Source organism: Lepisosteus oculatus, chromosome 10 (assembly GCF_040954835.1).
Source record: "Lepisosteus oculatus isolate fLepOcu1 chromosome 10, fLepOcu1.hap2, whole genome shotgun sequence".
Taxonomy (NCBI): Eukaryota; Metazoa; Chordata; class Actinopteri; order Semionotiformes; family Lepisosteidae; genus Lepisosteus; species Lepisosteus oculatus.
In genome coordinates this window covers 18,829,536-18,973,714 of record NC_090705.1, presented here as the reverse complement: position 1 = coordinate 18,973,714, position 144,179 = coordinate 18,829,536, and the positions used below count along the sequence as shown (strand labels likewise).

General features: G+C 37.9%; 1 protein-coding gene and 1 long non-coding RNA gene across 5 annotated transcripts; both read right to left on the bottom strand.

The window, feature by feature from the left end:
* Positions 1–35,695: 35,695 nt before the first annotated feature.
* On the bottom strand, positions 35,696–103,617 carry znf516 (zinc finger protein 516). 4 transcript variants are annotated; one of them, XM_069194973.1, is made up of 6 exons: positions 103,530–103,617; positions 57,771–59,843; positions 45,759–47,222; positions 40,575–40,679; positions 39,374–39,441; positions 35,696–35,841 (listed from the first exon to the last, which is right to left on the bottom strand). In XM_069194973.1, the coding sequence occupies exons 2-6, from the start codon at positions 59,650–59,652 to the stop codon at positions 35,782–35,784; spliced, it is 3,579 nt and encodes a 1,192-aa protein (XP_069051074.1). In that variant the 5' UTR covers positions 59,653–59,843; positions 103,530–103,617; the 3' UTR covers positions 35,696–35,781. The 4 variants fall into 4 exon arrangements, with proteins under 4 accessions (XP_069051074.1, XP_015212640.1, XP_006635731.1 ...); XM_015357154.2 differs by having other exon boundaries at positions 103,463–103,551; XM_006635668.3 differs by lacking the exon at positions 103,530–103,617 and adding an exon at positions 99,843–100,159.
* A 15,111-nt stretch (positions 103,618–118,728) lies between these two features.
* Positions 118,729–135,841, bottom strand: LOC107078581 (uncharacterized). Its single transcript, XR_001479537.2, has 3 exons — positions 135,516–135,841; positions 133,969–134,001; positions 118,729–119,045 (listed from the first exon to the last, which is right to left on the bottom strand). It is a non-coding gene; the product is annotated as an uncharacterized lncRNA (long non-coding RNA).
* Between the last annotated feature and the right edge of the window lie 8,338 nt (positions 135,842–144,179).

The following is a 144,179-nucleotide window of genomic DNA, read 5'->3' as shown; positions in this document are numbered from 1 at the left end:
TCTAGACAATTAGGGACAGGTATATTTCAACAAGTAGGTCTTAGGGAAACAGAAACAGATACTGCCGTATAGTAAAAACAAAATGTGCCCTTAATCTCTCCAAGCTCACTAATTACTCCATAAAAAGCTGGGGTGCTAAGAATCTTGGCAGAATCAAAACAACCAAAGCATCTCCCAATATCAAAACTCAAAACAAAGTCAGAAAATCCCCAGATCAGACAAATGGGAAGCCTCTATCTTCTGGCTTCAGCTGTCACCCAACCAATTGTCTTTCACCAACTGGTCAAGTGACTAAGGAAGGCAGGTCTTCCTCCACTGCATTCTGGGGAAGGTGGTTCAGATAAGAACAGCCATCTTCTTTCCACCTACCACCCTCTTACACCTATCCATCAATGGAATCGTTTCTTAATGACGGTGGACTAGAATATAGGCCAGTCAGTTTTTGCCCCTCTTTGGAATGACAGGCCTGCCACTAAGTTGCCATTAAGATGTATCAGAGCAGAACTATGCAAATTACTGCTGTGAATAAAATACTCCTTACGCATTATGTGGATTAGAGTATGCTAAGGGGAGGAAAATTTTTTTGTTCTGGTTAATGTGAAAAAAAAAATCCTTGAGCGATGCATTCTGTTGAAATCTTTCTTTAATGGGATGCACTGTGGGCATTTTAAAAATGTAATTAATCATTAGTGCACAAAGCAGTCTGGAATTACACATAAAAATACACACATTAAAGAAAGGAGACATTGGTATTCAGCACCTCTTCCTTCAACACGCAGGCTGCTTTAACAATCTCATACAAAAGTTTTTTTTATCACAAACTCATGCTTTTAAATTTTAAATTTTAAATCAGGCCTAGCTGAGTAAGATGGGCAATAGTGGGACTCACACCCTCACTCTGGTGAGACACTGCTTTGGCTGAAATTTAGAAGCATGTTGTCATTACAAAAGCAAGCTGAGCTCTGTAGGAATACAGGAGGGAACAGAGGAATTACTACAGTGTTACAGAAATGAGTTACTTTTCTGCCTCATATGCAGAATCACTTACAGAGATGGGAGGGGGTGGGGTGAACATTAATAAATGCTGTTGAGGCACTGATGACAGGACCTTGCCATCATCCAAAGGATGTGTAGTAACTTGCATTACAGAAGTATTATCAGGATGGCATAAACTAAGTCAGCGGTACAGCCAGGGCTAGAGCAGTTTAAGTAGGTAGCTGCATCGGCATGCATAGGCTGCAAAGGAGCGAGTTAAAGGTTTATTCCATGCTGAAAAGAGAAGAAGAGAAACACAACGTTTCGGCTGTGGAGCCTTCACACACAAAGAAGCATCTCTTCACACCCAAAGAAGCATTTCTCTTTTCAGCATGGAATAAACCTTTACTTGTTCCTTTGCAGCCAGGGCTAGAACTGGGAGCCCTTTGGATAAAAATATAAGCCATTGAATCTAATTGCAGGAGCCCTCAGTCTATTTGTCCATTACTTAGGGACGTGGGATTAGAACACCAAATAAATATTTACCACTGGAATCAGATTATACAATGCTGTTTTCACCCAAAAGGAAGATAACAAAATAAGGTTAATTCCCTCAAAGCAGATTTTAAAGCAAAAAAATGTTTTTTTTTTCTTTTTCAAATTACTGTATGATAGTGATAAATTACAGAGTCAAGCAGTATTGGGGGTGGGGCATTAAGATATTGTTAAAAACTACTTTAAACAAACTGTATGGCAAATGTAAATAAGATTGAACAAAATCTGTTGTACCTCTATGCATCTAACTAATAGCTAAAGCTCAAAGAGCAAAAATTGCATGATTTTATCATGGTACTCTGCACACACAACATAGTTCTCTCCATAGGTCATTTGTCCCTCAGTGTCAATCAGATCTCTCATAGAAACATTTTACATTTGAATCAATTGGAAAAAAAAAACAAAGTCTTTAAATACAAAACATCTGTACTTAAGGGGTGATTTCACTTCAAATTAGGTAGCAGAGACCTGACAGAGTGGCTAGCTGCAATAATGAAAGATGTCAAAGAAATATAAATAAATGCATCTAAGGCAGCACATTCCAGGTTTCCCAGGGGTTTGCAGAGTAGCAGCACATCTGTTATGTGTGCAGATTTAAGCATGGTTTAGATTTCATAACTTTGTGGTTGCTCCAATCAAAAGCATTGAACTCAATTTATTTGTCATGTCCAGGACCTTTATTGATAGTGAGGTAATGAAGGTTTACCCTTCTGAGGAGACTGTCTTAGAAGACAGTTCAGTCTTCCTCCAGCTGGTATCTTGGACAAGAAAAAAGCCTTTCATCTGTGTACAGTAATGCTTCTTCTTGATCCTACAAGCGAGGTTACAAAAAAACACAATAATTATGAACAAATCTGCTTTTATCCTCTGTAAGGACAAAGAAACCTTATCAAAGTCAAATAAAATCAACGACACAGACATGCTATTTTGCTATTTTCTGCGAGGTACAGTAAGTCCTAAATATTTTTCTTACATTGAATTACTAATCCATAAGCTTCCTCTCCCTTTCCAACAGGAATTCGTGACAGTTTAGAAAGGCAGAGGACTGTGCAAGCTTTCCTCCTAAAGATGTGCTGTAGGAACCATCTGCTTCTTAGTAGCATTATGAGTTGCACAGTGTCCATGGACTGTACCAGCTGGAGAACTACACATTGTCCAATGACAATACTGCATATTGCGGACATCTCTTTTGGACCACAAGCCAAAGATATCTGAACCAACTCAAGTCTTCCAACTTGTGTTTCCTCCAAGTGCCTTTACTACAGAGGACTGGCATCTCATCCAAGGTAGAGTGCTACAACTGGTTGTGTTTTTTTATGGGATTGATGAAGTTCAACCCATTGATGGAGTATTCTACAGCTTGCTGTTTCAGGAAACTGTCGCTTTTGGCTAATTAAACAACCCAGGCTCAAACCGCTGAACTATATGATTCAACTTCAGCTCCATTTGAGCATCCTCAATGGGGGCCTGAGTGCGTGCTACTGTACCTTTTACCTTAACTCTTTTAACATGTCATATTTTTTTTATCAGTCAGCACAAACAAACCTAATGTTCACGTTTTTCTAAGTAATTTTTTATCATGCTGGGATAGTGTTTCTTTTACACTGACAATTCTTAGATGAAGTATTATACATAAAGTCACCCTTACAGAATGATCAGTGTAAACATACAAGTACTCTATAGGTTATGAACCCCCAGAAGTTTGGCTGGATGCCTGAGTTTGTTAATTTATTTGGTAGAAACAGGGTTGAACTACTCAGAGGAGCCTGCTTTATTATTGCTTTCTCTGCAGTGTGTACAATGTAATGGAAAACCAATTATATCAATATAATGTAATCGATCACTGAGCAGGTATCATGCTAATTTCTCCTAGTTACAGCCACCAGCTTCCTGTAGATATTCAAGGCCATGGCTATTTTACAGCTGTAGGTGACTAAAGAGTGTCTCTTAGATTTTAGATGACGTTTGTGACACTAGCTTCAAAGCAGAGAGGATATTTGTTGAGATGTGAGGGTCTCTTGATCAGAAACCATCATAAAGTGTACCTTGGTATACCTAGGTACGTTGTGGGTTAATGATTGTCAATGAGCAGTACAGAAACACTCAATATAAGGTCACATTAAGAGACAAGAAGACAGGAAACAAGAAGAGGGAAGAAGAGAGAGACGAGAGGAGAGGGAACTTGAAGCTTGCGCCAGGCGAGTGCCCCTATTTCATGATCATCCAAACAAAACCTGACTGGAGCTATGTATTTGAACCTTGTTAGAGAGAGTGTGCTATTCTGTGTTTTTAAGGAACTTGGGTTTCCAAGGTAAAAAATACTTTGGTTAGAAAAGTCTTTCCTTTCTAGGGTGCAGTTTTATGAATAGGGATATAGCCTCCCATTTATTTTGTGGCATCCAGGGTGCAGAGAGATTTAGCTACAGGTTGTATTACATTCCTTTAGAAAGGCAGCTTATCTCTTATTTGGCCCCCATAAACATCAAGAGTTTCAGAAGTCTGCTCGACCAGAATGTAAGGCCCTTGAAATGCCTTGCCTGTAAAAACTGTACATAGGTTAACTTGTGTGTTGTATGTTTTGCTGTGTGAAGTGTAGTTTGTGTCTTGTCTTATCATTACTAAACATTTGTTTAACCAAGTGGGTCTGGAGTATTGCTCTTTTCACCAAAGCTGTGCCAGAGAACAAAGAATGAACATGCCTCTAATTATACCAACTGCTCAGGTTTATTCTGAAGAAATCACTTACAAGTTGGGGATTATAAATATTTTACTCATTGACTAAACCGCCATGTCAATCTCTGATTTTCACCAGTTTCATAACCCCCCATTTGTAACAGTAATTTATTTTATTTAGCATGGAGGAGAACTGCTAAAGACAAGGGGCTAAGTGAAGGCACACTTGTGTGTTGGAACATAGTGCAGGCTGCCCAATTACATACACTGCAAATTGTGAAGATGCCTTTGCTGCTGTTGAGTGCTTTCACAGCCACTGCTTCTGTCTTATCCAGAACAGAAGTTCTTGCTTGTGTCCACCCTGTGTTGGCACCTGCAATGCACAGTACTAGTGGTCTGCTAATGACTGGAAAGCTTTTGGATATATTGTGTGGTCTGTCAGACACTTTTTCAGTTGATTTATTCAGGCCACCCACTTGCAGACAACAGTAATCTGCATGAGCTACTCTTACCACTCTTTTTCTGCTACCAGAGTTAGACTTACCTGGTTCAAGAGCATGAGCTCTTTATCAGAAATAAAAAGCTGACTGACTAAAATGGTGCAATGAACCCTAAAATGGCTTACTTGTTCTGTCTCCTCCTAGCCCATGGCTTTTCCCTCAGCAACGATACATTTCTCCTCTGCTGGGCCAGATAAAATTGTTTTATGTCCCATTTTGGCAGCCTGCAAAAAAGGGACACTCCCTCTTTGTGAAGAGAATGGTGTCAGTGAAGAAGGGACTGAAATGTCCTAAAATGGCTTACTTGTTCCGTCTCCTCCTAGCCCATGGCTTTTCCCTCAGCAACGATACATTTCTCTTCTGCTGGGCTAGATACAGTAAAATGGTTTTATGTCCCATTTTGGCATCCTGCAAATAGGGACACTCCCTGTTTGTGAAGAGAATGGTGTCAGTGAAGAAGGGAAGCTCTGGGCCTAACCTTAAGTACATAAAAATATCTGTGCGCATAGCTCATGTCTTGAATCTTTGAATCACACTTACGAGACCAGCTGTCATTTTAAATCTGCTTCCAGTCCATTTCAGCTCTGGCTGAACAAAAATAAAGCCAATGTCTTTCTGTCAAAAAGCAGGAAGTACAACCACTTTGCTATTTGGCAGTTTCTTTGCTCTCCATCCTTGAAGGCACGGTAAACCATACATTCAATGCCAAAGAACAAACACCTCCTCTACACATTATCCACTCTCTGCAGGCCCTGCAGGAATGGACTCAGTTCTCTTGCCTTTGGTACTGGATTTGATCCACATCTTTTAACCAGATTGACACTGTCAGAAGACCTAGCAATCAGGCCACTGCTCTGACATGCAGCGGAAAACCGGATTTGACAAGGCAACTGTATCTCATTGCTCAATGCAAATGGCATTTCAGATCGCTCAAAGGGGCTGAAAAAGAAGCAAAAGAGGAGAGGGCTTCTGTACTGATCAGAAAGATAGTAACTCCTAGGGAATTTCCCCACAATGGAAATGACTTTGGCATCTTTTTTAAAGCTAAAACTGCTACACAATGCTGAGTTGTATTTGAGTGGAGCTCAGAATACCAAATCAAATTACTGGTGGGTCTGTCAAGTAGAAGCTTGAGTGAGTGCGTGTCTATGTAGTATGCATGTGTGCATTTCGAAGTCCAACTGACCAACAGAATTTCAAGAGAAGTATAATGTCTATGTGTTAGTACATTCTTGTTATTTTATTATATCGTTTTGAAAATAGAAGTCCTAGAAGTATGATAAGACTTCTTGGACAGCAGGTGGGCTCACTAGGATGCTGCAGTTCCCCACTGCAAAGCTGAGCCAAAACAGCAACATGGTGGTGAAGATTAATTGCTTCCTGAATTCCATTTACAGCCATATTTGTAATGGAGCAACATAGAGCCTATCCCGGAAGCATAAGCATAGAGGTCAAAAGGGACATACAACCTGAGTAGAATTCAGTTAGACAACCTTTATGTTGAAAATGCAGGCCGCATACCTATTGTGCGACTGGCAGAGACCAGTTCTGATTTGACTGACTGATAGACGGTGTGACATTTTCAGACAACTGAATATCAGGCTATACATTGTGTGCTGTTGTTTTCAAATATCCCAAATATCCCTGTACCATACTGTATATGGCCTCTTACTTTAACTTAATTTGTCCCAATACCCATGCTCACCTGAAATGGGGGAAGGAAATGAAAGTGACTATTGACATGGCAAAATATGTATGAAAACTGGCTAAATACTGTATGTATGAAAAATAATATTCAGAAACAAAAGCATTTATATTAATATTTTGATCGGAAATGCAAATTTAATTTTTACACAGCAAAAATGACAACTTTCACACCACCGTCCCAATACATAGCTTCTCGTGGTCTTTTTTTGTTCTAAATATGGAATTTACCGTGAAACGGGAGGTTGATTGAGGCTGTTCCTGGATAATGAAATGCACTCAGAAGTGTTTGTGTTTCAGATCCAATCTCTAAGAGAATATGGTGTCTCTCTCCTTCTGTACCAAGAAGGTGCTTTGTACTATAAGCAACATATTTCAAAACTACACTGAACTGCAATTTGACTTTTTACATCCTTATACCAGGATGGGATGCCAGTCAATTGGAGGGTGCAAGCAACCCACAGAACCACAATTTAGCTATCCAGCTTACCTCTGGAATTTGAAAAGAAACCTACATGGAAAAAGGGAGAACATGTAAACTCCACTCATAAAGCAGTCTAGGTCAGAATCAAACTAAGACCCAAGAACTGTGAGGCACCAGTTCTAGCCACAATAAGACCTTGCCACACTCTGTGGGGCTTTTGGTTTGATACTACCAAATTTCTCACTAAATCTACTTATACACTAGCCTGTACAGTACAGTTTGTTTATTGGGAAATATTGTTATTACCAAAAACTTTTACATTTAGGATTTCTGATGTACAGGGCAAATCATTGTATCAAAGCTTTATGCTTGTTGTTTTGTTTAAGCTGAATTTGACACCAGTTAATCATGTTCTCAGACCGGCTGGGGATTTTGTGTTCAAGGGGTTTATCCAATTATAGTGATCACTTTTAAGTAATTACATATTAAAGCCTTACCTTGAAGTACAGCAAAACATTGCGTATGAGAGCTTTTGTTTACAACTAACAAACAGTATTTAAAATTAACCTGTTGAGGCTAGAGTTTATATTAACACATCTGTTCTCAATATCTGCCGGGTACTGTTTGATGGGTAAAAAGGCCAGGAATCTGACATAATTCATGTAGTCATTGTTCTCTGAGCTGTAATGAAAGAATTGACGACTTGGTCCAAAACCCACGAAACCAGGAAAAACTTTTTCTCTCATGTAAGATGTTTGTTAATTCTCTGGCAATCCTCTCCTGCCTTATAATCCTATCAGACTGTCGTCTGCCGGCTGCTATCTCCTTTGTCTGTTTTTCTCCAGCATATAGGCTGCCTCGGCGGACCACAACAGCTCCCTCATTGTGTTACATTGTGTCTTACTGAGTTTGTGTGGGTATTCTTCCAGTTGCATAAATTCTCTCCAGCCTCCCAAAGCTTAGGCTTGATTGGATACTTAAAATAGCCTGCCTGGGATTGATACCCGTGAGGAAGGCTGACGGCCTGGTGATAGTGCCAGTGACGTCTTCTTCCTCTTCAACCATTTTCAGTTCTAGCACCACATAGCCTGAAAAAACCACATTCTTTGCTTTTTTTTCTTCGTTTCTCATTCCCTTTCTGTTTGTATTTGATTTGTAAGTGGGTGTTTTCCTTACACTCATTTTGTTTCTTATTTGGAATATACATGTGTATATTTGACTTCTGGGTCAACTGAAGTAATGGTTACAGTTGCATAATGCGCATTGTTGTTCTCCTGTGCTGTGATGACTCAAAACATATAAATAATATTTATCAAGCAGCTGCTATTGTACTCACTAATCAGCGCAGAAACCTGAATTACAAAACTAATGTGAAAAAGGAAAACTGTACATACAGACTGTACATACGGACACAATAATTTTCAATTCGCTTTTTTTTTCAATACAAGTGCAGACATAAAACACAAAGAAGAGGGCAGATCTTGCCAGAGGTGTTGAGCTACAGTACGTCTTGTTTATCAACAAAAGGCTGATTACAAGCCTACATACCATCTAAATAGTGGGAAAAAGACAAGAAAACAACACATGGGCCATTGTGGAGACAGAGTTGTAATTGTGAGTTTTTAATTAACATGTGTCCATACATACTGTTAATCAAAACATATTCCAGCACATTATTGTCAATGACATTATTCAGAATTATTAAGAATTCTATACATCATAGTGAAAAAAAAATATCAAAATTGCTGTGCTGACTGAATCATACTCACTTGTAAAAACATCTGGAAAACCTAGAATGCTGTTCTCATTACAACACTTGATCATAACGTCCTCCCCCTCAACTCACCCACACACACCTTGATCTTAATGCTCTCAAAGAGCTCCCTCTGTACTCAGTTTATTCTGATAACAGACAGGATGATCACAATATCTCACTATCATCTCATTAAACACACATTTGAGCTTGCTGTAGGTCTTAGAGTGAGCCCATTTCAGAGTTTACTCACTTTAATTCATGTAGAACTGAGTCAAAACCAGTTTAATGTGTTCCAGCTTGATCTGGGGGCTAGGAGCTATGATTGAGAGATAGATTACTTGACCCTGTAGTGTGATTTTGCTTGTTTTGAGTGTTAGTCGAATTAAATAACAACTACAACAACGACGACAATAATAATTATAATAATATAGCCTTTTTCTGGACGCTTGACTCAAACTCAAACTTATGTAGACTCCCCACCACCACCAATGTGTAACACCCACCTGGATAATAATAATAGCTTAAACTTACTGTATATACTGTAGTGCTTTTCTGGACACTCCACTCAAAGCATAATGGCCAATGGGAAATTCGGCCAGGACGCCGGGGTTACACCCCTACTCTTTTCAAGAAGCGCCCTGGGATTTTTAATGACCACAGAGAGTCAGGACCTCGGTTTTATGTATTTTCCAAGGAATTACACCTCTTTACAGTACAGGACCCACATAGACCGCAAGGTGAGCACCCCCTGCTGGCCCCACTAACACCTCTTCCAGCAGCAACCTTAGTTTTCCCCAAGAGGTCTCCCATCCAGGTACTGACCAGGCTCACATCTGCTTAGCTTCAGTGGGTTGTCAGTTGAGAATTGCAGGGTGATCGCTATGATTGTGAAGGTGAAATCCCCTTTATTAATCGGATTTTCAAAAACATTTCAATTTGGTTAGCACATACAAAACCCAGTTGGTCACTACCCTGTCATCATTTTATTCCTTATACACTCACTGCTTTTGTACACAGCCAGGCCAGGGATCAAAGAGCTGATGTGATGTCTACACGAGTAACAGGTTGTGACCAAGAGGTGTGTCATGGAGTCCTGCCTTCTGCACAACTCAGACGTGTGGTTGAAACTATTTTTGCTGTTTAACTGCTCTAGCCAAATGCCAACATTTTGCAGAAAGCATGATTTCTCGCCACATGCTTGGGTCACAACCAGCCATTCATACAGAAAGGAGCCATGCTAACAACAGAGAGCAAAGACCTGATTGATGATCTTATGGTTTCTGTGTTTATTATAATAATGATTGTTGTTTTATATTTCAATCATGAATATTATTTATCTTATTAATATTATTTAATTGTTTTTAAACATGATTAATTAATTTTCTTTTAGGAATCATTTATTCATATAGGCATCTTAATTACCAGCAGTTCTCACTTACACACAGACAGATGTGTCTAATCTGGGGAGTCTGTGATGAGTTGAGTAGAGCGTATTTGGAAAAATATGCCTTGATAAAGGACGTTCTATCAGATCCATAAAAATACTTTCAACAAGGCGGAATAAGGGTTATCCTCTCGTTTGTAACCTGTATTATGCCATTTTGATGAGCTCTTAGCAGATTCTACACCATTCCATGGATCAGTTACTAAGATCAGGTATGCCGAAATGCTGAGGAATTCTTCTGTTGCAGCGGACCATGCTCAAATTATACCAGCTTCAGGAATATTTTGTTTGAATCAATCCAATATGATCACAAATGATAGGGGTAAATGGACTCCAGCAACAGAATTGTGATGTCCCTCAGGATGGGCACTTTTTATGGTTAGGGGTCTCTGTATTTGTTAATAACAAACAAAATCATAGTTCCCACCTGGGTGTCTTTTCATACTGGACAACTGTCTGCCAGATAAAAGTGAAATAAGACCTGATCAAATCCTTTATTCCGAACAGAAATAAAAAAAATACATGTCCAAAAATGTGGTATATTGTATAATTTATTTAGCAAGAACACCAACATTCAATGGGGGAGTATTCACCAATATTATAATAAAATGTTAGCTAAATCACTTTCAACAAGACACCTACATAATGACGGTCTTTTCTAAGGTTGTGTGTGAAGTGCATGGCTGAGATTATATATAATATTGCATTCTAAAATTTTTTGCATGGTAGCAATTTCCTTGTGAATGGAGATATTTTGCACAGAACAGATGGGAAGGAGCTTAAAGTTCTGCCCATAGCTGTAGCTTCAATTATGTCATTTAAGAAATTTGAAGCCTATGTAAACTGGCTGGAAAAGAGGCAAACATTTCAGAAGTCCCTGATACAGACTACACAATTTCTTCAAGCAGTTTATTCATGCAGCAGAAGATGCAGATTTTTAGGAGCAATGTCGGTCTGCAACTTCAAATAAAAGTTACTGTCTTTATTTAAAATCCTTTTATATGCCCTTGAGTGAATACATCATTAACTCCAATCAGAAATTTAAAAAATAACTTTTAAAGTGCATAACTGGTGAAAAGCTACATTCTGATGACCCCTTTTTTCTCTTCTGAAACACAGAGAAGAGTTGAAAGTCTGAAATTCCCAGGTTATGTTTCATTGTGTTTTCTGAAACATTTGTAAAAATGTGGTATAAATTAAAATTGTCTGAAGAATGTGACAATAAATACAATGTGTGAATTTAAAGACAGAGGAAACTTTATTGCTTAATGATACAAAGAGTGGGATTTCTGGATAGATTGTTGCTGCTTGAATTCAAATGTATTACTATTGTTCACAGTATTACCAACACTGTATTAGGGTAAAAATGTCTGCAAAGACTTCTGAAAATCTGGTGCAGATATTTCTGTGTAATATTTAGTTATATGTATTATTTTTATTTGGTATCTATATTTGAATGTACTCTTTTTAATTATTGTTTTGTCAGTGTGTGCCTAATTCCTAACAGTTTGTCAGATCGATAATGTTCAGTATACCTCAAGTAACAGTAAAACTTTTGATTCCAGAGACTAATTTATTCAGATTATGAATTATTAAAATAATTCATTTTCATATTCTGTTGGCACATTAAAACACTTAATACTATGCTTTATTAAGCTTAGACTGCAAAGCTACCTATAACTTGTTTTCTTTGGTTCTTGGCACCAAGACATTTACAATAATCCCCTGAAGAATTCTCTTTGTTCTTATTTATTAAAATGAAACATTTTCTTAACTTCTTAATCGAACAAATATTCTAAAAATAGACAGAACCTTCATATGTTAAAATAAGATGGCTATTTGACAATCAGGCTGCTTTTGTTTAAAATATTTTTTATTCAAAATATTTGTTTAATTTAAATATACTAAGATTTTAAATAATTTAACATTTTGTATTATTTCAGAATAATATCAAATTAATATCAAAATCAAATTAATTTTATTAGACAATTTTCTAAATGTTTAGAAAATGAAATGTGAAAAGTTTGGTTGGATCCATGGCTATGATCACATAATTAAAAACATTTCAATTATCTAATTTCTACATTTAAAAAAGATATATTTCCCCGGCCTGAAAAAAATGATAAAAAAAGGTCCAGAAGAAATCACGGAAACTGGAAATAAAAATGTGATATAAAAGAAAAATACATTGTATAAATATTAAAATGGTAAACTAATTTTATCAATATCAAGAGAGACCATTGTGCGTCTTTGAAATAACATTTTTAGAAGTTGTTTTGATATTCAGTGCATGTGGTTTCATGACTAACATCCTGGTGCTTCACAATCACCTCCAGTAATTTAGCAGGTAACTTGAAATTATGACCAGATATTCCAGTGAACTGTGAATGCAGTCTCAATGTGGAGAGGTTAAGATTCAGAAGGTGCTGTAGGCAGCTCAGTCTTGCTAAAGTCCTGACCATTGGAAAATGGAACAAAACAGCAAATCTACATTTCACAGAATTCACTCAATAAAAATGAAATGACCAATATCACATATTTTCGTGACGGATATTGCACATGAAAATAAAGTAAGATCGTTTTCAACATCTTATTAACTTATTTACAAAACATGTGTAAGAGAGATGGTATTAAGGCTAACAAAGCGGTTAACATAATTTAATTGGTTTTACAACCAATTCATTTAAGCTACTTTGTAGAGTACACACACTTTTTAATTTGCAGATATTATAACAGAACAACAGCAATAATAATATAATAATAATAATAATACATCACCAGTAAGGATAAGAATATTTGTCATGCAGTGAAGAGAAACAGCGTGATTGTAATTCCAAAACTTCTGTTTTTTTCAGTCTGTTCTTACTGGTTAAGTGGCACTTATTACATGTAAGGTAACCAATCTTTTTTTCCAACCTGTTTATACCGGTTTTTGACCTAGAAGAAATCTACACGAAATTAATACTTTATAATGATATATCAAGCAAGTACTTGTTAACTTACAAATCTTTATGTATTAGTTTTATGTTTATGTAAACTAAATACCGTATAATCACCCTTTCTTCTGTAATGGTGCATCTTAATATAATTACAGAAAGAAAAAATATAATCCTAATGCTTTTTAAACCATTTTCAAACGTAATTTATAAAAGGTTATTTCTGCGGCTTCTTAGAATGCAACTGAGTGTTAATACAGCATATGTACAGAGTAGAAAATACTTAAGAGGCTGTAAATTACAGCCCATTAATATATTAAAATAAGGAAAGATCGCATCGGTATGAATGCAATTTTTTGCACTTACTTCAGTGGAACTTTCTCCCTAAATCCTTTAAATGACCAGTACCTCCTACAGTAAGAAAATTCTAGAGGCATTGTTAGTTGATGATAACCATCTGCACAAATTACAATTTTACAAAACGCCGTTCCTATTGCCATTGATCGCCATCTGCTGGAGATCTAGAGAATGACATACACTTTGTATTTTAAAAATCATTTTCATACAGTATCACAGATGTACTGTATTCAATCTGCCTTTTTTGCTAATCGCGGCAGAAAATCAGTTACCGAAGCCAGAAGACGAGAACAGTGTTGAAAATCTGCAGATATCAAGCCCACCTGGAATAAATATCTTGCACATAAAGCAACACCTTCAAATGTGAAAATCTAAACGTAACGTGAATAGCATTTAATCAGTCTAGCCAACATGCCAAACTAGGTTTGGTTAATTTCAAAAGTAGGCTTATATTACTTAAACTTAATTATTTTTTAAAGTAATATAGTTAAAGTAATTAATTTTCATTTACTGTAGATGTATTATAATTAGAAAATAATAAAATGAGGACAACTTGCAAAATTTCTAGTACATATTTGGCTTCACATTTCCAAAGTCAAGGTAAAATAGTATTTGTCAATAAATGTACCATAACAGCATTATGAATTCATATGTAGTATTGTCTGTCCACCATTTAAACACTCCGAAATATCTTCAGAAAATGGGGACTATGTCTGGGTTTGTAAAGTCTTAGAAAAACAGTACATGTGGCGCACTTGTGACCTGTACCACGTTCTGTACAGTATATACCCTTTCACACAAGAACTCCGGGCACTCACAAATGTGCGAATATTAAAAAAAAAACAATAACGAGGCTAGACAATCGCTTATTTAGGTCTTATAGCTCCTTTCTGTGATGTGAGAATGCAGCAGGATACAGGAAATATGATATTTAAACACAAACGTTTCTTTTCCCGTCAGTAATGGGAAATGGAGTTTTAGAAACGCAGATAATTTATGGAAAAGTCATTTGCGTGCTTGTGGCCAAACGCACATTTACGCTGTATAATGTAAAGACAAAAACTAAAATAAAAATATTTAAAAAGTGATTCTTCTGCTTTACACTACAGCTATGTTGAGTTATATTATTAAAATTAAAATTCACATGAAACACGGCAATTTTCTGACGTTCATATACTTCGTCAAGTGTTTCCATTGTGTTGCTCATATATAATTTAAATTATAAGTCAATGCAACACCACTCGGCACTTCAGAAGGAGAAAAGCCCACGATCTTTGTTTTGTTTTTTGTTTTTTCAGAAAACTGGCATTCTCTTTCACTGATCAAAAAGCTTTGATGCGCTCGTTCTAAAGATTTGTTTTGAAAAAAAAAAATCTTAATTGTTTTTTCATTAGTGTCCGACCTGCACTGTTTTGCAGTGAACGGTCTGGATGGAACCGCGGATCCAAGGAAATACTGACAAAAGCCAAGAAAACACATAGGGAAAAGGAAAAGAACGAGGAAAATACACGATCGTGACATTCCAGGTGTGACAGTGTCCAGATGTGAGCTTCAAAGCTAGGGGTTTCACGAGACACTACACGTCTTCCTTAATAGGTTCGAATTCTTATAGCTGAACGATCATTGAAATACAGTAGAAAAAAAGTAGTATTTTCAAAGCGTCTTTTGTTCTGTGTGTTACTTAATGAAAAGGTATCAAGGTGGTAGTAGTCCAGAAAATGTTTGTTTTTAATTGTTTAATGAAATCTGTTCCGTCACTTAGATCACGTTGACTGGCATTGCTGGACCAATCCTAGCGAGATCATTTTAAGTTAAATCTGAAGCAAAGGGCGCTCACCAAGACTTGTCCCATGCACAAGAAATAAACAGGAGCAGCGATATTAACCTCCTAATACATTTTCAATGAAGGAGTTTTCGTGATATAAATATGTGCACTGCGTGTGTATACTGTATATGTATATATTTACAGTATATTGCCTTATTTGCCTTTCATGTTAATATTGCAAAATAAGCTCCTGTAGTTTGGTAAAATAAACGAATTGTTCATTCTTGAAAGTTTGCTTTCTTTCTGCTGGCCTTAGCTGAAAAGAAGGATGTTATGCTTAAAAATAAAAATGCAGTAGCCTAGCTGCTACAGTATTTGTAGAAAATTGGGGAAAGTAATTTTATAATGCTAAAGAGGTCTGCAAATTATGGACAAGAAGCCCTTTATCATGTCTGATACATTCAGTAACTGTCCCAACAATCAAGTGTTTACACATTTCATGTTGCTCTTCTGAATGTTTTAGCCAATGGCTTTCTTTGAGAGCAATAATTTAGTACTTACCGGTCCTGTTCGTTTGTCATTTTATGACTCACCTTAAGACCAAATTCAGAAAATGTACAGCCAGCAAAATATCAGCGTACAAGATGACAGTTACTTAATGGATGAGCCATTAAGTACTTCGATATACAGAGTGACTGAAAATAGGGTCAAAGAAAACCAGTGTCAGTTTTGTTTATAGGATTACAGTATGTTCCTACACATGTATCACACTTTCATCCATTTTTAACTCACCTTGTTAAAGTCATTTTTGGCTGATTAAAACAAACCTCCTACCTCTTGATGAAACATTTCTCTATATGCAATGGAAACCAAACTCTACAGCATTTTGTTGACTTTACAGCAACAGTCGAATACATTAAACCATTGTGCCCTTCTCACTAAGTTACACCTGCTGTGCGAAATTACCATTTCTGAGGTGAAGGATCCAAGTGTGATTGCCGAGTGTGATTGTGAAGAGTAATGCAAAAGAATGAAATTACTTGGATTCAGAGTTGAAATTTATTTATGTTGCTACTGACAAACTCTGGTTTGCATACAACTTTGGTCACTGCAGTAAACATTCAATCCATTTTAAGCAAAGTCAGGCAGCAAACGGTTTTCTTGCACACAACGTGTGAATCTGACATTGATGCCTGCTGCTCCACAGGATGCTAATCATTAGACATATGCAGCATGTCAATACAAATCCAGATTTGTGACAAATGACAAAGAAGAGTCACATCACTGTGTCATCGTTTGCTGACACAGTGACACCCAGAGACAAGACAGATCCCCAATCAGGGAGAAGGCAGCTCCAACAAAGACAACATTTCCTGGCTTTCAGTAAATGTGTTGCAACATTTGAAAAGAGATTCCTGTACATAAAGGAAATACTTGGTTAGCTATCCATGCAGACATTAGAGACGCATGTCAAGATTAATTGGCCTGTATGTTGATTACAGAACAAGTGTAAATGTTGTAAATTTCACTTTAAAAAAGTCCAGCAGCACACAAAAGGTTATGCCCCCTTGTAAAGTGAATGCAGTATTGCTGTTTTCATGTTTTTTCAAGTTTACATGTTTGTGTACTGTTCCTGTGGACAATGATAACTAGGTAAATTTAAGATAGTGGATGGAATCACAGGGCTAATAAATGCTTAGAACTAAGGAAATGCTTAGAAACCATAAACTCCTCCAGGTCTCCTGGCTGCTCCTTTTTTCTGTCTTTGTGTTGCTGCACAGTGCAAGAGGGTAGAGGGATATCCACAGGTTCCGATACTGTGATGCTCTGATATCAGAACTATGCAGAGCAGAGGTAATGGCCTCTGACCTAATACATAATATTTTGAATCGCCTTTATAAATACCTGATACTTTATGGAGTACAAATAATGCTATGGTGCAAGCACAATTTGCATTGCAATCCACACAGATGCCTAGAAATGATTATGTTCGTAAACAAATAATTCCCATAATGATGATCACTAGCAGCAACATTTACCTTCTTATTTACTCATTTTGTTGGTTTTATGATGTTGGCCAAAGTGGGTATTTCACATTTTGTTGGATGAGCTTTAGTTTTTTAAAATGGCTTTTAGTATCTTCTAGTAGTACATCTTCGTTGCTTGATAGCAAACATCTCTGGGTGAGAAGCTAAGCCATGTTGGAAAACTGAAGGAGATGCTGTCTTCTGGATTAGATCTAAATTACATTTTGGGCTAGAACAATTTGGCCTCCCAAAGGTCCCCCTTTAGTTTAATATTAGTAGAAGGGTGTCACAACCTATATGTAAAGCACTCTGAGATAACAGGTTCTATGCACAGGCAATTCATAATAATTTTCACTATTCTCAGACCCAAATTTCTATGATTCAAATGCTTTGTTTTACATGTTGTATTTACCACTGAGAAGCTTAAGAGCAATGATAAGTCTCCATGGTGATTTTCATAACATACTGCCTCATTCAAACACATTAATCTGTAAGCTATCCTTTAAAATAAAAAAAAAACTTTTTTAATGATATGGCAATTTAAGAGATCACCTGCCCTTCCCATCATTTTCAATTTTTGTGTTGTTTTCTGCAAAGAGTCTGTCATTGACACGAGAAAAACGAAATTGTACAGACTAATTTATGAGACGATCAATTGCTGGTGTCACTTTTATCCAACATGGCACGGTAATGTATAAAACTGTATTTATAAATGTAAAGGAGACTCAATCTGATGGAGTGGAAGAATGAAGTTCACAAAAGCTTGCAGTTTCCATGAGCAGCTCTCACATTCCCTAATAATAATAATAATAATAATAATAATAATAATAATAATAAATGTCCTTGCACCCACCTGGATGATGTGATGGCAGCCAAAAGTGCACTAGTATGCTCTTCACACATCAGGTGAGAAGCAGAGTAATTAAGCCAATTCAGTAAGGTGAATATATTGTATATTTAGATATATATATATTTTTTAATTTTTATTTTAATGATATATTTTTCATTTAAAAGAAAAGTTGCAAATACTAATAGCTATTTAAAGGTCACAAAACTTTAACCCACACAGAATGAAGAATCTGAAACCAGCCTTTACTACCCTTCATGTCCAGATTAGACTTCATGTCAGAATACTGCCATGTGTAACTTGAAGCTGCATCCTGATTGTTTAATTTCTATTTCTATGTGAAAAGTCCTTGTTTCTGTATTTCCATTGTTGATGAATCAGTCGGTGAAGTTACTTAAATAATTAGGGCTGGGAAATGATGTGCCTGGACCAAACTGCAATATCCTTCTGCCAACAGCTGAACTCTGAATTGCATTGCACAGATTTCTGCTCTCATATAAATGTTCCCAACATTATGCAGACTACTACCAAATGTAGCTGTCAGATATGTAACAGTTAGAAAAACCCATAGAACATGATGTTTTACCAAGATGACCAAAGAATCCTTTTTCATCACTTCCTCTTTCTCAGACTTCTTTTTCCAATAAAACCACACTGAAGTGTTTAACTTCATTTCTGCTTGGTAATAAGGTTTAAGCAAATGAGTTAGATGAGGCTGAATGGCCTCCTCAAATTTATAACACATTTGTATATTATCGTAGCTACTGTACATGTCCGTGGGATATAGGATGTTAAAATGCTGACAGCTGAAGCTACATAACCGGTGGTCTCGGAGTTTCTCAGAGAAACAAAGTACAAGGTTACAGTTTGCTTTACAAGATCCACACTCTAATATATGACTGGCTCTAATATCTAACATATCTGTCCCCTTTCAGAGAAAACCTGACTATCAGTTTATAGTTCACGTTTGCATGTAATATTTCACCCAGTAGATTTTAGGTGTACAGGCAGTTTACACAGTAGGATACTGGCACTTCAGAGGCCTTAGGAAGAAATGTGAGTTATTTGCTCCCACAGCAACCCTATGATCTCATAGCTTCCTCATTATTTTGGAATTGTTTGTGATTTTTTTTTCCTTTTCTGGCCCCCTAATTTGGAAATGCTGCTACAATCCTTTCTTGCTAGCTGTAGGACTTGGGAAGTTCCATTGTCAAGTCAGTCAATCTTTTCATGCACTGTGACCTCACAGGAACCTAGGGGTAACTGTGATGCAGCAGGCAGAAGATGTTCTGACTGACCCTAGCCCACCCACTCCCAGGAACAGCTGGCAAGTAAGAGAATCCCAGACTAATACAGTAGCACAGCCCAGACTCACAAAAGCAGTCTGTTGAGCTCCTATTGAGCACCTTCAGTACATCCCTTAAAGAATATTCATGTACAGTGTGTCACAGAATGAGAGATATGTCTCAGGCCAGCAGAAGTCTATATCATTATAAAGAGCTCAAATTGACCCAATTTGGTTTTATGTGCTGTATACCATAAATGTTTTTGAAACAATAAATTACACCTTCTTTGACATCATGTATCATATCTGTTAGAAAAAGAACTTTTATTGCACTGTGTCTTCATATGATTTACCATGCTATATCAAATAACGGTTGTTATTATTATAGGGTTGGTTTCCCATCATCTGGAGTCTCCTGGATATTTCCAAATATATTAATGCTGAAACATTTATGAAAAGGATGCATCTTAGTACATCACTTTCATAATTCTCTTGTTTTTTCTATATTTTAATTTATTATTCTGTGTTTTTTCACCCAGGTTCCTCGAAAGCTTGATTAAAATAAGGATGAATCAGAAAAAGCCATTCTCTTTGTTTCTCTAGGTTCACAAGGATATATTATAAAGGAAAACCTGCACCATGTTTTTTTGGCAATAAACCACAACATCCTTTAAGAGACTTAATCACAATTCAAGCCCTGTTCAGATAAAAATACTTAGCCTACCACATGTGCCAATAAAGAAGCCCCCAAGACAATTACACAGAAATTTAAGCCTCAGTACTAATAACATTGGCACAGACATATTGCCAATATACATTTAGCACCAAAACGATCCTGCTGGCACCTGGTGGTGGAACAGAATGACACATCCTTCTTTTAGCTGTCTGGCTGAGAGATTGGGCTGTCCATCACCATAGAGTCCTGCCATTCCCCATACAGCCCTCAGGAAGTGTACAATTCCAGCAATTACAACCAATATTAGGAGATCTAGGGGGTGCTGTTCCAGCTCAGTCCTGCTTTCCAACAATGTAATTTAATAGCACCAGAAATGCAATCCAAGGACGGAATGATTCATTTTCATTCCCGGCGTGCAGGAATTTGCCACATCTCATTATGACTGACTCTACAAATGTTATGTAATCTTACTTACCTCTAGGGCTGTCTTTAATTTCGTGGATATGATATAATGTGTATATTTAAGCTTTCTTAGTAAAGGTCCATATCATTGATCAAATCATTTGTTTAACCTAGCTGAAAACTGTCTTCTTAGGTGTCCCATTTACATGATATTACCCATCCATCCATTTTCTAATCGCTTCATCCAATTCAGGATCACAGGCGAGCCAGAGACTATCTCAGCAAGCAATGGGTACAAGGCAGGGTACATCGTGGACAGGACACCAGTCCAACATAGGTTACACACACATTCTCACCAGAACCAATTTTCCCAGAAGCAAATTAACCTACCAGTATATTTTTTGACTGAGGGAATGAAACCCACACCCACACAGTGAGAACGTATAAACTCCATGTAGAATCAGGAATTGAGCCCAGGGCTCCAGCACTGAGAGGCAGCAATGCTAACCACGGAGCCACCGTGGCACCCTACATGCTATTAATTAAAGCTTAATTGAAATCACCTAATTAACCTGTTGAAAATGATGTCAAAAGATGGAGAAAGAAGGATCTCAACTGGAATTTTTTTTAATTTTTATCCTATGCCTGCAGGATGGACTTTTCTTCATTACGGGGTTGGGGTAGGTGAGGAAGATCTACAGGTTATGTTTCTGTACCAGTAAGATCAACGAACGAAATGAGAGACTGAAGAGCACACAGCAGCGGCAGGCAGGAGGCAGCTCTGCTTCAGAAAAACCGCAGCATGTCGGTGTATCCCATCATGGGCTTTATTTCATGAGGGGTGGCAGAGGTCCAAACAGAGGGCTACTGCTCACTTGGGAAGACGTCAGCGCAGAAAGCAGCCTTCTGTTTGACAAGTTTATTCTCTGCGTGATTTTCTGTACAGAAAAGAATCGGACATCTGAAAACCATTAGACGGCTTTCATTTGAAACAAAAACAAAGAACGAAATCAGGAAATGTACTAGAAAAAGCTGACCTCCACTAATCTTCAGCAATGATGCCATCTATTCTGAAGTGTTGCAGCCAGTAGAACCAATCTCTGTTCAAAGGAACTACTGTGCATGGCTTCCTGTTATTGCTGTGGCAGTGTGTGAGAAAAGACTTTCTGCCAAAGTGTTGCATTAATTTAAGCTGTAAGGATCAGCCATGAGTATTAGCTGTTAAGAATCAGCAAAGGAAAATTAATGTTGAGGGGATATATAAAATATCATCAGTGCTAATTCTAATCACTTTTTGGCTATTAAGCACAAATTAGTGAAGGAGATGTTAAATGTCATTGTCTGTCCAGGGAGTAGTTTTCACTTTCAGAGAGCTGCCTGGTGAATAGGTTCTTATTTGCATACTTTAGTTCCAGCTAATTCTTAAACTGAGTGATACGAGTGCGATACTGTAATTAACCAATGGCAAGAAGTATTAAAGCAAAAATGTAGGGCATGTAAAAGATTATTTTCTCTGGATTTCAGGTTCTATTATGAGGATCTGTGCTGCTGCCATTCTAGAATGGAAAGCTAACTAGAGCTACAACTCAAAAATTGATATTCACGGCAGAATCAAATTTTAAAAATGCATTAGCTACTAGCTTGAATTTGCCACTACCTACCCAAAGGGTCGATGGACTGAGTGGCCTCTCGTTTCTAACCTTTCTTATGCTCTTATACAAATATATGCTCATAATATGTCATAGCACTGGTACTAACCATCTTTAGACTTCACTGAAGCTCAGGGCACTGATCCTAGCTTAGGAGATCAGGTAAAGGTTTATTCCATGCTGAAAAGAAAAGAAAAGAGACACAATGTTTCAGTTGTGGAGTCTTCTTAAGGTGTATCCCTTTTCTATTCCTTTGCAGACTATGCATGCCGACACAGCTACCTACTCAAGCGTTTTAGGAAATCAGTACCTTTTGAAGCATCAGCACACCCTACGTTTTGTCTTTCTGATACAGAAGCTTGTCTTGTCCTAAGGTTTAATTCCATAGTTCCGACATTTCAGGATGCCAAACATGGAGCACTGTATAGACTGTATGGGCCACAATGGGCTTTGCTGATAGATTAAATCTCCGCTCTGTGCTTGAGGGAGGATCTCCATGATAGACAAGTCACTGTTGATCAACATGATTTCTGTTATTAATGCTACCCGATGGTCTAATTGCTTTCTCTGTCTACCTAACCAGGTCACTTTGTTGGTTTTGCCACAGGGTGTGAGAATTTTGAATGGGAAATGATAAAATCATTATTTTGGCAGCTTCGACTAGGTGATAGGTAGCTAGCAACTATAGTGTCTTGTGGGTAATCCCAGGAGTATCTAAGCTAGTTCCAAGCATAGATACCAGCATTTTTAAGAAGAGAGTTTTGTTCCATGACTTATTATGCAAATATATCGTGTGGCTGCAAACTCTAATAACAGTGGAAAAGTGCCACTCCCTTTAGAATTTTGTAAAAATGCAAAGCCGCTTTCTGTTTGTTTGCAGCACATCACAAATGTGGTTTTTGAGACTTAGTGACACCAGTCCTCAGCTAGAATGGAACATATCAAAACGGGGCAGTGATGTTCTTGGTGTTACACTGATCAGGCTGCCATCATCCTCTGCAGCCCATCCCAGAAATGGGCTCAGTAGCATTAGATTTAAAACCTGATTAGCCTGAGGTTTAGATAGTGAAGTAAAAAGTTATTAATTGATGGAAAGTTTATGCCTTGATTTCCTTTCCATGTAGTTGTCAATATGGAGGGATAAAATCCTTCCATATTTGAAGTCTTGAATTATTTGGCTCTCATTTGTGGCTTTTTTATGTTCTTAAACCTTCAGCACATGGTCTGCAGTTCTGGCCTAGAGAACCATGTGATCAAGGTAGATCAGGCAGCAGCACAGAGTGGTGGTTTCTGGTCTCCAGACCAGAGGACTATAGGTTGTAATTCCAGATGGGACTACTGCTGTAACCTTTAGCAGCTCCAGCTCACTCCAGTTAATGCCCTGCTGTACAAAAATATACTCTCCAGAATGTCACTGTAAATGAGAATTTGTTCTCTATTAACCTAACTAAGTTTAAAAAAATGAAGAATCCTCTAGGTCTCTAATGGTCTGCAATGTTACCATGCTCAAAGTGTAAAATCGGAGCTCATTTTAATATTCTTTATAGTAATAGTTAACTATTTAAATATTATCTTTTTTTAATGTATAAACGTATGAAACTTTTCTTCAGGGATGAGCAGGAGAATGCATCAACTGTATTATCAAGTTAAGTACAAGAATCCTATTATAAAGAAAGGGCTGGTCAATGTCATACCTTGAAAACTGCAGGCATTACCTATCCGAGCCAGCAACTGGGATAAACTTGAAGTAAGTTTTGAAAACTACAAAAACTGCCTTAAAAAAAAGATGTACCGCATATTCTGGAGCTAGAGCACTTGTTCAATTAACAAATTACAGCAGCTACCAAGAATGTGAGGAGATAAACTGAACATACAGTAGGACAAACCTCTCTTTCTTTTGTTTTAGCTGTTAAGGTGTAAATAACATTTGATATGCATAAACACCCATATACATTCATTACTGTCAGAGCACTGAAAAGCAGGAGGCAGAGGTCATTTACTAGAGGTCCTTTTCATGCAAAACACCCTGTGGTAGCTGTCACTCGTCCCTGCTTAGAAAACGCCCTCAGTCTTCTATTAGCAAGGCCCTGGGTCATAACCTTTTGTGGCATTTGCAATTCCAGAACCTTTGATTAGTGCAATATTTACATATTCTTCAGTGGAAATGTTCTTATGTAGGAACACTTGAAGTGTTGTAAATTTGTTTGGCCTTTTGCCTGGAACGCAGAGCTTGGAATACTAACAGAGGCCTGGACGACTGTATTATAGCATCATCTGGTTGTTCAGGCTTTGAAGAGGCTTTCATTGTCAAGATGAAGATGCAAACTTTGCACCAATTAGAACATGTTCATACTAATTCAGTCACGGGGGGCTGTGACTGGTGTTGTTCAGAATACCAAAATAGAATTTCACAGTTATATAGTTACGGTTTATAATAATTTGTTTGATTTATAAAGCTTTGTCCGCCCTGAAAGATTCCAAAGCTCTACATACTATAATGAGGTGAACCTACATTATCTGCTGCTAAAGAGGTGCATCTACTTAAGCAGCACATCAAGTAGAGAAAATAGAAAAATTGGTTCACCAGCTGAACTGAGGGGAAACATCTGGGTAAGTCATAATGTACACGCATACAGTTAAATTTAGTCAGGTTACTTAACGTACTGTATTTACCATTACAAACAGTGTCATCTACCAACAATGGACCTTTAACAACAAGTAGACAGGACTTTGCTTTAACATCTCATGCAAAGAACAGCACCATCTACAGCTCAGTGTCCCCAGTCACTCTGTTGGGGTATTTTTTTTTTTGGATCCTGCCTTGCGCACGAAACTTATCACAATAGGCTCTCGGCCACCTAGACCCTGAATTGCATAAGTGGTTATTGAAAACAATGTGGTGATGATGATGTTATTCAGAAGACAGAGCTCCACCAACACTGTTAAGATCACAAAATTGATTGTAGGTCCCCCATCCCAATTTTGACCAGGCCCGGTCAAACTGAGCACCTATTACTTGACAAGAATGGACTGCAAGATGAAATAGCAGTAGTCAGAAATCACTGGAATGGTGACATGAATTAGAGGTTGGAATAGATAACTCTAAAAAAATAAGCATCAGATATGGCTAGGGGTAACTAGACATTTCTGAGTCATATAATATTGGTTATATTTTATTCCATTATTCTTCATCAAGGCTCTACCTGGATAGTTTTTTTTATTACCTTTTGCATTTTAGTATTTTAAAAACAGCAATAAAGAAACACTTGGGAGCCATGGCTCCCATAAAGCTCTCTTTGAGAGCTTGTCAGTAAGATAAAAAAGCTCAGCACTAAGCCTTATTTTGTGACAACAAGCAACAACCCATGTCAGGTGTCACACGGCAAGCAGTACTGTCCACATTTGCCTTATTCCTCAGAATAGGAAGATATTCCACTCAAGAAATGAGAAATTTCAGCCCTTATCAACAAAAGAGGTTTTTAACAAACACCAAAGTCTAAAAGAGCTAGCTAGGTACAGAAAAGCACCAGTTCACCACTCAATATTGTATACATAATCAATTCAAATTGCTACCCTCCTCTCATGATAAACCTACCTGATCCACAGGTGAGGTTTGAGGGTCATTTTTCTTAAAGAGGTTGACAAAGTTGTATATTTTTCTGCTATGTAAATGACAAACTGTCTTTCTTTCAGAAAATGGATCTCCTACATTATCTGAAATCCAGTGTACACAAAAATGAATGACTGCCAAATGAAAATTAATACGCAAATGCAATAGGAAAAGCTCTAGAGAAAGGGCTCCCAGTTTTGCCTCTGCTTCACCAGCATCGATTATCGCATTTTAAGATTTAATTGAACCAGTAATTTATTCATTCGGCCCATTTCAATCATGTCCTGCTCCAGAAATGTTGAGCAGTTTCGGTTCGTAGTAAGGGCGAATGATAAATGTGAAATTTTCAAATAGTTTAAGAACCCAGATCTCTGGAAAAGATCTTAGAAACGAGCATTAGTATTTCAACAGAGAGTTCAATGAACTGTGGAATGAACAGCATTTGATAGTGGGAACCAGAGAACGTGGATCATGAAGCCCTGCCCTCGGCCTTCCCCAGAGCCGGGCAGAATGTGAAAGCGAAGCTGGGGGGTGGAGACACAAAGAAATGACAACGTGGGGAGGAATAAACAGAGTGACCATCTGGCCCTCTAATCCCCAAGATACTTTTAATATTGTTCTTAAACTAAAAGAAATTAACATGTCAATTTAGCATCACACCTTTGCTTCATTTACTGTATGTTCCCAGCAACTGTATGTTTCTGCCACTAATCAGACCAAGATATGGAAAACTGTCAATTAGGGAAACAGCTCTTTAAATATCAGTAACAAAAGTTAGCCTGCAACTTTCATCATGCAGAAGAATAGCAATAAAGAGACTCCTGACTTAATGAGTCTATTACATCTGCAAGGTTTGTTGTATTTCAAAGACTTTTGTGTTGGCATCGCATGGTACTGTAGGTAATTAAACTACTGAAGTCACATTAGCAAGGGCATGTCATGTCATCCGTACCTATGGGCTGGAGCTGGAGACAGAAAATACCTTCAGAAACACATCCTCCCTATAGATTGACTAATTGAGTGTCCATGAAGTTTATTTTTTACTTACTCCTAATCGGTTAGTGTTTAAAATGTGCAAGCTCTGAAGTCCTGTATTTGAGGTCCTTTATGTTCAATCTTGTTGTCTGGAAATACAGTATCTGTCTCAGGTGTTACGTCAAGAAGGAGCCTCCATATCATACTTCACATCTTTGAACTTGTTGTGCCCAGCAACAAAATAGTCTGGTGACTGGATTAGGGATACGTTCAGAAAGTTGTTGGATATAATATATCTAAGATAGAACTGGGAAAGATACGAACAACAGGAAGTTTGTACACTGTGCTCTCTAACAAGCCTTTGTGGTTTGATCAATATTATTACAGTACATGGAACTGCTACCCACCTATTGACAGTGACATCTGGCTTCAACCTACAGGCAAGAATTTGTGAAGAGACCATACCAAAGAGGTAATATACTGACAGGCAGTTTAATTTAAATCATGATTTAATAATGGGTGGATTTCAAAAACAAAATATAACTAATATCCCACTTGAGACATTAAGAACTTTTCAAAAAGTAACAGTTGTTTAACAGGTTTTCTTGTGCTAAAAGGGAAGTCACAGTTTTCAAGTGCTGAGAAATTGTGTCAGATAATTCTCATTATCCTGCCTGGGGCTTCAATAAGCATTAGTGTCACATGTCATTTGCTTGCAAACCCATTTGACATCAGTCAATTCACACCACTGAACAATGGGAAAGTAGAGTGCTATATGCAAACCCCAAAATAGCTGCAGTTTACCAACTATTCAATAAGGAGACAAAAGATACAACAATCTCCAAAGAGGGCCTGTATTTTTTGTCAAGATGTTCTTTAATAAGAGAAAAATGTTTATCAAATCTGAGAGTGGGAGTTTTTTGTGCTGCATATTCCATATTCTCCACTTTGTAAATTAAAGAGGCCTACTTTTGTACATAAACTTAATATTGTTATACCACAGCTATTGTAATGCATACGGACGATATTAGAGGTTGTGCGAGCCGGCTTACCAGCACGGTGACGTCACCGCCATTTCCTGTGAATAGCACGGACCGCAGCTGCCAGGCTTACGGGAGATTTCCCTTTAGCTCAACTGGCTGGGTCCCTGTTGAGTGACGCTGGAGGCCCGGGTTCGAGTCCCCAGCACTGGGGGGGCCGGGCTGAGGTGGCAGTGGCGAGGGCGCATACCCAGGTGAACCCGAGAGTGCTTCACTATTTTATATCTTTATCAGTGCAATTGTGGGGTGTACAGCTGAAAATAAGTCAAATTCTTAGGAAATGTAGATTTAAAAAACAGATGTTGAGATTTTAACCTTAACAGGCACCTGAGACTCCAACTTATCTGAAATATTGATGTGCACATACTACAGATATAATAAATTTGGAATAGTGGCAAATACTGCTTATGGTACAGTGTGGATAATGCTAAATGTTAGTATACTATAGTAAAATAGTTGCACATTCAACTAATATGGTGCATGTGAATCTTTAGTGGCAAACAGCATTGCAAGTCTTAAAAATATAAAATCTGTTCATGTGTTTTCAACCACAGTAATGAGGTTTATGCAGCTCAGGAATCTGAAAATCTTTAAAAGAGAAGAAAATTTAGACATTAAATATTTTTATCTCTTTCTGTAGACAGGTTTGTTGACCTTTACACGGTATACAGAGTATTCCCAAGCTTACAGACAAATCAGAGTGAGCAGCCCAATTTACACCCTATGTGTCTTTAACCAGTCTTCGTTCCCACTGTTCTCCCACTCCCACATTCTTAAACAAGGGATGTCCGAATAGTACATCCTGTTCTGAGTCACAATGGCCATCATGGAGACAACTAGTACCTTGGAGAGTGCATTTGGTGTCTTCCTAACAACAGATTTGTCTCAGACTTTATTTGATTATGTAAAAGCCTTTCTCACAAAATCACATTTTTCAGCATCCTGTCAAATGAAAAGGCACAGATGCCTCTCAATCTGTGAGCCTGGTGACATTATACTGTTCCTCAGGTGACAGTGCTCTCTGACAACTTTGCCCAGGCAAAAAATAGTAAGTCGGTACTGTGTCAGCCGTTGTCCATGAAGAATAATTTGCACACATCACAAAAACATTTATGCAGATTAGAGATCCAGGCCTTCGGGTACAAATATGTGCTTTATTTTATTTTTATTTATTTTTAAATTATATTCTTGAGTGACATATGCATTGCCACCATTTACTGCTCTTTTCAAGAAAACAAGGCTTGTAGCACTAGGGTGCATCAGTTCTCTTGGATAAAGGTCATTCTGTATCCTTTCAAACAGCATCTACAGTAGCTATGTTTTTCATATCATAAGTGAGTCTGGCCTAAATGCTACATGATAAAATTAATCACAGTCCCAGACTTGAACCATTGATCCAAAGGTAAATTGCATTTTGTTCTAACTGCATGCACATCAAATCTGTCCTTTAAACTATATATTTGTTTCATATGTTCAAGATGCCCTATTGACTGAGGATTCCCCTTAACCTGTTGTGGAGAGTGTAGAATGCATGTTGAATGGAGAGTCTGAACAAACACAGGCTTCCTAAAACATCCTGCTTCACCAGGCCCAAGTGGTTATGAGATCATTATCTTCAATGTAAAAGGACAATGCCCTAGTGTAAGCCAGAAGCAGTAGTTACACCAAGATACGGCACATGCCATCCACTGGGGCGTACCATAATTACATGTGCCTGAAAAGACATCATAGTACAGCTGTGCAGAAAACTATAGGTTGCTTTTTGCAGAGGTGCTTGCCTGCTAGTGCATAGAAGAGGCATTCCTTCCTTCTCCAGTCATAATGTGTACCAGCAGGGGGGGTGCAAGCACACACAAGTGGAAAAGATCAATGCAATTTAGTGACGCCTCTGTGCAAGCCTGTCACTATTAATCCATCTCAAAGCATGTGACCGCAACAAAATGGCAGGAGGAAAGACATTTTACATGGGAGTGTCAGAAAAGAATGACAAAGTACTGGGCTGGATGGCTTGCTGTCAGTTCGAGTCAAAGTAAAACCATCAGGGAAGTTCCAAAGAATTACTGTACCATTATGGGCTTGACTCTGACAGTGAAAAGTACAGCTTCGTTGAAATACTAAGCATTTATATTTTGCTACAGACTGAAACAGAAATGTGGAAAGGGGGATTTTAGAAGTGAATGGTGTGCAATAAGGAATTCTGAGATTTAAAAATGCAATTCTCTTTTGCAAAACATAAACCATTATGACAATTATGTTAACTGAAGTCGTGTGTTGCACGCATTAGAATGTTATGGTGGCTTTTTAAAATAGTGATGCCAGTATTGACTTTTTTATGGCACAGACACACAAGGCGAGAAGTTAAATCCATCACAATGGTCTGGAGAGCAAAGGCCAAGATAACCTATGGATTTATTTTTGGACTTTCTCTGCCCATTAACAGTGTCGCAGAGTTGTGCAGAATAAAGTTCAATCAAGATATGCTAAGCACATAATTCACCAAACAATGGAAAATAAAATGTGCCACTGAGCCCTGAAGTCAGAAAAGAAGAGCACAATGTGAGCTAAAAGTAAAAAAAAAACATCTCTAATCACAAAAAGGAAGAATCAGACAATAAGTCAAAGTGAAAAATGGACTAGAGGAGATAGTATCACACAAGGGGCAATCAGCCTCCAACTAATGCTCTTCAATCTGGTCCAAAGACAGGGGGAATGCTCACAGCCCAACACACTTATAGGGTGTACTGCCTATGGTCTTTTCGACTTGTTTGATATCTTTTTCTACAATATAAATGCAGTCAGCTGCTTAGTCTGCCTGGTCTCCCAGATCTACAGTTGTAGAAAAATGATGTTCCATCGATTGCCTTATCTTCATTTTACTTTTATCATTTGCTTCTCAGTTTTTTTTAAGAATAAATGACCTTTTACCAGATGTAAATCATGGCTGCCCAAAACCAACTCTAAACTAGTCTTTCACAGTTTGTCTGTAGCATCAATTCGCACAGTGTATTTGGCAGCTGGATAACCGCTTTGTCCTTCCCATGAGACAGACTTTTATAAGCAGTGCCGCCGAGCAACCTTCCCATTCATCAATACTTGAATGTATTCTCGCAGTAACACTGTGGCAGCCAGTATAGTTTATGCCTCAGAGGAGCTTCTTTAAATGTACACAGTCTTCTGGTGTCCAAGTCAGTCCTTAAAGGAAAACAAATATAGAAGATTTCTGATAATATTCATGTTTCAAAGGAATTATCTTCATTTTGATGGGCATTTCTCTATCCCACTCAAGTCCTTTAGTTATGACATAATTCACTTTTATTAAAAATGCAATGGCTCAACTGGTAAAAGATCGCACCTGGACGCAGAGCTCCACAATCCTGGGTTTGAGTTTGTGTTCTGTTACTAGCTGACTGTGACTGGATTCCTCAAGCACAGGCTGCCAGCCAATCATGTGCCATGAAGGGGGGGATGGGATTAGTCGGCCAGGGACCTCTAGGTTCTCAGAGACACAACAGCCACCCTGACCTCCCGGGTGTTGGCAGGTGTGCAGCAATGCGGGCCAAGGATGTGCCTTGGACACAGGACAGTACTGTCTATGATGTGTTAGTGGACAAGTGGCACAAAGCTGTCTGAAAAATATGTCCTTGTTCTCCACTAGATGAGGGCAAAAGCTGTGCGTCGTGATGTGAAAAAACACAACAATTTTACAACTTCCCAATTTTCCAAATCATTTGGGTTTCCAACAAAAAATGGTCATTGTCAGTTCTAAATAACCACAAATGTAATTGCTATTTTCCAAGTCCATACCATACCAAAAGATTACACCAACATTGGCATCATGTTTTTTAAGGTATTTACTGTAACCTGTGCAGATGTTTCTCATGTTTTGTAAAGTATTAATGGTACTTTGTGCAGATGTTTCATATGTTTATGAAGCATTTACTTTAATCTATGCAGATATTTCTAATGTTTTATGAAGTATTAATGGTAATCTGTGCAGATGTTTCCCATGTTTTATGTTTATAGTAAACTGTGCAAATGTTATGTAAAATATGTGAGGTAATCTGTGCAGATACTTCACATTTTATGTTTATAATAATCTGTGCGGATGTTTTATACAGTATCTGTGGTACTCTGTGCAGATGTTTTAATTTACAGCCATCTGTGCTTAATTTTTGGATATAAAGGTTAAAACTGTGTCATTTTAGTTTCTTTACCTCTAATTAGTGCCTGGTAACTATAACACTCACATTAGCACACATTTTGTCAGTGATCAGTGTATTGGTGTCCAGATTATGTCTGGGCATTTGATGCCTACAAATGGCCAGGTGGAATCGGTACAGCCAGTCATGAAAGTGACCTTAATTGGGCACTGAGAGTACACAGACTTCACTCAAGGGAGCTGACACCCACTGTTGTTCAAAAAGGGCAGAAGGCCTTCAGACCTAGTGTTGAAGAGATTAATGGGTGCTCCAGCAAGGACTAACTACTAAACCAGGTATTTAATCCCACTGCAAATGTTAAGCAAATCGAATATTTAAACTTTGTCTGGAAAGTAACACTCTAGGTTAATTTATAATCATTTGGCTCCTGTAATTATAATCTGTAAGATTAACACCTAAAATTGAATTTATATATAATAATCAACAGGAACTGATGTAACACAACCCAGGTAGTATCCCACAGGTAGAAACACAGGCAATTACAAATAATTATGGCTTTTCAGTGAAAAAATCATCTGGATTTACACATCATCATAGTACAGCATTAAGTCTAAAACCCAAGATGACAGTGTTGCATGCCCCTGTGATCAGTGTGCCAGCATCCTATACTCAATTAAGAGGGGGAAGTGTTTTATAATTAAAACTATACATGGTGATCAGGTGAACGTGTAGCTGGTGAGCTGATGTGCAATAACTGCATATTCACAGCCACTTGGGGTTTTAATACTGAGAGGCAATAGAGACCATTGTCTGGATTCAAAAGACCTGACTTAACAAACAAGAAGGGTCAAAAGCCTTCCTCATACTTATAACCCTTCTTCTGTTCATTAAAGAACCCCTGATTCCATGAGACCATGAGATTTCATCCTGTCCTCTGTATTCTCTGTATTTCCCCTTAATTTATACGATGGAAATAGAATAGAATTTATACAATGTTTCTGCTTTTGATGCTGAAAACCAAACCTTCCTGTTCAAGATCAGAAATGACTTCCCCTTTTCTGAAAGTTCCACTGCTGAAATCTAGCAAAACTCCGAACAGGTTCATTTACAATAAAGACAAATTAGACTTGCAAAAAGATTGGGCAAAAAGGGAAGCAAATTCTGACCTGGAGAAAAAGCAATTAAAAAGGCACTAATATTAAGGGAAGATTTAAGAAATCGTAAAGTTCTGATTCTTTTACCACCTGAAAATAACTTGCAAGAAATAACATTATAAATGAACACTCCTGCTCAGTAGATGGGCAGTGGATTACTGTATTCTTTAATGTGGAAATTACAGGACAACTGGAACAATGTACAAAACAACTGTTAAGAGTGAGAAATGTTTTGTTTGGAGAGGTAGAGAATTTCTCATTGGTAACAAGTCAGTGGATGGTTTCTAAGAATGTTACAGGGTTAACCAAAAATGATTAATAATTGATCAATAATGACTGAAAATAAATACTACAACCCAACAAATGCACATTAAATACTATTATCTATCCAACAAGTAAAATAACAATGAAATCCATACAACACTGCTCACAAAGAAACACACAAAAGTCTAAGAAGAGCCAGTTTCTTTGGGATGGCACCCTTCTGAGCAATCTAAAAACATATTGGAGTGAATCATTCTACTGTATGGTTCCTACTGCTTTGGGATAGTCAAAGCCAGCTAAAGGTCCTTGTTCTGGATAGTACTCATTACATGCGTGAAATTGATCCCTGTGCCAATCAAGGTCTAATTTCAAATAGGCTAGAAATTTCACCAGGTTCTGTTAGAAGTGTGTATATTCAAGCCACACCCTCCTAAAGAGTCTGTTCTCTCAGCGCCATCCAGTAGGAGAGACATCCCTTGAACAGCAAGCTTCTTGTAACTGACAGCCATTTTCTCTCAGTGTAACAGCAACTTTCTTTTATTAATTCAACTGGCTCTACCGAAAGACCAAAATAAACTAAAGGAATTACATGTTCAAGCCAAATGCCCATCTCAGAAATGGTATTTGAAGAATGTGGGTAATCAAATTAAACCTCCATAGTAGATACAAGTGCAAACTGGAATGTAGTTACACGGCTGCACTGATGTTTCTCTGCAGAACGAGAAGAAAGCAATATGCAATGAAATAAATAACATAGCAAAATCAGAGTGCACCAACGTTTACCAACAATTTCATTTTGGTATCTGATGTTGTAAAGGGTTTGGTTAGATAGAAACTGGAAAAAATATTCTCCAATGTCGTTTCTACTCAGCACATATCAAGTAAATTTTAAAGAGCAACCAGTTGAAATTTAAAGCAAGTTACATAAATTGTACAATAATATCAGTAAAACAACATCACGCTACATGTTAAGCAATATAAATCTGTTACACGCCAATTACTATTCTGTATTCCAATATACATATCTATGTATATATACCATTTGATACATACATTTTTAGATCATTATTTCATTATTTTACAATTAAAAACTACCGGTGTTTGAAAATATATATTTATATGTTCACATGCCTGAAATTCCTATTTTTGTTTTATGGTTCTTATAAAATGTTATCAAGTTAAAAAAATCTAGCAATGTTTTTACAAAAATTCGCCAGTACAGTCTCTCTCTTTCCAAGGCAGCAGTAAATTTTTATAATGCAATAACTTAGGGCTGTGTGTGCGAAGGTCCAAACCAGATATTAGTTGTAGACAGCAACAGGTACAGGATCACATTATAAAATAAAATAAAGAAAGCTTTTAGTTGCATTTACCACATGGCTTTTTGTCCTAATGTGCCACAGACTTGCAAGTCAAAATAAAAGCTATTATTGCAATGGAGGTATATGATGTTTCTTGGAGAAGAATCCAGTGGACTCAGAAGGGAAATAAAACATCACTTAGGGCCAGCAGAACTGTGGTCACAAAGCGCACACATGATTTCATTTTGAGAGTGGTCAAAAGACTGCCAAACTAAAGCCTTTTTTTCTCATGTATCAAGTACTGTGCTGCTGGAATCTGTTCATTGCACCTTCTGTTACTGCAACACCAATCAGTTCTTACTGTGAACCAAAACTGAGATCAAACTCTCTCACTTCTAAATCATGCAGTAGTACCACCAAGAGTTCTTTGTGAACACAGGCTGTGGAATATATCCCTGTACTGCACAGGACCTGAGGAAAAAAAAAACAGAAAAGCCTTGCCTTTTAGTGTTCTACAGACAATCTCAAATGCTTCAAGACTTTGCTTGGATTCTGGACTTCAAACTGTTAGATCTGAAGCAGCTTTCAAGTGTAACCAATTCTCCAGAGTACAGCAAGGTCCTCAAGGAAAAACAATAAGAGCAAACCAACTCAAAGGTAGCATGGAGTGCATCCTGCATTTTTCAGTCCAATGGCTTTTAAGATTTGGTTAAATCCAGACAACACGGAGGGTCAGGGCAAAACCTTCACAGCTGTCCCTGCAAACCTGTGCACCCCAAGGCTCTCAGTATATGGTAGCCTTTTATTTTGTTTTCATGACATATTCTGAAGTACGCACCATGTTAATCTGTAAATAAGACAAGATTCGGGAACGCAAGAGCTTTGCAATTAGAAAATCTCAAATATAGTCTAAAATGGCTGAAATCATACAACCAGTGCACTATTTCACAGTGTCATTTTTTCTTGAGTTTGTCTTTTTTATATACTGTAGATGCACATATATCAAACGGCGCTCACATTCTGAAAAGATATTTCAAGAAATCTTCTATGCTGCAATTCCGAAGGTTCTTAAAGTATCCATCTCTAATACAATTGCTGAAACTCAAAGATGTGTTGCAGTTCGTTTTTTGTTTCTTTTTCAGTCATGGACAGTGGTTTCGGACACTCTGTGTTCCTTAAGCAGTTTCTCCACCTGCTCTTCCAGAGGCTGGCCAAAGTTGTCAACGCGCGACTGTCTGCTTCTCGTATCGGCGTACTGCGCATTGTCAAAGGGCACGCGATGCACACACTGCACGTGAGTCTTTAAGTTTCCTTTCTGAGAGGCACTGTACGGACAGTATCTGCACTGGAACGGTCTCTCCCCTGCAGCGAAAAAGACAGACAGAACAGGAGACAGACAGTAAACATTGCGCTTCAGTCACTTTACAAAGCCAGCAGGCAACTAAATAAGCTGGATGGAAACTACAGGCGTGACTGATGGGATGGTACTGGGTGCTCCATGGTCTTACCCTGAGGTTAAACTTTTAAATGATGTTTTTTTTGTGCTTCAGTTTTGCCAAAACTCTTTGATCAAAACAGAGTAACTGTAAACATGTCACTACCCTCTTATCTACCTCTATATACAGTACAGTACATTGTTACAGTATTAGACAAATAGTTCTGAACTGGTCCATCAAAGCAAAGAAAACTTCCAAGCTCCAAAACCTGAAATTCAACATAATTAAAGTTAAAAACAAACAAATGTTAATACAAAACACAACATCATAATATCTGACACAAAAGTCCAGATTCAAGGTTTATTTGTTCATCTTGGAGAAACTGTTATCTTTAAAAAAATGTTTTCTAAAATTCACCAGATTTGATTTTAGATTTACCAGTATTCCCTTTTCTTAAGGTGTGGTTGTACAGAAAATGTCAGCACACAAAACATTTCAAATTCAGCTTTTTAAAACATGAACTGCATAAAGCCATATCAGTTTCAAATACCTTTTGCAATAAGCTCTCATTTGAATTTAGCCAGCAGGTTTTATGTAAAACATTTCAGATCAACAGAAATTAGTAGTAGTTGGAGCACTTGGTTATTAATTTGGCCTGTATAAATATGAGCCTATTGAGTTTCTAATTTATCAACGTTTCTGTTTTATTCCTGCACAAGTTTAAACCGCAAATAAAACGACTCAATTTAGCAACTGCCACAGAAATTAGTGATCATTTACTGTTTAACAAATTATATTATTCCTAAGTCAAAAAGGAAAACTCCATATGAGCATTAAGGACTGAGATTGAACTTACTGCGAAAATTTTATTTGCTAACAAGAGGGAACATGTTTAGCATTCCCTATTCTTTCTATTAAGATTAAAAATATGGGACTGTTGCTCAGGGTAGTCTGGGTTCCCAGAGTAAATCCGTTTTTAACACATTTTTACAGTTACGCCTAATGTTGTCCCAGGAGACACATACTTTTTTAAGCCATCTGTATCAAGTGCAGTGGTGGGCTGAGAGGGGATTCTGCTCCACATAGATACACGCTGATAAATACTGTCCTATTACTTATTCATTTGAACAGCAATATCATAGACACTGCATAATGCTTTTAATTAAAATGATCTACTATGCTTCACAATCGATCACATAAATAAACCATACAGACCTGAATGAAACAAATGAGTCTGCCATTTAATTGTACCTAATTATTATTTTGAAAAATGAATCTGAAAACAAGAACTTCTCCTCTAAAAACCAAACAAACACATATGAATATATCACATGAAAAAGCAGAGAGCAGACTATAAATCATAGCAATCTGCAACAGACTGTAATGCAGCAGTTTAAATGGTTAATATACACCGAGCACCATAAGACTAATGCTTCATCCTGGGAGTATAGCCAACAGAAAAAAAAAGAAAGAAACAGTGTTCTAAATAACACAAAAGCTTATTTTAACTCTAATACATTGTGAACAATAGATTTAATATGGCCCCTGCCAAATACCTAATTATATACATGTATTTGAGAAGCTTACAGAATGTAAGCACCATTTGATGGCTGTCTGTGAACATGAACTACAATTCATTTAATTCATTTGTTGTTTTGTCTTTGAAAATATTCCACTGCATAAGCAAACTGGGAAAAGGCAACGATATTCTGAGGGCAAATTAATCTTTCCAACAGAGCTGACACCGAACAGCAAGGCAGGGTGAAATTTGGAAAGGACACCACTGCACAGAGCACAGAGAAACCATGGCAGACAGAGCTGCCTCACAAACAATAAAACACCTTAACAGTAATACTCATCGTGAACCAGATTCCACAACGGTAATGTATTATTTCTTTTTTTCCCTGTTTAACGGATGATACTGCATCATAAAGCTGGTGAGATATCTGAAACTGTACTTCAAACAAAATGGGAAAACAAAATTGGGTTAGCGCCCACAAACCAAAATTTGAGTGGATCAGTAAAGAAGTATAATTTTCAGTTTCAAATTGTACATTTTTTGTTAATTAAGCATCAGTATGAAACTGTATATGGTCAAGAGTTCATCACAGGTGATTAGTATAGACATGGGTCCAGCAGAACGAATTCAAACTTGTGCACTGTGCTGTCTTGCCTTTTTTTATTGGGGAAAAATTATCATAGGTGTTTGCTATTTATCAGATTAATATTAGGAGTCACTGCTACTTCACTGTCACAAACCACAAAATACAAAAAAAATGCACAAAATTTACAAAAAAATACAAAATAATGATAGTTTTGATCGGTTATATCCATTTATATCCACGGTTTCCATTTTGTATATCAAAGGAGACATACTGCCACTTAAGCGAGTATTTGATTTAGGCCTGGGAGAAATCCAAACCAGAAACTACATACTAATCACAAACAGCACATTTCCACGTTTCTCTTGGGTCCCAGGGTTTCCACTGGGTTCCAGGAGAGGCTTCTGGGAAACATAAAGCCTCCACTAGGCACGAGATGTCTAAATTGTAATTGATGGTGGGTCAAACCCTTAATTTCATCCTTCTAATTAAATCCCGGTTAAATTAAATTGCCTCTGTATTAAACTCTCTTAATCTTAACCTCTCCAATAAGTCCAAAGGGTTGCTTTCTTCTAGTACATTTTGTTACTTTTTTATTAATCACATGATGCCTGTTTTGGGAAAGGTTCATGCAAAACTAAATCACTAACTCATTATAATAACCTCATTATTGCTGACATCTGGTTTTACAGAAGTCATCTGGGAATTTATATTCATGTATATTTTCATTAATAAGCTAATTTAAGGAATTACCTAGAATATATATATTTTAGGTGTTCAGCTGTGAAGTCCTAGACTGCTGATTTGTAATGTTATTTTAAAAGTCACAATAATTATTCACACTTTATGTAGGAAGAAAATGTGCTATTGTCCATATCATTGGTATTGTATTAGAAATCTCTTGAAATTGGAAGAAACCTAATACAGGGACAATTTTTAAATTAATGAGTCCATTATTACATCTGGACAGGTAGGTTGTCCAAACCACAATACTGAAATGATTTTTAAAAACACCCTGGTGGACTGAACAGAACACTGAAGAATCAAAAGATTAATGGATCTATGCACTTCCACAGTATATCCACCAGTTGTATAAAAGAAAACTTCAGGCGGCCTTAAATCTGGCTGCAAGCCTCTCTCCCAGTCTAAAAAGTAGCTGGACTCGAGGCTCTGTTCACAAAACCCTTAAACACTGCATTTGAGTCACCTTCCGTGTTTCGTGATAACTCTTGACCATTAACATTGAATTCTTATATTTTTAATTCATTTCCCAAGATGAGTATCTCTGTTAGTAGAAAAAAAAGCCTTCCCCAACACGCACATGAAACCAAACACCCAATTAATGATAAAACATACTTGTTTTGAGGCGTCTGCAGAGGTGGTGTGAACTTCAGTACCTCGGAGTCCATTAGACTCAAATACCACTGTGGGAACAAGGGGGCTCGTTAAAATCTAAGACTTCAGATAACGAACATTATTTGAAACCATTACAGATTGCCATCACCAGAAATGAAAAAAAGTAGCCTTTGGACTGAAAATACCAATTTAATATGACACTTACAGTTAGAGAGTATGCTAATGGCAGCCTGGGGCCTCTGCCCTTTTTAATTTGGACATTTATGCTGAAGAAAGCAATCACTGACAACATTAATTATAACTCTATGTATAAAGGGGACCCACTTCTTGCATTACTTACCATTTGGCCTCTGTCACTTTGCATCAGGCTGGCTTGTACATGCATCATTCACACTCTCAATAAAGAACTTACTTATCTCTCTGTCTCCTGCGATAAATGCAGGTTCCTTGATGGCAGAATGTTAAGAAGCAGGCAAAGGGCGCAAGTAAGAGGCAACTAATGTGTCTTCAGGGATTGAATCTGCACTTCTTTTGCAAACTCCAGATATCACAGCAATCCTTGCAGATGATGTCATGAGGGCAAGATACATATTTCTAAAAACTGGCTCAAACACAAATACATATGGGCAAATGGTACCATGTTGAAATGGACATTTGATGCTCATAATGCTGGTAGCGATACATCTCATTAGCATGCACAATTACATCTCCCTTATTGACATCTGATTAATAATGTATACACTTTTTCACAGGTCAGCATCACAAGCAAATCTGATGTGCACTCAAAACCCAGCCTGTGCCGTCCAAGGACAGTGGCTGTGGCTCAGAACATTGACGCACACTGACACACACACAGAAGACAGACTCACTATAAATGTCTATCTTTACGTCTTCGAGAGTAAAAACTGAGTACTGCAAGCATATCACTTGGGTTTACTTCATATAAAAAAAAGAAAAAGACAACAAATATCCCTTTTGTGATGCAGTGCAGAAAATGTACAATCAAATTGAACCAAAGAATGAAACCAGATTGTTTTAAAGATAATCTTCGAAGGAATAACCTTTGTTGGTTATGTTAAATTCTATTAAAATCAAGCATATTCTGAAATGTTTTTTTTCTTCCTGCGATTCTTTGAAAGAGACCTGATATTTTGTCTTTGTCTTTTTTTTTTTGGTGCCTCCAGAGTTAAAGAAGCTCTACCTGTGTGGGACCTCATGTGTGTCCGGAGGTGGCTGGGCTGGTTGAAGTTTTTTCCACATTCTTTGCAGACATAATCTCCTTGTCGGACCGGTGACCTCAGCATCCCTGTGGTTCACAGGGGAAAAAAAAAAGAAAAAAGTTAAAGAAGAAAACATTATGCCAGGAAAAAAAAAAAACATCATTAGTATGTCTAATGTGTCATTATGCGAGGCTACCTTCAGGCCCTGGATGACAACTGTCAGCCTTCATCACGGCAGAAGCTGACAGACCAGACACACACAGGACTGCGAGAATGCATAAATTAGAGCCGATTAAAAGAGTCGCCCCGTGATGTGCCCGCTCCAGGACTGGCATGTCAGGTGTGCGCATTTCAGAGCAGCTGGATACACTTCCCAGCCATCACCCGGCTTTGTCAAGCGGGACATCAGGCAAATCACTGTGACGCCACCGTGGCAGCAGACAAGTCGCACAGATAATGGGAAGTGAGTGGGACCAGAGCTCGCCTGTCCCCCCCAGGGGCCAGGGACAACGCGCAGAGAAATGCAGAGTGAGCGCAGCCATCACGGCCCGATCAAACCTTGAGCCGTCCACCTGCCTGCTGGTGCCGTTTTGACCCGGGCCCTGGAAGGCAGGGACTGCGGACATCTATGAATGAAAGTGTCGCTGCCAGACCGCTCAGGCGCCCTTCCGCTGGCCTTGGTAAACATGTTTTCTGATCCATTAGCATTCATGGAAAACCACCGAAAACATCCTCATTTTCAAAAGGTCACTTTATTGTATCTGACTCAAAGGGCTAAAATGGAATGTGACGATATCTCTCCTGACACACGACAGAGACTTCATCTGTCCACAATGCATGTTTTATTTATTTATTTCAACATTGAGGCTAGCTACGTCAAGTTTTGTACTTGACCTTAGGAAAACGGCTACACCGAATACAGAAAAAAAATGTCGGAATAGGGATTTTATAATCACCATTTTTCAAAGCAGCTGTGACTTAATCTAAGTTTTTTTTTCCACCCTTGCTTTGCATATTAATGGCATGAGGCTAAATAAACGACAACACAAACCCTTTAGTCTGTTCCTGACAAGTCACTGCAAGTATGGAGTTTAAGGCAAAGTACATCAGATGGCATAGGATTCTGATTTCCCTTTTACCAGTTCATGGTTTGGAAAAATTCTAATAGTAATTTGTAGTTTTTTTGTAGCACCTTTCATCAAAATGATTGCAAAGTATAATGTAAATAGAGGATGTACCAGTGCTATCCAATTTTGGAAACTTTGTTTATGTGTATTTTTAAAAGCCTGTTTTCCACACTGACTGTGCTGCTGTTCGCATTTTAGTGATTTGCATTTGTGTCATAATCTGTTGTATCAATCCACACTTCATTATCTCGTGGTTTTATCACGCCTGAGGCTCCACATTATGTATGCGCTTGTAAAATGACACATGGGGTGTCACCATCCCTGCTTTAGAAATTTGGGAATGAAGGCAGTTGTGACGTTTGTTTACATAGCTGCAAATGACTTGAGAAAATACCCCAAGATACAAAAAAATTAACAAATAACATAAGGGCTGGAGTGCAATTTTACAATCTGTTAGTGTGTGGACAAAAAAGCTAAAAATCCAAACTGTACTTTCTCTCCTGATTGCCTTTAATTCCTGATGAGCATTTTGGAGATGGGATGTGTACCTGCTTTGGCATCAGTAAAGCCAGTTTTCAATTGAGCTAAAAACGTAATGGATTTGGGTGACTAATTATAAAACAAGACTGTTTTTGCTTATAGTTGTGATATGGCTTTGTAACATAGAATTCATAATTCACAATAGACACAAATATGAATGAGACCTTCTAGCATTAAGAACTTGGTAGTGCACATCCACATTTCCTTAGTGAAAATAATATCAAAGCGTGCAATTCTGTTACGAAAATAAACGTTTGTTCTTATCTGAATCTCATATTGTTTCTGCTTACTGCTGGTTAAGCTCTCTAGCACTGTTGGGGGCCACTCTAGGGAAGGTACTTCCCAGACAGACGTTCAGAAGAGGTGAGGTTTGATGTTTTCAGGGGGTTAGGATGATTTGTTTTTACTTTTGTCACATTTCGTTGGTTGGGGTGACACATTGTGCAGATGTTCATAAAATCTTGTTCGTATGAGATGTCACAAAGCTAGTAGAGACGTTAGTTTTCTGAAGCTCATGAGCAGAGCCTGTAACGCATTAACACTGTCCTTTAATGGACCTCCTGCAAATCCATTTTCCTATGTCACCTTCACCCATTTTGTCATCTTCATCTCATGACAGGTATTTCTTTTCAATCTAAAAGCGTCAGGAAAAAAATAACTGAAGGAGACAAACAAGATGCTGTATGTCAAGTAACACCCAGTTCATTAAGTATAGTGAAAACTACTCAAAACTTTCTGAATTTAATTAAGTATTTTGCTATGAGCAGAATTTCACTTTTAAACTTCAGTGACACTTGACTTCAACCCTTTGTTTCACTACCCTGTTTGACACTTCCACTCTGAATTTATTATAAGGAACCCTCCTCCCCTGTTCAGACACATCACTGGATCTCCAAGAGCTCAAACGGCACATGGCACATACACCTCACGGTACTCTGAAACAGCTGCAGTCCAGTCCCATCCTATTCCTCTCACAAGATCATTTTCAGTTAAGATGGGAATAAGGGTAGAAGTGTGTAGGACTGAACTTCATGTTTTACAGGCTAGAGAAATTACAGCTCAGGCGTTGTAGGCTGATAGTGCGGCGATGGGTGTAGCCACGTCTTTTATTGCTTAAAATAAAAAGAAAACTTTCTTCCAACTGTAGCTTTTCTGGACATTTCCTAGTCAACCATTATCTCGTCTTCCTTCGGGCTAGCTCGCCTCAGAGGTTCAGTCGTTCCCTCTGTCTCTGTTTCTCTCACGGCCTGGGCTCACCCGTAGTGTGTCTGTGTCTGTCCTTTAGTGTGTGCCTCACATGCCTGCTTGACGTGAACAAACAGGGCTAGTGTGACACAATATGGATGCATTTGTGACCAGAGTTAAAACGCAAAACCTTAATCCATCCAAATTACAAACAGAGAAGACCAGAGAAGAATTAACCACTGAGACTAATGAAAGTCCTTTTACCAATGAGAGCAAAACAAACACCAAAGGAAACAAGAGGTAAGGAGAGAGTCACTCCATATATACCACATACCCTGTACTTCGCAGCTCAGCAGGTGAGACAAAACGGTGTCAAAAAAGGAACAGTGCTCCAAACTTCCCTGATTAAGTGGGCACAGAAAATGAATTGTTGTATCTTTCATTCTACTGTGCTCCACATTTTGTGACTTCTGAGTTAATACAGCTTTATAAATTAATTACTGAGACCGGAGCAAAATCAGCAGGGTCAGCTCTGACACCTTGGACCTAAAGAAAAATAGAGGCCGAAAGTGACCTGTCAAACCTACAGCAAGTACTTGACACAGTGCAAAGAGCTCTAATGACCGAAGGTATGAAAGAAAGAGCAGTTTGGTGTATGTCAGTTACTTTGATACAAATGGGCAAACTTCTGGTCTAACAGAAAATGCCCGACTCACAGCTGTCAGTTTTGAAAAGCAAAATGTGTGAACAAGACCTTGACAGCTTCCTCGACAGTTCATCATCCAGATGGATTTCACACGGCAGTGGCTTGTTACAGGATTTTAATGGAGTGGCTTTTCCAGTGACTCCCGACTGTGTGGCTCCAGTCGGGGAACTGACTGTGCCAGTAGAAGGCAGGGCTTGCTGTGTTCTCTGTGTGACAAGTTTTCGGATCCTCTGCCTACACCTCCTTGCCCACCTGCATTTGTGACACCACATAGGCGTTACCAACCTGTCACAATATTAGTTCCCCCTCCTTAAGGGTGCTCCAGCCCTTTTACTTAAGACTTAATTCTCTGCACCTGCTCCCTATTCCCAGCCCACCTTAAAAGCCAGGCGCTGATGCTCATCCGGGCTCTGCATCTGATTTCCGTATCGTGCGAGTCCGGGACCTGGAAGCGCCTGGTCCCGTTAAGGTTTTAACCTCCGTTCCCGTTCCTGTCCGCCGGTTCCGACCCGGCCTTCGTGGTTTTAACTTTGTGTTTTGATGGATCTCCTGGTTTTGTACTTTCTCGTGTGTTTTTGGATACTCTATGGATTACTCTTTGGGATTGTTCGCCTCGGCCACACCTCCCCCGTGCACCAGCGCACCTTGGACACGCCCCCCTGTCTTCTGCCCCGTATTCCTGCATGACATTTCCCTAGTGTTTCCCCACTCCGTCGGATTGTGTCATCCGCATAGGGTCCGGAAAGAACTGTTCGTTACACAACCAGGCTGCACTGACAGAGTCGCGGACCCTTGGTCATACCACTAGCTCACCACAACTGGGATTCCCCAACCAGAGAAGCGTTAGTGAGTCACTCTTTCAATCAGCGGCACATCTCCTGTCACATGCCCTACCTGCCACTGTTCAAGCCTTAGACAGCTGGCAATTCCACATAACTGGAGATTCCTAATCTATAAAAAGATGCAACTGCATAAATATTATTCTTCATTGTTACATATTGTGAAATTGCACCCTCTTATACATATACACATGGACAACTAGAAAAACTAGCCTATGTATTTCACATTGTCACTTTAATAATAAAGGTGACAACAGAGAAACCTATTTTGCCAATAAGAAGTTCAAATGAGCTCTTCCCCGCTTCATTTCACATCTATGTCCGAATGTACTTAAAATTAAAATCGCTTTTCACTACCTGCTGCACTCCCTGACCATATTTGCACCTTGTTCTAAGAATCAGAGGTCAATACATATACAGTATCAGGATATATATGTTAGCAGACAACAAACTGTTAGCTATTGAGACTACTGCCATGACCCTGACTCCCTCCACCTGTGCTTATTTTGACGGGACACAAGTGTTAAATGGCATTTGGTTAGCCAGCTGTCCAAATAAAAACATTCTGTGTGCGACTGTTCACTGGCTCCAGCTGAATTGGGGTGAAGGTTACAACTCTGTTTTCGGCTCAGGGTTAACACTTCAGGTTACGATTAGTCCTGGCATGAGCACAGAGATCTGTGCACAACCCAGAAGATTCATCCTGTGGTGTTTTTAAGGAGACTTATGGAGGACAAGCAATCAAAGCCGGCTAATGTTCCACCTTACCTGTCTGGTCCAGCATGGGATTGTTGGAGCCCCAGCGATGGTAGAGGGTGGCTAGGTCGTGAGTGTTGCAGTTCTTCAGGAAACTCAGGATGTCCACAGATGTCTCTGGTCCTTCTGACAGCTGCTCCTGCTTCATCAGGATTTGCAGGGAGGGAGATCCTGGTGCAGCACCACTGTGTGTCTGCGAGCCGCCCAGCATTCGTCCACTCGTACTGTAGCCTTCTATGGCACGGGCATCCCCCCTCGGGTCTCGCTGTGTAGATGTAACTGGGGTGATGTCTTGCCTGTTCTTCTGCTGACCTTTTAAAGGGGAGTGATACGACGGGGGCTGTGTGGAGAAGGCTTTGGCCTTCGTGTGCTCAGACAGGCCATGCTTGGTAGAGAGCATGAAACCCAGTCCTTCTGGTGGGAGCAGGTATTTCTCCATATGCCTGCCTCCAGACTTCTGGTTTCCCGGAGGCCGCTGAGGCGCCCCGACATTCTTTTCAAAGGCTCCGGCAGGCGCGACTTTGGGATAAATGTCCACCTTGGGCCGGACGTGCCCTGCCTCGCCATGCTTGCTGCAGTTGCCCTGGGGGTTGCCGGGTTTGTGTTTTTTGATATGATGTAGGCCTGAGACGTTGGGGCCTGCTTTATCTGCGGTACAGGAATCTCGGCCTTGGGATGTGCTGGGCTGGCTGGAGCAGGCCCTGTCCTTTGGTGTTTGGGAGCCACTTTGCTGCGGAGGCCGTGTGCGGGTGATTCTGGGACCTGGAAGAGGCTGGCATTCTTTCCCATCTAACACTGGAGGAGGCCCCGTGCGTCTCCGCTGGCTCAAGAAAGCTAAACTCTCCTTGGGGCCTTTGAAGCCATTTTTCTGGACCCACTTTGGAGCCATTTCATTGCTGCTAATCTTGTGTGAAATTCTTTGGTGCATCCACAGGACCTCTGGGTAACAGGTAGTGTGAGGACAGTACAAACACTGGTGCCTAACCAAAGCATTCTCCGCAGGTGAGGTAGATAGGTCCTCTGTGACGCTGTCGCTGCTGCTCTGAGGTTTGGAGCATGTAGAGAGATTTAAAGGGGTGGTGTCATTCTCGTCTTGTAGTCCACTCTCTTTCTCATGCCCTGATGACTTGCCTCCTTCGACAGGTGGCTTCTCTGATGACCTCTGACCAGCACTTCTCCTGAACTCAGCCTGACCTGGCCTGGGATCAGTCACTGCCTCCTTGAGGCATTTGTAGAAGTCCGATGGGTCACAGGGCTGCTGGGCAATCTTGGAACTCATTTTGGAACACCTTCCATTCTCTCCCTGGTCACGCAGCTTGCTCTGTGGCGAAGAGCCATGACTGGGTTCCACTTCTGAAATGGCGAGCTCATTCACGAAGGGCCGGCTGGCCACATGCTGATCTTTCATGTGTGACATAAATAAGGAGGATTCCGTAGTAGTAAAATCACAGTGGCTGCAAGTGTATGGCTTTTCATCTGTAAAAGACACAGAGGCACAAGAATCAACATATTGACCCTGTGTGCATATGTGTATGCATGCATATAAATTAATACAGTTTCACAAAACACATTAAATTGTGATTTCCTTTTTAAGCTTCTCAATGACTCTCCAAACATCGTCCATATAAAACTATCCCATTGTTTTGTACTGTTTGCTAATATAGCATGATATATAGTAGAATATTATGTATTGAGATCACAGCTTTAGGCCATGTTAATTTCCCTATCTGCCGCTAAAGGAACTGAAACCTGTCCACCTTTCAGAAACCAGCAGAAAAACATTCTCAGACCCAGCAAATTACACACTCACTTGCTGCTATTTAAACCTGAACTTAGAGGAGATTGATAACATGGACAATACATAGACTAACAACATTCACAAACACTCCTGATTAGGATATCACAGGTGATACAACAAAACATGACGTTGCTATTGACAATATTTACTGTATTGTTACAATATTTCCATTTAATTTAAAATGTATGTGTCTCAAGTTTTGGCAATTGATTTTGTCTGCTGCAAATTATGTCACCTTTATTCACTCTCTTCATTGCCCATCAATAAATCATGTTATGACAATGTGAGACTTGGAGTTCAGATAAGCATGTTACAGTACATGTACATCCTATCTTGTTTGGAATACCATGTCTCTGATGTCTAGGTAGGAAAGACTCAGCCTTCTTCTTAAGAAAATGTAAAAACTCTCCTTGTTGGAAGTGTTAGTCACTCTAAACTGCAGTTACACTTCATAAAAACTTCAGCAAGAAAAATAATACAAAATATTGATACAAGTTCATATGCATTCAATATGATCAGCTTTTATGTACAATAACTTTGCATTGTTTCCTGGACCTAATTTAAAGTACTGTTTAACTGCTATCCCAAGGACTTTAGAGTCAAGCAGAGAGCTCTAAAGTACTACAATCAAATATTTCAAAATCTGTTGGACTCAGAGCAATGTAACACAGGAGACTGGCTTAAGGCAGACCTCTGGGTCACACACTTTGCTCCATGCTCTCCAAACATGAAGCTATGTGTGTACGGGTATTAATGACGGAACAGGTACAGCACTGACAGTACTGTAACTCCTGAGAAAAGGGGCTTTTTGAGAACAGGTGAGGAAATCTTCATAAAGCAACTGTTAACAGCAACTGGAATATACTTTAGAATTGCCTATTTTCAACTCACGGAGTTTCATTTCAGTGCAGTACGGAACAGTAAATAAAAAGAGAACAATAGAATGAGAGTGAAAATTTCATTACTCTCAAGTACAAAAATAAAACAATTGTGTCAGGGTCAGTAGGGAGGGGGAGGCTGGTGTCTGTTTTTGACAGAGCATTGAAGAAGAAGCCAAATATAGCTCCTAAAATTCTCATAATTACTGGGAACACAACAAGGGAATTTAAAAATTAACATTTACATTTTCATTTCATTTTGAACATTTCATATCCAAAATACTACAATAGGTTATATGGTGACAATTCTGAAAGTAATTTCCACTGTGATGATACAAAAGGTTCAGACAAGATGGAAAACCTTGTCTGGACTACATTCCCCAAAAAGCGTCTGGCCTCAGTCACCTGACCAGTTACTGTGAGACAACTGGTCAGGTGATAGTTTAAAAAGAAGGAAGTAAGGGCTTTCAAGACTGAGTTTGCTCTGTTGTCAGAGGGATAAAGAGTCGGTCCTCTGTGCACAGCGTCATCATTTGAGAGAGACTGAGAAACTGTAAACTTGTTCAAAGAGAAACTTATTCTTGAAACAATTATGTAAAGAGTTTGTTAGAGACAAAAATTTGAAAATGGTAAACAGTTAAGCTTCCGGTTTTGATAGACAGGGATGTAAAGAAGTTAACTAGCCGCTCAAAATGGAGCTAGGTTTTCATTTTGTGTTCTCTGCACTTTAAATAAACTGCAGTTCTTTACGGCATTACGGCAGCATTTCTGTCTTTTCTTGGACGTGCCTATTTTAAAGATTAGTGTGAACAGTTTAAGGAGTGCACTGTAATTCGATTTGGGAAACTTTCTTTTCTTTATTTGATTTTGTTTGAAAATACTACTTTTAACCGCAGTGTTTTCCGATATGAGTTGGCTACACAACGGTTTATGAATTCCTCACTAATAAAAATCACAAAATAATTTTGAGGGGTCCTAACAGTTATAAGGGAAGTTTGGTAATTTAAAAAGTAACGGTAACCTAATTAACCGAACCTGTACAGTGACCAAGTGTAGTTTACATCTGATACTGAACCTCAGTTCTAATAAAATGTGATGCTGAATCATGGCCAGCAGATGGTAGCATTACACCGTATCTCCCTTCTGTTCTTGGAAAGTTGATTAAAATCTTAAGATACTTAGTATCTTGTTGTTAAACATCTTCGTACAAGAAGAAACACATTTTATTTGTATATATAGTTCCCACTGATAGTGAAGTTTTCTAAGAGATCCAAGTCTGTTCCTTTCACACAATGGTTCGGTAATGCAATAAAGCATGCATAAAAAATATTATAGTTGAAACTAATTTCCAGGAGAAAAAAAGATACATTTGATTTTGATTACTCTATGGATGGTCAGAAATCACTTTCTATTGTAGAATTAACACTTTATGATAGTATGTCTGAAAAACCGATAGTCTTAATAGGCGTTTATTCATTTACAATAAATTAACCAACATGCATTCTCAGCAGTGAAAACAGATTTAAACTGAATTAAAGAGCGTGTTTATCTTCTTCTTCTGTATTCCAGTACAATACAATTTAAATTCAAATGTCTTCAGTTTTAGCTCTTTCAATGGCAATTTTCCCCTCTATGGACTTCATGGGGACATTAGATACTATTAACATATTCTTAAATATTCCGCGCGCCAGCAGTTTTTCACTGAATGAGACGAAAGAGTCTGGCCGCTGAAATACGGATCAAGACTAAACGGAGCAGTGCCGTTATTTACCACATGACGGCGATCTATATCATTTTGTCTGTGAAAGTGAAGAACAGCTGCTAAAGAGCATCAGAAGAATGCATGACACTCACATTTACTGTAAAACAGGGCCTGGGAACAGGGCTTTCTACACTTACTGAGTCCTTCAGGAATATAGCTATTTAAATACTACAAATCTCTACGCCTTTTTTTTCTACTGTAACAGATGGGAAACAACTCTGCAGAATTTTTCAGTAACCAAGCAGACTACCATCTGTTTTTAATTTGGGTGCTTTTAGTTAAGCTGTAGCAGCTAATACTGAGACCGAGCTGTGTTTCAAAAGGGCATCAAACAGAAGCTTGCAAGTATCCTAAGCAGATAACTGTCACTTTACCAAGTCCCTTGAAAAGTCAATGGAGAAATAATTTTAGGTTCACAACAGACAAATTGCTGAACAGTGCTGTATCACTACGCTTTCCTGGGAATGGTTTCAAACAAGAGGAGGCCACTTAGACTATCTAGCTTGTTTGGTAATTGCTAGCTAATTGATCTAAGGATGTCATCCAGCTGTTTCTAGAAAGATGCCAGAGTAAGGATTCAACAACATGACTGGGTAGCTCATCCCAGACTCCCACAACCCATTGGGTAAAGATGTACTGCCTGTTCTTGGCTTCAAATGCACAATTTGTGTTCCACTGTTTGTATTCTGAAAACGTCTGCTGGGTTGAATGCCTTTGCAGATTTTAATACTTGCATTAATAATCAGGTGCCCTCATAGTCTTCTCTTGTTCATGACTACAAATGTTCAGTTCCTCCAGCCTGTCGGTGTAGGCCACTGCTTTAATCCCTGGAATCTGTCTGGTTGCTCGTCACTGGATGGATTTCAGATCAGCAGTGTCTTTTCTATAATGTGGTGACGGAACCTATACATTCTTCAGCATTGCCTCCCTTGGTGATTCAAACATGTACACTGCTGAGAAAAAGGGAGTATATCTTATAGACCCCATGGAAAGTTATAATGATCATTCATTCTCTGAAGTGCATTACAATTAAAAGCAATGGGTTATCCTGTCCAGTCGTCAGATTACACCTACAGTTTGGTTGGTCTGACGCAGTTCGTAGGCTGTTCAAGTTTTGCAATATTGGTGTTTAGGTATTTTCTAATGCAAAGCTGATTGCAAATAAATATCATTATCTTAAAATGAGATTAATTACAATATACATTTGGAAGATTGACATACACTCTATCCAACAGTGCAATAGAAATTATTCCAACTGGCATTGTCTGTGCTCACTAATCTAACACAAGAAGGGTATATTTGGATGTTATGAACACAGTTACAGCACACTAATTCTGCCAAGTGAAGCAATATTTTGTGTCCCACTGATAAGGACACCACATGCTATCTAAGGGGTTGTGTTAATTTACGGGCACTTACAGTTATATGCTGTACACAATTTTATTCCTAAAATTAAACAAAATCCTGCATATTCAAATAAAGTGACCTGAAACACCAAGTTCAGGTCTTGCTTGGTACAAAGTCCTGAGACCGCTGCCTATTGTGTATCTGCACTAGCTGTACATCCATGTTTTTGTTGTCAGACTTGCCAAGAAACGGTTTAACACCTTAGCTGTATGCTTAAGGAGATTATTTGTCCCATCATGACTAAAATGTCGATGAACACCAAAGAAAGAAAATACCCCACAGTAGGAAAGTGACAGAATTTCTCCCTCCCTGTAATTTACTGTCACTTTCACGTTGCTTTGTAAAGCTGGAACAACTTAATCAACAGTCAAAAGGCATAAATGGATTTCTAAATTCATCTTGTGCCCCCGTGGTTCAACTGAAAAGCTCAGTATAAATAACACATCCTTTAATATTAAACCTGAGAAGCAGAGCTCTTCAGTATCATCTGCTCTGGATTTAGACACAAGCAGTGGGCTTACTTAATGTGAGTTTTCAGCAGACAGCGATGTGCATATCATTGTTCTTTCAATTGTAAGCACTGTAAATAGCCCTTTTTAACACTTACAACATACAATTAACTCTCGCTGAAAAGCGCAAATGATGGCTTTTGTCTGGGTAAATGCATTTCTTATCTTTTATTAAAACTAAACACGCAAAGACCTCAGCCTGAGGATTTTGATTTGAAAATATTTGACTACAGAAAAACAGCATAAAGCCTTTCATCTGTCTATGCATTAAGACAGTATCTTCTAATTATTCTGTGAAAGACACTGTCAAATAACAGCGACAAATATACAGTGACAATACACATTGTATAATTCTAGAAACATATGTGCATAATCCAGACATATATATTTTTATTAGTCCCAAAGTAGAAAACAATAAACTGAGGAACACGATCACGTTTGTAGTTTGTTTCATGTTTGGGACATCAATCGAATTATGTCTGATCAACTTTTAAAATTGCACTACAGGACAGAACAGAAATGCAATAACAACCCAACAGATCTGTATAAAGTCAGTGGATTATTATTTACTTGGCCTTTTTAGCAAGTCTATTTGTACCAATGGCCTTACTGAAAAGTAAAAAATTACTTATTATTCACCGACATAATGATGTGCAATTTAATATTATTTGAGCATTCTTACTTTGATGTAAGCCAACACAGTTTGTTCAAAACAACTGGTTCAGAATTAATTTACACAATTTGAGCCAGACTAAGGTAATGCAGAACAATATTGTTCATTGCTGTTAGTAATAGATGGTGTGTCGAAGAAATGATTATTATCCTCCACCTTCTGAAAAGACTAAGAATTTCTGAGATTCAGAATTCTCATCCCAAAGGATTCCAAAATACTTCTTCACAAAGGAGGTGGCCCATTTCACCCAGCACTGAAGTGTACCAGCAGCCCCACTCCACCACAGGGAGACCTAAATTAATTGAGGCAGACTGTTCAAGCCCAGAATGGGATTTAGCTCGACACCTGGGTTAACACTCCTAATCCTATGAACAGTGCCATGTGATCACCAAGTAGTCATTTAATATTCACAATATTCAAAATCATAACATTTTCAATATTAACAGCTCATTCAAAGGACAGTGCCTCCTATAATACAGTGTCTCCATTCTGGGGCATTATTTAATGGAAAACAGCACCCCCTACTAGTCCCTGACATTAATTACAGCAGCAACCTGTCCATCCCAGCCTGAATCTAGTAATAAGCATTTCAAGATAAACAATCTATGAAACATGTAGGACCTAAACTCTTATACAGTGGTATAATGCAGAATGACACAGTATTGTTCATCACCTCCGAGTTACTGTAGACAGAGTTATTCAAGTTGTCACTTGCCTTGATTTTGAACAGTGGTGGCATGTCAGCACCCACCAGGTTTAAGAAAAGGCTGTTCAACACACTTCACACCACCAGAACATGGAGCACCACAATACCAAGGAAACACTACTCTTTTTTCTTCTCAGTTTTACTCAAGTCACCAGCTCAGAACTCACAAAGTCCTGCAATGTAGTATTTCCTAGGCAACATTTGACTGGAAAAAAAATCTCTGGATCTGAAAATCTCTTTTAATTATTATTCACTATTTCATCTAAAATATGTACAAGTTTGTTTGTATGAGACTCTTCAGCAGGATATCTGGTCTGGAGATTGCTTGGTTTAATGGCATGATGATTAAATTTAAAACCTCTCAATCAATAGGCTATTGAAAATACTCTTTATAATGAATGGCAATAGATGATCAGTATCTACTGCATCTTCCTTCTTTAAAGATCATTTAAGTGACTCCTGTTGTAAATGAAACATCCAGGAAAAGTGTTTTTTTGAAAAATGCAGCGTGCAATTTTCCACTGTGGGCTAACCATGTGCAAACTTTCCCCTCTAATTCATTTTCATTAAAACGGGCATTTTGCCCACAGTAAGAGGAAAAATATATTGGATTTCAAACATCTTTGTCAGCTGAATTATTATTTGTTTTGCTATTGTTTTTAAAACATTTTCAGTTGTATAATATTGTCCTCTACATACAAGGCAGGATAAGGCAAAGGGAATGACACAGGAATGACATTTAATATTCTTCACCTCATTTCAATATTATTTTCAGTTGTATTATATTGACACTGTGTACATTTTATGATAAGGTTTTCAGAATATTTTTATATTAACCACCATGGTCATACCACTGTGACCACGGTACAATACAGATTACTATGAATTTATAATTTATCATTTCTTTTTCATTGTATAAAATAGCAGTCAGAACACTGCATGTGCCTACAGTATCTGCTATATACATATTTACACCTAGCATAAACCAGAAACCCAGTTGTGAGTGAACTGGAACCTGGGGGGCAAATATACTGTACATGAGGAACATTATATGACAAGCATATCAGAAAAGCCTGTCTTGCACATCAATGATAAGAAATTTTAAAAAGTGAACTGAAGAGTTTTTAGAAACGTGATATGCATAATAACAGAATATCAAGTCTGTGCAAGGACTGGGGTCAGGCCAAGGAAAGTAGAGGTCACAGCATCGGCCTCAGGTCTAGCTGTCCAAAAAGGAGACAAATTCCACCTGTTTCACAATGTCCATGCCTTAGATTAATGGATTTTTTGTATATGAAGCTTTATCCCTTTAGAGTGGTGGCTCCCTGCGACAAAAAGTGTAGAAATAGGTTTCCAAGTGCACTTGAAGCTCTTTTTCTCCACCAGTTATATTTCAGTGGAATTGCTTCAACAGTGGAACTGTTTCATATTTACTATATTAGCAACTGCACAGGTGAACAATGGCTTAGAAACAACTTTCAGAGGGGTACAAGCTCTATTTCTTTTAAATGAACTGCACGAGCCAAACTGTTCCCATTTAAAAAAACTGACAATTTGGTGTGCACCAATCCAACTTTTTTTTTTTTGTAGGGCAGATTACAGTACTTCAATATATTGGAGGTGAGATTTTGACCTGGCTAGGTGGAGAGTCATCACGAATGAAACACAAAATAAATGTGTCTCCTAGCTCTGCTACAACAGAACAGACATAAACAGCACCGACTGATAACAGCCTGAATGACATGCAGGGCCTGACACAGACGTACATACAGAAACCCACTGCTAATACTAAGTGAAACATTGACAACTGGACAGTCTCGCAGCTCAGTGGGGAGCTCAGTTTTAATCAAGACTCTGCATCACTTGCCCTTTTTAGTTCCCTCCTGTACATCAAGTGGTGTGAGTGAAAAGTTGTTGTTTTTTTCCAGAAAGAGACGTTGAACAGTTCTAAAAGCTGACAGCAGAAAGTGTGTTTGTAGGTAGGGTTAGCCGCCAAGGAACCATTTTAAAAAGGGAATTTCAGCACAGTTACAGACAATCAACATACAGTATACCATACAACTCATCCATCCATTTTCTAACTGCTTCATCCCGTTCTGGGTCATGGGGGAGCTGGAGCCTATCCCAGCATCTCAACCCCAGGGCCCCAGTGCTGTGAGGCAGACACATTAACCACTGCACCACCATACCTCCCACATACAGTCTTAGTAAATCCAACAACAGACTCTTTTGCACAGGAATTAGGAAGACCAGCGAGTACCACACAATATGACAGAGATGGAGTGAAATTTATTGAAGAAGCTGACAACAGTAGTTCTCTTTATCTGTCCTTTCATATCCTGGGTCAATTACTTCTCATAATGTAAAAGAAATAATCTTAGATCTATCTTTGACCTGCACACTTACTGTAAAAAGAGCGAGAGTGAAAACAACGAACACTGAAATAAAGGAGGTTTTATGAATATCCCAACGTGCAGCTGGCTCTCAGTACATTGTCTAGATCTGTTTCATGAACACTGAATCCACAGTCTGCTGTGTCATGTTTCACCACTGGGTGTCTCCTGCTTCCACTGTTCAAAACATTGCATTCACTTCAGGAGAGAGAACTGACAAAAGGCATTTCACAAGCAACCAGATGCAGATGTAAATCTATCAATTGCACAGAACAAGAACTGGGTATTCAGATGTCATTGAAATAGACATTGTCTTTGATAAACATGTGCCATTAAGCTTAGAGACTTGATTTAAACTCTGAAAATACATTGTGGAATAAAAATATTAAAAACCCCATGAGGATTAAAAAAGTTACCCAACCACCTTGCCCTTCACGGTGAATGTCAATATTACTGTTTCCTGGAATACATGAATAATACAGTTATTCTTTCTACTTCTTTCACAAGCTAATGGTACTAATTAGGTTTGTAGAATGTTTTTCATGCCTGTCTACATCTTGATATCAAGGGCTACAAATATAATGCAAATTCCAACAATTCAGCTGAGCATAATTGCTAGTATTCATAATTGCTAGTACTACATAAAAGACCCTTGTATTATGTTGCACAGACTTCGTTATAAAAACCATCCACTTCGTATGCTGGCTTTGCAATTCTAATGAATGTCTCAGAAGCTGCTCGATACAGAAGCACTCACATTTAGAGTCCTTCAATTAAGCAAGCCTTACAAGGCTCCATTGCCGAGTGCGAGTATTTTTAGTACAGTGTTTTTCTTGCTATGCATGTGTCACATATTTGGGATTCAGTGTCAATGCTCTGATAACCTGCTACAGACATGTGAATGGAATAAAATAGCCATTTAGCTACAAAGCCATTGGTCACTTGATGTACATGTGATTTTGATACTACCGTTTGATACTACTTTCATATTCATTTTCTTTGGACTCCCCTGAAAAGAAGCGTCAACCTTTCTGGGAAACTCAGTTCTTTAATTATACAGTGGTTCACCTGTTTGTTCCCAAATCTGTGAGAACTGCTATCATAAAAATTAAATTTAAGATGTCAGATTACAGAAAAATATAGTTATTGTTACTTTTTAGCCCCTTTAATAACTCTGGTTGTTATTAATCCATCTCAGTTCAGGCAAGACGAAACCAAGCTTGTCAGTTATTAATCTTTAATTCACATCGATCAGAATCTTCAAAATCCCGATCCCAGCAACTGAAGGTAAACTACACTTGAGAAGTCGATATGAAGTGTTGTGGTAGCTAATCCATCACATTCACTAATTAAATGTCATTAAATTAAATTGAATTGACTCATTGTCAGGTATAACATCATTTGTTGCTCTCTACGCATCCATAAACTTAAAAGCTTAGTAGAAGATCACAATAAAAACGTTTCTGCAAAATAGTACAACAATGTACAATATTTAAGATTTCTGCACAGCAGTGTATACAGCATCTGTAAGGTATACTCTGTGTCAGCAGCTTTTCAAATGCATTAATATTGTGCAAAATTACCAATTCAAAATACTTTATTCATCCCCAGGGGGGCAATTTAAGATCTATAGCTAAAAAATGAATAGCTGTAAAAGCTTCATTAACATATTAGTACACATATAATTTTAGCATAAATGAAAAACAATTCATAGCCTTTAACATACATATTTAACACTGTGTGGCAACAGACAATAATATGATTGGAAACTGAATAGTCCAGTACTAAAAAGGCAGCTTTGTAAGCAAGGTGTGTCAATGATTTAAAAACCAAAATAACAAACTAGAAATCTCACACCCTACTCAAAAATGAACAGACTGAGAAACGCATCTGCTGACCTGGAGACAGTGGCTGTGCCCCCTCTTCTGAGGGGTCCTCTGCGCCGTCTTCGCCTGCAACAGACGCTGGTGAGCCCTCGGTGATCGAAGCTGAGCCAGGGGAGCTGGGCCGGCTCACTGAGCCTGACTCCCCATCGCTGGTAGATCCACACCGCTCCCCCCGTGAGGCCCTCCCACTCTCACTGCTGCTCCGGGTCTCCTTGCGGTGAACCCGAGAGTGCAGCACCATCTGGTGGTAGGTGCGGAACACCTTACCGCACTCGAAACACTCTGTGTTCTTGTTCTGCGAGGACCTTCGGCTCTGGCGGGACGAGGGCCGGTAGTCAGAGTCACTGAGGCTCTCCGGGCTGAGGTCTCCCGGAGAGGCGTAGCTACACTTCTCTCCTCGTTGGTGAGTGTGGCTGCTGCCACTGCTGCTGCTGCAGCTGCTGCTGCTGCTGCTGTGATTGTTGGTGCTGCATCGTCTTTTCCCGCTTCCTGAGCTGTGGGAGTCCGGCTCCCTCTTCCTTTTCTCCCGCCCCACAAGAATGTACTCTCCCTTCTCCCGGTCGTACGCCACATCTGCATCAGCCAGCACTTCATCCCATCCGAAGTACTTGCCATTCTCCGAGACTTCAGCCACTTTGCCCTTGGTGGCCAGCTGCCAAGCTTGGTAGCTACACACTGGATCGAGCTCTGGAATCCTTTTGCCAGATTTCCTGTCTGAGCTTTCTTCCATCACTCCAGAAGGTTGGAGATTCAGGCACTCCATGAAAAAACATTTTTGTGTGGTGGATTCTGATTCACTACTGGGTTTTTTCTTACCCGGCTGGATGGTCTCACTGTTGTGGCTGTGGACCTTTTCATGCTTTCTCAGGCTCTCCCGGTCATGAAATATGTTTCCACACTTCGGGCACAGCTCGTAGAGAAACAGCCCACTCACCATTGCCATCTCATCTTGAACTACATCATTAATGGTAGTAACAGGCTCCAGGTCGCTCTTCAGTTTGCTTTTGCTGCTCGTCTTTGGGCCGTGGGACTTCATGTGGTTCTTGAGGAACCAGGACTCCTTGAACCGGCGGCCGCAGATGTGGCAGCCGTGGTCAAAGGTGCCGACGTGCTTCTTCATGTGGGCTTTCAGAAACCATGCCTGGCTGAAGACCTGGCTGCACACCTCACAGGGGAAGTCCCCTTCACCGGCACCTTGCTCCCCTTTCACGGCTTCGCTCTCGACGGCCTCCCTGACAGGTGCCTCCACAGTGATGTGGACCTTCTCAATGTGGCTCAGAAGCTGGTCCTCCCTCAGAGCCTTGAAGCTGCACAGTCGGCACCGATAGGGCTTGTGAAAGACCTGGACGTGCTGCTCCAGCTCTTCCTTGTTGCTGAGCCTCCTCTTGCAGAAGGAGCACTGGAAGGAGGAGCCCTTTCCCCCTTCGCCGGCGCTGCCCGCCAGCTTCTCCTTCTTCACGCTCCTCAGCAGGATCTTGCCATCCTCATCCTTGGCAGCGCCGTTCATGATGCGGTTGCAGGCCGAGGTGCTCTTGGTGGGACTCGTGCAGCCGTCCAGGCCTTCGGAGACGCCGGCCTCAGCCAGCTGACCCTCTCCAACCTCCTCCTCATCGTGGCCGTGGCTCAGGGTGCCCATTTTGTGCGTGCGGATGTGGATTTTGAGGTTTCCTTTCTGCGACGCCCTGTGGTCGCAGTAAGGGCACTTGTAAGGCTTGTCGCCTGTGTGCTTCCTCATATGCTGCGACAGCGAGCTCTGGAAAGGGAAACTCTTGCCACAGATGTTGCAGGCGTAGTACAGAGACTTGTCTTCTTCAGCATCATTCCTGCTCATCTTGTTTCCTTCTGTGGAGGCCTCCTGGTACTCCATCATCTCAGTGTTTTCACTGGGATCCATGGCGACTGCGCTGCTGGCTTTCTGCAATGATATATGTAGCCCCACGGAAGGCAACGGATGTTTTTTTTTTCTTTTTCAGTCATACATTTTTTAAAGACATTTTCTTCAGAAATGTCATTATCAATCTTCTTTTTTTTCCCTGTGCAAGTCAGGATGAATCACCAACAGGCACACATCCTCAACGCTCAGACCTGTAAAAAAACAAGAGAAAGAAAAATATCATAACAATACTTCCAGAAACCACAGCGAAGATTGAAATCCATGTCTTCTCAGGATTGCTGACTACTTATTATTTCCAAAAAAAAAAAGAAGTACAGTGTTTCCTTTCTTGGGCTGTCCTGTAGTTTTTTTTTACATTTGTGTGCATGGAAAGGAAGTGAACATATTTAGCACATCATCCTCATTTATAAAAAGGCAGCATGAATGAAATAAAAATCCCAAAGAGAAGGCTAAAGCTCACTCTCATTTAATAGAGTTTTGATTGTGCTGAGGAGCACACGTTATAAGATTTATCTGTCTCAGAGAAAAGCGCAGCATGGGTTGGTCTAAGGCTTTTAACAGAAACAAACGACTGCAAACAGTTAGTCCTCTGCCAGGGGCCAGAATCATCCTGAATATGCTATCACAGTGACTGCAAAAATAATTCTGCATACCAGGCCTCAAACTGCCCTTTAGAATCTCAATGCACCCCTCAGAATTTCCAATACCCACTACAAACACTGACCGCCTCACTGCTGAGCTGGATAAGTAGATACGTGCACTACTATTCTGATTTACAAATTCCGGTGAATCAATAAACTTGTCCATTATGTACAGTCACAAAGGAATTCAATCAACATACAGTACCTCTGCGACTCCACAGAATTCTGGGATATATAATTCTAAATGCAATGGTTTTCCTTGCTAAAATTTGTTGTTTTACCCAGAGACATTGCAACATTTCTTTAAAATGAATCTGTGCTCCATATACTGTACTTCAAAAACAGATCAGTTAAATAGAGGTAGTTTAATAATTAATTAATAGCGAACAATATTGTTTCAAGTGATATGTCTGTGACCACACAGTATACAATGTGCATAGAATACAATGCGTATAGAATTAACTGTTCATTAGAAGAATCTTGTGCTTAGAAATAAAACTATTTTTAAAAAGGAGCAGTGTGTACTATGCTACAATTTACAAAAAAAGGATAATATTCTCCAAGAATTTAAGGGCTTATTATTTCTCTTGGGAGTTTACGAGTCTCAGGTAAGTGAGTTATATGAACTGTAAATCAAAGTGCCTCAGATGCAACTCGCTGAATCAACACATTCACCAATCAGTGTAGGAAACAAAATTAATGTCAGCATGAATGCCTGCTGCAATGAAACACAAAGCTGAGATTCTAAGCACTTTCTTAACGTATTGTTCTCTCAGCTTAGGAGGGAAACTGTCAGACACATTGTCCCCATTTGCAAACTACATTGTAGCTGCATATCTCATTCGAACAGAATTTGCATTTCACAAATCTCAACTAGTTCTTTAGGTTGATGGCAACACTGAAAAACAGGACAGCACATAATGTACAGAATTCTAAACTAATATTGTGCTTATGTAATGATTGACATGCTTGACATGAACAACATAAGAAAATTGGTCACTGACACTTCTCACTCAGCATAATGGTATTAGACCATTTCAGTGATTAACCTAACTTTATTACATGAGTGATATAAAACATCACTCATATGTTTGTATTATCATGAACAGTATGAGACAACACTTGTATAGGTCACTGGAATAGATACAGTCTATCACTTGCATTCTGAAACCCTGCTATGAGATCAGATATCCAGTGTAAACTCTGGATTGAATGTGATTGTAAAACCCTAATTTAAACTCAACTAAAAAGAGACCTAGAACCATGCTCATGTTTGAACAAGTGCTTTTCAAGTATGTATGTGTATACAGTACATATACACCATGTTTGAGAGCCTCCTTCTCAGATTCTGCTTGTGAATTATTTAATTATGTGATAAAATATATTTAAGATCACAGTTTTAAAAAACAAAACAACATGCTATTACAGTATCAGTATGTTTTTGCTGACCTTTACAGCAATTGTGCACATTGGAATTTCTGTTATGAACTGCTTTGTATAATCAACAGAGGATAATTCTATTTATTTTCTGCTGTTAGCTATTACCTTTAGTTCACTGTACTGTGTTCATTTAATCCAAAGGTAAAAACATTTATTCACCTGAAAAAAATGTCAGACCCGGAACAAATCTAAGCTATGAAACCCCAGTACATACTGTACAACATCCCAAATAAAGACCCGATAATCTAGTCATTACTATAAATCAGTACTATGCCTAACAATGAAGGAAAATTCTAAGGAAAAAAACTGCAAATTTCTATATACAGTGCATTTCTTCCTGTTTATGAGCATGGTAAAATGGATTTAAATCAATACACAGTGTAATACAACATTGCTAAAAAAATCCATCACTTATCTAGATTATAATTACAGCAGATTCTGTGTGTATATTGTGGACTGCAGAATTAACATAAATTAGACAGTAATGATATAATGCAAATCTTACTGTGTTTTTAATGGTGGGAGATAATGTTTAACATTAAACATTTACAATTTTGTTAAAATTCCAGCTTCTGTTATTTTCTGGACTAATTTAATGTCCTGACAAATCTTCTTTTTACCACATATTGAAGGCATTAAAAACACAAAACATGACATTAGCTCCAAAACCAATTTGTGTTTTTAATGTTTCTCAATACAGTGTACAAACTTAAACTCACCACCTACATCATAGGGTTCCCCATCTTCTACAGAAAAAAAAACTATTCTTAAAACCAGACAGCCACAAATTCCTTTCATTAAATTTGCATGCATAAGCCACTTCACTAAAACTGATTACAGTTTAAACAGAGGCAGAAGTGAAACATAATTCTGCCTTTTGTAATATCTGGGGAAAAACTAATTTGGGTGATACTGCACCAGATCTTGTACCAGATCCCAGTTAGATCTCAGCGACATCTGTCTTACAGTCTATTAGATCAGCAAACCCACAAACTTAGACTCCTACTCATATTTACAGTCTTAGCAGAACTATTTTAGAAGAAAATTGGCAGCTGATGTCATTTTTTTTGTAAAAGAATCCTGCCACAATGCTGCCATTTGTAACAACTGGGTACAACCACTACAACTAAAATTAGGTCCATAAAAATGTGTGTCATGAGAAACAATTAAATGACTGAGTCTGTCTTTATACTAAGAATAGATTAAACCCCCCAAAAAAAACAATTTATTTCATTTTTGGATATTAATTGCAAGATAGAATCCACAACTGATATTGTACTGTTAATGCTGCTGCATAAATTGTTTGGATGAGTTCCAGCTCAAAGACACCGCTGAGCCCCTGTCACTGTTTCCACACTGCAGATCATAATGCATTTCACTGTGTCACTGCCGCGGCAGACGAGGAGGCTTTTATAAATCCCGCATCACAACAAATGATCTGGCATGAGGCATTATTCAAAATAGATCAGTTATGGATCTGGAAAGGGAGTGCGACATTTCTCTTGCTTGCTTTTCTGGAGCTCTGACTACATCTTACCACAGGCCAGCCTACAAATGATTCCCAACTTCTTCTTTTCAGCAAAGAAAATCAGACCTAGCTGAGGGAGCACTGGGACTGCACAAGCTTGAGCTCATGCTTGGTCAATGCCTTGCCCAGTTCAGGGGTTTGACTCCTACCTCTGGTCTTTCTGAGAGTCCTAAGGAAGCAAGTGTTAGTCTTCCTACTCATGGCTAGAGATTGGCCTCACAGACTTTAGTTCAGTATTGAGTCTGCTCCTGGCTCCTGGCTTTCCTTCCATAGCAGGTTGCTCTGAGTGGATCTACTGCTGTAGGCTTGGGCACATTTTGGGTCCCCAATACTATAGTGTGCAGTCTAATATCTTTACTGAGCTTAGCTGTGCTAATTCATACACGTTTCAAGGTTCTACTGCCTGTGTAGCTCATTCTTCAAGTCATTCTGCTGACAGTCTTAGAGGCACCATGTCCTTTTGAACCTGATGCTTAGGCATTAGTTCTTGGGCACACTTAACACCAACATATCTTGCTATGAAACTGGTACACCTTCATCACTGTTGGTAGCTCCTCTTCAAAATGAAAGAGAAGCATTGAACCAGGGTGATAGGAGTAACCTAGCATTCAGATCTATAGAGGAGATGCAAGGAAATCACATACATGTCCACCTTGAAACTCCCCATTCACCTTGATACATTTTGCACAGTAGAGACTGATCTTTCTTTCCTCTACTCGCTCTACTGTGGGGGAAAGGAGTGGTCATTGCACAGTACCATGGCAAACTGCCCAAAAGCCATAACAGGGATCCCCAAGAGACAGTCTTATAAGCTGCCTGTGTTTTAAACCATTGTAACATAATGTCAGAATAGATCACGCTTCTTTTAAATCCTAAACCGCTGTATAAATCTAAATCTAATTAAATACTACTGCTGGTGTCCCACTATTTATTTAATCATAAACTTCCCTTCTGAAAAGTAATGAAATACTTTTTTAAACACGTTTCCCAAATCTAAGTTTTCCATAATATGAAGAATTTCAAAGATCTACATAACAGTTAGAAACTGTTGTTGATATCCCTCTCATTTAAAACTGAAAAAATAGCCATGGAAACATAATCAGTACACATAGTGCTATTCAAACCTGAATTATTATTCTGAATTAATAATGGGAGCCCTGCTAACTATGTCCTGAATTGGTCTCAGGTCACCTTTTTGATTGTTAAGCATTATTGAATGCTTTTGGCACTAAATGTGTAGTCTCTTTACAAAATGAAGGCGATTTTTGTTTGTTTTTCTGAACTTGAAAAAAGTTCAAGTTAATAAACTGTTCAGTTACTCAATAGATCAGAATGCAGAGTTAAGCTCATCATCTACTAGGCAGTCACATGTTGTACAAATTAATGTGTAATAAGATTAACGTTGGTTTTAAGCAACACAAGAGTTTCTATGTCTGTGGTGATCCAACTTCATCAGTTTTAAAAATGCAATATTTTTATATTATGACAACACTGCCAGTAAATATATAAATAAAACAAAATGTTTAATACTAATTGTGGGATAATATGCTGTTTTGCTATTATTACAGAGATCTTCAGCCCAACACATAGAAAAGGAAAAAGTTTTCTTGAAAATAGCGATCACACCCTTTGAATCAGGATATCCTGACATTATCTGTTACTGTGTACAAATCAAAAGCTGCTGAAACTCCTACAGTAAATGTGTTTTGGAAAAAGAGATCCCTCTACACCTCTCTTTTCACAGTCATCAGGAAAACAAGACTGTGTATTCACTAGCCTTTTAAGATAAAGTCTTATATTAAGTTACTATCCACCATCCTAATGTGATCAGCTTTCAAAGAAGAAAGTACTACTGTATATTCAACAAAAAAGGGGGGAAAAAACAAACACAACCAAGCAAATTCCTTAAATTTATATGAACGCATGAGCACTGTTTTATGCAACTCTCCTAAATGGAATTAACAATTAGAGGCTTATATTCTATAGACTGAGCCCTGAATTGACTGTGTGAAGCCAGGCATTCTGCTTTGGAAGAGAGTAAGTACCAGTGATGACAGGGCCTCGGGGGCTGCCTATTCTGAGACCAATCAATAATCCATTATGAACAAACTCCATTTCCACTCTCGCATCAAGACGAAAGACAAAGAGACCCACTGTGTTCGCTACCAGAGAAAAAGAAAGAAAAATAATACCCAAAAAATGTTAAAAGAACCAAACATGGGTCAATGCATTCAGGAAAACATAAATCATGCTCTTTTTATTCAGTCTAATAAGGTCTTTCACCTCTTTTGTATCCTATATGAGAAAATTACACATCTAAAAATGTCTATATTTCAGTTCTCTGCTGGCACTGGAGATAAACGGTACTTGTGTAATTTTTCTTTACAGATTAGCTCTTAACAATTAAGACAGCATTACTTTACAGATGCTGTCATCCTGCTTTGAAAATTTCACTAGACATCATCAAAACTATTAATACATCATTAAAACTCATGCCCGAAGTGTTTCCTCTTTTCAGCATGGAATAAACCTTTACTTGTTCCTTTGTGTCATTAAAAGTAATTACATAATAATAGGTTTATATTTAATAATAACAATAATAAATGAAGCGTATTAACAATACTGCACAGAAAATAAGAATATGTTTAATTGTTTGCAAATTTAACATTTAAAATATGCAAAAATGAACAATTTTTTAGCTGTTACCATAAACTGCAATTTATTGATGTGCTAATTATTTTCAAAGGTTTATCAAAAACATCCTTATGAATTGGATGTATTGGAGAAGGTATACAGCAACAGCAGTTTCTAAGGAAGTGAAACACCACTGTAAAGGCCTACCTTAGTGCTGACCTATATACCCCCTGCTATTTCTTCTCTAGGCTCCATCAAGCAAGACCACAGAATTTTTCAAATTGAGCTGTGCTGACTGTTGTAATGCTAAGTGTATTGGGCTTCAATTTAAATAGCAAACAAGACATTATTTTAACGCTGTCCAATTCCAAACCACAGAAACCAAAAAAAAGAGTTGTATTTCTCTATTTAAATATTAAAGGATCTAGTGTTACTGCACTATGATTGTCTGACTGTTTCTTTTAATCCTACTGTATTGCTTTAATTAATCTTATTTTTTTAGATGCAAGGATGTAAAATGAATTAAATTGACTTAATCCCTCATTTCTTAAATTAAGTAAATTTCTTATTATACTGGGTATATACGCCTTTTAACTGGTTAGGTTGCAACCCAAAAGGTTGGATTAAATCAGAACTGCTCTACAGTACAGCAGCTTTCCAAGGTACAAGCGTTAAATTACTACCACTGCCGATACCTCAGGAAGCTCATCTGTGTGAAGATTAGAGAACATTCCCATCAACCATGATAAAACTGGTGTTTATTAGCACAGAGAAAAAAAACTGTGTACTCCTGTCTCTTCACATTACTAATCACTGGACCAGTCAATACACTTTAACATTTACATGGCTTTGACAAAAGTTCTTCTACATTTTTGGAATGGCCAAGTTTAAAGAAATGTTATCCTGTATATACACATTTTAATACGTGACAGGAACTTGTCTGATTCTGTTATTTTTAAGTTTATCTGCTGTCTGCTTTTCCTAAGATGCTTAATTGCATTTAGGATCATAAATTAATTAAATGTCCACATTTGGACCTGATTCTTTTGTGTGCCTTCCATATTTACAGTGTTTTAAGTAGAACTGGCATAAGAAAGATCCACATTCATTGTATTTTAAGCAAACTGATTCATTATATCATCCTTCCTCTGTCTTACATAATCATACAATCATGGTTCTTACACAATGAGATATTATCTGGTGAACATTTTTAATTTTGTTTAATTTTCTAGAACATAAATCAAATGCAGCATTTTCCCCACCCAACACACATCTCCACAATCACTAGTTCCCTCCTGCTTAGTCTCCTGCCAAAGAACTCCAGATGTGAAATCATATAGAAGCAATAAAGGCCTGACCCTGTGCCTCCACCATCCCCCTGGCATGATGAATCCAAGCAGTAGAAAGCTGCCCCATTTCAATAATATCTAGAAAGGCCAGGATCCAGTGATGACAGGGAAGGGAAGGCTCCCAGCAAAACACCAACAACATCTTTTTAGGCCCGATGAGATAAGCCAAACAGCACCACCTTACTACTGCTGTGAAAGGCCAAGACTGGAATTTCAGAGGAGCACCAGGTGCGAACAAGGAATATTCTTGTGTGAAATAATTGAATGTAGACGACATGTAAAAGGGCGACTAAAGCCATCCATGGACAAGACACACAATAAGAGATTGGGGACAAGTTCTACATTATAATATCTTTGGGGGGCCCTGCGCACTGTTGAAAAATCAATGATTGGGACATTTGGAAGCCAAATTTATATTCATCCATATGTTTTTCCAGGAAATTTCTTCCTCAATACTATTTAAATCCAATTAAACAGTAACAAAGGCTAAAGGCTGTCTAAAGGCCCTAATAGAAGATTAGATTTGTCACCTTAGCTGTTTAAGTTATGACTTTTATTCACCAGCATTATTTAAAAAACGATTACAAAAAATGTCGGTGCTCCAAAGTTTTTAGTTTTCTCTTGTGTGATTTTAAGAAATGTACTGAGTTTGAACTTGCATGCTACAATATCATAGTAAACCACGGTCTTTCCAAACTGTGTTTAAAAAGAGCAGAAGGCAAACTAAAAGACATTTCTGAATAACTGACTGTGTATCTAAAATCCGAAATGAAAAACAAAATATGCAGATTTCTTCCTCGAAAAAAAGGAGCTAAATCTGTTTCTTGTGCTAAGCTCCATAAATCTGTCTTTTTATCCTATAAACACAAAGATTCCAGTGTGCTGTGTATGCTTCCCAGTCCTGGATAAGACGAAGCAGTTCAAAGACAGTGAAAAGTGAAAGTAAAGCATGTTTTGGCCTGTCAGAGAGGTGTAATTTTTAACATATCACTTTCATTTTTATATCCATGAAATAACAAATCTAACCACAAGCTTACTGAACAAATATTTTTTTTTTGCAATTCATTACTTGAGTGTGTAGCTCCAGCATCTGTGAAACACAAATCTTCATACTGTAGTAAATGTGTCCACTTTTGGTAAAAAAGATTCCTGAACAAAAGTATCATGGCAGAACATTAAGGTTAAGGACCTAAATACATAAAACAGTTTGGTAGTTAGCAGGTATCAGCCTCAACAACATGGCTGGGCAAAGGGTCCCACACTGCCCTTTGTGTAAAGAAGAACAAATCATATCCATGTGGACTGCAAAGAAAATCCATTTGCTACTAAGCAAAGCATACAGATTCCTCTGGAAGATATTCTTTATACACATTCTGAATAACTCATTTATCTAGTCATGAGAGACAAAAAGGCATCTCAGCTCTTTATTAACCACTATTATATACTGTATATTTCCAGCTCAGGTAAGTTTTTTTTTCATTGTTACCAGTGTCAAACAGTGTATTCTTTAATCATATTTGTTTTTCAGAGAATCATAGTAAACATGTCATTAACTAGCAATATAAGTTTTAAAACAGACCAATACATGATAACCCTGCTGTATCACCTATTTTATGGTTAAAATGTAAAAGCCCAGGAAGTTATGTTATAAGGTGCCTTGACTCATTAAAGTACATCGTTTAATGTCAGTACCTCTGACTTCTTTAATAAATGAAAAGGATAACTGTATAAGGGCACGGTAACTGATCTAGCTAATGAAATCCAATATTTTGGGGGGAAGATAACTAGAAGATTTAACTTCCACATATTATTGTAAGAAGCAATAAATAACTTAACACATCAAAGTTTAAAGTTATAAAATTATAAGCACCATTAATTATCAAACTAGTAAGCTCTTGCCCAATCCTCCCTGGTTTGGACACAAGAGTGGAAATTGGAAATTCGAAACCTGGAACCATATTCTTCCAAAACCAACTGTGACTCCTGGGAAAATGAGCCTACTGTATGCAGAGCTGCTGAGAATAAGAATTTGTCAGATCCATTAATTGTCAGGGAATTGTGTTCTGGGTCCAAAGCAAGCATGAGCCTCAGAAGAAGAGTCAGTTAACTGTGACTGTGACATGTCTTCTCCCACTCTGCCAGGATGGGGGACCGGCCTACCTCATTGCTGGACTGGAACTCTATTGTGTTGATCACACAGGCTGTCAGAACACGTCATGTCCAGGGAGTAAGATAACAGCAGGGGTCTCAAACAGCTTATTGTGGACGAAGGGGTTTGGCCAGGGGAGGATTTGCACCACAAATATATTTGGATGTGAACAAAGGGAACAACATGCCAAAGAGTCAAAGCCATGCTGCCCAAAATGCGAAATTGTGCAATTATTGCAAATAAAAGGCTATTTTTTGGTTCTACAGCAGCAAAGGACAGAGACTGCAGGTGGTATGGTTGACTGTCACATTAGATTTTGTTATGAAAAGCACTGTGCTCTACTTATTAAACTGTTGAATCCCAATAATAATAACTAGTATGTTACAGAATTGTGAGACTTTAACCCCTGACTCCTGGTTTATGTGTTCTTTTATCAACTTAATCAAATTCAGAATTTATGACAAAGTTAGTATGTGCAGCAAAGTTTCAGTATGCAACATACCTTAAAACACTAATCAAATTGTGTACATTTGCAAAGCCTGGGAATTCTAGTAACTACCACACACATTTTTTTTTACTATACAATTTTACTTTAAAATTTGATCAGCTTTTTCAAACTCCAAAATTCCCAAATCTATGACTATGTGAAACACCTTGCTTTCAGAGAATGGAATTTTAAAACTGGTGGACGAACCGTGTGATTGAGCACAGTAGCATTAACTGTGGTACAGAACGTGTTGCAAGCCTTACAAAGAGACGACGGTCTCCACGCCAAAAGCCGAGGCATTCATTCTCTGTGGAAACAGCCTCTCTAGACACCACAATCCTATTCTACACAGCCAATTAAAATGGGACTTGAAAAGCAACCAGGAACTTTGACTGTGGAATGCAGCAGTTTACCCCGAGGCTAACAGACATGTCCAGAGTCTCACACATTGACAGCCTGAAGCGCTGTGTTCTTCGGATACACTTTTCCTTTTACAGTTGACCGTAAGTATGGTTGTTTAGCTTATTGCAACCTGCACAATCTACTTGTCGCAACCCAGGACTATCAAAAACCTTTGTGATACTTTTTCAAGTTAGGGCCCAACACTTTCCTACACATGGCTCCTGCCATGTCGAAGTTCACTTTACATTACTACCAGCATGCCTACTTTTAGATGTTGCCTCCCTCTTTTTCTTTTTCTTTATTTCCCTTTTTTGTAGGCAGTCATGTCTAACCCAAAGTGGAAGTTGCTGTTTATTGATTTGATAATAAGGGCTGCGGTCGCTTGAAAAGTACCAACTTTGGCAGCAGTTACACAATCGCTAACACAACAGTTGTGGGAGGGGGAGGTTCATCAGGCAGAAGGACATCAAAGAACTCAAAGCTTCCCTGGTTACCTGGAGTCTGTTTGCGCTCACTTATCTAGTGGTATAGATGCAAACAGCTTCACTTATAGTAATGGGAAACCTGTGACCTATAATGTTTCCTTTCCAGTTTCTCTTTTTTATTTCTTACACAACACACTAACCTCTGGCTGCTCCTCCGCTTGCTTGTTTGAGTAGATTGGTGTGACCTTTTTAGAACTAGAATTCCATTTGGTTAGGGAGCGTATCCCAGGCAGGACAAGAAATCAAAAAAGAACCACGTTTTGTCTCAGCATTGAAACTGCATGTTTAAGAATCTTAGGTGCCAAACTTTTGCTGTTTGTTCCACCACCTGACATTCCAAGGTGCTGCATTTTTCATTCGAGAAAGCCGGGTGTGTTTTTTTCTCCCCTTCTTGGTTTTGCCACAGGAACTGTTTTTTGAGAAAACAAAACGTTGTTGCTTGTGCAGTTATCAAAGTTAAAGCCACACCAGAAGGGCTGATGTTCACAAGGATATTCACTCCCCAGAACCAGGAAAGCAACTGTGTTTGTTTGCTCATTTCTAAAAGGCTAGACAAGGGTATACACGTGCAAAAAAACATCTTCAATGCCCAGGAAAAAAAAAAATTGAGAATGTCTGTTCAAGTCTTTTGTTTTGTTTTACTTTGAAAGGCATTTGGCAGTGAAAGCTTTTGAGTATTGTTCCCTGAGGAAACTAAGCCTCGAAACAAATGTCTCCATATTTAATCACTCCTGATGAAGTCACGTTTACGGTTAGGAATTTTTGTGCTTAATGGAGTTGGGTTTAGTGCAACCCAGGGGACTATCGTGGGATGTTCTGCAGAAGAGCTGCTGCCGATACAACCACAGGATAATAGGATCTGTGGAAGCAGCGGTGAGAATTCACCTCTTTCAATAGCAAGTTAATAACAAAAGCAGCTACTGCCAGTGACTTTGTAAAGGCACAACACAGGGCTGAGTTCCAGTGTTTACTAGTGCTATTAAAAGGCTGCTCCCTACAGCACTGATTTCTCCATACTTCCACAGGCTTTTATTAATATGCTGTCCAGCCAATACAGTGCGCAGTCTAGATGCAGGTACAAAACACCCAACCGCCTAAATTTCAGAGCACACAATCCTGCTGCAGGTCCAAAACAACACACAGACCTGTGGCAGGTCCAAAACTACGAGCAATCCACCTGTAGGTCTGAAACAAAGGATAAACAACAGTACAAAATAGTGTACAGCCCTATTGAGGGTTCAGTACAGATGGCAGTGTGAGATGTGCAAACTCCATGCCTCCATCCACAGACCAAGAGTACAGGAATATTAAAGGCCTAAAATTGTGAATTTGTTATACAGTAGGTCTCATTTAGGTAGCAGTTTAAGGAAATAAATGATGTACATTGCTGATTAATTCAGAAATGAATAAACCTTTCAGGTTTGTTTCTTAAATGTCTCCAGTACCATTCTGCAAGTGCTGTAACACTCAGGGTGTGTCTAAGGTTTATCAGGGAGTGTCTGAGAGCACCACCCCTACATATGGAGGCCTGGTTTGCAATCCTAAGGAGAAGTACTTTAAAGCAATATTCTCCACAGCCTGGCTCTGCCCATCACATATAAATCTCAAAATTACTTATGCATATTTATGATAGCTGACTAAAGGACGGCTATGTATTAATTTTTCTCACAAGCGTGTACAGGAAACAAGAGTTCTACAACAGTAAATAATATAAGGACAATAAATATAGTAACTAACTACAAAAACTAGTGAGACAAGCTGGCCATCCATATAAAATGCTGTATGAAAAACACACAACCACATTCATGCACACGCAAAATCTGCTATCCTGCTCTTAGCAATTTTTTTGTGCATTTGTTGCAGAAGAACAGCGTCCAATCAGCTGTCAGAACATTTATTTTACTTGACGTTATAACCAGCTCAGCACAAACACAGAAAAGGGGGCTTGGGCAATCACCACAGATTGGGAGCTCAACGGTGCTGTGATCTTTTATCTTTTACTCCTGAACCTTGGGAACAAAAGGCAAACAACCTACTTACTTCACGTAGCTGCCAGGCAAACAAAAAACACCAGAACAAAAACACACTCCTAATATTCCCCAGAGCAGTCTCCAAGGTGTGTGAGAAGAAGAGAGGGGGAGGTTGGGAACATAATTCAGCCTCTTCCACTTCAAATCACCCGCAATAACAAGGCAACATCAACACACTACAGCTTCAGCCATGCATTGTAAGCCCTGCAGGATTCATGAGTCCCACAAATCGCCTTTCTTTACCTACAGAAAACGAAGCTGCTATCGCAAACATTACATCTTGTCATATAACCTCTAAGGGTCCCAGTCTCCATGATGCAGAGAAACTCAAGGTCTACAAAATAAATACGTTTTGCAAATCACATGCAATTCTGCTTAATAGCTACTGTATTTGTAATTTAAAATGCAAACACACAGTTCATAACTTTCCAATTTTGAGCAGTGAAAAGCAAGAGGACCCTAAGCAAGGCACACAACCAAAGGATGAAGTCATCGTGACCAAGAATATTTTAAATAATGCTTTGGGTGCTGACCGCCTGCCCAGCCTGGGGTTCACAGGGAATGGGAAAAAGCCTTTTAGTTGTCTACTGTTACTCCTAATTTAAAGAACTAATTTAATTCTGCAAATGGTGGGGAAAAGACGTACACAATATACTGTACATGGGTATATTTAAGCTTAATCACATATCAAGTGACCAGCTAAAAAAACAAAATTAAAAAGATTATATAGAGAACAGTAGAATAACTTAAAACAGGTTGAAGACCAAACAATGTATAGGGTAATTATACTAAGTATTCAAGAAACCTCAGAATGTAAATCAGAGAGAAAGCTTGATATGCGAATATGAATACTGATATGCGCAAAAAACACCACCCTGTTAAACTTTACCCTAAAAACTGTTCTCAAAAACAAAACTATATTTTGCAAAACAACTTTGCAATGTCAAATTGATAGTGCTTTAACTATTTGACACAACTTAGCTGCGTCGAAGCAAAGCAATTCTGATCCCAAAGGTGCTAAGGAGCCACTTGCAATAGCAGTCCCCTCCTGAGTGACACACAATAGCCATTCTGCACCAGCAGCCCCGCTACACAGAATATCAGATGGACAAATGACAAAATCCTTCACCAGGTCACACAAGGGAGAACTTTTGAATAGCCAGATTGTCCAAAGCCAGAGTGAAATTTAACCAGGAGCCCTGGGGTTAACACCCTTATTCTTTCAAATAGAGCCTTGAGATCTTTAATAACCAAGCACTCGGGATTTGGGTTTGACACCTTATCTGAAGAAAGGCACCTTCTAAAGCACAGTGTTTCCAGTCCACAGGAAAATTCCAGTCCACAGGAAATTCAGACATCTGGTGGTCCACTAACACTACTTACAGCTGTATGGTACATTAAAGTACCAGAAAAACCAAATCTAATGGAAAAGAAAGTGTATTTCAACATCTGTGGCAAGCAGAATAGTAACTCTTACCTGAAAATTAGATTTTATTTTAGTTTACAAAGTTTACTTTTTCACCATCTGAACATATTTCTTACACATTTGTTAGTCCATGCTCATACACTGTAGAAACATACATTAATCATTCTAGTGTCTGCATTTTAGTAGAGAACAGGATAAGGAAGAAGGGAAAGAAGAAAAGGCAGTAATAAAGAAAAACCTTAGAAAGTATCTTAAACCTTTTATCGGTCTCTCTCGACGTACAGTACTCACTGAGTCCAAACCACTTAAGAACAAATGTTCCTCTGCAAATTGAGCAACACTTCATTTCTTTAAGCATCACCCAACATTCAGAACACAGGTGATTTCTTTATATTTAATGAGGTCTCTATTTTAATCCTTAGCAACTAACAATACTTATAACTCTGTATAGTCTTTCTTATTATTCAGTTTAGTGAATTTTGGTACCAAAAATGACTGTCGAGTCACTGATATCTCTAGAATCTCTAGATGGAGCACATGATAGGTCAGTAACTGTGTCATGGCTTGAAAAAGAATTGCCTTTTCTTCTTTTACCAGTGGAGCATCTATCCTTCATATCTTCATCACCAATCAATTAAGGGAAATTTTCAGCTCACACAAACTAGTTTGCTGTTACTATATATGCTGTATAACAATATTGATGTCATGATGGTGAAAATGGAGTTCGGGGCGCATGATAGCTAAAATCAGCTTTCTTTAGGACTCTAATCCATCATTTACAATCCTCTGTATATGAGAGGACATTCTCAGACAAAGTAGAAGCATATAGCCAAAAATCACATATGCATAATTGCCTAAGGATGCAAATTTATTGAAGCCATTCATGCATATTGCATATTCAAAATGAAGAAATATCTCGAACATACTCAAAGGGAACAAGCTCAAAAGGATCAATGCAATCATCTCTTTTTCAGACACCTGTTTTGGCAATTATATCTCAGCTGTGAAAACACTTTACTGACTAAATCTAAACAATGCAAAGCGCAATCAAGTACTTAGCTTAGCCTTTAATAGCGCATTAAAGATCTTTTGTTAATACACATCAAATATGGCCCAAGAGGGGTTTCAGATTTAATACAGCAACACAATCCAGCAATCAAATCTCTATTTCATACTCTTGTTTTTCAATAAATAAGAATTTTCAGGAAGATATATGTGAACAGATTTATATCTAGGAATATTCTCACTGTAATTGCTTGTAACTAAACATCCACTAGCTAGAATGAATGCATGTTCAATAAACTTAAAATTGATTGCTTAAAATTGTTTAAAATTGATTGCTTACATTGTACAGTGTTTCTTTTCCCAATGGATAAAATGGTGCTGTGCATATAGGAGGGGACCCACTTCACCTGTAACAGAATTACAGCCCTCCACTGCACAGCTGTTCAGATAAAGAAAGCAGAATTTGCTTCATCAATTCAATTAAAGGGGAACTTTAGAGAGGTCACATTACACAAGGCCAGAGTGAAATCAGCCAGGACATTAACATCTTTACTGCTACAAACATTGTCAAGTGATTAGTAATGACTCGAAATCTTTTTTTTTTAAGGGCAGATTTTTTTTGCCATAACACCAGTATATTTTAAGAAACGACGTTTGATATACATTGGACTTTAGTGAATAACATTGTTGGAGATATTGGGCATGAATTCTTATATCAGCAATTGCAGATAAGGAAGCATGGCAGTCTGTGTTTTGTCTTTCAGTTCAACAGCAAGCTAATACTAAGCAAACATTTAAGCTTATTGCTGGGATACTAACAAGTGATTTGTTAATGGAATATGTGTTGCAGGTGCTGGACAGGGAGCCTGTTTACTTTGATCAGCTATGGTAGATAGGTTTTTAAAATTCAAAGACTTGCTACACAGCACCAATACTACTCAAAAGGAAACAAAAAACAAAAAGCAGGGCTACTTAAGAAAACAGGACAGATCTGTCATTTGCATTACACAATCAACTGAACTAAAGTAAACACTCCACCCTAATCAAGGCCCAGCAGTTTTGAGTTCAGTTTTGAGTTTGCTAATTTGCAACTGAGATTTATTGTATATGAGATAACAGTAGCTAGTTTTGGTTTTCTTTTTACACAAAACAGGGAAAATAGAAGATCAAGAGATGAACATACTAATATTATACTTTTTGAAAACACATATTGTTAAAGGCACATTTAACAGGGTCTGCTGTCACTTCCTGTTACTAAAAATCACTTCCACGACACAGAACCCTGCCTGGCCCCAGACACAGCAGAACTGCCCTATTTTCACACTGCACTGCATGAACTCTGTGGCACACAGCATAGTACACAACAGCATTCTATGAGCATCTGTGTAAAGCCACGCACAATGAAAAGTTCAAGCTTCCACTGATTTGCTTGTACGGTAGTGTTATGTTCTCTACAACATTTAATATTAACATTTAATGTTCTGAGAGAGTTCACACCATTTCTATACTTGTGATTGCATTTTAAAAAATCATTTGAAGAAAGTCACTGTTACAAATCTGTTAAAAATAAGATACTAAAGTGGAGGTGTCAATGTAGTAGCTATTTTTCTTCCCCAAATTTAAACCCAGAGATGCATTTTCCACAGATGTTTTTTTTTTCTCCTGGAATAGGTAAATCTGCATGAAATACAATCTAAAACAAAAAGGGCAGGTTCTCTGGAAACCTTAAACAAAAGACTAGATTAGATTATTAGAGCATTAAAATATAGTACTACCAACCAAGTGAGCAAAACAGACTGAACAGCCTCCCTCATTCATACATTTTTCTTGTGGTCTTGTGGTCTTCGAAGAAACACCATTTTCAACACTTCAGAGGAAATTAGTTCATTATGTGAAACAGGGCGTTTAATAAAGACGATTCAAACAGACTGAAAATAATTATATTTCATGTTTAGTACACTTGTAAAGTGAATAAGTAAATATTTTAAGTTACTGGGAAAACATGTGACAGCATGAAATGCAGTAATAGCTGGGTTGTCAGACAGAATACATTTTAGTCATATTTAATCACAGGTTTCGTCGTCACAGATCATTTTGATCCTGACTCTAATTTACTGTGGTTGCTCATAATGCACCTGGTACTGTATTTCTGTCACACTATTTAGCTTTACATGTACGGTGTGATCAGTAAAAAGGCAACTGTGTTTCTCACTGACAGCAAGATTCCCTAAAATTGGCTTTTGCATAGCAAGTCGGGGCGGCCTGGTTGACTGTGCCTTCTCAGTCCTAGTGGTACACAGCAGGCTGGAAGAAATCTAGTCAGAGTCAGGCTCAAACCCTTGACATCTGGACAACAGGGGCTAAGTCAGCACTGGTAGAGACAGTCGAGTGCCATCTGCCTGCTGCTCTTGGAAGTGAAGTTCATTTCCTTAACAAAGAGAAAGGGGGTGGATCAAGCAAATAAACCCAACTAACAAAGTGGAATTCCAGAAGACATCATGAACTCTTTGAAATTGAAGCAAACAGGTGGCAACAGGATTATATTTTTGGTTTGCTTAAGCAGAATGAACCTCTCGGCTCTAGGAGCGGCCCACTTTAGACAGCGGACAAAAGTACTCTGCTCTGGGAAGGCTATGAAAGGAAACCCCTTCACCACAAAAAGTGACCTCTCCCAGTGATTAAAAAGAATTGCAGCACTCTGTCTCTTAAGACACCCACAAGGCTTTAGCTAATACAGGTACCGGGGTTATGGGGGAGGAGAATAATTAAAATGAAGTAATTCTCCTCTTTCCACTGAACAATGGCTTTTGTCTTCAGGAAAAAAAGGCTGTCCTGGTCCCACTACATTTCAGCAGAAGGGTCACACGTACACACAAAGAAAACATATTTTCAAATTCACACACAAAACAAGCTCCTCCAGCCATGCCTTGCCGAAACATGACTCCCTACATTGCCTGTGCCTTCCCGAACTGCCTCATGACAAATAAAAAAGAATTCTACATGCATTCTTCTATATTAATATTCATCTCAAGGTTTCATTTATAACAGTTCACTTCATGCTTCCTATCATTGACAAAAACCTTGACAAAAAGATTGCTTACTAAATGGGTACAGAAATACACTTCCTAATAACACAAAGTAAACAACTTATACAAAGTCACTGCCCTATTGCTACTGGTATATTTTAACACTCTTTATATACTTTTTTTATATATCAGAAAAAAATTGTCTTGGGGTGGCCTTGACAAAGGGTACTCTTTTTTTTATACTTCTATCTGCCTATTCTATCGGTATGAGTTTATATACCACGACCACTTACACCCTTCCCAGAGAACTGATGTGATAGTGTGTGGCAGTGAGACTGAGCTCCTGCCCGATATTAAAAGCCAAGACGGATTAAAGTTACTTACACTCAAGGTGAAACTGTGAGCACATGGCCCAGCCATGTGTACATATTCCAGATGTATCTGTGCAGAAAACCTTCTCCAGTACTGGTGCAAAAATGACCACTGTTGCTTATATAAAGGCTGCAAAAGATGTAGTATAAAAATGTTTCAAGGGTGATACAAAATGGTGAAAATAAATATTTGTATCCCAAAGGTGCAGCCTTCAGATTAGTTGTTCAGTGTAGGGAGTCATTTGGTGCTGCCTGTGTCATTCTGACGTGGGGCTCTGTTACTATGCCTGAGCACTAAATCCTTAACCCTGTTACACAACAAATAAGCAAGGATTATTGTTGTGAGCTTTTGATCAAGCACTGAATAGATTATTATTATTTTGCCTTTGCACAACACGTGACAGAAACACAGAGCAAGTCCTCTGCATCAATTATCAGCAAATTCTGTTAAAAAACATGACATGCGACAGTAAAAGTGAAAGGTTTCACTGTTTTTTCTGTTTTTGTTATTTATGTTGACATGTCAAATTATTATAAGAAAAAAGCACTTTAAACACAAATATGCTGATGGAAGATCATATGCCAAATGCAGATGCTATTATATAACAGCTGACCTATGAGGAAAGAGTTTGCACTAAAGGTAGTGTCAATGCCTTTTAACCCCGAGGAACTGCTCCAACTGCGGCACAATAATGCGCTCCACAAGGTGTTTTAAATAAGGAGTTGGATAAAGCCTTACTTTTTACAAAGGCTTCTTTGAATTCTTAGCAGCACACAGACACTGAGTTACCCTAAAGAAAAAAAATAGAATTGGCCCAAGACAGACTACCAAACATGCTCTACGTGTATCTGAATGGGAAGTACTTTCTTCAGAATAACTAGGCACATAAGATTGAGGAAGACTAAAAGCATTCAGAATTATTCGATTTTCTTAAAGTACTTAAGAGTACTTTCAGGTCTGACACTAAACACGCCTCATGCTGGCAGCTCATTACCAGTGTGTTATTTATTTTGTATGGTAGTTAATGATTGAGATTAAGAGTATGAAAAGTGTAATCTGGTATGCCATTGGTTCAGTCTCTAAATAAAGCATTGTGAACAAGGATTATTAAATGCTTCCAGACAGCTCAACTCAGATCATCTCCTCTGTTGGCAGCAATACAGCCTTGAGATACATCATCACGGCCAAATTCCAAATTATAGAAAAATGTACTCACTTCTACAGTATATCTTTTTTTGTTACAAAGACAATAATTCCCCTCATCATATTCATAGAAAAACAAAAATAAACAGATCTACAAGATAAAGTATCTTTATGCAGTGCATAAAATGTATTTAAATACAAAATCACATCAAGAATTCTGCAATACAATATATTGCCAGAATAATGGTGATGGACAGTATTGAACATGATTATGGAAACTAGGAGAAAACTAAACTGGGTATATAATTCAAGGAACATAATAAAAATAAACAAAATTAACATTTAAAATTAATGTTTAAACATAACAAGTTACCTAAGACAGTATTAAGTTCACATGTTACAATGTCATTGGTTGCCAGGCAACCCAGTAGAAAGTGCCACACCGCCTCGGGGCCTACATAAGTATAGGCACTCATACCACTGTAGAGTTTTCAATATCTAGTGGCTCTTGGGAAGGAAATCTCACATGACATGAGCACATAAAAGTTTTAGCTAATGAAAGTGACTCCTATCAACAGATTGCAGCCCAACTTTATATTTTCACACTGTGCTGAATGTCAGACACCGAGGGGGAGTTGTGAAACTGGCACTACTGACAACCAAAGAGATCCATATTTACAGATAGTTCTTCTTCAGCTGACTCTTTAAGTAAATTCCTCAGGAAGGAGGACTGTAGAGGAGTGGGAGCAATTTTGCTTTGCTTGACAGTGAGATCCAGTCACACTATCCCAGCCACCATAACAAATATTTTTCTTCCAATGCCATTAAATTCAAATTAACTTCACTCCCTGCTAGTCTCAGCATTATGTCAAAGGACTTAATATGATGGTTATGGGCTTATTCTACAAATTAGACACAAGAAGCAAAACGACTACTACCAATATGTTTCAAAGCACAGTGAACCACTTGTAAAGCAAAATATTATATTCTTCTACTGAGTAATTTCTGACATGTTTGGACATTTTGCTCAAACACAAGATAATGTTTTAGAGTACATTTCCATTTTTACCTTGCCCGTATTGAAAGTGTTGCATTTAGTATGTATCAATTGCACATCTGAAATGGGATGTAGTAAGAAATAACGTCCTACTTCCACCTACATATAGCCATCCACTTGAGAGATATGAAGGAAACAGATTGTCTCCCACAAAAGGTTTGGGACTTTCTCTGGCATTAAATCACCAAGCCCAACATTGTTTTCTTTCAGTTTGTCATCAAACTGCAAATACTCCTCCACTGCCTTTTGCAATCAGGGTTTTGGCAGTTTTTGTAAGAAACACAGTGAGTTCCGAAAGTTAAGATACAAAACCCTGTTTCATCACTACAAAAACACATTAATCTGTTCTTTACAGTTTATAGGTAGAGATAAACTGCAATATTTTTACATCACAAAAAAGTGTAACATGAGTCTCTTATTTTACTGAATATATCTAAATATATCTCTTGTGTTCTTTTAAAATCATTTTCCCTGGCCAAAGTGAGCAAGTCAAAAACTGCTATTGTTCTGAAGAGTCAAAGAGACAGGATACAGCACCTTTTTTACAGGGAGGTGTCCAAAAGAGGTCAACAACCTTCAATTGATTAATCAGTAACCCGTACCCAAATAGAAAATATGGGAACTTAAAATGTGATCAACCTTCCTCACCATGGCCTGTCTCCTACTAGTTCAAACAATTATTACCCCCCGTGGAAACAGAGCAAAGCGCTACAGTATTTTGTGCAGTGTAAAGCAAACACTACTAAAACATGCCTACAGAATTGTAAGTCCAAATCTTAAATCCCTCTTAACTACCGTGAGCTACTTTAGAAACAGTAAAGGTCAACCAATAAACGTGTGCATTTGTCTAAAAATCCCCAGTCTGGGCTACGTCAACAGCCAGCTGCAAAAAGGGCTCCTTCCAGAGGTGGTGCAATAAAGTTGGGTACCCCCAATCCAAAAAGCTTCTCCGCTTGTAGCTTGAAGCGTGTCCTGTGGAGGTTCTCATTGCCTACTGTGCAGTACAGGGGCTCTAGCAAGGCAATGCTGCTTAACCACAGGCTATTCACGGCTTGGAGTGAAAATAAAAGAATGTTCTATTTAAAAAAAAATACTTTTTTGTGTTACCCAGAAAAATAATCAATAAGACGCACACAGTAATACAATATTTATGATATGGAAGTTATTCTAGGGGAGCACATCTGCCATGTGACACAGATAGCCACTCCACTCCTGAAAGCTCACTGTGTCTTGAGTGAAGTTTTAAAGTCTGGAGCAGAAGGGAGTGTGGGTTTGCACCCTCCTGCAAAGCATTCTTCCTTATTACAGTGTAATGCCAGATGCAATAGTAAAAGCAAAATATAGTGAAGTAAAGCACTTTGAAATCACTGTAAATACGTGGTAAATTCTAAAGACCAACAGTGAACCACAGGAAACTACAACTTCAAGAGCAGAAAACATTGTAGAACTTCACACATACTGTGCAGAGATAGCACGGTAAGCGTTCATTAATACAGCCATTTCTGCTTCAGTCATAAAAAGTTTCTTTCAGTGCCAAAACTCCGATGCTGACCAAATGCATCTGAACACATATTCTAAAACCTGCAATGTTATTTTGTATGTTTTAAGCCTATGTCAGCGCCTGGTTACTCTTCTTTTTACATTTTGCAATCTGTCCAAGCTAGCTTAGACCATTATACAGGCCACAAACGAATCAAGTGAGCACTCGATAGCAGACCTGCCTTGAGGACAACGTGTCTCCCATTACTCTGTGATCTGTGCCTCTCTGTCAGCTGATGACACAATCAGGTGTGCTGCACACAATCTGGGAAAGATTAATGACATTGTGTTGTGCTTGAGAAGGACAGACTACAGCGGGTCCTTAAAATCAATAATATTCATCTGACTATAGGCTACAAAGTCAGAATATTAGATTTATTAGATTTCCCTCAACAGATTAGTTTATTAGAACAACATAAATTTGAGTTAGAAATGAAATTATATTCATATTTCCTTCCCTGAGTTTCTTTCTCTTTTATCTTCATTGCTTTACAACAAACTGCTGAGAAAGACTTAGAAGGCAAGGCTGGTCTAATGCCTGAATGCACTAATGCCAAAAACTCGACAAAAAATAACTGCATATTAGATTTTATATGATACATAATAATAGCTTCTCTTTAATATTAGTTTTTTATATGATTTGTTAAAAAAGTCAAATGTTTGCGGCCTGTTTTTCTGCAGGACGTTGGTCAAATGAGAGTATGATAATACCACGTCAACCTCAGAGAAACAGTTAAAGCCTCATCTGTTTCAGGTAATCCTACACCCCAACATATACAGCATCTCCCTTTTCTTCCACTGCTTAGGTAGAGCAAATAGAAATGAGAGAACAGAAACCAGAGTAGCGTTCTGTCCTCCTCCTCTTGAGCTCTTGACCAGAGGAAGTGGAGGGAAAGAGGAGGTGACAGCAAGAGCTTCTGGTCTTCAGCCAGGACCTGGAAAAGCACGCTTACTCTGCACTGGCTGATTATTCTTCTTCATTTATTTTATCCAAAGTAACTTAAATTTCTACGGCCACATTATAGTTAAACTGAAGCACTCTAAGCAAAGGGTACACAGGCCGGGCCTACCCCTTGGGAATTGACAACCTTCGAAGTAGTGCTGGGAGATTATTTGATAACGATAATTATCACGATACAATTTTCCTCGATATAATTTTAACAAAAGTTCGATAAATGTTCGATATATATGTTTATGCTTTGCGCATGATATGCGCATGCGCACAAATTAATGCGCAAGTGCGCGTGTGTGTTGCAAACCGGGCAGCTAATGTGGTGTTCTTTATCCACACGGTGGTGGCTGACAGGATTGTAGTTAGAGTGGAGAAATGAGTGACACTGAAGCAAATGTAGTGCTGCCAACGACCAGCTCCGTCGACAGAAAAGGTCATTCAACTTCGGTAATTTGGAGATATTTTGGCTTTTTACGATCAGACATAAAACAGAGCACTTTAAACTTTGCAGTCTGTCTGAGCTATCTTCTTTGTGTGTTTTATCACATTGCAGTATTTAATTTTTATATTAACATATTTATTTTGTAAATTTTACTCATGCATATTTTCACATAAAAAAGACTTGAATACTCTCTACCTCAGTTTTGTTTTATGTTTCGGCTGTTTGGCAAGTGTTTGTTGTGTTCTTAAAATATAGAGTTGTTTAATTTACCAATTAACTGTCTGGTTTCTTCAACTTTCACTCAGGAGAAAAAATCTGTCTTTAAATTTGAAATAAATAATGATTTGACATTTATCGTGATAATTATCAATATCAACTGATATGAAAATTTTTATCGTGATAATGTTTTTGGCCATATCGCCCAGCCTTACTTCCAAGTGCCAGGTGAAGGCCCCTAACCACTGATCCATACTGATCCATACTGCTGCCTCTCCCAACATAACACACAGTTTTGAAATGACAGCATTCTGAACAGACAGAAAGGAGCACAGTGTCAATCTTCATATCCTCTGAAAAATTCTTTACAGGTGGCTGTAAACTGACACAGAACCTCCAGCAACTCCATGACAGACAAAATGGCTGCACATACTGTAACACCATTAGGACATGTGGCACACAGGACAGGCTTCAAAGATAGCATCTAAAAGTTCAAGAAGAAAGTTTACCGCACTAAGAGTGTAAGGTGTTTTCAGTCAGTCTACTGTACCATACCTACAGTACTGCTTCCATTGACTTTGCATCATCAATAACTACACCTACCTCACCTATCCCGCATGTATCACTGTGTTTTCTCACTTTGTAATCTTGTTCTACCACTGCAAACCTGTATGTTTGGCCGTTATGTTCATCAGTCTCACAAAAGTGCTCCTCAGCTACCATAGTTTTCAGAAAAAATCATTGCTGCAAGAATTGGACACCATGAATAGCAACTGTTTTCAGAATACGACTGTCCGCTGTTGAAATCTTCCGGCCTTAAAACCCACAAAAGAAATCAAACAGATGGTTGTGGAACTTACTGTCGGAACTGTTAATCCAAATCCACCATAAATGTCGTAATCTAAAATGGCCTCTTTCTTCAGAACTGTCAAAATCTGCTTTATTTTTGGTTCCTGTGAGGGTGAGACGTTACTAATTTGAACATCTGCTTCCTCTTTGGCCACTTTTGTCTGTTCAAATCAACAGCAGAGCAATCTACTCCCTTCGTCGGACACCAGTTACGCTGCAGGTATCAGTAGTGACAGCTGTACAGCACCCATTTGTCTTGGTTATCAAATGAATTAGTGACAGTCTTCTGTAGACTCAATCTTTTCATTCAGAAATGGAATGAAGCAACAGTGTTCCTGAAATAAGAGACAATTTCAGAGAATGAATAATATACAGTGAATCTGAGAGACACTCTCAGAACAAACTACTGTTCAGAAAACTGTTTTCATTTTCACTTCTTAAAGTGGACATCATGCATTAGATGATGTAAGGAAGTAAGGAAGATAAGGGGAATATATGCTGACTGGGTTTGACATGAGAAAACATAGATTGGTTTTAACACTTGAGTTGGTAATGCCACTGAAAGCAAAGTCTTTTCAAACTGGGAATCAATTATATTAGATTTTTTAATCGAGGGCATGTGTTGTACAGTTTCCTCTGTGTCCTGACTCAGCTACGCTAAAAATGTTCATCCGTGGCCCAATTAGAATTGCTATTAAAAAATCAATTTGCTAAGAAAGCTCAGAAGCTCAACTGACTTTGTCACTCCTTATGTTAATAAAATTAGGTAAATTATGTAATCTCTGGAGACACAGTGGAGCAGGGATTAACACTGCTGCCTTTCAGCATTGGGGTCCTCGATTCAACTCTGAACCTGTGTTGCTGTCTGTGTGGAGTCTGCATGTTCTCCTGGTGTTAGTGTGGGTTTTTGTCAGTTCCTTCCGTTTCATCCAATAATGGCAAGACCTGCTGGTAGGTTAATTAACTTCAAGGAAAAATGGCCCTGGTGTGAGTACATGCATTTGTGTCTGTGTACGCCCTATAACGGACTAGTGCCCCATCCAGGTACATGTCTTGTTCCTGTTGCATGTCAGGAAAGGCTCCAGTTCCCCCACATCCCTGAATTGGAAGCCAATAGAAAATGGATGGATTATGTAATTTCATGCGTATGAAAGGTTTATGCAGAGAAAACACAATTTGATGCAACAAATGTACCACTTTAAGTGCAAAGTTGAAGTATATATATAGGAAAGTTTTCATGAATTCTTTAAGAACTTGACACTTCTCAGATGAAACAGGATGCGTAAGAGCAGTTGCAGAACTGGTGGAATAATTGCGTAAAAGATCACAGAAATATATTAGTGATCCTGAGTCACATTTCTCTCTGGACTATTTGAATCTTTAGCAGCATCTTGTTGTCCTATCCTCTGCTGCTTTCTACATGAAAATGCGGCACCAATGAAAAGAGGGGGCAGATTAATGACACAGGGCTCAGACAAAAACTCTATGGGAGTAATGCAAAAAAAAGAGCACACTTCATAAAAACTCATACTAAAGAACACATCACTTAACCTGCATTTTCCTTGTTGATCACCTGGTGCAGCCTTTGGCAGTGTGCAGTGCAGCAGCAGTTCATCTGCAAAATCCTGCATCCCCCCTGTGTACTAAGGCAAGGTTAGGGTGACATCCACTGTTAATGAACACATCCACTGCATTACATTATTAGTTATTGCCTGGAGACTTTTCCAGTTTGTTTCCGTAAATTATTCAGACAGTGCCATCAGTGGGCTTGACAAAGATCATAACCAACTCAAGTCAGCATTTTTTCTGATGCTAAGTAACAAATTTAAGGAGTGTAAATATTGTCTGTCAAGGGACATGTGAGGGAATTTCCTCATTACCTCCCTCTGGCGACAGGGCGAGGGTGTTTTTAAATAGAGGATAAGCAATGGAAGAAAGCTGCCTCTCTATGTTGGCTGGCACCCCTGGGTATAAGGCAACAGATATCTAATGTAGCCTGCAGCCAAATGATTTTAAGAAAATACAGAAATAAGAACAAGTGCTTGGACCCTAATCTGACCTGCAGATCTCAGCTCCAATTTTGAATGACCTTTAAGTGAGAGATATTGCCTTAAACACTGACAACATGAGGCAGCTTGGAATAGCTGATTTTTCCAATGGACAGGTGCATAAATGATCAATAAAAAGGCATAACAATAAAAAACATGTTAATGTCTTAAAAAAAGAGATTTCCAGTGTCATTGAAAGAGTTTAATCCATTTAGTGATCACCTACAGGAACAGTAGTTACTGGCGACCCTTTCAGTCTTTTTTTTAAATTATAATAGGTCATTGAGAGCGTTATCAAGCAATTCATTATTAAAAAGAAGGGAATTCTTAAGATACAGTAGGGAAAATAAAACTACTGTATAAAAACAGCCCCAACTTTATTCGCAGAAGGAAGGGAGCTCCATGGCAACAAACGCTATGTGACCACGCTGTGATAAAAGTAGGATAAGGTCATAAATGGGGATAGGGTAACAGAATACACTGCGAATAAAGGGACAATTCATGCTCAAAATCTTCATGTACTTTAGCAGTGGTTCTCAAGTGGAAAACGGAAAACCAGTTTGCTCTCTGTTGTACCTAATGCCACTTCATCAAACAAACTAATTCCTCCATGGAAACAGTAATTACACATATGGTGTTGTTTTAATCAATGCACAGGGGCAACATGAAAACCAAAATGATTTGGAATTCCACCTCATGAATCTTATTTGAAAATGCATGATGTCCAGTGACTCCTAAAGTACTAATCTAATTATGTTAAGCACCCACCACAGAGCAGCACAACACTGAGAGAACATTTAATTACTATACTATGTGCTGTTAGTGGCTTGACATCAGTGAAAAAAAAATGTGCTGTGCCAACAAAAGCTCAGTCTCCTCAAGGTCACCGAGAAACAGCAGAGTTTGGCTTTATCGAAATTCCAGCCTCTTGTAATTCAGCTGCTAAACTCTGCTTTATAAACAGGAAGCCCATTTGAGTGCTTAACTAAACTTTTCAGAAATAACAAGACCAACAGAGACATCAAGCATGGCTGAGTTAAACCTCAGCTGGCAACCCTAGGAGAAGGCCTGTCTGCACTCCACACCAAGCACGCACCCGGATTAGGCTTCTTTCACGGACCTACCTTGCAATGTGAGTTTAACTGCCACGGTATGGTACTTAATCTCAGGCACAGAAGCCATCAAAAATGCATGAGGAGCCTGGGGAGCAGGCAGCCAAATGACACACAGCCTCTGGGACAGGATTGCAGAGTGCCTGATGTGCTTTACAGCAGTAAGAAGTGAAAAATATCACAACCTGGGTTCTTCTTAAGCACATCCTTGAATCAGAGTGAAGGAAACTGTGTTTCGATTCCTCCAGCAGTATCTCAGTTACATGAAGCATCTATGCCACAACTGTGGATTTCAGGGATGTGCAAACTGATGCACACACCAAAAAGAGGGGTTCCTGCCCAAGTTCTGGGGAACATCATGACATCAGACAAGCAAAGAGAGACAGAGTTCTAGTCCTAATAGCCGCTAACAGGGGTCTCCAGTCCTGCCCCTGCAGGCTCTCCAGGTTTCCATTTCACCTTAACAACCTAAATCAGCTTGTTATCGGTTGACAACCATTCTGAAACAATAATAAACCTGCAGACACAACAAATATCCAGGACTATCAAACTCTTAACATGGTTTTTGCCATTTATGTTTGGAGAGCGACAAAATACAGCTGGAAAATGCCTCAGTTTCAAAGACAGGTGTTCCCCAGTGCAATACTTCTCATGAAATAATCCCCAAATGCTGTGTACTTCTTACAGATTCAACCATTTCCATCTCTTTCATATTTTCTTCTGCTGAAAAGTTTGTAGTCGAGGTGATGTCTCCTAGCAATGGCCTTCTCTTGTTTTTTTTTTATTCATTTCTAAGGCCAAAACAGAACCTTAGCACAAATGAAAAGGAAAAAAAGAATGACTGAATAATTGACGCCTGATGATGACAATCATCTGTCACACGTGTCATTTTAGAAAATGTGATCTAGCAAAATATCCCTCCATACGAACAACCATGTGGTATTTTAGTCTCTACCCAACTTCCTAAAATATGTTTTGGGTGCATTTAGTGCCCGGAACAAAAGATGATGTGCTGTGCCTGAAGATTGATAGTAACTTGAGAAACGTCACTGAGGAGGTACAGAAACCCAAAAGTGTTTTATTACATAATACTCCTAAAACACAACAAGGTAGGCACAAATTGAACTCTGGCTGTTTCTTTGACAGAGAGGGTCAGGAATAATCTAGAATAACAGGTATGATGTGAAATACATTTAACAAGTTTAGGTGTCAAAGAAAATACTGGCCCACACTGACTCTGAAACTGAACTACTACCCAGTTCATCTTCTTCTCTACCCAAAGAAAAAGTACATATTTTACACAAAAAAAGAAAACAAAGAAAGTAAGGTTTTCAACTACATTATACACACTTGTTTAAAATCTTCCATAAAAATGTATCTCCTTCTCAGAAATCACAATCACTGAAGTACTACTTGAAAGAATAAAACATGTACTTTGAAAGTAGCGTTACCTTACTATCTCACAAAAGCAGATTTTCTAGCCTTGAATTTCCCACATGTGAACAGGACATATTGTAAATGAATTCTGCTCACACAAAGACGACCCTCTCATAAACTAGTTTCTGCAGTACATCTGTAAAAAAAAGGAGAACCTTGTGTTCCTATTTTTAAACATCCTGCCAAGACACTGTATTCATTTAACACTGAATGCTGCTGCTTTCACATACACACAGTTGAGCTGGAATAAAAAATGCTTCCTTTTTCTAGTAAAATAACAATGTTGCAAATTTAACAAAGAAACAGTCCCCTAGGCTCACTAAAAATGAATTGATAGAAGGATTATGCAGAACAGGAAAAAGAGAATGAAACTTTTCCAGGACATTGTGGGTCAAAGTCAGTCTGACTGTTTGAGACTGGCAAGCCTTGGCTATCTAGCATGTACTGTACATCTCAAGCTCCTGACACATTTTGCACACTGGACTTCCCTCAACTGGATTGTAAGGAGACAACTTGAAGATAACGGCACAAAACAAGCGAACTGTCTCATGATTTCACTGCACATTGAAAAAGTGTCTCTGCAGAGCTATGCACATTAGTGAACATGCAGTGTACTACAGATCAAAATCTGCTCAATCAAAACGACTTTGCAGTTACATGGTGTATCTCTCCAAACAATGGTTAGGTAAAGAGAGGATTAACCATGACATTTACTAATTGTGCTGATAACGTTTCATAGTGATACACTACTACACTACTACAGTGACACTTACTAGCACTGCTAGTATGTGTCACTGTAAGGATATCACACAATTCCAAAGTCAGGTTATAAAGTTACACAAAGAATGCCAAAGTTATACATAGGTGGCAGGTGCACAGGCTGTTCTTGGAAGTACAGCAGTATGAATAATTTAGAAGTACTTTAGAAGACAGAAAGAAACAACAAGGACTCAACTCATATCTGAAGGACTTAGTATACTGTGTCTATAACATCAGGAGGCATGAAGCCCATAAAAACCCTAAACCAACAGGTAAGCAACTATATGTTGCTGTGACAAAATGTGTAAGATAACCTGAGAATTATCCATCAATAGCTAAACAAGCAGAACATTCATATAAAGGTCAAGGAGCTAGCCTTTTCATAGAAAATTATCTTAGGAAAAGAAGAAAGCACATGCTGTATACAAGTCTAATGCATTGTGTGGTCAGATGTCCCAAGCACACCGATTTGTTTCTTAGAGAAATAAGAAGAAATGTCTAAATGAAAAGTTCATGCTAAGCTCTAGCAAACACAATTGAAGATCCATCATGGTTTTCTTTAGGTCTTTAGGGAATGCAACCTTTTGTGTGAGTGTAGGGAAACAAAGCACAGTGAGGAAGGATTGTAGCTCTGGACAGGCCTTTACAATCCCCCAGCCTGCATCCAAATGAAACATTCAATGCAGATCTGACGGAAGCCAAAAAACATGCTTCCAGGAAACTATCTGAATACACTCAAACCTGCTTCAGGAAATGAGGGAAACAACAATGTACTGACTGATGAATATGTTTGTCCACGTGTAAAAGAGATTTCTTAAATCTTTAAAAAGGAACATTATATTGCTTTCTTAGTGGGAGTAAATATTTAGTCTTTCACAGCCAAGGCAAAGAAGCTGAGGCCTTTAAGTCATATTTTTTTTCAATAAAAGGGTTATCGTTGTATCTTTTTTAAAACTTCAAATAACACATATCTTTAGATCTGGTTTTGCTAGCTTTAAAAAATATTGTGATAAAATATTGTGATTTTTTTATTGTACGATAAAATCCAATTCTAAATCATTTTCTAAATCAATATCCACTGTGAAAAATACACATTTTAGCATAAAACATGATACAGGCTACAAGCATTAGTTCTTCTTTACTTGGGGGGGGGGTTCAATGTTGCGAATGGGCACTGGAATTATTTTTCTGATTACAATTTAATGTTGATATTGTTAATATTAATATTGTTAACTGGAAATATTTTTATTAGTCTAGTTCGCTTACTCTGAAACACCGTAACGTACATTGTAGTTGTATTGTGTAACTGTAGTTGCTCACAGGCTCATTACAAAAGCACATCCACGGATTTGGTATCAACCGCATTTTTTATGGCAGTACTCCTGTAGGTAGCTCTCAGGATGTCTGTGTGAACTTGAGAGGAAGGCTCAAGATGGCACCAGGCTGAGACAAAAAGTTTAAGAATAGAAGAGGAAAGTTGGCTTTGATAGTCTCATTGGCTTTCCACATGTCTGCCGACATGTGGATAGGATCTAACACAACTGATCATGCTCTTTTCCTACTGATCTGTACAAAGTACTGTATGTTCTGCACAGTGTCACCACGGTACTCCTGTTTAAAGCCCGTGCCTGGACACATAAAGCATGAGGATTCTGTGTCTGTAACCCCAGATGCATCACAGTCCGAGGACAAAACCGTCAGTCCATTGAATCATACATCATCCTCAGTCATCCTCTCCTCTCAGGTCATCACAAAAGTCAAGTGGTTTACATACTGTAGATCCACACTACAAAATATGCTTCCTCTGTTAAAAAAACTGTAATTTTTTAGTCACATCTTTAAATGAGAAAACTAGCATTAGACACACCAGTCTATATCATGTTACCATAAGGCTTAGATTTTTACAGTGGTGCTATTTGGTCATCTCTATGTAGAAGAAAGCAGATATAAAAGATGCTGATCATTAGGGTAGCTTGAACGGTGTGTCTACTGCACAATATTGTTATAAGGTAAAGACAAAAATGGCACTCTACAAAATGGGCTGATACGACATTTTAGCAGAACCTTAAAAAACTGAAATTTTAATATAGTCCCATCACATAGCATGACTCACTCAGAAAGTGCAAGTTACTAAGAAAAACAAACATTTAAGTTCAAATGAGTCGCTAAAAAATAACGAAAGTTTTCAGAGTCAGAATTTCAGTGCATTCAGAATTGAAGATAATGCAAAATTTAGGGGATGATACTGTGCTGTAGTTTTGACTTTTTTTAGCACATACGCTTTGCTGAGCTAAAAGGATTGGAGGGGGGAAATTAGTCTTACATTAGACCTAAACTTAAATCCTACCAAATTGGGACAATATAGCCCATAATCCCTAATCAACCTAGAAAATGCTGGCTAACCAATCTCCTTTTAAGGCAACTGCATCTCCATAAATGCGGCAATTTGAACACACCGTGGCAAATCCCAGGCAGAATCCACTAATCCCAGTGATTACCAAATTAGTTTTCTTTTTCTAATTTTGCCAGATACATCGCTTGATAGCCACCGAGCATGCTTTGTATCGATCCCAACAAAGAGATGACCTTAATAACGGGATTAAGCAGCCACATGTTAACCCTGCACGTCATTTCAAAGCAGTCAGAGACTGTTTGTTTGAAGAGAACACAAAGGGAAGGTACTGTAGATGGCAAACACATCACATTCCAAAAACACAGTCTTTCCGAACAGAACATCTCTCATGAGCTCCCCATGGCCTGCTTCTCATTTATAATTTCAGTGAAGAAAATAAGGCCGTTCTCAGCACATAGAAAAACTTTCATTTTCATCAAGCAAACAAACTGTTATTCAAATTAATGTAATATGTAAATTGAAAGCTCTGTTTCCAGGAGTGTCTGTCTTCTGGTTGTGTGCCTTACAAAAGAGTCAACCCTATTTTACATTTACAATACCTGCAGAGTTCTTCCATGGTTTTGCATACAGAAGCTACACACAGCTGTTTTGTCAACTTAATGGTGACCCAATATTAGGAAATGTTCAAGCTCTCACACAAATAGCATGAAGAAAACATTACAGATCTTCAGGTAACTGAAAAGTGCTGAAAGGTGGAATTATGTTAAACTTTGTGAGTGACTGCTAGCTTTCTTTCTATATTTAACACTGCCTAATTGTTTTTTAAAAAGCAGGATGTTTATTTAAAGCTCTGACCAAAACATCTATTACAAACTAAGTCTTTCCAGAAAATAAAACAAGGACTCGTTCTCTAGGTCCCAGGCTGTAGATTTAATACATGCTACATACTGTGTTTTTGCCAAAAAAGACAAGACATTTGAGGGAGTTAAAGGAACATACTTACAGTAAATTGCAAATAACGGTGATGTTTTTCTGTTAACAGATGAGGGAACTGAAAGTCTATTCAGCTACTATGTGAGATTTGACACTCCTACACTGATACTCTGTCACAATAGCAGCCTTGTCTCTTTTGTTTTGAATGCTCCAAATGCATACATCCAACTATCCTTGTAAAAAAGTATGTCAAATTTGAATGAAAGGAAAATCACCTTTGAAAAACAAACTCCTGCAATTAAGTTCTATCGGGAGAGAGGGAGATGGGAAGGGAGTATTTGGGTTATTAAGGAAGAAAAGGTCACTCAACAGGTCTGGAACCCACAATGCATCATTTACATTTCCAAATCAGAAAGGAAAAAATGTACTGAAAGCAGTAATCAAGTCAGCTCTTCAACTCCATCCTGTTTGTGCCGACACAGTTTACTAATATGGACTCTTGCTGTCATTTTAACTGAAGGCAAACAGCTTTATTCTATTGGAGACCTCAAATACAAAAATGCTGGCTTATGTTTAATACAATATTAAGCACTTCTGCATTTATTTTAGTTTTAGCAGTGCCTGTTGAATTTCTGAAGCAGTGGGTTACATTTTCTCAAACATATTCTTTAATTTGTTGCTACAGAGTACTTCTTCCTCTTTTTGTTTTGTTAGAACCTAGTGTTTGCCCTGTTTTATAAATAAATCAATTTACATTGCTGGCTATTTTTTAACCTGATTGAGAGAAGTCATCCCACGTTCTCCAAAATATAAGAACTGCTAAATACCACTAAAAACAGGGACTGTCGGGCGTCCTTTTTCTTTGTAGCTCCCAGCGCGTCCTGTAACACTCCACCCTGTTGTAAAGAAGGCCACTTCTGTGAGCTTTCCACACCCAACTGCTGAATTATTTAAACCCTGGGTAAAGCTGATTTAATGTTATTGCCTTGCTTCGACTAGCAATTGCGCTCCTTTGCCAGCATCATATTATTTTTGTCAACTCGTAAACAACCCAGTCATTTGTAAATCCATTTAATTTCTCCAAGTTATCTATTCAGAACACACAAAACCCCAAATTCTTGACTCAAAATAGCTCCCACACACAGATTCCGATTAAAATCCTTGATCTTGGAGGACAGCAAGGGTGACAAACTTTATGCGTAGAACTCATCCTGGTGGACAACAGCTCAGTTTGTCACCTGATTTTCCAAAACAATGCAAAAGACATCCTGTGAGATTCCATGTCTTGGTAGCATAAACATGAAGATTTTTCTCATCTACTCACCCTGTGAATACTACACAGCCAGGTGAAGAGAATCCTGATGTTTACTCAGTAAGATCTAACAGCATTTGACTTGGGAAAAAAAAAAAACACTTCTTTAACTTTCTTACTCAGGAGGAGTTGTTATGAACAAAAGGTGTCCTTTTCAATTAAACTGAGGACACACGCAAAAAAACAACAACATTCAGGCAACTATAAAAAAGGAATCTGGCATTCCAGGATGAATGTTTGTTCTATCTTTGCAGGTAATAGAAAGAGAAATGTAAATGTGATTCAGACAAGGTATTCGTGAAGAGGAAACAGTTGACGTTTACTGCAGTCAAAGTCACATTACACAAAGATACGTGTATAAGTAACACAGACCTTGCTCTGCATTTTCACACTGATTTTTGCGGCTGGGTTTATTTCAAATTAAAATACAAAGGAAGCCCATAACAACAGCATGTCTAGTAAATACTGTATACTGTACTTAACAAAACTGAACTAATTCAGCTACTCCTAATGCACAAATACTTCTTTAGCTGTAGTATCTGACTCATTAGTAGCTGCAGGTAGAGTACAGGAAGTGGTATCAGGTTGTATTTATTGTCTACTTACTTAAAATAATTCCACTGCTATCAATGCAGAATTACTTCTACCTGTCAAAATACTTTAACCCATCATCTGTTACTTCCTTATTTTAATGCCCTCTATTTCTCAACACAATGCCACTATGTGTTCTGGAACTAACTGACAGTGAAACATTAAAGTCTTGTCTAAAGCCAAAGCAGGAATCAATCAAGTGAGATATCACCTGGGAGGACTGGGGGATCTGAACTGATGTTGTTCTTGTGGATTTAATAATTTAGCTGCTGCAGTTATTTTCTAACTCCTGTTCAGGTCTATGCTGGATAAATTAGACTGCTCCCAACTTTTGGGAAACCATGTTTGTTTGTTGTTTGTTTGTTTGTTTTCTTTCTAAGCTGCTGTTTTAATTTGGCTGTGATTTGGAAATATAAGAAACTACAAAAACCCTGATATAATAATAATAATTGCTTACACTTATATAGCACTTTTCTGGACACTCCACTCAAAGCGCTTTACAGGTAATGGGGACTCCCCTCCACCACCACCAATGTGCAGCATCCAGCTGGATGATGCGACGGCAGCCATAGTGCGCCAGAACGCTCACCACACATCAGCTATCAGTGGGGAGGAGAGCAGAGTAATGTAGCCAATTCATAGAGGGGGATTGTTAGGAGGCCATGATTGATAAAGGCCAATGGGAAATTGGCCTTTACACCCCTACTCTTTTCGAGAAACGCCCTGGGATTTTTAACGACCACAGAGAGTCAGGACCTCGGTTTTACATCTCATCCGAAGGACGGCACCTGTTTACAGTATAGTGTCCCCGTCACTACACTGGGGCATTAGGACCCACATGACTGCAGGGTGAGCACCCCCTGCTGGCCCCACTAAGACCTCTTCCATCAGTAACCTTAGTTTTTCCCAGGAGGTCTTTATAGGATGCAGTATACCAATGTATGGGTTAGCAAATAATGTATTTGAAAATAAATATCTAAGTATGAAATTAGTTTTTAACCTTAGTTTTTCCCAGGAGGTCTCTCATCCAGGTACTGACCAGGCTCACACCTGCTTAGCTTCAGTCGGTTGCCAGTTGTGAGTTGAAGGCTGATATGGCTGCTGGGTATAACTTGGATACAGTCCATAACTGAAGTGTAAATTCAGTACCTACTGTATTGTTTGGATGAAGAGTTCCAAATATATTAAGCTATCATTTAATGTAACCTCACTGCAACTACATGACTGATTTGAAACTAAACCATAATATTTCACATCATCTGAGATGATATATACCTTGCCATTTTTACTGCATTTATTACTGCTTTATTCTTTATTATTGCTTTAATACCACGTCACACTGAGCACCATTTAAGACATACAGCTCTAATTCATATCACTTAATATAGGGATTTATCATTCCATGTGTGACATTACATTGTGTAGAGTTCCTTTTTTGCCCATTTTGCTTCAAAATATTGCTTTTGTATTTTCGATATGCATAGAAATGTATGCAAAGCAAAGTCTTTTCTGCAGGCAATGTAAGGCCTGTTACATGTGAAGTCTGAAATTTGGACTGAAGTCCTTGTTTTTAAAGAGGGTCTATAAAGGCAGTTCTATCACAGTTTTCCACAATTTAAGAGACTCACTTGTCTCTCAAGCCCCCTCCCAGTTCCTTCCTCAAAAACACTCAAGGAAAGAGTTCACTGGGAATTCAGTCTCCTGTCATGCCTTGTTGTCCATTCATAATATTATCCTGAGAAAGTCTACCAGATTTTAAGCAAGCATGAAGTAATATCCCGAGAGAAAACATGATGTAATATCAGGATGGCCTTAATAGTGCAGTCCCTGACACACAGGGAAAAATAGAACCCCACTTCAGCTAACTAAGCCTAGTTAAACACTGGTTTCAAAATCATCTATTTTTTTCCAAGTATAGAAGTTAATTTCATACTTCTAGTTTCTGAGTTATTTTTACTAATGCAGAGACTGTGATGCCTAATAATTTACTGCCCAACATCAGGGAGTTTCTACAAATGTTAAATGGCTTGTTGCACCTCCTCACAGTTGGGCTTTAAGAACTTGGTTAAAATACCAAAGCCACTTAGCATTCGATAAAAAAAAATCTTTGTTCTATTCTGCCTGTTTTAATCACGTATACATGTATTTTAGTATTTTAGTCACCAACTGCTTTTTTTAAGAGATAATAATGTTTGTTGCAGCTAGTTTTGTCTTTATCAGACACTTGGTTACATATTCGACAAAGTAGAACTGTACAGTATCCAACTTGCATGTAAGGTATAATGCAAAAAGATCTGAACATGCTACTTTTTAAAACTCAAAAACAACTTCATGCCCATCAATAAGCATTACAACCCAGGCAGAACATTCAAGATTGAAATCACTTAGTTCATGCTTATACCTTGATTTTTATAAAACTTATACCTTGATAGCTGGTCAAAGATTTCAAGATTGGTTTTCATTATGGGACAGTCAGACTTGTAGTTAGTGTTAAATGTTAGGTCCCACCCTTTTTAGATTTTATGCAAGGTTTTGAAATTTTTAAAATAATACGCCTGGAAAGGTTAAAAAAAGGCAAATATTGAATTTGCAATTCAAACATTGTGTTTCTTTAAAAAATGCCAATAACTGAATGCAGAGCAGAGAGTATTGTGCAAAGTTGGTTGCAGAGGCGGTTGTTTTTTTATCACAAATGAATACGGTCTCTGCAATGAGAACTGAAAATGAAAATAAAGTCCCATTCGGATATGATAAAATCTCTCTGAAAACTTGCTCAAAGTGAAGATCTCTAAACAAAACCCCAATTTCTTCACAAGAACCAAAAACAAAAGAAGAGAACACTTGTCGAGTTATTATTTTACAACGTCTGCCAGCACGTTTTGCGAAAAATGTTGTAACTACATGTAGAGCACCTACTCCTTATACTTTAACATTAGTGAAAGGAGTAATTAAAAATTCGACGGAACCAACGGTTTAATTCTGCATATTTAAGATGTCTGTTTATACTTTAACAGCTCAGGGCGCATTGTGCATTAACATTCTTCAGGGTTCATCTGGACAGCTTCCAAAGCGAATGATTAAACGTCACAAGCATTTTACCGATGCAGCCTAGCTGCGTTGTGAGAAGAGGGGGCCTGAGTTCTTCCAACGCAAAGACAATGAATCCATTTCCTGACGTCTCTCCAGGAGCCTCCTGAGTCCAAAACAATAACTTTGGACAATATACATATTAACCCTATTGTTTTACTGATACTCTTAATTTGACATCGCTTAAAATATGACTAAACCTAAATTACGCCTCATTGCATTTAAAACTGTAATTTCTATAACAGCATATTTCTCCGAAAAAAAAACATGATTTATTCGAGATTTAGAATATGACCCCTCATATTCGGGGAGATTTTCCCCTTGAATACAGTATCTTCCCCTTCAAAAACAGTATATGAAGACATCTGTTAAAAAATAAATGAAAAATCAGTGTACCCTTTTCACCAGAGAAATCTGTTATCCTAATGCTGCTCGCCTTAGCCTACGGTGGTATAATGGGCTTTCAGTCTAGTACAGTTTACTTTTCGTCGTTTTAAGAATAGTGTAGTCATAAACTGATGTTGTGATACGCTAATTTTTGCGCTTGCTTACGGTTACACGCAGCTAAATAGCTCCTCACCAGTCTCCAGCTGTGTGGAAATAACCGGATTGAGCTCTCACCTGTTCATTTACGTCCGCACTCGTTAGTTCTGTATCTATTCCTGCCTTATCAGATTTTGCACCTGGCCAACATCATAGTGTAAAATATGTAGCGAATGGTTCTATGTTTTGTATAAAGTAGCAAGATTCCAGGAAGGGGACCAAGTACCCCAAAGTGCCCATTACGGAACGAAACTGCACGCTTTTAAACTAGCACGGTGAAGACATCTGATTATAGCCTACGTGTTTTTTTAACTCGCGAAAACAAAGATCGACGTAGTTTAAAAAGTGCTGCAACTACAGTGACAACAGCCAAAAACAACAAAACAGTTTAGCAACAGTTTTTTTCACTTCTGGTCACACTTTTGCATAACTGCTGCAAGCACCATATTCCAGGAATAATATTACGTTATCGATACTGTTCCTCTTGTTGTTGTTGTTATTATTAAACTGCGCGAATACATACAATACTATGTTTTTGTATATTATTAAAAGCTGTGAAAGCCTACACTTTAATTAATATTAATGAACATTTTATATACTCAAATTAAGTTCTTTACACAAGACATTCGAAAAGTCGATCACCTAATTTCATATGCATTTTTCAGTATTTAAATACACACCCTTCATCCTAATCAAACGTAATCTCAGCACATCTGCAGGCACACACGAAACGAACAACAAAAAAGCCATCATTTTACTCAGAAAATAACGTCACAGTGGCACTGCCACTCTTACATTCAAAATTATAAGTTAAAAATCTTAAAATAGAAATAACTCTCTTACCAATCTACGCCGAGTAACAAAGGGATCTGTACTTGCAGTATCCATGCAGCAGCTGAATCCAAAATTTGGAAAATGAAATAAAAAAAAACAACTCGAGCAATTTTTTTTTAGATATTAGAGAGTCTTCAGCACTTCCTGAATACCCAAATCCTTAAAACATTTTATGGTACTGTTTTCTGTATCCACTGGACGCTGGATTCCTGTGTTGTTTTTTTCTATCGGTACACCAAGGGTTAGAAGTTAGGTCGCTGTTGCCAGTTCACCCCCGCTGTTGCGCTACTTGTATTAACAGTAGGCTTCAGGGTGGCTGTGTGACGTCTCCTCAACAGGGAGACGAGGACAAGTCACTCGAAAAAAAAAAAGTTGCTCAGTCCCAAGCCCCGCCTTTGATACCCGGGGACCGCAAACATTGAGCAGCCGTTGCCAGGTAAACGCTTGAGCAAGCCCTGCTACCAGCAAATCCGAAAACGCAAAGGCCGGTGAGGTCTAGTTAGGACAGGGATATATTCATTTTAGTTTACATAAGGGCTTGAAACATTAAATAAAAATCGGATTGCATCACCTCCCCCTCCAACACCAAACGCACAACAACACGCATTTAGGAAATGTCCATTCGAAGGAAAATTCCCAAATCATTTTTGTTCCCCAAACACTGATCTTGAGTTAAAACCAACAAACTAAATGCTTACTAATAAGTTTGTTCCCTTATCACAAAGATGTTGATAAACTGTTCAGCACAACTGTCGGTTGGAATACAAAGTGAGATGTAAATAATTCAGTGTAAATAATAACAATAACGTAATAAACTACACACAAAGCTGTGCTGCTTATTTCGACATACTGCAGTTTGTAAACACTATTTTTAATGTGTGTGTGTTTGGGGGGGCACGCTACTGTTTTGTATCAATATCAACAACTGATAGAGTTAGGATTTAGTAAACACCGCACAATGAAATTTTGAAAACATCAAAATACCGATTTCGTTTTTACATGAACACAAGTGTGAGCTTCGTTAACAACGGCCAGTCTTTTGACAACAATGTTACAGAAAACATCTTTGATTTTGATAGACAATAAGGTTTGTTCCTTCTGGAAACAAAAGCGTTACTTTATGTCTTTTAAGTGTTACGTGTGGCCACAAAGCAATTTTCCATGATTGTGTAGGTTACTTAAAGTCTCCCTGCTTTTTTTTATAGGTGCCACTACTATGAGCAAAAACTGTTGAGCTTCACAGGCCCTGCGCTGTAAGAGGGTGATGTGAGAACAGTGCAGTGAGTAGCTGCCTTCCCTCACTGAATATGTCTATTGTATGAATGCAGATATGGCCTTTACAATTCACCGTTCTTTCCCTCGGCGGCAGTATTATTACAACAGCAAATGGAGCTCTGGAGAGAACAGCTCGCGTTTTGTCAAAGAAAATACAGTTTATAGGGTCAGACATGACCAGTTAGCTTTAACGTTTCACTTTTCAGCTCTGTTTTTCCTCCAAGTCGTACACAATTTCCGCCTTCCTCTAGAATGAGCATGGATGTAGATTAATTGATTGCCTAAACGGATCTTAATATAGAAATGTTTGTAGTGGCTGCTAACCCCAGTATTTCTTAAAAATACAACTCGTGATAAAGTAAGCAGTAAAAATTCAGAAGAAAAAAAAAGTAGCGGAAAGGACTTTCGACCATGTGTCCAAAGAACAGATTAACTGTTAACTGTAACCCTCGCCTTGGCGTACCCCAATCGACAGGAGCCGTGAACATTATATTTTTTTAAGTTTGTTGTCGTGAAAGGTATGAATAATCAATATGCTAACCGCCCTTCAGCGTAATGTGTTGTTTTAACTACGCACAATCTTTCATAACTACATTGATTTGCTGATGTACTATAAACAGTTGGAGTGTCATGCAGCATACAGGCACCACAATGAAATAACCGGCCCGGGATTGGTGGAAACATCTGTCACTCATTTCCCTGAGCTGTGTGTACTGTATTAGTGTCTTTACATTACACTTCATTCTCTCGTTGCTGTCGCGCACATCAATCACCAACTGAACAGACACACGTAGTGAATACAAAATAATAAAGAAAGGTGATTACCCCAACATGCATCCCTCCACCTCTAAACAACCTTTTCAACACCTAACGAAAATGAATATCCTGTCCATTAATTACACTTGTGTCCCAAGCGATTCCGATAATAAAAATGGCTATTTGACCTCCTTGACCTTTATTTGATCCTGTAGCTCTTTGAATCAAAAACATCTGAAGATGCGATATATCACTGCGGGCTTCTAAGTGTTACAGCAAGCTGTAATGTTATGTTTCGAAATGTATCTCTTTCGGCAGCTTGAAGAAAGCAGCGACCTATTTCTGTCTACCGAAAAACTGCCATGCAAACAGATGTTTATCTTGTAGTCTTCACTTGTCTCGTTCTTGCACTTGGGAAACCCCGAACTTTCAATAAATGTTAATGCTTTTAATTCTGTATGCACTGGCAGGCTAAATCCACATTCTTCAACAAAAAGTTAGTCTGTAACACTATGCTAATATGCTTCAACTCCCACTGGCGTTTATTTGCATTACAAATTCCACAGGTTATAACAGTCCTTTCATTTCTTCTTCTATGAGAAAATACAATTAAGCGGACAATGAGCTATGTATAATAACGACATTAAACCGTTCGTAAAAAATACAGGAGGCAGTCAACAGCCTTCCCGGCACAGAGCCAGTGTTTCTTAAATGTATTATTACGTCATTCAAGCAAATAATAGTAACAACATTCTCCGCCAGAAATTTATTTGCGGTTACACCTCATAAGCTAAAGCTCTTTTATCAAGAAACTGTCCTCACCCAGGGCATGGATCTCCCTTTCCCTCCCTAACGAACTTATCCAAAGATACATCATGCCTATCAACTCTAGTGAGTCTTCACTTCGACCCCCCCTTGCCGCCCCGCACCCTCCTCCATCCTCAGCACAATCACCGAGTCATTATCATTTTCTCCAACTCCGCTCACAATTATAGTTTTACAATGGAGAGCGCTTCCCGAGCCTTCAAACTCTTTCCCTCGTTTTACACGAGATTTCTGAAGCCCAGCGCTGACCTGGATATGATTTTAGACAATTGTAATTAAGACATACCCTTTGCTACGACAGTCTTTGCCTCTGCCGTCAACATTTAAAACGATTCAAAGCCCGCAACTTCCTTAAAACGAGAGAGACTAACTGTCCGCTTCGTTTGATTCTATAGTTTTGCGCATAGAAGCATCAAGTAAGGTAACGCAATTAAAAATGTAACATCCAGCATTATATACACAACCTGAATCAATTACATTTGGACACCCTTAATAATTTAGAAAGGTGTCGTAGCCTTGATGCTTTATATCCTATCTTCCACAATAGTCAAACCATATATAAATGTTTACATACAATTTTTACTTTAAAGTGCTGCAAGCCCCTTCACTTCAGAATGGAAGGATACTGTCGCTACGCGAACTACAAAGATTTGAAAAGGATTACTGCCAATGTATCCGGCACCGCAATATTAAAACGATCTATTCCTCCTAAAAGCAAAGTTTAATATTTTTTGTTTTACAGCTCCAAGTGGCACGAAATTACAGTAATATACCTGAGCAAACCATCTTGATCAAGCGCGTTGCACATGAGCCCACGGGAGGAAGAGTTATCAGACCTACCTTTGTATATATTCAATATTTCAGAAAGGACAGACCGATAAAGAAAAAAAGCTGAAGGTGAAACCATGCGCTGTATGTAGAACTGCACATGATTGACTGAGCCGGCTCCATTATTCCAAAGGGGATTACTGTGAATCGGACGTAAATTTCCTGATCGAAAAAAACGCAAGCTGCTCCTTTTCTAGCTGTAAACCTAGGCGACAAGAACAACCTCCTTAAACGTCGAATTGTAAGATGCGCGTCACAGGCTGATTTTGAAAGAAAGCCAACATTTATAAAGCACTGGTCTTTGTCGTGGTACACCTGAGCCAGTAATGGTTTCTCCCGTATTAAATGCATACACTATCTACTATTGTCTCATCAGCACAAAGTTCTTGCGATGCGGGGAAAGTCTGAACGTGTTAAGTGACAAAGAAGCGCAATTTATTACCTCATTTATTGAACACATTCGTTCAGATATTCCTGATTTTAGATATCCTTAGAAAGACTTGTGCTGCTTCAACATATTGTTTTACTTTGGTCTTTCTAAAGCACACAGGTTAATTTGGCTGATCTCTGCATCGTACGCATAACGTAATCGGTAGAGACACGAAACTGCAGGCAGATTATGTCGAATATATAACAAGCTGGATCCCTGTAAATTCATAGCTGAAGAGCGTCTGCTCTCTACACAGACACAAGTCTAAATTGTTCACACAAAGTGTTTATCGACACGCCAATCATTTGTCTCCGTCCACAAATGCGGTGAAAAGCGATGTCCATACTAAGAAAGTGAAAGATGCGCAGCCTATGGGAAACACAAAGGACGCTTTGAAAAAAAAAAACTTTTCCCCAAAAAGATAAGACTGAGCCCAAAGACCGATAACATACATTAAAGGTGTGAGTCATGTTTTTTTTTAATCTGTATCAGAATTAGTACAGGAGTCTGGTCTTAACAGTAATGCAAGCTTTAGACAGATCATCATATCATTTTTATTTCATTCTGTTTTCTAAGACACTCAATCGGTACCTTTTAGAAGTGTGGATTCATGTTGAGCTATTTTCCCCTTGGCAGAGCGATTAGTCATATTTAAAACGAATCCTGAGGCCGAACGTTTGCATTTATGTTGGTTATTTTTTTAATACATCGACCGATTCTTCTTCTGTTGATGTCGAATACAGGCTATATTCAGATAGCGAGAAGGATATATTTAGTTTTAGTTCAGTTTTGTTTCATACGCACCATTTGAAGGCACGGGTCTGATCATAAGAAAAGGGAGAGCCTAGGAACATTCAGATTCCAAGGCGATCAGCCGAACCCGTATATCTGAATGGTATCCATACTAAAGGTCGCGGGAGGTCTCCGCCTGCATGTGAGTGGGAATGGAATTCGAAGCTCATTTTCATTTTCCCGGTAAACACTGCGAGAGTCATTCATTGTAAATATCACCCGTCCAGTCCCGACTGCACATTTGCAACAATTGAGAATTATGCACAGTGTAATATGTATTTGAGATCAGTTTTTTTCTTTCAGCTATCGCTCTTCTAGGTCATGTTGTAGAAGTTCACCAGGCTGCCGTTGTGAAGGATTCGGGCTAAGTGTGTTAGTCGTTAGAACATTTGAAGTTCTTAATGGCCAGCCGACCGTTTCATTCAGAGAAATCTCTCGCGATTCAATATCCCAATCATTCCTAAGGGAGAAAAAAACAGAATTGTGCTGATGGGAACTGGGGCTTCGGTGACACCTTTATCATTGGTGCAAAGTAAAATCTTTCAGAACAAACAAAATAAGACTGGGAACAAATACAATAATATAGCCAGACCACACAACAGATGACTGCATTAAGAAATAGATCATTCATATTTTTGTCGAAGCCAGGCCTGAAGCACTAATATAAAGTATGCTGGATATTGTTATTGCTAAAATGCCTTCAGGATATGATAATTCTTGGCTCAAACTATTTGGTAGTTTTTCTAACACTGAATTATTAATTTTATTATTAAATTCCCATTTTGTGATTGAATGGAAGATTAACAGTAGCATCATATTCTTTCATTTTAATATAGGCTTTTGAATAATACATTGTCTTTACTGAAATCCTTTCTGAACAAAATCTTTTTGTGACTAGAAAATGGAGTTTGCATTATTATTTTATGTATTTATTTGTCCAAGACTTTAAACACTTGCACTTCAGTGATTTGAGGCTACATTATGTTCGCATTCTGTCACCTTTGGTGATATAAAATGGCACGTATTTAATCTCTTACAGTCAATGAAAATAAATGTATAAAATCTTTCAGAGTGGATTTTAACAATACATGTTGTCCCTTTAACAAATGTATGCCCTGGTTCCCTTTTAAATCCCAATAAAGAGCTGTTGAAAGGTCTGGTTATTTGTTTCAGATAAGGACTTTGTTTTTCACTTACCATATCACTGAATGAAGTTGAATTGTGGCATTGTAAGCAATTGTAGTGAAAAATAAACTGTAAAAAAGGTAGAGTAAGAAAGTCATTACATTCATTCTTCAACCTACTGAGTCGTCTAAGAAAAGCCTTTGATTATGTAGGAAAAAGGTGACTCATTGTGTTGCACAATAATTTATCTTAACAAGCTATTACCAAGCTACTTCTCCAATCAATATGTGAGATACAAAATTAAACACACACTTTTACGGCAAACAATATTCACACCCTCTGTTAAATACATACAGTAGCAATTGAATGAAACTTAATAAAATAATGATTTAATTAATGAGTGATTTGCAAACATCATTTGTTATTTCAAAAATTGCAATGTTCCTGTGGATACAAAATATGCATTGTGAAACATCTAATTTATTAAGTACATTTCACAACATTTTCTGCAACATGAATTGTAACCTGTCTTTTAAAAGTAAATTCTTCCACTGGGTTAATTAGCTTGTGGGAAAACTGGCCCTGTTGTGAGTGTGAGGAACTGTGTGTCTGTGTGTGCCCTATGATGGACTGGTGTCCTGTCCAGGGCATATCTCGACTTGCAAGGACACATTTTTTCAAGAGAATGGTGTAAAACATTTACTTTATGTAACCAAACTGTACTTTTGTCAGAGGCTGATATATCAGTTTTTCCAGATTCAGGATAGACATTCCCTGGATACACCTCAAAGGCATCAGTTTATTTTTTTTTTATTATGAATTTTGTGCAACATTTGTTCCCAAAAATAATTTCTGTGGATTTTTGTTGTCTGCATCTTTCTCAAATCCAATGTCAGTTAATGACCATTTGTTTGAATAAATTTGCGCACTGTCAGAAAAGGCTGTTTTCATCTTCAGTGATGTTCTAGTGCGATTTTCAGTGCAGCATCACACAGTGTGATATGGCTTCCTTTCAATCTTCAGCTGGGCACTGGGAATAATTATGTGTTGCTTGAACATGCTTCCTGAAAATGCTTCCTGAATAGTTCTGAAGAAAAATATTTCTGGAAGCAAATATTCCTGCTGTGTGCCAGGCTTTACTTTATGCAAGATACTTTCACAGCATTTTTACAGATCAAGGACTTTAATTGTACAAATACGATTTGTGAGCATTTATGCTGTGATATGGTTGCTCCTGCTGTACATACAACTTGTAAATTTCACACAGCACAAAGTTTATCTGAGTATTGGTTTAAACAATAAATAGGTTCCTCCAGATTAGAAATATGATTATCTCCAGTCAAAGGCTTGTATTAAGTCACAGCTAAAATAACATTTTTAGGCTCAAACAGAGACTTCAAGGGTACCCAATTCAAAATCCTCAAAGGCATTGAGAATGTCATTCCAGTAGACTTCTTCAGCATAAACAGTGAAACACAAAAGTAGAAACCTGGGGACAAAAGTAGAAACTATGTGTAAGTGGATTTAAAACCAAGAACAGGATATAATTCCTTACCCAAAGGAGTGTGGGGGTGTGGGAGTAGGGAACAAGTTATCTTGCCATTTTTTTGAAGCTGATAACCTGACTTATTTCAAAAAACAGCTTGATGAGATCTTAGGATGAATTCCTTGGATGAGGTTGTCAAAGTAATGTAGTGCAAGTAAACAGAGGCAAGCAGTCAGTATCATCTGATTTCATTTTTATTAATCAAATATATCTAATCTTCTATGAGATCTTTGATTAAATGCTCTTCCAAACCAAGTTAGTTCATCTCACTCTCTTGTGGGTGCTGAGATTCTCTGTCATGTCTTTTTTATAACCTGGTGAATAACTGCACTGCCTTGATCAATGACTCCTATCATGCTCCTTCACGTCGAATACAACAGGCAGAATTCTAACTGGGTCTAACACTGACTCTGATGCTTAGGAGTACATCCTTCCACTATTGGTTTTTGAATGACACCTCAGATTCTTCCCTTGCCTTTCAAAAGCCTCCACAGCAGGAGCCCTTATTGGCATTACATCCAGCTGAACACGTCCTATTCCTTTGAAGTAGCAAGAACCACTGAATTGTGGCCTCTGGCAGAGAGAGTTACTTACATGGGGCAACACTTCTTCATTGGTATTGCCTGTTATTATATAAATTGAGCCTTCTCTCTTACTTCCTCTTTCCTGTCACTTTGATTGCTTCCACTGTGACTCTGATCTCTGTTTGCCTTTGACCAGTATGGCTTTCATTCTTATGAGTCATCTCGAGTTCTTAAAAGAAACAGAAATGTTTCTGCAAGACAGTCATTTCTTCCACATTGACCATCTGGAATCAGGCAATGACCATCAGCATTCATAATTCATTCAAAACTGAGCTTGAGATGACCAAAACCACACACCAACGCATAATATTTTCAACTGTACTGGGTAGTGGGCATATTAGTGAAGACGGGTCCGCCATTTCTTTGGAGAAGTTGACTTAAGCCTTTTAACTTCATTGTACTGCTGGAAGTTTTACTTCAATGAGTATTTGAGAAACTTCAATTTTAAAATTCACAATACTTTCAATCACAACAACCATAACAATAGTTCATTCTTTTTAACTATTGCTTTTATCTGAAATACAATTAATAGCATTTAGTCATTTTACTTTTTCTTAAAAACATGATTATTTGTGGTACTTTGCTCATGCTCTAGACTCATACTGATATTGATAGCTCTTATTAAATTGTAGATGCATCTGCCAATGCAAATAATTCATATCTAAATCAAAGACACATCTGTTCTCCCTGTGGTTTTGCCAAATCCTTTCAGGTCACACTTGTGATGTTTGTTCTCACATAACTGCTTCTCCTCTTTACCAGTGATTTCTCTGCTTAACCATCTTCTTTTCTATGAGTTCCTTACTGGGTCTTCTACAGGATTGTTAAGCTTCTGGTAAATAAGCTTCCTGTAAGTGCTTTGAAATGCATGGCTCGTGAACATCAGGTTTATCTCTCCACTTAGTCTACAAGTGCTTTGTAACATGCTATTCTACTAGTGTAGGTTGACAAGATCCTAGACTAATGCCACTAGCCCTCTGTAATGGGCTTTGAAATGGTGGATGCAGTGCACTCTGCAAAATAAAAAAAAATAGCAATTGCAAACTCACAGCTTCCAATTTTGAAAGACAAATTCCACCCCTTGTCTTGTTTGAAGCAGTATTTGGCACAGCAACAGCAGGGTTTGTGAATTTCAAACGTTGGAGTGCAAATAACAGTACAGTGTGAAGATCTCGACAAAGCAGATTCTTTCTGGCTTGTTTGTGTGCCACACTTCCTTGCTTCCCCTTCAGTGATACTGCTGTACAGAACTCTGTAACACAACATAAGAACTATAAAGAGTTATTGGGTGGGTCAGATCAATTTAGCACCATGCTTCTCCATGTGTAAGTCGTTAAATAAGTTTACTGTAATCTCTCTGAACTCCACTGATATTTTGTATTGCCCATAGCTGCATTTTAAGACCATTTTTCAAGATGTCTTCCTTTATGCACAGTATTTTCACTACTAGGGGTGTGGTGTATCCCTCGGGTGCAGAAATGAGACTTAATATATATATATAAATCTTTGATGCATTATTAAAGTCTACATCCCTACACAGCATTCAAGGTCCAAGAAAGATAAAAATGTACTTCAGTCATGTACTGTAATAAAAATAAATGAAGAACTCAGGATATTAACCATGGAAAGAAACACAACAGGAATATAATCTGCAAAGGAACAAGTAATATGTTTACTCCATGCTGAAAAGAGAAGAAAGAAAACACAACATTTCGGCTGTGGAGCCTTTTTTGGGTGTGAGGAATATTATCCTATATTTTTCATACAGCAGCTACTTTCTTAGTTGGGATGGGACACTTATCATAATGCCTTCATGGAAAAGGAGCATACACAATTATTTTGAGAGTTAGGAAAAGTAGGAAAATGAAATATCTGTTAAAGCTCTTCATACATGTGCAAACTATCACAGTATGGTTTACTATTGTGGCGATAATATTATCTCTCTGCATATCTCTGTAAGCTAAAAACGTTTGTATTTAAGTGACAATACGCTATACCTTCCCCTTTATCGGGCTTTGTCCCTAGTTAAGCAAAATGGGATGTTGGAGTTTTGAGGCTAATGCATTAATGAAATACTGTGACCCTGGGCAAATTCAGACCATGGACTGAATTTAGAAAAGAAAAATTGCTTAAAAATTGTAGAGGCTTTTAGATTGATTTGCTCACACTGATCAGCTCTTCCTTCACCTTGTCTTACTTTGCTACACCTACACCAAAGTAACACCTTTGTAACATTGAAAGTAACCAGCATAAATCTCATATTATTAGAGATTATCTAAGCAAATAAGTAATATTCATCATCGTCATCATCATACACCCACTGGTGACCTTGTTTTATTTTTCAATTACTGTACATCACTGAACCTTAGTTGACCTATTAATAGGATGAATTTGAACTCTTTAATGAAATGTTTCAATTGTTTTAATTGTTCTAATCGTCCCGAAATGTTTTAACTTCTGTGTTTCAAAAGGTAAGATCTTCAGCTTTTGAGTAGGAAATATTTTACTGAAAGGTTCCAACTGAGCCTCTAATCCATCCAGTTTTCAATTAAGGAAAGAGCAGGGCAGGAATGAAGGTCAGCATGTGTGAGGACCCCCCCCAGAACCAGGTTCACAACACGTGAACATGTCATGTACAGCTTTTATTTTATGTGAGACAAAGCATACAGCCATGCTCTTACCTGCACCCTAACTGCTATGCTGCTGTAATGCCTGTACCACACAGAGTCACCGAAATAGCCTGCACATACCATAGAGCAATTAAGAAATTAATTCTTGGGCAGCATACTGTATATCAGGGGAAATTCACAGAAAGTTCACTTTCTGATTGGCTTATAATGTATTCATTCTACTTCAGTTTTAAATCACTATGAACCATTTAAAGTGTGTCACTGCTTTCACATTACAAACTGGAATGCAGACAAAAGCTGAAAAATGCATGCAGTCATTCTATACCTTTTGGCTTTTTCAAAACAAATATCCTGTTTTTAAGCACCAATGCAGGAAGTGAGCACTGAGAACCCTGTAATGTCGGGTTTATTTTATCGGTGCATGGCTTTGTGTTACCTAGTTAATTACGGTTTACCATTCTATGTGAGGAGATGTTTTTCACCACTTGCTTGGTTACCATTATAAGTCCATGTTTTTTTTTCTCAACAAGCCAGATAGGAAAAACAAAACCCCGCAAAACTGTGCAGTCAGTTCTTTCTGCTAAATGATGATAATGTGATAGGAGGCAGAGCTCCAACCAGCGAAAATTCTCAGCAAAGCCTTTTCAAGTGCACTGTTCTTTTTTTGGAAAATATGTATAGTTTATCCTTATTACAACTCTTTTGTGCAGCATCTTCCAGTTGACTTACAAAAAGGGAAACAAAGTCAAACATTTCAGTAGGAGGATATATTTGTGTTAGATTCCAAAGGATTCCCATCTCTGGTCCTCAGGGTCTGTGGTGCAGTAGGTTTTCTAGGTCCTTTTAAGCTGGGAGAAATAAATCGGTCCAAATAAGGTTTAATTGAATCAATTTAATCCTTTTCTCTGCAGGTTTTAAACTATTTATGACTAAAAAGACCAATAACACTGCTGAACACTGCAAAAGACCTGCTGAACACTGGACTTAAGCTGTACCCTTGGAATATACAGTATGCAAAAATTTTACAGACAAATCAGGTCATTCACTCTGATATCATTATCATTCCAAAATTATTTTTATCACTTGATCCTTCATGTTTCAGCTGAAAAAGGACTTACTCTTCCTCCTCTTACAATCGTCCTTTATCCATTCCCAATTAAGCCACTTTGACACTGTAGTGGTAACATCAATTGATTGAATTTTGGATTTTTGCCATTTATTGATATTCTCCTGTTGTATTATTGCATTTGATTTGTATTTCGATTTGTAATGTTAAATAATTGCCCTTATTGTAATTTAATTTTACAAGCCTCATAAATCTCCCTGGATTAAGGATTCAGCGAATCAAATAAATAATTATAATATTAGTGTTGAATGAAGGAAGTGAGATTAATCTTAAAATAACATTTGAATCCAATGTCTGATTATGAAGTAACATAGAAAACATATTATTACAAGAAACAGGGTAAATAAACTCCTTAATTTACAGTCTTATTATATTTTTCATAAAGTGTCTTGCCATTTCTGCTTACTGAAATGAATATATAAACAAATGTAAGCCCCAATACAGAATATTTAGTTCAGAATTGAAGGTGTTGAGATGTACTGTATACTGTACACAATCTATCATTTCTACAGTTAGATAATCTTTTGCACTTAAAGTATATTGATATATGTGAGTATGCTTTAGCCCAAAGCGCTATGCTTTTTTCCCACTCTAAATACAGTAAAATCCAATTTTAAAATAGGTCAGATTCTAGAGCCACAAACACAACATTAAAACTCTTGTCATCGGTTGAGATATTTCTTGGCCCTCTAATCTGTAAATTTTCTTTAATGCTCTGAATTTCAGTGCACCTTGTACACAAATCCTTTTTTGTCTGTATTTTCTGAGTCAAAATTATAAGCAAGGTAACTATTTGGTAATGAAATCCTATTAAGGCTTGGAAATCAAAATCCATCAATCACACATTCCTGACTCAAAAACAGAAGTCACTGCCTTTCTGTTTGTAGTTCTATTTCTATCTTAGTAAATTAGGTAAATTTGCAGATGATACCAAGCTAGGAGCAAAGATTGTAAAAGCTGCAAATGAAATTCAAAAATATTTAAACAAAATTCAAGACTGGACAAACACCTGGCAGGTGACATTTACTTTTGACAAGTGCATACAGGTAGCAGAAACATAAACAAAAGTATAAATAAAAGATGGGAAACACTGAACTTGAAGAAACTTGACAATGAAAAAGACTGAGGTGTCATTTTTGTCTTCTAGACAATGTGTGGAAGCAATGAAAAATGCAAACAGGGAGGTAGGATGTATAGTTAAAATTGTAGAAATTAAATTAAGGGAAGTTCTATTAAAATTGGACAATGCACTAATAAGGCCTCGATTAGAATATTGTGTACACTTTTTATCACTTTTTACTGCATTGCTGCTCTGGAATCAACCCAGACTGGACTGAACATAAAAGAGTTAATAAACAAGGGGTTGCTAGTATTCAGAATCCTTTTGAATACTTGGAACAAATAATGCTTTTGCAAAGTCAATCCAGTGGATTTCATCAGAATCATGATTGGAACATGAACCAAGGCATACAAATGGAAACTGGGAAGGACCAGACTTAAAACTAAGTACAGGAGGCACTTCCTTGTACAAAAGGTTGGGAAAGTTTGGGACAAGATACCTAATCATCATGTTCTTAAAACAGATCCAATGGCTACCTTCAGAAAAAGGAGGGATGATATCTTGACATTCTAAAAGATCCTGGAATTAGCCAGCTGATAGCAACTAACAAGCTAGCCTTTTCTCACCTGTTTCCTTCAAGGATAAATATAAAAAGCAGATATATTTTTGGGGGTCATTACTGAGGTTCTACCAGAAAACTATCACCATGCCATGCTACAGATGAATATTTTCACCTCAGTCAGAGACTGAAGACAGCTTTTGGAGGTTTATGTAAAATAGCAAGAGAAGGAAAAAAAAGTTGTTGCATTATTTACAGTATCTATAAATATAAAAAAGCACAGATATATCTGCAGCTTTGAAGAGAGAAAATAGACTGTTTTCTGACCAATTATTTTCACCAGTCTAGGCAAATTTACATCAAAGTAAATCATGCTGAACAGAGCACATTAGACAGGAACAGAAATTTAAACAACTCATATAGTAACTGATATAGAATAACAACATGACTGAAAAAATGAACCATACTAAGAAATAACAATAATTGACATCCCATAGAAAAAAGACAAAAGCAATTTTAAGATTATTATTACTATTGCATTGACAATTCAATTAATAAAGTAAACACATTCATTCAAATTCAAACAAATCTTTTCATTAATGACTAAAACACTAAGAATATTTTGTTAAGTAAATGAATAAATGAATGATGAAATGATCATTCTAGTTTGCCAGTTGATAGCTTTAAAAAGGTACTGAGAGCCGTAAACATGTTTTTAAATACAGAAAATACAGAACAATATTAAAGATTACTTTTGCAAGTTTAGAATTACACAATTTCCCCCCAGATAAATGAAAGTAAGATTTTTTTTTTCAGTGAGCCATACAGCAAGAAGGCAATAAAGATTGCGTCTTACAGTGGTGGGGTTTCAGAGCTAATTTAAGAACATGATTGCCTATTCTCAATGGAGATTTCATTTAACCAAGCCATTATTCTTATTCATTTGACTCATATCCTGAGCAATATATTATGATATACATAGACATCATATGCTGTATGTCAAAGCATAAGGCCAAGTAATAGATTTGCAATAAACTACTTAATTTCATAATAACAATACTTTATCTCATTAATATGCCATTGAATGCAGATTAAAACAGTTGCAGACCAGCGTTTGTTTTTGTCAGGTTTCTTTTTAGTATTTGTTTTTTAAAATTCTCGTCTTTTTTCTCCCTTTGTGTTGAATTAGTCTTTTTTTACATCCTTATTTTTTAAAATATACTTGAGTTTAAATAGAATCCTTACCAAACACACATCCCGTGAAATGATCTGCTGTTAAACCTCAGAGAATTATAGGGATTAGAATGGATGTATTTGCAATAGGACTGCCAGCAAACGCTGAGGAAATATAGAGCATTGAGGACAAAACTTGTTAGAAGACTTCAGAACTGGTCAGAACTCTGCAGCTCGAAGCGGGCTCTATTAACAGACTCTGGTGCCTCCTTTGTTGTTTTTTTTCTGCCAATGAATGGGTTTCCCTTCAGGGCTTGATAACATTTATGATGTACTTACAGCTCAGCATAACATTTAAGGGCTAAATCCAATATATGTAACAGTAAAGCAACCCTTTACAATGTGATCATTTTTGGAAAACTGCAGAACACTGTCCAAGCCACAGATTTTACTGACAACGTGTGAACTACCTGTCACTGTACGTGTGGAAAAGCAAAAGCTTTTGAGACGTTTGTGTTGCCGGCTTTGTCGGCATTAAGAATAATAGGCACGTAAAGATAGCTGCTATGGCTCTGTCTGTACATCCAGCTATGTTTGAAAGTTTACAAAAGCAAAGTAAAAAGTATTCAAATGGAAACTTAAATTATCTTGGCTATAATTAATTTCTTAAACGAAAGCACAGTGTATTATTAGAATTTCAGGTTTGGAACGACTACTGTAGGTAGCATGGCAATAACTCATATCAGGAGGCCTAAAAAGGGCTCTTTGTCAGCCAGGGATACTGTTTTTAGGCTGCTAAACTGCTGGGTTGTTCTTGTGTTCGTACACAGCATTAGAGAAACAGCATCGTCGTGCCTTTCAGAATAAAGTTTCTGTGTGTGCTTGAAATAAAGCTTCAGAGGTGAGTAAAGAAGTTGAAGTTAGGCACCGAAATTAAAGATCAACTGCAACATCTAGGCAGAAAAAAGGGGCCGATGTTCATGCACAGCTACAAAATAGCAAGGTTTATTTATTTAGCGTGTGAGTGGTGCACTCTGAGTGGTTTATAGACAGTGTGAACTGTACTGTATATATATACACACTCAAGTATTTCAGCAATGAGTTGTAAGAGTGATGACATCAATTCTAACAATAAATACCAATATTGGTGTTCATAGTAGAGGTACTATAATTACTACTTAACAGCTGCTGCTTCTAATGTTAATAATAATTAGAAATGTAAATGCTTATTTACTGGAAATTTGAACTTTATATATTATTACATTACCAGAATTAATACATTATACAGTTGATCACTCCTTAGTGACTTTATATTATTTAGCATATGTTATTTAGAATATGTTATTTTTATAATTGCTCTGTCAATAATAAATGATTTGAAAAGTTCTATTTTCTTGCAGTGCCATTTATTTTAGCGTTGAAACTAAAATATTGTTTATCTTAAGCTAGAATACTTCTTTGTCATACAAAGAGGAGAGGAGCATTACAAAAATCATATATCAGAAACCTTTTGTAACTTTCAGTACCTTTAATCCATTTTTATGTGAGATGTAAACTGGTTGATAATCGACTATATACTGAATATGATTAAATATTTATTTTCTACCCATCTGATATCCAGACTCTTGCTTACATCTACACCAGATGAAGGCAGAGAAAGAGCTTAATTTGGAATTTGTTCATGATTTGAAAGTTGAACATCTTTATAATATACACCAGTCGAACATCTGTCTTGTTTTAAAATGAGATTTACTTACATTGTGACAAAGTACAACATACACAACTTGTCTGGACGTAACATAACTGGAGTCATTGATTATCAATTTTTAAAGATTTTCATAATCCCCTCTGCCTCATGGGGCTCCTGACAGGATTAATCAGTAATATTGTCCACCCACTCACCCCCCTATCAAGTTACATAACAAAATTATAAAAAAAACATCTAGGTCTAGGATCCCTGAGGAACCCTGCTTTTTATTCTACATCATTTTAGGAATGCCCGACTTACACCTGGGAAAATGAAAAAGAAACAAGTGGGAAAATAGAAATAGGAACTGTATGTAGCAACACTTCAACATCACACCATGTCAGTGGCAGATTTATTTGGCTTTTCACTAGCCTTTGCTATCTGTCCCCCTGGTGAGTCCCTCCTCATCAGTTAGACTGCTGTCCAAACCCACAGCCAGGGCCGTTGTGTCTCTGTACCTTTGCCTAACCCTGCTCCATGTGTGTCACAAGCACATGCTGCTCTCTCGTTTCCTTGGAATAACGGAACTGCGAACTATTTGCTCTTGAGTTCCCAAAGAAAAGAAGGGAAAGCTAGGGAACTAGAAGACTGTGGCTTTGCACAATTAGACATTTCTTGCTAAAGAAACAAGTAATAGGTTTCTCCTCTTTTCAGTATGGAATAAACCTATTACTTGTTCCTTTGCAGCCTACGCATGCTGACGCAGCTACCCACCTGAACTAATTCTTGCTAAATTCTATTTGCTAAATTGTATTTTCCCATTGAAACATAAAAAATATTAAGTTAATATAAAAATTAATTAAAAAAAACATACTTCTATTTTTTTTTTAATGAAAATCCCAGTAACAACCCTCATGGTTTTCTGTGCCTTTCATCCCTCAATACAGAGACTCTGTTGCAGGTGACACGCACAGCTCGATGTACTGTATGTAAACCCCAGCACAGTGCTTTAATGGACTGACTTAATGTTTGAAACTTACAACAGCTGTTGAGCCAGGGTTTATCTGAGTTCCACGTCTGGTTATTAAACAAATGGTCCAGTCTGCAAATGTGACTGAAAGATCTGCAGCTCCATTCCCTAATCTCCAGTCCCTGCCTAGAAACATAATCCCCCCAATTACTGGTAGACTAAAAGCATTGTTTGCTATGTGCTTGCTTACACAACAAAAGCATAAGCTCAATCTTCATCTGAAAGATTCTCAAATAAGGATGGAAAAGAAAACATTCAGTTGATATATCAGATGCCAAACCACAAATATGATCAATAAAATCATCCTATACCATGGTTAGTCCAAACATAACGGTAATTATATTTTGGTGTAACTGAGACTCAACAGAAAATGAAACATATACTGTATATAAAGATGTTGCTTTGTGGGGGTGGGGAACTTGGCTCTCTACCTCCCAAACATTGTGAACTGCACACCAGTGTCATCACTGAAAGATTTTAAATATGGAGTGAAGCTGCAGTTTTTCCACTTGAAAAAATCATTTTATTTCTTTATTGGTTCCCTCTGTCACTTTCTAACCACATAAATTACCATTAAACTAAAGCTCAGGTGTGCAGACAAAATGTGTTTTGATTTGGGTTTGTTATACACTAGTTGTATAAATATATCACATCACTGTTTGTAAACACTTCAGATTTGCTCTAATTTTGAATTGATGATAATGTTCTTAGGGGAAAATGCCCTATATCATATCTCATATTACAAAGGCATGTGCATTATAATAGTAAATATATGCAGAAAGAACAATAAATGGTTTGTTCTTCTGTATGTGTCATTTCAGCTGTATTTTTTGTTAAATGGGAGAAAACATTTTTTTTCTTAACAGCTATTTTTAAACCTTATTCTTTTGGGATATATTAATTAAACCAGATATGTTATTTTCTTTTTATAGCTTGACTTTAAGCAACATTCATCATTTTGAACAGCCACGTTCAAAGAAGAAGAAGAGGTACTGGAACAGAACCTGTGGTAATCCACCTATTAAACCAGCTCCACGTGATTGACAGGGGTTTCCCTTAGAGAAACACTCAGGCTGCTACCATCTGGTTTCTCCCTTGGTTTGTCGCTGCTGAAACAGGGAAGCAAGCCTAGAAGGGTTTGAGTGTTCAAATCTAATTTGAAAGAAGGTACTTGTTAAGTAAAACCAAAAATAATATCTGAGTAATTGACTTGCACGGCAGACAAAGTTCAAAGACCATTTTCCACTTCTAGACTCTTTTCCTGACAGTGTCTCTGAACTCTCTGTTGTAAGTACACCTGTTTTTGAAGCTGTGCTTGCACAAGGCGACTGGTTCAGGGAACTGCAATTAGAGCTCTCCTGTTTGGAAGACTGGGGGAGGGAGATACAATGACCTAGCCATTATAATAATGAGTTTAAGAAAGGCAACATTTTAAAAGTCTAATATGTAAAAATTCAGATAGCCACGGCCATTTTTTGAAGCTGTTTATTTGATAGCATGTTACAATTAAACAAATAGTTCATGACTATATAAAGAGCTGCTAATTTAAAATACTGCTGTGGTGTTAAAACTGCACTTTGCACTTTTCCCCTTGAAAGGTTGTGATGACTTTATAGAAATAATGAGGTGTTTTTATTTCATAGAGTAGTATTACATACTGAACGGGATTCCCTTGGAGTGTTGTGCTGTTTCTGTTTTTCATCTTCAAAGCTGGTGAGGTGAGTGCTGTCTTATAGGGTACTGAGTTCTGTGACCCCAGCCCATCTTCAACTTCATAACCACGCTTCTAAGGAACAAGTACAAGTTAACTTAAGTAAGAAGTAAGAAGAAACACAAAATTTCAGCCATTGAGTCTTCTTCAGGTGTCACTGTTTCTCTGTCACATAATTTACAAATGTCATTTTTATATGCATATCCAATTAGAGATATAAAGTCAGTAATATATTATAAACAATACTGCCTTTACAGTTCCATCTGTGTGACATAGAGAGCAATCAAGCAGCTGTTGAGTGAAGATGCATACAATATGTAATGGTAACCAAGAAATGCATGCATGACACCAAGTTAAGAAAATTGAAACTGCAATGTGTTTTTCTCATTGATTCTCTATAATTCTTAATGCTTTGTAAAGGCTTGGCTTCTTTCAAAAGGAATTAGCATGTCCCAGCTTCTAAACCCCTTAATAAAGAGGGATAAAGCTCAGCAGGGAGTCCTGTTGTAAACTACAGTCCTACAGTCCTAGGCTGGTGCTTGGCTTTATTTATTAAATCTGGAGTTGTGGCCACAGATATTCCACCATGACAGGAGTTGGGCTCTCAAAAGCAGTGAAGAAAACTAATACTGAGATTTGAGCATTTTTATAGCAATATTTCCCCCAGCTTTGTTTAAATAGTCACTCTTACATTATTAAAAGTAAATGAAATGAATTTTTACGAGCCGTGCATAATGAGGAATGCTGCCACAAAAGGTGTGCATTGCATGATGGGTAGATTTCCCTACTCTTGCTTCTTAACCTTTTACATTCTCTATCTCACTCAGAAATTGGTAAGATGGTTTCTTACTGCCCAATATTATTAAGAGTGAAGCAAATTGCCCAGCCGCTTAAATCTATACAGTTACTAAATACATGTCTCTACTGTAAAATCCTGCTGGTTTAAAATGAGCACTTAAGACCTGTAACAAACATAAGAATTCAGCCCTTATAACTTATTTGGTTGTTAGTAGCTAATAAGTCAAAGGATCTAAAGCCCCATTTTTCTTAAAAGCAGCCTGGTTATTTGCTTTAATGATGTGGCCGGGCCATTTTTTCTAGACTCCCACAGCCCTTTGTGTAAAAATGTGTTCCCTGTTCTTGGTTTTAACTGCACAATCAGTTAGACTCCACAAATATTTTCAGATCTTCAAATGGGTTAAACTGACTGCCTATAAAGAATTACTTTTGACTAAGCTTATTTGATCTTTTCACAGCAACACCAATTGCTGAGACTGTATCCTCAAATAGCTTTAAACTGTGGTTTCATGTATAATATCATGATTAAAAATACAGATACAAAGCACAGTCCCATCACAAAATCAAATATAACACAATCACCTTTGAAATGCTAAATCTAATAGTTTCTTTTTATTTATTATGACATTGCATCTGTGAACAATTACATTGCATGGTTTACTGTATCTCACAAACTGAATACTGTACATGTCAGGACCTGGAGAACAGCATATTGTTTTACTGAGGCATTCTGTAACTTGTTTCAGACAGTTTTTGCTTTTCTTTGTCTAACTATCGTCAAACCCGGCTTCCTAAATAACTCATATGTCCATTCTAGGGCTGAAACTGCTGCTGTTGCTGCAGCTGCTGCTGCTTAGAAGAAAACAAGAGAATTTGCTTTTGTTTTAAACAATGCCATTTTTAAACAAAATGTTCCATGCTCTTTATAAACAATGGCCTATATTTGTCTATTGCATTTATCTTAGCCTTGGAAGGAAGTTTTGCTACTGTTGAGTCAGTCTGTCTGAACTGTTAAGGTTGAGTGTATTAAATAGTTCCCTGTTGTTTGAATAATGCTTTTTTGTGCTCAGCTGTATCCCATTTCAAAAACGTCTGCAGTAGCAAAATAAAAAAAATGAATTCCTTTACTTCATCTTTCAACTGTTGCTAATAGCCTAATCACAGGATTGTAAAATCTGTATTTGTGTAAAAAATGGGCTTGGGATGAGCATAAATGAAGCAAATATATGGGTTAATGGCACATACCTTAGCTGTGTGGCAAAATGAGTTTGTTTCCAGTAGGCTGGATTGACATTAGCTCACCAAACAAAGATAAGCAAGGCGATGTGGTGTATGAGGAGAGGACTTCCTTATAGGGGAAATAGAAGAAGCAATCTAAGAAAAAAAAAATCGCCATTCCAGTTATCATAATTTGGGCAGCATAGTGGTACGCATTGCTGCTTTACAGTGCTGGGGGCCTGTGTTACAGTTTGTGTGTTCTCCCTGTATTTGTGTGGGTTTCTTCACACAGTCCAAAAGCACACTGGTAGTTAACTGGATTCTGGGAAAACTGACCCTGGTGTGAGTGTGTGCGTGTTCGTGTCTGAGTGTGTCCTGCGATGGACAGAATCCGACTCCCCCGTGACCCTGTATTTAATAAAGCAGTCAGAAGACGGATAGATGGATACCAATTTTTGGAATTAATCTTCTAGTGAATTCCTGAAGAGGTTTAATTAGCTGTTCATCACACATTCATTTAATACTAATAATCCATTGAATTTAGATAGTGATTTTCGTCTCAAAAGATCTCAACCCATTGCACATCCTTCGTTACATCCTTTTTACTCTTTGCTACATTCTTTGATTACTTTTTACTCTAGCGTAGAGAAGACGAAGAGGGAACTTGATACAATTATTCAAAATCCTCAAGGGTGCTGACAAAGTCAACCCAGAGGAATTCCTCTGGAATGAACAGTGAAACATGAACCAGAGGGCACAAGTGGAAAATATGTGGAAGTGCATTTAAAACTGAGAACAGCCGGCGCTGCTTTACACAAAGGGTTTTAGAGGTATGCAGCAAACTACTGAGCCTTGTCTTTGAAGCAGATCCCTCGGTTTCTTTCAAGAAATGGCTGGATGAGATCCTTGGATCAATTATCTAGGATCTACAGTTATCTACTATTAAAAGGGGTAGATGGGTTGAAGGAGCTCCTCTCATTTGTAACTTCTCTTATGTTCCTCTGTTCTCAATAGTGGTGTACATGCTGCCTTTTGGGTAGTTACGTTTAATTGGCTTAATTTCCTGATATCCCAGCATGCTCTTCCTTTTTGCTGGCACAAGATTAGAACTCAGCTATACCAGTGGTGAATGTGGTATCTAATAGCATTGCACTGATAAAAACCGTGGGCAATCTTTTATTTATCTATCTTTTTTCTCCTTTTAGTTGTATAACCAGTTAGAGAGCTGTCTAGGCAATTCTCTCTTAGCCCTCTATTTTAGTACTCTCAGTTTGCTTTTTGTTATGTCAATAGTGTGTATGCTCAATAGGGAATCTCTGTTACGATCCAGAGACCCCCTTGAGGATCCATTGTGCAGATTTTATCAAAGAAATTGTAGCCAAAAACAATATATTGAGCTTTCACTATATATACATACACACACATAAATATACATATGTATGAATATTTTACATTAAAAGCCAAGTGTTTACCACTCTAACTGTGATGAAGTGCAGTAGTTTATGTTTGTAACCCCACTGAGTTGAGATCCAAATCCCTCTGTGCATTTATACCTTAGCACACACAACCAAACCCAGCCTTTCTGGTCTCTATGGTTTAGAAGTGTAAATTATTAGAAGTTCATATGAACGTCAAGCTGATGTTTTGTGAATTTAGCCTATTTATTACATGCCTGAGTATTTTTAGACCAAAAAATGAAAACTGCTGTGGTTTATTTCTCCTACTTCTGACAACAAAACCTAAAAAGAACATTGTTTCTCATGCTTCTATAGCACATGTTCAAAAGAAATAAAGACCCTTCTGAGCACTGTGAAATGATTTAATGCTTCTTAGATCTATAAACACTATACAGTATGTGGCTCAGATGGATGATGTCTGAAGTGATGGTGTGGTTTACAGCAGTGTTTGTGACAATCGTCTTTTATGTGGTGTTCACAAGTACTTGAACACTAATTACTAAAAAAAAAACAAGCTCTGAGTGATTTAATATATAAGACCCTGTTTTGGGCCAGTATGCAGACAAGTAAAATTATTTTGTCAAATGATGCAATTTCAAACTGCTGCAGGTTCTCACAGCTACTCTCCAAGATGAATTACCTGGATTATGATCAAGCTTATAATAATAATAATTGCTTACACTTATACACCGCTTTTCTGGACACTCCACTCAAACTTTACAGGTTATGGGGACTCCCCTCCACCAACACCAATGTGCAGCATCCACCTGGATGATGTGACGCCAGCCACAGTGCGCCAGAACGCTCACCAGACATCAGTTATTAGTGGGGAGGAGAGCAGAGTAATGAAGACAATTCATAGATGGGGATTATTAGGAGGCCATGATTGTTAAGAACCAATGGGAAATTTGGCCAGGACACCGGGGTTACACCCCTACTCTACACCCTGGGATTTTTAATGACCACAGAGAGTCAGGATCTTGGTTTTACGTCTCATCCGAAGGATGGCACCTGTTTTTACAGTATAGTGTCCCCGTCACTATACTGGGGCATTAAGACCCACATGGACCGCAGGGTGAGCACCCCCTGATGGCCCCACTAACACCTCTTCCATCAGTAACCTTAGTTTTTCCCAGGAGGTCTTTATAGGATGCAGTATACCAATGTATGGATTAGCAAATAATGTATTTGAAAATAAATATCTAAGTATGAAATTAATTTTTACATATTCTTACTATCTGTAGAACCCACTTTGAGTTTTGTAGTTTTTATAGTTTCTCAGTTTTTTTGAAGTATTCAAATACTTTGTTTCTGAAATAACATATGCTGTACATATGCTTTATATTTGCTTTCCTAAGGAAAGAATCAACGATAAATACAGAGGTACTGTAAAAAAATGGAAAATGGGGGTAAATGCACATGTGTAAAATGCAAAAGAGTGTCACAACTACCCATGATGCACAGTTACAAATTTAACCACTATGATGCAATTCAGCTGAGGCACAGGCAATTAGTGCTCTCCGGGGTGGCTCTGTGATCTTGCATCTCATGATAAATTTGATCCACAGTGAGGTCGGCAGCCATCAGTGCCACCAGCACCATGTGACCGACGGAGTCAGTCTTGAGCTCCTCCTGGTTTTCAGTCCAATGTCCCTTGAGACATTATCAATGCACTTGTGTGACAGCAAAAGCACAAACAAAATAGCGCACAGACCACCCAGTGAAGCAGAAAGGACATTTGAAAGCAGAATGATAGTACAATTGCATCACTTTAAGTAACCAGCCTTCCACTTTGCTATTAAAGAGAGGAGCAACAACTCTAAGTGGCCAAGGGATCAAGTCAAGGTTCCTTGGCTAATTTGTAAACCCTCCAATGGGAATAGTCACTGTTTCCTGTACATGCACATGCGCACATTAAACCTTTTCAACTTTAAGGCTTTCTACCAGAATATGTTTTTGAAAGACTGAAACACACCTACACTTGGATGCAGTTGATCTAGTTCATGAAGAGAAGGTGGAAGTAAGGTCTTTAAGCTCATCAACACAGGGTTGAAGGTTCAAAACTCCCTTGATGACATTACTTTTGTGCTCCTTAATGAGGTGCTTTTCCCTGATGGGTTTATTCAGCCCAGCTGTGTAACCAGGCACCAGCACCCTTGGGAGTTTAACATGCTATGGTCTAGAACCCACACAGTGACTGTGTTGTACTGTGTTCAGTTAACTGAAATCTGTGTAAAGCAGGATAAACTCTAGCCTTCCTACCTACTGAGGTTTGCAAAGAGACTTAACCAAACATTTCTTAACATCACTGTGGGGAAACATCTTACAGATATAAGTCTGGTTGCCATTTATAGTGCAGTGATTTAGACTTTTATTTGATCATTTTCAAAGCAATCACCTGACTGTTTAGTTTATCATCAAAGCAGTCCAGAGACATGAATGTGTTTTGTATGAGTGGATTGAAATCAAAGCTAGTCAGGTTTCTGCTGTGGTGATGTCTAAAAACAGCCTGGTGACACCATTATACCAGGGGAAAGAATGTGCTTTTATGATATGGGAAACGTGAACACAGCCATATAGCCAAATTAGTGAATATACTTTGATTTTTCTAATTTCTAATTTTCTTTTTTACTTTGGGTAAAATCTCAAGACAAGTCAATTAGAAATGCTATTAGTAACAATATTATCCAGTGAAGATTAAAATGGACTGAAGCAAAAATATGTACAGTATCTAAACAGTGTTATAGATGTTTATGAACATATTCAACAGATTTACAAAATTAGTAGGTGTAAACTCTTAACTCTCATGCTTCAGACTTAAAAACAATCTCATATATTTAAATTATTGTGATTTATTTATTTGGTGCATGCCTTTATCCATGTTACAAACTTACCATGTTACAAACGTTTACTTTTAAATTATTAATTTAAGTTTGAAAGAAGAAACCTGACTAGTTTCATTTAAGTGCAGGCAGATTCCTCTGCCTTCCCCGCCTCCAGATCTATTTTTAATGTTTATCATAATTGATGTTACAGTAGAAATATTTGTTACAATTACACACATCCATGCAGTTGTATTTAAGATGGGGGGGTCCTTATACTATAATATACTATTATATTATATTGTAGAAAGAATACAACTTCTTGGTAGGTTTGTGTATTACTGAATACAACTACTTTTGCTGTTAATATAAGTAAGCATATTGTTGATACTCATTTCTAAAGATGGAGTAAAATTAGTGACACTGAGAAATAAGACAAAAAAGTTTCAAAAGGAACTCACAAAAAATGGCATAGACATAATTGTTGATATGATTCTGTTTCTGAAGCAACTCAGGGAATCAGAAATCATGGAAACACACAGTAACACGGTAGACTTCAAACACCCAGATTTTTATAAGAAAAAATAATTGATTAATTGATTTGCTTTATAGAAACGATTTATTCCTTTAAATTATGTTAGGCCTCATCATCTCTCAGCATGTTTTTTAGATGTATTAAATATTTTTAATTGGAACAAAAAATTAATTGATGAAGCCTTCCATTACATGGGGATGAAATGACAAAAAGGGTTACCACAGTGTGGTGATGTTTAAGTGCCTCGTGTTTTCAATTTAATCCACATCACATGAAAGCCTAAAAACACGCATGTTCACAAGGGATGCATTACAATAGTTATAGGCTATCCTCTTTCTCCTTTTCTGACACAAAAATAAATTCTGCCACCCCCACAGGAAAGCAGGTCACAGGGGTTTTAGTGATTTACTCCTCAATGTCTCTTTTAATGCATATGAAGAGCAGGATTTGTAATAAAGAAGTACAGTTACTTCTCTGTTTTTTGGACAGCCACAATGAAGATAACAGCACTATGTGTTGGGTTAACTCGCCTTGTTTGAGGTTTAAATTCACCTCGAAGAGGTTTGGCTTCTTTCCTTTACATTTTTTTTTATTAAATAAAAGAAAAGACACATTTCCCATCTCTCTATCAGTTCTTCATTATCATGCAAATTAGATGTTTGTTTTGTACCACATCATCTATCAAAGGGTATCTGCTTTCATTTGTGTACCTGTAATCAGATTGGAAACAGGAAAAAGCTTTCATCAAGAAACCACAAGACAAGAAAAGCCATAATTCTTCATTTTGGTTGTTGAGAAAAAGCCTGCATTAGTGTGTAATTGATACAACTTGTCAGTTGTAACAGATTCACCCTGCTGAATGATATTAGCTGCTTTGTACTGTTAAAATAAACACAGAAGGCCTACTTCTGCATAATTTCTCTCCTTAAATACAACAGTCATTTTATCATTGTAAAGGGATCTTGTTCCCTTCCAGATGTGCAGAGGAAGATTTAAAAAATTATATGTTGCCTTCGCAAACTCATGTAAAGCAGAGTCATTAGTCTAGACTACCCGGCTTTTCAAAAGCTTTGGTACATTATCTGTGATATCTATTTGAGGAATCAAGATTTCACAGTTATTTTACTGTACATGGTTCTCTTATTGGACAAGTGATCTATATAGCTTCTACAGAAAGCTTTTCTCTACATGATAAGACCCCCCAAAATGTCCCAGAACAGAAACTGACAAGAAGTGTAACATTTCATTTACTGTACTTAATACATGCAGCCAACTATAAATGACTCACAGTCTAAAAGGAGTTCTGACAATAACTGATTAAAAAAATTACCTTGACTTTTCTCTTTAACACGATGACCTGTTTCTGACTTTCAAACAATGATGTATAACAGAAACAATGCTTTGTTGTACTGTCTTTGAAAATTCTTTTCCAGGAAAAAGGGAAGTCAAAGATTGTTTTCTTCAAATGGCGGATCAAAAGATACATGCAAAATACAAAGAATAATACTCCTGACGTAGAACAGATTGAGAATTTCAGATGTCAGTGCTATTTGAATGTTCAGTAATGCATGATAAACTTCATATGTTTAGTCTAATTCAGACAGTAAACTATATGCAAATTACTTTGAATGCACATCTGTATCTTTTAGGCCAATCCAGAACAGGTATGGTATAATTAATTTCAACAAATTGTTAAGGAAGGTAGCAGTGCAGAGCAATGGCTGGGGCAAAGGTCCTAGGTGGGGGCACCACTCACAGGACTTCACTCAGATTGCATAATTCCCAGCTCTATAAATGGGCACAAATGTACATTGCTTTGGATAAAAGAGCAAAATAAAGAAATGAATAAAACATAACACATTGAATCTATTTGTTTTCCAATACAGCATTTTCAGAAAAATAACTTGCTCCTTCTAAAATTTGTTCTAAATAAGTATGTGATTTTTGTTGGAATGACCGAGGCTGGTCACAGCTGTCCTGTCTCCACTGTGGGCTTTTCCCTGCTGGATGACAGACTGGATCAGATCATCAGAGCTCTGGGACTACAGAATTTGCTTGTTCAGCACCATCATGAGATGAGTTCATACTCAACACCAGTGCTGGTATTTGTGTGACCACTGCTGATGTGTGTGGAAACTGATGAAAACTGAAGGAGTCATATTTATAAAAGCAGAAATTCACCAGCTACTGCAAATTAGCTTTTTAGGATGACTTTCAAGGCCTCTCTTAAATGGGTAATATAATATAATATAATATAATATAATATAATATAATATAATATAATATAGGTGGTGCAGTGGTTAGCATTTCTGATTCGCATTGCTGGGTTCAATTCCAGACCTGGGGTGAATGGAGTATGTATGTCTTTCCTGTGTTTGGAAGGATTTCCCCCTAGAGCTCTAGTTCTCTCCAACAATTCAAAGACATCTTTGTATGTTAATTGGCTTCTGGGACAATTGGCCCTGCCGTGAGTGTGTGTGTCTATGTCTGCCCTGCACTGGACAGGCATCTCATCCAGGGTGTATCCTGCCTCACCCCTGTTGATAGCTGGGACTGGCTCAGGCTCACCCGTGGCCTTGTATTGGATAAAGTGGTTAGAATACGGATGGACGGACAGATAATATAATCTGCAGTTGTGTAGTTGTGAACACCTTTGACAGGAATCAATCCAAATGCACTAGGGATATACTTTTGAAAACATAATTTAACAAATTAGTATTTTGTCAGGCTCCTGTTTTGGTGTATTACTGCCAAGACTCGGGGCACACATTTGCTTAGTAGTGGTGATCCTAGTTGTGTTCCATCCTGTAATCAATTATTTTTGTATCTCAACCTTCAGCATTTTTTATTCAACTTGGTCCAGACTCTGGATTTTTAACCAGGCAGAAGGAGATAGTTGAAAAGACTACTGTAGCTTCTTGAAAATCATCTCATCCTATCATGCGCTAAATGTCAAAGTGTAGAGTGCTTCAGGAGTCAAAGAACAGAAAACAGTCTATATGGTGGGTTTCACCACTTTCTTAGAATTCATTCAACTCCTCCCTCCTCCAACATGGCTAAATGTTCTCTAGCCCCTGCTGATAACATGGACCCACATCCATGAGACCTGGGACAATGCAGTGGGGAATTAAATACATCATCAGCTCCCCCTTTACAACTGTAGGCTTCAATACCCATAAAAAACCCACAACACTTGAATAAGGAATTTGGTTGGGATAGAGTTCTAAAAGACTTATATGATGACTATACCACTATTCCTCATTTGCTGCCTGAATGTAATGTCTTTATAATTGCCTTAGTCTGAGCAATACAACTCCATCCAGTACTCTCATTATGGGTCCTTTTACTCACTTATGACTTCTATTTTATTGTTGTACAAACCCCCAAGATAACTACTTAATTTACGACCTTAAAAGAGACATTTTCTGGTCTCTGAAAAGAAGTATAGTATGATACTTTCCCATAAGTTGTTGCTGCTGTTTAAGCAACAAACCTGTATTTTTTCCACCAAAGCAAACATCTTAAAATGTTCTATGCAGTAAAATGTTTAGATCATTATGTGTTCTCAGAAAAAGAGGGCATTGCACATCCTTTTGGTGTAATATAAATGGTTAATAAGAGACAGCATAGTGTGGTTCTTCTGCTCCCTTTATTAACAAGGATCAGTAAGAAAATCTCTTTAACTCATCTTTTAGTGTTCTATTAACTGTATCTATTATTATTTATTGTAGAAGACAATTTACTTTATTTTAGAAAACGTGTTTCTATTTTATTGTAGAAACTTAAATAGAATTTAAGTTTTGAAAATGATTTCTGTAAATTGTATCCCCCCACACCTCTCAGTGACAATTCATATCAAACTGTTCTTAATATGTTAATATGAGGGGAAGCACTATTACACTTTGTGAATATTTTCATGGTCAACAGTGACAAAAAGTGAAAGTCAAGAGCTGATAAATTTGTGGAAATCAGGGATAGGATGCTGTGACTTCCACAGTGAGGATCCAGGGATGGTCAGGCAATAGCTCTGACCCTGCAGAGAGTTTGAGCCCATCACCTCATGCTTAAGAACCCCTGTGTTTGTCCCAGACACTAAGATAGCGTTGGCTCGGGATCGTACTTGTTCTTAAATCTGTTATTGTGCTCCAATTATTGGAAAGAGAGCTAAATTGTTTTCCCCTGATAGTGTTGTTCATTATGTAAAATGACTCAGCAGTTAATCAATTTCGTTATAACCTGTCTCTTCTTTGCAAATGCCATCTTAAATCCCACTGTACATGTATAGATAGTGTCATAGATGGAACAAGAAAAACCAGCAGATGTGTAGCAAATCCTCCCTTTGTAAGCTTCCATAAAATGCAGATGTTCTTGCGGGCTCTGAAAAAAAATATTTTTATGAAGAAAAATCCTCAGAGGGATAAAAAATCCTTTTGCAAAGAGTGCTGAAAATGTACCATCATGCACCTCACTTAGTATTGCCTTATTTCCAAATATATTTTGCAAAAATCATCTAAATAAAGTCACATTGAGATGCTCTAAAACCACTCACAACAGAGATATTGTAAAAGCTACTATAAATGTATACTTTTATAATTGTAGTGATGACACAAAATTCACTTTTTCAAAGTTAGCAGCATTTTACCCAAGTTTCTGTCAATGCAAACGAGAAGATGATGTTGAATAAACTGTCATTACACTGTCCTTATTAAAATGACTGTTTTAAAAAATGCTTGCTCATAAACAGCCAAACAAATAGATCAAATATCTATATAAATACCAACACACCTCTTTGGAATCAACACTGAAACATGAAAACACATGTGGAAACTATGGTGAAGCATTTAAAAATGAGAAAAGAAGGCAATTGTTTACAGCAAGGGGTGTAGGAGTGTGGAACAGTCTAGTCAGCCATATTGTTAAATATGATACACAGGCTTATTCATAAAATGTCTGGATAAGATATTCTGATCAATTAACTACTAGCTTTAAATAAAATTAAATTGGCTTCCTTTTGTTTGTAACCTTTCCTTTTTCTTAAATACATATGGAAACTTATGGATAGGCAGATGAACATTCATTCTTGAACATATTTACTGTACAATCCTGCATACCTGAAGGAATTCAAATTACGAAGAAGATCCAAATTACTATTCTGCACTATAATGAAAGAAAAGAGCATAATATATTTAACGTTTTACTTAAAAGAATATTTTAAATTAAAAGGTTTGTAATCTACACATGCACATTATAAGCATTATGAGTTATACACACTAAATAGAGTTCTAGCAAGCTCTTGAAAAAATATCTTTAAAATAAGTATCCAACTTTTAACTAAGTGTTTTTCTGAAACGGCAAATTACTGGAAACACCCACAGGACTGATATGAATCAACATAAAAACCAATTCCTCTGCGATATCAAAGGTCTTGCTGCTTTTTTACTTTCACAACACTCTGTTATACTGTGCAGTTGCAGGCAAGACCAAAGATTTTAGAGACACCAATTTTAAAACACTATATTTGGTAAGGAAAGAGTGTGACCTTTTTGCTAAAACTGCAATACAAAAGACAGAGCTGTTCACATTTGTCTTCGCAATAGCAAGTAGTAAAGCACTTATGTAAAGCATAAAATTAAGGAGAAAAAAATAATTAATTCATACATTTCCTTTCATTATTAAGAATCTGCAAGACAAAAAAGCTTCAGGTCTCCTCACTTTGCAAATGTTCTTTAGTTGAAAATTTAAAGTCTTTGAATGATGTGATTTGCTTGAAAGGTTTTGGAGATTAAAAAACCCGAGTGCTAATTAAAAACATCCGCAATTCATTGTGTCTTAAGACAATGAATTATACCATGACAATTTACAGAAAAAAACAAACAAAATTTTAGACTCATATGTATTCCATTAAAGTTAAAGTCATCACATGTGAATCTACTGTTTTTTATTACTTCATCTTTAATGGAATGCTAGTACCCATCTACTGCATTTATCTTAGTGAACCTGATAATTCCAAATAAATCTATAAAATAATGATAAAGGTTCAGGTGGGTAGCTGTGTCAGCATGCGTAGGCTGCAAAGGAAGAAGTAATAGGTTTATTCCATGCTGAAAAGAGAAGAAAGAAAACACAACGTTTCGGCACACGATGAAGGCTCCACAGCCGAAACATTGTGTTTCTTTTCTTCTCTTTTCAGCATGGAATAAACCTATTACTTGTTCCAATGATAAAAGATGTTTGTTAATATGTACCTAGTAAATTACCTTACATTCTCATGAAGTACATTTAAGGTACTGGGTGTTAATACATCTATCTGCAATACCATAGGTTGTGCAAACAAGAGACAACTGACAATACATACAGTATATAACTAGTTGCAAACCACTTATGAAATGAAACGAATATAGTTTTCATCACACTTCAATTCTCTAATTATCTTTAAAGATCCAAAGATCTGCTGGCTGGACTAATGGCTACATTAATGTATTGCAATGGACTAGCACCCTGAGGTATAGTCCTGCTATGTGGCCTGTGCGTCTGGAAAAGGCTTAGTTCCTCCCATCTTGGCTCAAACTTTGGCCTAGGTGTGGTCTTGAGCCAAGATGGCTGATGAGTATTTGGAAACAGGAGACACTAGAGACACTAGGGCTAAATGATGGTTGGCCAATCACTGTGAGTGGAATTCCATGTGAGGGGAAAGAAGGTTCCTGTTGAATTAATCATGCCTCTGATGACTATCAGCAGGAGTGTAAAAGAGCAGCCTAAGAACTCAAGTGCAGAAGGAAGAACGAGCTGGCTGGCTGTTATGTCAGGGGTGGAAATGTTTAACATGGAGAAATGGGGAGAAAGAATTAAGGCTCCGTAGATAGGAGTTTTTTTTCCACAATTGGACTGGGCTGGGTAACATGACTGTGGACCCAATGAAATGTGTGGAAGATGCAATGAAAGATGCTGTACTGAGGGCCACCATACTGGGCAGGCTTGTTGCATGGTAGCCTGTTTGTTAGGCTCAATGCTGGAGCAAGCACTTGGTGGAGTGTGGCACTGCCTGGAGGTGTAGTGTCGTACCTGTTCATACTTAGAAAAGAGCTAGAATTCAGGCATCGAGGAAGAGAAACCCTGTGCCATAACAAATACAATAATACAAACTGGTCTTGGAAAAATACCTGGGCTCTACAGAACAAGGATTGTGTACCATTTTGTAATGTACTGCCTACATTGAGTGGTGTTGTGTGTAGTATTGTATCATCTGTTGTACTGTGATTGTCCTGAGAGATTGGCGCGAAAATAAATTCCAGTGTACATGTGCATATGGCAATGAACTCCTCTACTCTACGCTACAGTACCTTTCCCTAACTCCAAAGGTAGTCCTGAACTGTAAAAGATCAAGAGAGTGCAATGAGCTAAGAGGGTAGAAGGTCCTGTTGGCCAGGGAGAGAATGCCCTGAGGAAAAGGGGCTCAGAGAAAGAAGTAATAAAGGAAGATCAAGAGACCGATTTCCTCTTCTTTCCTGGAAAGGGACTAACGTGATCAGTAGGGAATGAGAGAATCTGAGTGGAAATAGTAGTAGCATCAGTCTAGTATCAGGCTGCAAAAAGTCATGTGACTTGGTTAACATGAGTCATGTAATGTCATAATAGGCTGAGGGGTAGTGTTGTTACATGCCAGGAACCTTTTTTAATAAACACAGTCTATGATTTCATAGACGGCACTGTATCATCAGGTTTGATACACTGTTATGTTATGTACCTGTGTATACTATGTTATGTTATGTTGATACACTATTATGTACCTTGTAATTTTAAGCACATTTTCCTTTCATACTGCATTTGTATGTACGCATATTTTGTGTCATGTATATAAAAATGTGTGGCCTTAGGGATTTAATAACACAGTATTTACTTTGGCTCTTCCTTGTATCCATGTGTCTTTTGATCACTACAAACTGGTGCCTACATACAGTATCTGAAGTCACCTTCTGGGAACTGCAAAGGTGTTGCCCGTGGCAACTCACCCTGTCAGATGATATTTCTCCAGCTTGTAAGGATAATTCAGTCAGCAGGCATAGTGAGCAGAAATGACAGTGGGGCAATAGATTTATCATGCTAGAGAAAGCAGGACATAGCTGAATAGGAATATTTGGAGGAGTAAGTCACAGAGAAGGCTAACTCACCAGTTAAAGGCCTTTTCCCCTCCACAGCAACTTCTGAAACCAGAACATAAGACAATATGAAACATACTGAAAATGTAGACCAGAGTTTGGAAAAGGTTTTTTTTTCTAGTCTTACTACTAATTATGACTGCTTTGAGCATTGACAGCACTCATGTTAAATCAATCCTCCAAAAGCAGGACTCATTAAATACAATGTTTCAAGGCTGCAACGATAACTTGTCTGTGTTCCTCAGTTCAGGAAACATTAGACATTTGTTTTCAGGTGTAAAAGATATGCTGGTAGGTTAATTGGCTTCTGGAAAAATTGGCCCTGGTGTGAATGTGTGCATGTTTGTGTATGTGTGTGTCCTGCGATAGAAGAATAACCAATAACAAAACATTAAACACTTGATTCCATGCCCTTTATTACATTGGGAAACTTTTGCTATCCTGGAACAAAATGTTAAATGATTCACACATGTGCAAAAGGTGTCTGACACAAGAACCATATCAATGGGCAGCAGCCGGTTGTCAGACATCGGTCTCATCCCATGATGAAAAACGATGCCTGCTGGAAAACTGGGGCGTTTCAGGACCAACGCTGCTGAAAATGTGGCTCTCAAGACAGATGTATTTGCATATTTATAAATCATTCAAACAAGAATGCAAAATTATGCAAATGTGACAAAAGGATTAAGGTAAAAAGCAGACTCAGGGGTCAATCAAAGTTTACAATATCTAGAGATGATTTCCAATCCTTAACCCTGTGGTATTCTTTTTTTATCACCACAATAAAACAAATAATTTCAGTGAGAATGTATATTAGTCTTCAAGCACAACTGCAACTGTTTTCAACTTATTTCAACTACAGTTCTCATGATGTGTGCAATGGGTTCCTTTAGTGTAAAGTCTTCCATAAACTACTGTTCTTGTCTAAAAATGATTTTGTAAAGAACAAAGATTTAAATTAATTAACATCTACTGAAGGAGCTTTTCTCCACTATTTTGTTTTTTATTATTTCAAACTAAACAGTAATTACAGTCCCCTAAGTGCAAGGAAAACAAACACTAATAGGTATGAAAATACCATGCATCAGTAACAATAATGTTTAATTAGAATGTATGTAATATTAGAGCATTGATTTAATTTCTTAATTTATATTTTGTCCCTTATTTATCTTTAATCAGGCATAATTCCTTTGAACGCCAAACATCTATTGCTAAGATACCTATGAAAATATATTTTCCAGACTTCCCTAAAGTCATTTGATGCATAAGCAACCTCCTACCTAGAATGAGAAGTGTTTTGAATTTCATTGTGTTCAATAATCATTGAAATAATATCAGTGATAAAGAACAGCTAAATACAAAAACTACAAATACAAAAAGTGATGAAGAGATGAAGGGTGCCGATGCTATTGTTGGCGAAAGTATCTGTTTGTGATCGCATCCACAAATGCAGTTACAAAATATACAAACATTTAATTACAAATAAAATAAATAAACATATTATTTACAATTATACGACAGCTGACAATCAGATAGAAAGAAATACACAGCACACAAACCTGTCCCCTTTTTAAAAATAGCAGTTTGTTGAAATGACCTCAGATTGGGCTGCACAGTTCTCAAAAGGTATAAAAGTCTTCCAGCAGGACCTCTTCGATTGTCTTTACCCTTTCTGACAAATGGCAAACCCATCTTTTCACAGCCTTCAACGAGATTTCTACTAATTCTCATCTCCGCAGTTGCTTCCTGAGTTTCTCGCTAGCGAAAAAAGCACCACGTCAACTTCTACTCCAAACTCGTTTTTGTCTGCTGATGCCACTGCTAGAATAAGGTCATTTTCAGGATGTGTGCTTGCAGGACATAAAGGGAAAGCCTCATTTTCAGCTCATATGGGGCTTGCTTGTATAGGATTTCCTGTTGCCTTTAGGGCTGGTGGCAGAAGAATAGCCTTTTGTAGGCTTTTTAAAATATATCGTCTGGCCAGTTCTGTTTTTGTTTTCTTTAAAAAAAGGCAGAGAAGATATTATATAGGATTTCCTTTTGCCCTTTTGGATTCGTAAATGGGGGAGCTGCCTCTTCATTTCCTGTATTAGTTTCTGTGTTAACCCTGTGTTAACTTATTTTCATCTAATGTGCAATTCCAGTCCTGTATGCTGCCTTCTTTATGTTTATACATTCAGTTTATACTTGTATACTTCTAGAAATTAATAGGCACTTCAATAAAGATGATTTATGTGTCACCCTCCTAAATGACAAAATCTGTCATTTTAAAGAAAGCTAGTGCTTGATCTCATCAGATTTCAGAAGCTTAACAAGGCAGGGCCTAGTCAGTATTGTGAGGGCAGACCAGGCTGTTACTGCTAATGTAAGTGTTACTGGTGGACCAGTAACTGGTGCTCTTCCCTCAGGGTTGGAATATACTTGTACTGTTTCTCAGCATAGTGAACAGGCACACTGTGCTGACCTGCAGATGAGATGTTAAGCTGAGGATCTGACTAACTGGCCTTTAAAGACACTTTTCAAACGTTTTGGTGTATTAACCTCATTGTAATTCCTCACTGGGCTTGCACGGTTTTACTCCCCTTTCTAAAGATTCTCCTAAATTCACTTTGTAAAGTCATTTCTCACTTCTGCACCTGACCCGATGTGTAGTCTTCTGATGATCTCCACCTTACAAAATTGTAGTTGTAAGAATGGGGTATTCTACAGGGTATTGGGGAACAATAATGTATAAAACTCAGAATTAAGTAAGCTGGAGAAAAATGCATAATAACACACACCAACCACTTTCTAATGCAACAGTTTAAGCAAATGTATAGTTCATACTTGAAAGTTATTCTAGTTCACAAACTTTCAACGCTGACAGCTTGCATTTATGCTGCAGGAGAGGGTGCTGTCTGACGTCACTTGTAGTTTTTTGCTAGCAGCTGCCTGAGATGTTAGACCAACAGTGACCTCAAGGGCACAAAACCTACTGCACTGAAGAGAAGACGATAATCCAAAAGTGACAAGACGTGTCATCACTCCAAAGTGTGAAAAAAAAAAACTCAGTATTGTATAAAGCTATAGGTGTAGAAGTAATGCATCATACTTTTGAAAGGTTTACACCAGACATACAGTTTACAAAATGATGGACAGGAATATTAGTACGAAGACAATACTGCTCAGATAGCCACACTTATGAGAACAGAATACCATAATGTTAATTATAATATATTAGAAATAACTGAAGTTCCTGACTATAATAGTACCTTTTTTAGTTACATACGTCAATAGTGTAATACTTCTCATGATATTACAGAAGATACTTCAAATTATTAGTAATAATACAAAGGTAACAAATAAGACCATTTGTAGGGGAATTACAAAAACTTGCTGAAGGATCTCGGTACGAGGGGGTTACTCCTACAAATATCCTACAAGAGTGATTCAGAAATCACACATATAAGGTCCTTCAGGATTTCATTCACAGGATGAAAAAAAGGATTGCTGAAGCATACTGGCAGGATTGTTTTCAGGACTAATGTGGGAATTCTTTGAAGAAGGAGGCACATGTGGAATGAACAGTATTTTATAAGAACCCAAGAGACAGGAGGCAAACTGTTACCCACCCACAGAAACAACAAGGACCAATCCCTCCGTCTCTCACCATTGTTTCAATAGCTGCCAAATTGTATGGGGTTTTTTTTGTATGTGCACTGCAGTGGGAACCAAATTAGTCAGCTACTAATTATCCCTTTCCATGACCCAGACTCCAGCGTACACTCTCTCTGCACACCGTTGCAAATTTCTGACATTCTTTACTTTTTAAAGAACAATACCGATATTCTCATCTACTACTCATCTATTATTCTCATCTATTCTCATCTACTACTTTAAGCTTGTGCTAATGCCAGAAGAGCTTCAGTTGAGGTCTCTGCTTGTGGCTGTTAATGACACTCAGCTGTACTTGTCACTTTTCAGGCTAGGATTTCTAGGGTGCTGTGGGTATGAGTGTTTATACAGTCAAGCCTCACGTTTTGATAAAGCTTTAAACATTTGATTGAACGTGAACACATGGGAGTACAAGACGCAGTTCCCATCCCATCCAGAATTGCAGAGGGTGTGGCACTTAGTCTCGTTGCCAGCGTCTTAACTGTGTGCTGCTTTTTGTTGAGCAGGACTATCCCCCCATGTGCAATCATACTTTAACTCCATTCAATAAACACAGACTCCTCTTTTCTTGAAAACATAGATCTCTGCCAATGATGGAGGTGGATTTTTCACTCAGAAATATGTACAAGAAAGCAACTAGTCTTATTTTTCAAGCTGTCAAATAGAATCCAGGGCTCTTCTGCAGAGGAAGTTTGAAGACCACTCCCTGCTCACTGTCACAGGCATCAGGAAGTGAGCAGTGCCAGTGAGCAGGCTGAGCTGTCCTTTATTTAACGGTTGAGACGGTGTTGATCTTATCTGTGGAAGGCCGTTGACAGAACCCCACTCCAGTTCTCACTTCCTCACAAATCTTTCCACGGCTTGCTCGACTTAGCAGTGACCTCTGCTGGAGGATCTCCATCTTTTCTCGGTCTTCTGAGGGGAAGAGAATTGCAGCTTGAATACCGCTTAGAGATGCAAATGCAGACAGACTCCTGTAATATCAACAACAGCAATAAAGCAAATGTGCTTTACAGAAAACCTCTGCCTACAAAACTAAAAGTCTTCTTCTGCTAAAAGTACTTGAAATGTTTCACAAGCAGTAAAGCTAATGATCTCCAAGTAAAAAGGAAATTGGGCAGGGCCAAGTAACCTACTTTTTTGCTGATACAAAAGAAGGAATCAGTATATAAATATGCATTATATATAAATAAGAAATATAAAGAAATGTGTCTTTCTTTAGGCATGAAATTGCTTTTTTTCTACCAATAATTAACCTTCAAAGCAGTACCACTTTCAATTCAACACAACAACATTGTATCACAATTCACCAGGAAACCATTACATTTATGCTGCAGGCTCATTTTATCATTGGTGCTTCAAGTAATGCCAGCTCTTCATATGAAGATGTCTTTATTCCTACAGTATGTCTAGGACAATGCAAGGCAGCCTGCTGTGAAAGGGAGCATGTGCATGCATTTATACAGTAGGCTGAGTGAGGTTGCTGAGCTTTGGCAGTATGAAGTAAGAATACCTGCTTGACTGGACCCTTTGCATTCAGATTTCCCATGCTACTATATTGTTTAGTGAACTCTGGCAATAGATAATTATACATATGCTTTTTTAATTTTTGAAAAGCCATAGTGGGGTTGTAATTCTTGTCTTTCCTCTTCTAGTGGAAGTGTAGTCAAAGAGCAACACTGTGGAAACCTGATATAAAAGGACCAGTTATGCTGTTTCGTAGAACAACTTAATTTAAGGCTGGAAAGTTAGCTTGGCAATTTGATTAAGTGGTCATAACAACCTACTGTAATTGATTTTGAAAATTGTACTTCAAGGGACCTTTCGTCTCAGGTGTAGCTGGTGTTCTGAGGAGGTCAAATGAACTGAAGCACATCAACATTAATAGACTCATATTGTAAGGTGCTGCATTGCATTTTCTTAAGTTCTTGCTATGGCTTTTTAGAAGTAGTTGCCATTCAGATCACAGTTTTTGATCCAGACTTTGGTCGGACAGAAGCAATCTAGTAGTTTGTTTGCCTGGGAAGATCACAATGCCTGGGAAGTTAATCTTCCCCTCTTTACAATAATTTTCACTAGATGTCCATTACATTTAGCACTGCAAAGTGCTCTGGCAGGTGATCAGTTTGATTTCCTGATCATAAACTTCCAATGTTAAGTGTTGCTTTTCCCTGCCTTCTGTAGATATTTCCATTACAATTTACGGTAGTAATCCCTTGATTATGATCAAGGTAGCATCTCCTTTACTTGGTAAAATTGATCTCTTACTTAATTTCATACATTATAAATTACATACATTCAACAAAATGACAAGATACATCCCCAGTCAGATGGTAAGAGTACAGAATAAATTCACTTTAAACATAAGAGTGAGAAACTGTTTTATTCATAGCAAATTCTCTACCTTAGGTGACGCTCACATGTAGATTATCATAACCATTGAGTTAATTTGACATTTTGTAAAAAGTAAATTGATTTGTTTTCCCCAAACTTTTCTGTGCCACAGGCAAACCTTTCTGTCCCATTGTTTCTGCTGACTTACTACAGTATATAGTATCTTACTCTTATGCCCTGAAGTGTGCCTATGTTTAGGCTCTCTCTCTCTGTCTGCTGACAAGTGCCATTCATTTGCTACATTTAGGCTCACAAAACAGCTTTGCATCACTATGCTGCTAAGCTTTATGAACATCTATGCCTTATTACATGCGAAAAAGAAACATCTGGAATGTTCACTAAATCTACTAAAGACCAGAATAGATTTTGTTTTCTTGTGAATCTGCCCGAGGTATGTCAAGAAGATTTATAGATTGATCAATCAAAAAGGAACCAGGTTATTGAAATTCTCAGATTGTGCTTTCAATTCACTTACCCAATAGAGCCTCATGTTTCCATAACACCTTCTCTGACATTATAGCAACACTGGGAAAAGAAATATATATTGAAGTATGTATTCAGTATATGTTCTATAGAAAACGACTCAGAATCGACAGCGAGACACTTAAATCACACTTTGTTTGACTAAACCAATGTAGTACAACAATCCAATTGTAGCTCATGTAGTCTGACACTGGATTTTAACCCCTGTTTGAGGAGTATAGTATCTCTGATCCTATTTTGTAGCACACATATGTTATATTTTAAAAAGCAGCAGCAAGTCAGATTCACATTTTATAAGCAGGTGTTAGGTAATCAACTGACACTGGTATTGATCAAGATCTTTTGATAGTAAAGTGCATGATGGAGTGCATTGCCCTGAAAATTACTCAATGTACGCAATAACAGTGTCTGCTCTAAGAAAAATAAGACAGAAAGGGTGTAGATGATTTGTAACTCCAGTCAGACAAGTTATCATACTAAGAGTTGTTTAAGTGAATCCTGCCCTACAGTAATCTGTATAGGTTACTTTGTTTTAGATAATCGATAATCTGTTTCTCTTTTTCCATTTTCCTCCATCCTAAATATAAGATAAGATCTGTCTACTACAAAACTCGGAAAAAAAAACAGACCCAAACCCCAAGGAACAGAGTCATCCGTTTCCTAAAATTCAATTTTTCCAGACATGAAAAAAATCTTACTAATTCCATCTTTTACTAGCCAATTAAACATCACCCCAGGATATTAAACCACAGAAAATAACAGAAATCAATTCTAATGTCACAAACACGAATAAACATAGTGCAGAATTTACAGTAAGCGTGCTAACAGATAATTACCGTATGTGAAAACGTGGACTGGAAAGGGTTTTTCCTCCATCAATATCATAATTATTTTAGTTTCAAAGAGATACGAAAGCAGGAAGTCTAACCTTTCAAGCACCTGCTGCTCAAACATGCATTTTTAATTGCAGTGTTCTAGCTGTGCAATGCATGGGCTCATTTTTGGAGTCCTGTTGATCAGACCCTTCAGTAGCAATATTTAGCAATGGCACTGTGAGCAGCATTTAATGACTGGTGTATTAAAGATATATATTCCATATAGTGAAAGGATTATTGTAATTCTTTTCATTGCATAACAACATCTTGCATATAGTGGTACATAATTAATAATTTCCTTTTTGTTTTTAATTACCATTAAATGTTTTGCAACATTAAAATGTTCTTCTCCCCTCCTTTTCACTCAAACAAATGTTACCCCAGCACACAAAAGAAAACTGTGTCTTTTCTTTCAAAGCTCCTGCTGCACTGGGTTCTTTTCAGCACTTAATGCCGTCCTTTAAAAAGCAGGCTCAGACGGTACAGCATCAGAGGAGAATCATTTTGTCCTCCGGGGCTTCACTGCAATGCTGAACATGTGGTTTGAAAGCTGACTCCTATACAAATGCAGCTGGAGGTTTTGTGTTGCATTCAGACAGATTTCAGACCCTGTGAGGTGCATTGTTGGGATGCACTCTATCCCAGCATGCATACACTGGGCCCAAAATGACTAGTAAAGCTGAGGTCATGTCATTCCTGTGATGTAACAACCACACTACTGCTCCCACAATGCTGATAATCATTTAGTTGGGCTTGGGCTGGACTGTAGATCCAAGAATCTGGAACTAACACACAACCAAACAGTAGTCATTCCACAGTATTAATATTTAATCACACACCTCTGCTGTGTCAAAGCACACCATGGCTCAGGGATAAATTAAGCAGTGCAGGGACCAATGAGACATGGAGCACTGAACATGTTCCAGTCAGTGTCTAATTCAGTTTTCTAATTTAGTTTTTTGTCATCTGTAATCAACTCACCCAGTGCTTTCAGATACTCTTTCAATCTGTCCATCATCACAGAGCTGTTTGTCCTGATGAGGGTCATGAAAATACAGAGCCTATGCTGGAAGCAAGGTGAGAGCTTCCTGAGAACACCCCTGTGCTATCCCATATCACATCAAATCATATCACATCCCACCATGTCACAGAGTGGAGGGATGAAACTCACGCCAACAAAGAGCACTCTTAGACTCTTCACAGAACATGTCTCAGTCTGGATTCAAACCCAGGGCCCAAGATCTGTGAGGCAGAAACACTATCCATGCCAGTGCGAGTCTTTTTCTCCTTTTTCTAATGGTGTTTATTTTTTTAAACTGAAATGACCAACATACTGTATGTCTAGACCCTACAGTTTAGGAATCACTAATTCTTTATCAGCTCACTCTCCAACCTCTTTACAAGCATATAGCTATTAGGAATTGATTGCTTTCTAACCTAATCACTAACAATAAACTAATAACACCTTTCCCCCTCTACATTCTCCTATATCTGATCTCCATACTGAAACATGTATATAACTTGTTGGTTGCTTTGGCTTGGCTAAATTGGTGAGCATATGTTTCCAGGGGTTAAGCTAAAATAATCACTTTTACTGTGATTAATGGTCTTCTGATTTTCTTCCTTAAAACTTCAATTGCAGTCAACTACGTACACCGAAGGGCACATAGTTTAAGTTAATTCCTTTAACTAGTGTTTGAATGTGTTAAACTTCAAACATGTATGATCCTACATGGCTGTCTAGTGGCAAAACATTTAATAGTTTACAGAAACATAGAGCTAATGAAAACAGGCACAAAATATTGTTATTTTCAAATCAATATACTGTAGTTAAATGCATTATTATACTGATATGAGTTTTGTTGAAATTAAACATAATGTGGTTTTGTCCATAATGAACTGTAAACTGCATTATTAGTTCTGAAAACTTTAAACGGGGCAGCAGGTTGATGTTTTATCTTAACTCCATTTTAGCGATTCTCTGCAGGGTATTCTTGCAGCACTCCAGGGTACAGTTTCATGGTTTTAAGTTGCCTTCATTCTATGGAAAAATGAGACATATTTTGAACAGTTATAATTTGTCATCAGGATTCAGATTTGCTGCAGGGAGTGTCTAGGATGCTGATAAGATTGGGTATTGATTTGCTTTTCTACGTTGTGTGGGATAATGTTTTTACCAAGCAATGTCACTACATCATTTAGGTAAGAAGAAATAAAATATATAACAGCTCAAATAATATCCGTGTATTCATTATATTTCTTAACATTACACTCTCAGTACTACACATTTTATCGGTGCTTTGTTCACCAACTTTATAATTGCCAGAGGAGTCTACTCCTACTGCATCCTGGAATGAGTTCAGTATATTTTACTTTGACAGACGTGTGGGTGTAAGTTTGCTATGTGCCACCATTACGTTTTCACTTAGTACTTAAAAGCCTTTTCCAAAAGACCTGGGTATAGGAGAGTAAAATAGGCTCTGTAATACACAGTGTAGTGCCCTGATAAACAATCAAGTGTTGTGGAAGGTCATCCATCATATTTACCAATCAAACCTAACTGAGTCATTGTCAGGTGTTCATCATCACTACCTTCAAATTAATTCCACAAAATGTTCATTTGAATACACTGGTTGAGACAGAAATCTGGATAACACTAAACCTCTATGAATTGAGATCCCTTTAGCAAAACATATCATTGTGAAAAAGATGAAGATCTGCAGTATTTGTTTCTATAAAGTCACAACTTATTGTAACCACATTCTAGCCAGGATTGACACCTGTCAAATGGAATGGTTCTCAAATAAGCTGTAAAAG

Excerpts from the sequence above, each read along its gene's own strand:
- znf516 (XM_069194973.1), bottom strand. The coding sequence starts at position 59,652 with ATGGATCCCAGTGAAAACACTGAGATGATGGAGTACCAGGAGGCCTCC. Across the intron at positions 47,223-57,770 it reads GGCACAGCCACTGTCTCCAG|ATGAAAAGCCATACACTTGC; the intron begins GTCAGCAGATGC and ends TGTCTTTTACAG. Across the intron at positions 39,442-40,574 it reads ACACATGAGGTCCCACACAG|TGGTATTTGAGTCTAATGGA; the intron begins GTAGAGCTTCTT and ends TTGTTCCCACAG.